This window comes from Salvia hispanica, chromosome 1 (assembly GCF_029641045.1).
Source record: "Salvia hispanica isolate PSC_SH4W2 chromosome 1, Shi_PSC_v1, whole genome shotgun sequence".
Classification (NCBI taxonomy): Eukaryota; Viridiplantae; Streptophyta; class Magnoliopsida; order Lamiales; family Lamiaceae; genus Salvia; species Salvia hispanica.
Genome location: NC_142692.1, coordinates 5,161,735 through 5,281,908, shown reverse-complemented (window position 1 = coordinate 5,281,908; position 120,174 = coordinate 5,161,735). Strand labels below are relative to the sequence as shown.

Sequence of the window (120,174 nt, the reverse complement as noted above, 5' to 3'; positions counted from 1 at the left end):
ATTCTAAAATAATAGTACTCCCTATACTATAAACATAGGAAAATGATTTTTTTGACACAATGTCCTCCCATTTTATTTTTATTATTTTTGGTAAATATATTTCATATTTTGTTAGCTCATTTCACTAACATTAGATCAAAGACTACTTACTATATAGAAGCAGGATTCATATTTTAATAAAAAAAATTTCATCCATTTCTTTTACATTAATTCGTGCAGAGTGGAGAGATATTTTTTTAAAAAGGAGTAGAAGATATTGTCTCAACAAATTCATATATTAGAGCATTATAAATCTTCACAAGGAGACCACATTTAACTGTTATGAAGTTGGAGGCACCTAATCAATCAAGTGTAGAGGATATGGTATGAAAAACACACACATATTTGATGGGGGTAAATCTATTTATTTAGATATAAAGCTCATACACTTAATTTACTACTATGATATTTTAATGATTGTAGCGTTCATTTACATCTATTTGTTCGTCAACACATAACCCCACTGATGGAAATACACTTATTGCTTTGTTTTTTTTGTTTTTTTGAGTGGTCATTTTAAGTAAGTTAATAGATACATCGCCTCAACATAATATTACAATCCAATGATCCATTACTATCAATCTTCACATGGATAATGTTAATATATTAATCACTCGAAAATGGATAATAAAAAAACTGTCAAGTAGGATAATATATGAACCGGGTCACTATTTCTAGAAACTTTTGTTTAAACAGCAGAAATTAAGTATACCTAGTTGACTAGTATATTTTCGTAGAATTATACTATAAGTCAAATATTTTATTCCAAGCTTATTTTAAGTTGGATTCCTTTTAGAAAATATTAGCAGTGCAAACATAAATCATACTAAATCCCAACCTAACGCTGTATGGGTTCTTCACCCTGATATTAAGTTCATTTTGGAAAACAAAAAGTATAGTTATTATTAACTACCGTAACTACTTAATACTACAAATCTTGATATGGAGAATCTAAAGAGTTCTACAAATCATTGATTTCGATTTAAATACTTAAAAGATGCACTGCACATTGACCTACATTATGATTAATATTTTCCATACATAGTTTAAGTTGCATATTTTTACTAGATACACATTAACTAGTTTCAGATGGTTCGTTATTTTAACCTTTCGAATTATAAAATTAAAATATCAATGCCTGGTTAGGGCCCAAACATTGTAGCCTTTCAATGCCTTTGGTTATTGGGCCGATCGCTCAGATTATAGCTCACATAATACTATATCTATGTGTAATCATAAACTATTTTCAATTACAAAATAAATACAATTAATTTCTATAGAATTAATAATGCAAGATTACAATTTTATTATAATCAGGGGTCGATTCGACAGATGATTTTTTAATCTACCTACTAAAGTAAATAAGTTGAAAGGCTATTGGTATTTGGTACTACTAATATTATCAGTTCTGGGTGAATTTCGGATTATTTCACATACTTCAATGTTAACTTAGTTACAAATGTTATGAATGCTTGATTACATTTAAGACTTTTCACGATTGATGGTTCGAGCGAAATCAATTATATGTGGCTTGTCGAATAATCTAGATGGACTAATAAGACATGAAAAGCAACGATGACATTTCAAAGCAATGAAGAATGGACTAATCACATACTAGTACACGCCAGAAGCAATAAAGAAAAACTAGCTACTCATTCTATTTTAACAATATAATCAAAACCATAGGCTCTCAATCACACCATTCCGTTCCATGTATTATGTACATAATATGTAGTTGACGCCAATGTTTATAACCCAAAAAGACTAAGATATATGGGCTGTGTGCTTCGTTTGCACCTCACAAAGATCGTGTACTTTGTGATTTCTTGCCTTTGGCTCATATATTGTCTATGACTTCATCTCATATTCATTTTCATGTCAAATTGTCATCTATAAAAGGAATTACAACAATTGTGAGTTTAAAAACATACAGTATTAAACGCATAGAGATTGTGTACTTTGTGATTTATTGTTTTTAGCTCATATAATGTCTATGACTTCATCTTATCTCCATTTCTATGTCAAATTATGTTCTATGAAAGGAATTACAACAATCGTGAGTTTATAAACATATTAAACTCATGAAACCATATAGGAAAATCAAACTGCTTGATTAACATCAAATACCTACAAAATTAAGTATTGCCCGCTTCGTGCAAGATAGACACTATGCAAATATGTTAGACAAAAATAAACGTCCCAAAACGACCCTCTACGCAACCTAAAGAGTAGTCTACAAAGCCGTCCATGTTTTCATATCTTAAGCTCAAATATTGTGCATATCATAAAAATTCAAAGCATTATTATCACTCGTGTCTCAAACTATAATCATAAAGTAATAGCCGTCCTTAGGCAAAACAAAATGACTTACATTTCTAGTTATAATGTGGATATGATAAGAAAATATATAAATAATGATCTGAAAAATCATTATAATCAAATGCTATTATTCTACAAAATATATATTTTGATCCACAATCCAAATTACCCTCAATTTGTGTTTGATCTATAGATGTTTTCCGTTAAAAAACAAAAATATGATAAACTAAATTCTCATTTCATTTTGGATTTTGCAATACCGTTATAGATGGTTTAAATAATAAATCATCAATATTAGCTGTCTATTAAATTTAATTTTAAATAAAGATAAGGTAGTAGATAAGGTGATTTAATACTCTTTACGCCTACTTAAAATGACTCGTTTATTTTTTTAGAATGTAGATAAGATGATTTAATACTCTTTACGTCCTACTTAAAATGACTCGTTTATTTTTTTAGAATGTTTTTTTAGAATGTTTTAATCATCTTATCTACTTAAAATGACTCGTTTATACCAGTAGTAAAAAATGCAAACATAAAGTTGAATTTATAGTGAAAATTAAGATGACGCAAGTGGAGAAGAGTCAAGGTGTTGGCGCGTGGGATACTGAAACCCTACCTGTAAAGATAGCAACACAAGCCACATAAATTAACTACAAAAAGGGTGAAGAAACAAATTACAGAAAAGGAAAAAAAAAGAAAGAAATAAGCAATTGAGAAGAGAGAAGATGAATGAAGGGGCAGGGGGGGCACTTGGCTACTTTTTTATGTTGCACGCATCCATGGCAGAACACACAGATTAAATGACTAGACGAGAGAAGATCAAACCATTCATCCGTTTCTCCAACATACAACACCATTTCCCTTCTCTTCCTTTCACCTTTAGCAGGATTGATTGCTCTCTGCTCTCTGCTCTCTACTCTCTCCCAGTATGTACATACATTCACATTCATGCATGTATATATTCTCGATTTCTCTGCACTTCTCCAAGCGTGCTCACACTCACACTGTGTTGGCTGGAATTTGAGGATTCAGTTGTTTAGACTTAGATGAAGGGGATGCCCTTGCCCTTTGATTTTCAGGGGAAGGGGGTCTTCGACTTTGATTTTTTACTCAAAAACACTGATTTCATAAAAAAAGACTGTTTCAGCTTCGGCGAGCCTACATCTGTGCTGGATTCCGCCAGAATTACATCCTCTTCAACTCTGTCTTCATCTCTCGGCGGAGGTGGTGCTGCTTCTACCGACACGGCCGGCGTGGCGACTGTTTCGGACGCCAAATGGCACCAAGACTCCACCACTGCAACAAGCTCCAATGCGAGAGGAGGAGCAACTGACTCCGACCTCCTTCCCGTTCCGCCGTCTCTAGAGATCGGAGGCGCCGGCACCCCGGATAAAGTTTCCATGGAGGATTGGGAGAGCGTGCTGTCGGATTCTGCGGCGGTTTCGCCCAGCCAGGAGCAGGCCTTCCTCCGCTGGGTCATGGGTGATGTGGACGATCCTGCCAAGTCTCTCCAAATTGCCCCCGCGGATTTCGATTTTAGCGGCGGTGGCTTTGGTGTGGTGGATCAAGGGTTCGGCGGGGAGCAATTTGGGGGAAGCAGCAGCTTCATGCCCTCGCTCCCAATTTTCCCAAATACCAACAGATCCAGCGTTGAGAAGATTGGTTTGGTTTCCAATCCCATCTCTTCAAACCCTAATTTCAAATTTCCCCCAAATTTGATTCATTCATCATCAGTTCCTAACAGTCTCGGGGCAGTAACTCTTCATCATCCGGCTGCATTTGATTCCTCTGCAGAAATGAGACCTCCCATTTTCAACCACCACCAGCCCTCCTTCTTCCCGCTGTCGTTCAATCAACAGCAAGAGCAGAGCCTCTTCGGGCCTCCTCAGGCCAAGCGCCACAACCCCGGATGGCCCGCTGACGACTCGAGAGGGACGTTTACGGACACCGGGCAGTTTCCTCATTACCTGCAGCAGCAGAAGCCCAAAATGGAGGAATTAGGGCAGCAGCAGGCCATAGTCGACCAGCTCTTCAAGGCTGCGGAGCTTGTCCAGACAGGTAATCCGGTACTCGCGCAAGGGATATTGGCGCGGCTCAATCACCAGCTCTCCCCCACTGGTAAGCCTTTCAATAGGGCTGCCTTTTATTGCAAGGAGGCTTTGCAAATGATCCTTCAAACTAATGTCAACAACTCTTCTTCAACGCCTTTTAGCCTCGTTTTCAAGATTGGTGCTTATAAATCTTTCTCTGAGATCTCTCCTCTTGTCCAATTTGCCAACTTTACTTGCAATCAAGCAATTCTTGAAGCTCTCCAAGGCTTTGATAGGATTCATATTGTTGATTTCGACATTGGCTATGGCGGCCAGTGGGCGTCTCTTATGCAGGAGCTTGCACTTCGTGGCGGGGGCGCACCCTCCTTCAAAATTACTGCCCTTGCTTCTACTTCTTCCACCTATGATCAGCTTGAGCTCGGTCTCACACGGGAGAATCTCATCCAGTTTGCTAGCGAGATTAACATTGCATTCGAGTTTGAGGCTATTAGTATTGATTCCTTGAATTCTGCTTCATGGTCTTTGCCTTTCCACGTGCAAGAGAACGAGGCGATTGCAGTGAATCTCCCTGTCTGCTCTCTTGCCAATCACCAGTTCTCGGTGCCACTAATCATGCGCTTTGTCAAGCAGCTCTCACCGAGGATTGTGGTTTCTGTCGACAGAGGGTGTGATAGGACTGATCTTCCGTTCGCCAACCATGTAGTCCACGCCCTCCAGTCTTACTCTAACCTGCTCGAGTCTCTTGATGCCGTCAATGTGAATGTGGATGCCCTGCAGAAGATTGAGAGGTTCTTGCTCCAACCGGCCATTGAGAAGATAGTGATGGGCCGTCATCGCTCACCTGAGAAGACGCAGCATTGGAGGTCTCTCTTTTTGTCTTCAGGGTTCTCCCCGATAACATTTAGCAACTTCACAGAATCACAAGCGGAGTGTGTGATAAAGAGGACTCCAGTTCGAGGTTTTCAGGTCGAGAAGAGGCAGTCTTCTCTCGTTCTATGCTGGCAAAGGAAGGAACTGGTCTCTGCTACGGCTTGGAGATGCTGAAGCAAGTGGAATTCTTCTAGAAGGTGCTATGAAATTTCACAAACTCAACTACTGCCTAAAAAAATCTATGAATATTCATCATGCCTGAGTTTCTTCAATGATTCGGGCAGATTTGTTTCCAACTTTCAAATGAATTAGACACATTTTAGCACTGGATTTTCTAGTATAGTTTAATCTTATTCGATGTTGTATGTTCTTACTACTCTCTTGGTGCTGCCTTGCTTTTCTGCTCCAAGGCAGATTTATTGTGTTTGTAACAATACACTGGCAGTATTCCTACACCAGGAATGGGAAGGAAAAAATATGAAAAAAACAAATGAATTTAACCCTTTTATCTCATTCTTTGATTGTGGCTGTGGATTTGTTGTCATTTGATGTCATCTATGCTTTTGATTATGGATATATTCATGTACTTTTATTAATATATTTGTGATTTGTAGAGTGATTTCATCAAGTTGAACATAGAACTTTGTGTTTAATTCCTCTTTTGTTGTGTATCAAGAATTGGGGTGTTGTATGGCTCTCAGCAAAATAGGATGTTGGTCTGAAAATTCTATTTAGGTACATGTCTGTGATTGGGGTGTCCCTTTCAATTACTATAATGATAGTATTGAGTTTTTGTTTTACTTAATTGTTTGTATTATGTTTTTGTTCATCACGTTACTTTGCATGACATATTTTAGTCCTCATCGAACTTGCTGCTGTCAAGGCTAATCCCTGTCTTAATCAACTCACATGGGACTTGTACTATTTAGACCCTCACCAACATTACTTTAATCAGTGCTACTATTTTTTATACCATCATTTCTTTAATTAGACATAACCTAACCCTTATTTTTATAAGACTCCGACCATGTTGAGGCCCCACCTTTATTTACTAAAAATTGATAGAAAATTAAAGGTGGCTTCATAGTGGACTCGAATATGAGATATTTGACTCTGGACGTTAATCCTCATTTTTTAATAGATAAATGAATAGAAATTTAAAGGTTGCATCACAATGTACTCGAACCCGATTGAGATCTTTAGTGTCGAACATTAACCACACTATCATTATATCAACACACGTCCCCCCCTCCCCCCCCCCCCCTCTCTTTTTCGATGGGTAATAAATATAAATTTAAAGATCGCGCTATGGAGGACTTAAATCTCAGACATTCGGCTTCAGACATTACCTCTTTACCGCTTGGCCAACTCACATGCACGCTGTCTTTCATTTAAAGAATGGTCGTAAATTGTAATGATGGTAAAGGGCTGCGTGCTTTACGCGGTTTCAATAATTAGCACCCTTTTATTTTGGATGATTAATATTTGAAAGAGTTCGTTCATTATTTAATTGTGTGGTTTGGGACTGGACTTGTGAGTTTTGATTGCGTCTTTTGGATTAATATACTATTTTTGAGAGGTCATTAGGGGCCAATGATTTGGTTTTTGAGTTTAATAATTTGATTTGTCCCTATTATCTTGCAAGTGACAACATTAAATGATTTTGATGATAACTACTAGCTAGTACTAGTCCCACTCCTTATTTGATCTTAATCTCAAATTATTTCCTTTCCTTTTTTCCAATTTGTTTGTTTATACAATTACATGCAATATTTCAAATTGTTTGTTTAAATTGGCAAATTCAAAAAAAAAAAAAAAACATGTCTTATAGTTTGAACTTTTATACCATGATGTGGTTGTATAGCAATGGAGGAAAAAACAACCTTCAAGCATGTTCATGGATGTCCACTCTATAAAAATGATTCTATTTAAGTTGTGGTAAGAGATCGTAAGGCTATATCAATCTTGTTTATGTAGTATAGTAACTTATAGTAGTATATATTTGTTCATTAACTCATAACCCCACTTATGGAAATAGACATTTAAACATCGCCTCAACAAATTCATATATTTAGACATTCTAAATCTTCACAAGGAGAATATTGGTCAGGATATATAAATGTATATGTTCAATGATTATGAGTCTATGACCACTTAATTAACATTACTAGTTACACTAAAATGTTATTCAAATATTCAATAGTTGTAGGAACAAGGATAATATATAAACCGGGTTACTAGTTCTAGAAACTTTTGTTTAAAAACTGGAATTTAATGAACCTAGTTGACAACATACTATTAGTTTATTCTCGTAGAACTATAGAAGTCAAATATTTTTATATACTAGTATTATTTTTCTTCCCAGGCTTATTTTAAGTTTGATTCCTTTTGAAAAAATAGCAATGCAAATATATATTTATCCTTACCTAACGATTTATTGGTTCTCCCCCTTTATATTAAGTTTATTTTGATAAATAAAGAAAACAATACTTATCATTAACTACCGTATCTATTTCTAACACATCTTGATATGCAGAATCTAAGATTGTTATAATTAAATAATTAATTTTGATTTAAATACTTAACAGATACACTGTACTTTGACTTGCTTAAAGTAACTTGTCTTAAAAAAACCCATATTGTAATAAATATATATTCCATATATATTCTAAGTTGAATATTGTTTTGTAGACATACACGCAGTAATTTGTTAATAGAGTTGAAATAAGGAATATCAGTTGATTAATATACAAAAACTATAAAATAAAAATGAAACAGGTCTTTGATTCAATTCTACTTGTAAAGGTTGGACTAACAAATTTAAAATCCTATCACCTAGTATTAAGTAATGCCACAATTTTTAAATTTTTCTTTACAGTCTCGTTTAGTCAAAATCAAAATTGATGTGCCAACTAAAGATAATGTGTCAAATAAAACAATATTATTTTAAATAAAATGGTGTCATCTTAATTAACATATAGTAAAATAAATAAACACATGAAAAATAAAAATTAAGTGTTAATCATAACGACGTTATTTTGTTTGCCTTCTCATCTTTCTCATTATTATTTGTCATTCAAGATTTCCAAAGGTATAAGAATTTGATCAAATTTCGTGAATTTAGCTACGTTACAGAGTGTGATGGTGTTAAACATTTTGACCACACAAATTTCAGGTTGAGGGTGCGCCGCAAAAAGCAGCTCAAATAGTGGGAATTTATGATTTTTCATATCTATATGCAATCCAAATCGAATTATATGACCATGAAATGATGATGACATCCTTTATCCTTACCAACTTGTGAAACCAACACTACCTCAAATCAATTAATTGGATTACTTGGTGATAAAAATATATAATGAAGGGCGGATCTAGGAATTGATACGACGAGGGCAAAAATATATTTTATAAACAAAATTTTAAGATATTGAGAAGGAGCATTTAAAGATGAATTTTAAATAAATTTATAAATTAAAAGAAAAATAGCATGGATACAAATTTTTGAGGAGGGGCATCTGCCCCACCATTCTTATGTGAATATGGAAAAAAAAACTCATTGGTCTTGATGTATGTGTGTTTTTTAAAAAGAATTGTGAGAAGTTAGTTAAGTCAAAATGTGTTTGATTGAAAAATAAGTTTGATTTACTTGTACCTATTTTGATGTTTATATATTACAAATACGAGCATTTGTGTTTCCACATTAAAGATTAGTAGAATATATAATAAGGTTAAATTAACTTTTAGGTTTTTAAACTATTAAAATTTGTTAGTTATATGTCGGATGATTGTTCATATAGATAATATTATATATAAAAACAAATTCAGATTTACGATGAATGTACTTATCTAAACAATAATAAAAATAGAGTTAACATGGACATTTAGCATTATATATTGATGGCGATTGTAAAGCTTTTCAAAGTCCAAAGTTGGTCCCTCGTGATAATTAAAGAGTGGACCACTATTTAATTTTATAAAAATTCTAATAACTTCCACACCAAAATAAAGAGTGGTGGGGAATGATCTAAAATGCATGCAGCCTATAACTGAAAATGATAGGCATTTCCTCATCACACTAGCTTTAATAAATATCAATAATGGTTAATTTGCTATATACTCTTTGTAATGACTCAAATCTTGAGCTATTAGTGGTTGATGAAATGTCTCACTAATTGAGTTGCGCTTCATTGTTCGATTGACAAAATGCGTTTCAATCTTTCTAAAATGGGATAGAATGAGATGTTTTTTTTTTTTGAAGTCTAAAGTTTATCGTTCATTAATTGTAACATCCGTCCAGAAAGAAGGACCCAACGAGATGAGTTCGCGGGGTAAAGGGCTTTGGCACATAGCCAAAAAAAAACAACATCAAGAAACCGCCCATGCAACATATAGGCAATAAAATTTGAAAGTAGAGATTCTAAAAGGAGACGACAAAAACAGAGAAAAGTCGACAAATATAACCATAATTTAGATGTATAAAATCGCACCAAAAAGCAAAACACTTTTTCTTGCAGATTTTACAGTAAAAAAGAAAGTGGAAAATATACAAAAATAAAACACACTTTGATGAAAAGTAGAATGATATGCTAACTTTTCATTTTGGAATTTGAAGTGCCACTTTTGTCACTCATAAGCCTCTCCTAGGAGTGAGGGATTTGGGCTTTTAATTTTATGAAAAAACATTTTAGACATCATCACATTTTTTCCAGCTTTTGTGTCGTTCATGCATAAATTAGATTGTATAAATGGAGGATCTGTATTGGAATTTTTATATTATTGAATCTCCTTTTCATTTTATTGAATTCAAAAATGAAATTTAACTAGGTTTAAATGCTAGGAAAATTCAATAATTTTATGCGTATAAATGCAATAATTAATAAAAAGGAGAATATTCGCGGATTCACAACAAGAATGTGAAATAATAAACAAACCCTTACTATATGCTTATACATGTGTGTAGATAATTTATTAATTATTACTACATGACTATATATGTTTAATGGGGTCACTAATCGAAACCCTAATTACAAAATTCAGTTTTCTTATATTAGTATGAGTTAAAACCCAAAATCTGATTTTGTGCACATATGAGTCATGATACGCACGCATCATTCAAATTAATAACACTCAATTCAAATCGAAAAAAATCAGTTGTTATCATACCAATAAAAAAATGTAATGTATGGTTCAATTCCTTTGTGATGTGTTGTTTAACTATGTGATAATTTGATTTATTGGTTAAACAAGAACTATAATGTTTCTCTGCTTTAGTGATTCTAGCTCTTTTACTATAATTTATGCTAGTAATATTCTCGATTTGTTTAATCCAGAAATAAATATTATGATTACCTAATTCGGTTTTCAATCATGCGCCATTTTATATATTTAAATTACAATTCAACACGTTTTTGCGAGAAATTCTTATAAAAATTCCAAACCGGTATGTAATAAAAGAATTTACATGGAATTAATATCTTTGATGCGTCAAATTAATTAACTTGAAATGGTAGATTACACTTTGAGGAAAAGTACACGAATAGACTCAATATACAAACTGGAGTAATTTTTATGAAATTCAAACCTGTGAACTTTAAAAAAAAATACTATCACTGAAGATAAAAGTAAAATAAAATAAGGTGAAACTATTCAAACCAAAGGTAAAAAGGAGAGAAAAGTAAGGAAAAAGGTAAAGCGAAAAGAAAAGGATGTGTATGATATATGTATGGTATGGGTCGTATGGTATGGTATGATATGGTATGGTATGTGTGTCAAATTTAGGGTTGTCATCAAGAAAAGATAATCTCTCATTCAATCTTAAATCTCCTCTTTAACTCTTCTCCATTGAATAATGCTTTGACGTGTGCTTCTAACTTCTATTTATTTTCGGATTATGTTCGATTGTAAATACAAACGCTTGATTTATTTACTTTGTATCGTTTTTACTCTCTCCCTCAGCAATCCTTAGGTTTCGTTTCCTTTACTCTTTTGCATCGATTTTACTCTCTCTCCCTTGTCAATCCTTAGGTTTCGTTACCTTTTACTCTTTTGCATCGATTTTACTCTCTCTCCCTTGTCAATCCTTAGGTTTCGTTACCTTTTACTCTTTTGCATCGTTTTTACTCTCTCCCTCGTCAATCCTTAGGTTTCGTTACCTTTTACTCTTTTGCATTGTTTTTACTCTCTCCCTCACCAATCCTTGGTTTTTACACCATAGTATGCTTTAAACCAACGCATTCCTTCCTTCCCACTCATATATTTTGTTTGGTTATATACCAAAACCCAAAAGCAGGCACTACTCATATTTGTCCAAAAGTAGGTTGTGGTAGGGTCCTTGATAACTATGCAACATTTCCATCTTTATCTCTTTTATCTCAAGACTCTATCACTCTCCTTTTTCACCCCACCTTTATTTTCCTACAGCTTCTTTGCATGGATTTCTCCTCCCATTTGCATGGTGCTCTTGCTTTCTCTATTTGCTATCCCCCAACAACTTTGTGATGACTTCTCATGTATTGATTGTATCATCAAGGTCAAACCCAAAAACATGCATTTTGTGACAAACAAACATATTATAGTGGCTGTCTCTGCTTTGCTATAGTAGTTTCTGTCTTCCAATTGAGTAGTTTGAAACTCTCAAGACATGAAATAGTGGGACTTGTTCGTTTACTAAAAACTAGACATTTTTTGTCTTGAGAAGTGGATTCTCCACTTGAGATGGGAGTATAGGTCTTGGTTTATCAGTAGGCCCAGAAATTGGCAACCCAATGTACATTGTAATTATCTATGATGATAGGAGTGTATATCAAGATCACATTTTTCATCCAACTTGTCTGATTGCAAAATATCTTCTTACTTACTAGTTGAGGTTACAAAGTTGAAGCAAATATTATACTTCTTTTAGTATCACTCATTTTCTTACTTCTAATCCTACTGAGCACTTGATTGAAAAATGAGCTGTTCAGCATATTAAAATAAAATAAAGAACAAACATTTTGTGGGTAAAAGATTAATAAGACAGTGCATATGTTTTAAGAGTGGTTGAAGAGACAAATACACATGAAAGGAAGAGGCAATTTTGGCAAAACTATGTTTGGAAACTGCCTGTAGTGTTCTGAGATATACTACTATTTGGTTTAAATCTTAAATGTTTCATCTCATATTTTTTTTATGGCCTTTTGTTCACTAGATATAGATAACAAGTTGACAAATGTCACTTTTTTTTTCTCCCTAAAGTAAAGAAATCAATTATGATTCATGTTGCTAATAATAGCTGTAGAAAAGTTTGCAAGTATGGCCAATCCCTCTCTAGATAGGCATAGGTTAACATGTTTTTAGCTATACATCAATATCAACTGTTGTATATAGTAATGATTCAAGGGTTGAAAATGATTTCCTGCCAAACTCAAACTCATGTGCAGCTCAAGAATTTCAGCTTATTTAAAACTCCAAATGAAGAATAATACTCTATGAAGCTACTGGTCAATTATCATTTTGGAAGAAACCCTAGATTTGGGGCATGTAATGATCTATTTTATGATAAAATTAATTATTTTGGAAGGAAATCATACTTGCATGCTGGAAGCACCTGGTGGATTTGTTCCCTTTCTTGCTTTGATAGCTCCAGAGCTGCTGGCATTATGAAGTTGAGCACGTTTGGCATCTCGATATAACCGACTTGCATATTATTCACCCAATCATATTCCATAGAGTGGTAGAAATGTTTTCACGAAAGAGTGAGCAAGTGCTCCTGTGAAAATGTAGCTGTCGACCCGATCCAGTATCCCTCCTGCTTACATAAAACAGACTGTTAGACGAGCAAAGTGTATAGACACAATCGTTGTCAACGGTTTGCTCTGCTGCTACCAAACTAGAACATCTGATTCTCTAAACTAATAATGGCTACAATCAGATTGTAGATATGTGATGGAGATGACGAACTAGAACATGTTGAACACCTTCTAATTGCAGAGCAGGACACCATCTCATACAATGTAATAAAAATGATACCAGGAGCTTATCAGTAGCTCAGGCATAGCTAGTTGTAATATGTATCCATAGAACAACCTAAAGTCATCCAGTACAAGAAACGGAGAACAGATACGAATGTTAGAGTTAGTGCTTTCATTGCATAATAAACTAGAGTGCAGGTAGTGAATTTTTAATCTTTGGTGATCGTGTGATTATTTTTGGCACCTTTTAAGTGGTCCAAAGATGGTCAGCTATGAGCAGCATCACAAATTACCCAAAGTAAGGCAAGACAGACACACGCAACAATGAAAAACAAACAATATACGTGGGCCTTACCATGTCCCGGTATGAGAGATCCAGAATCCTTGACACCTGCATCTCGCTTGATCATGGACTCGGTAAGATCACCAAACAGGGATCCAAAGAAGTTTAGAAACCCAAAAGCTACAGCACTGAAAATGAAGAGAAGTATCAGTTAACTATTCGAAAGGAGAATTCCTATGATGGTATTCTTTTGAGTTTAGACATCATAAATTTGCTGGATCATACAATGGAGCAGGAAGGACTCCAAAGTAGAAGGTATGGAGGAGCAAAGATGTTAAACTTGAGCGTTGAAACATGAAAACAAACCAAATACCTCAGTGTACAAGTAGGCCAGCAAAAGACCTTGGCCAATAAAACAGAAGTCGCAATACAACCACCTAATCCAACAAGAGCTCCCTCCCATGTCTTTTTCGGGCTGACTGCAGTAAGTGGTGTCCGGCCAAAGGCCTGCACAAAATTCCTCAAGACGTTTAAGACTACATCTGGCCAAGAAAGAACTATTAGGAGGAGAACAAAGGAGAAAACTAGTTCAGGGAAAAAGAAAGTACCTTGCCACCAATAAATGCAAATGTATCTGCTGCAATAATACTGCTAAGTGAGATCAAGGTGGCCACAAGACCTACTGTCCACATAGTGTTGCCACCAAGAAGGAGAGGCCAAGATGATGCAAATCCTGCCAAACATACACACAGTTCAAAATATTTGTTCTAGTCATATGTCAAGCCAGGGCAATCTTGTAGAGTTTTAATAGCATCACCATCATATTTTGCCCCATAACATCAAAAGTTGTATAAACTAAAATGATGTACGATCAGAGATCCCAAAAATAGGAGAGAATTTCAAATGCCTGAGAATTGAGATTATGGGAAGTCATTCACTAGCTATTGTCAAGAAATATCTGGGTCAAATGAAGCATTTAACATGGGAGATTTGTGAAAGTGTAGTGGCATAATGTAGTACACTGTGCAGGGGAGCTAGGCAAGATCTTTTAGAAAATCAAATTCTATCATCAGCTCGATATTCAGTTTAAACTTTTAATAGTCCAAAAATACTAGTACATTAAAGTCTCTAATCAATCCGCCTTGATCTGACAACATCCAGAAATATTAATCTGAATGCATAAACTGAACCTAAATGGTTTTCGCATACACATGAAAGGGTAACTAAATTTTGGTACGTTCTGTGGCCAGAAGACAATATAGGTTAATCTCATGAGCCAATAACCATCGCAAATGAAATCTCACTATCACTATGGGACCTACAACTCAGAATGCCTTGCCTTCCTAATCTTCAGGGAACTGCATAATCCACTTGCTCAGTGCCTACAAAGAAAATATACACAGATGCAAATTCTTATGCTTTGCTGTACCCAAATAAATCTGTCACCCTGCATTGCCCGGCTGCCTTACCAAGTAGACAACTAGACATCCCAGTCCCTCCACTGAATCTAGGTGTCTACTACGATAAAACTTAAAGCAATAGCAAAGTATCCATACATGATAAAGTGCAGAACATAAAGATTGAGAAAATACATATAACATATGGCCAACTTCATGCATAGATGCATTGAATTCCAGCAGAGTACAGGCAAGACTAAGATATTAATCATGTTCCTACCACAAATCCATATATTGACAGTTCGCATATGATCCAATGTTCTTTTACGATTGCCGAATCAAAAGACAAATAGAAAACTGGCTTACTCGTATTCAATGCAGGAACTGCTAAACCACACCGCAGCTTAACCCAGAAACAAGGAAGATAGCCGCAATAGAAAAGTCCAAACATGGTACTACTAAGTTGAGAAAAACGAGGATTTCCCCTCTGCAGAAGGAGCGCCGTAGCAACAAAGAAGGCCGCAGATGTCACAGATACATCAATATGCCCAAAGTATCTAAACAAACAAACATTCATAATAGTCAACTAATGAATCAATCTAAAAAATACGGCAACCCATATTCTTCTCGAACTACCAAATCTGAGAGGCAAGCACTTTTAATATGCAATTACTATTAATGAGCACCAAATCAATATTGAGAAGTATTTTAAACTAAATTTTTCTGATTAAATCATTAATTTCCTTGCCCTCAATAAGGAAAAATCTTTTCTAGACACCTTTCTTCCATGGTAAAGTTTCAATAGTCTCTTGGAGGCTTTGTAGTTACAAACATGCAATACTAATAAAGCTGTCATTGTAAAAAGTCATTTTTCGGCAATGAATAAAACAAATGCTAACAGGGTAACAGCACATAATCAAAACAAATAGATCTATTTTCATTTACAAGAAGTTGAAAGCTAAGACCCATGTGCATGGCTAAAAAAAATTAGCATAACAATGAAGTTAGCAAAAAAAACTCTTACAGTGTGAGCAGAGGCATAACACAACAGATAACAGAACAAGCTCGTGAAACAAATCGAGGAGGAGGAGTCATTCCAGAAGCAATGCCGCGACTTCTTACCAGCTCAAAGTACTCCCTGGAACCAGCAAACACTGCTGCGGAAAGGGCCACTGTGAAAACCCACTCTCCAGCTAATACTACTCCACCAACTAAAACTCCAATGCCCAGTCCAAATATAATCCTTTTCCTTAACTGACTTGTTTTTTCCCTCTGCTCCTCATCTAAATTGCCCTCCCCCAATGATTGATTGCCACTTTGAACTTCCTACAACATAGCGGTGGTCCAGTTAAGATGATACAAAGTTACAAACTACTAGCAAAGAGATCATAACAGAGAAAATATCAATAAAAATGTAGTCTGTATCAGATAGGAATCATGATCAATGAAAAAAAGATATTTTCCATATGTTACTCCTATAGTTAAATAGGATCCACACCCCTTAAATACTGAGAAGATTTGCTTTCTTGAGTTCCTCCCAAGTGTTGCACCATCTGCAGCAATCAAATTTTTTTCAGAAGAAAAAGTTGATAATTCTAGAATGGGATAAAGTCCAAGTTGCCCCACAACTATCTTCCGAGGATTTAGAGACAATTCCTTGAGCTTCGGTTATAGGTCTAGAGCTCAGGAATTGAGGGAAATGTCAATTTGGGGGAAAATAGTTTTAGGGATAAAGTGCTCACCAGAAATAAGTTTATGAGACAAAGTGCTTATGGGGAAATAGTTACGAGGACAATTTGAAGTCCCCCCCATTAGAATTAGACGGCACATCATAGGTTTCAACTTTTAGTCTATTATGCAGCTTCCGTAGCTCTTTTTACAACCTTGATGACATATTGTTTTGAATATAATCACCCACCAATCGTCGTTTGTCAAGCATTACCAAAATTTGGACTTCAGTAACTTAGCTTTAAGGTTTAAGCCATCAGTGTGATCCTCAAAATTCAAATAATTAGAGCACCCATGATATTACAAGAACCAAGTGCAATGGTATAAATCTTTCACATGCTCATACATTTTTACCAAAGCTCAACATTTTTACCAACCTCTCCCTCCCTCTCTCTCTCCTATAAAGATCATTGTATAATCATGCTAAATTACAACGTCGTCTCGTGTCAACTAGAGAGACAGTTTCCATTTCAAGTTTTCAACCAAACACGTAGTTGGAATTCATCTTTCATTTTCTTTTCCATAACAGCGTATTTTTGTTAAATTCCCCCAATTACATCCATATCCAATTCAGAAATTTCAAAACCCCAAAGAGTAAAAAATAAAATAAGTATACATATAAGATTCATGAAGGAGTTAACAAAATGTTAAAACATACGAAAAAATAAAAAAACAGTTCTTGGCCATATTTGTACGTTCAGAGCTTACCTCATCAGCTAATTCACCGCCGTCGATTCGCTCCGGCCGCTCTGCGCTAGCCACTCTCAGTATCACCCGCCGGCGTTGATTGAGTAGAACGCCCCTAGGAATTCTAGAAAGCCCTTGCACGCCACTACCGTTTACATCTAAGTTGAGCTGAATTTTCTGGAAATTCGATTGGGCGGCATATCTCCGAAGGGTTGGCCAATGACGAAAGTCAGAGTGGGAGCGGCCGGAGCTGACGGAGAGCGGAATTAACGCAATTCTGTCTAATTCTACAATCTGCAAAGACATTGAGAAGGTGGCAATTGTTTCAGACGGAGAGAGAATGCATAGGCGCAAGCTGAGAAGGGCGGCGGCGCCGCTTTTGTCGGCGGCGGGGATTTCGCCGTTGCAGTTTGCACATTGGGAATATCAAAAACTTTACTGCCTTTAAATAACTCATTCCGAAATGTTTTATTTTTAAGAGTGAATGGTCCCTGGACTATGGGTTTATCTCGCCCATAGTCCCTGGACTTTAAAAATATCGCCAGTAGTCTCTGGACTAAGGGTTTATCTCGAAATTGGTCCTTTTGGCTTTTTTTAGTACGAAAATACCCTTTGATATTATTTTGGGGGGTTTGGGCAATTTGGTCTTTTTACACTTTTAACATTTTAAATCTGATATTATTTTAGTTATGTACTAACTTTGATATTATTTCAAAATTATCATTCTTCTTCCATTTTGTTATCCTTCACTGAATTTGTTTTTTTAATTTCAATATTAGATTTAATTTTACAAAATTTTAAATTTTATTGATATTTAAAAATCTATATATTAAATTTAATTTTATAAAATTAAATCTAATATTGAAATAAAAAAAAAATTCAGTGAAGGATAACAAAATGAAAGAAGAATGATAATTTTGAAATAATATCAAAGTTAGTACATAACTAAAATAATATCAGATTTAAAATGTTAAAAGTGTAAAAAGACCAAATTGCCCAAACCCCCCAAAATAATATCAAAGGGTATTTTCGTACCAAAAAAAGCCAAAAGGACCAATTTCGAGATAAACCCTTAGTCCAGGGACTACTGGCGATATTTTTAAAGTCCAGGGACTATGGGCGAGATAAACCCATAGTCCAGGGACCATTTGTGTAGTTCACTCTATTTTTAATGATATAAAGAGAGTAAGTATTTTTTGTTGATACATGATTTTATAAATTATTGGGTAATGTGTTTAATTGGAAAAAAAAAATGTGCCTGTGGATATATAAAAGTGAGAGAGAAAGAAAATTGAATATATAATTTTAAAGGAAAAAAATTACTATCTCCTTCTCATTCAAGATGTACACAATTTTTTTTAGTCCGTCTCGGTCAAGATATCCACTAATATTCTCTCTGCCGCTCAAGAAAATGAAGAAGAATGAAAAGAGTAGTTGTATGATTAATTGGAGAGAAAATTTCAAATAGAAATGTTTAATTCAGACAAACTAATAAAGAAATGTGTCATCTTGGGATAAAAGAACTGGATCAGTCTTGTAGAAACTAAAAGTAAACATGGATAGATAATGGAGCAATTATTTTAAGAACTGGTATTGCATTTTCCCCATGAAATAACATCTACTTCAGTAATACTATTAAAAAACAATCAGTAGATAAAATAAGATTATGACTTAACCTAATTTTAAGCAATATATGAAGCCAAAATCATCATTTAAACTTGTGAGGAACGGAATTGGGATAAGAAACAAAGAAATACTTACCAAATACTGCTGAAAGAAAGGAACTTATGATAATGAAATGAGATGTATTAAAAAAATGTGCTTAAGTTACATGATCAAAAGTAGATATGTGAAGCAACTACCACAGATAGACAAAGAATGCAATTTGAGCATATTACAAAAAACCACCAAACCAATTTAGGCATCTTTTCTACAGAAACGGACGGCTAATTGAACACAATGCACTGCAATGCAACGCAGCACTTCAAATCCTCTATATATTTGAACGAGCAAGCAGCTGCCTTGGCACCAGCACAGCAACAGAACAGACTCCTTTAATTATGTTCTCTTCAAGAGGTATCCCAATGCGATACCTATCAAGCAGGCAATGATGACATACGTGATTGGGATGCCCCCACCACGGCTTTTCCGCCTCAATATTTCCTGTGGAACATAAGCAAATGCATAACATACCCATCAGTTTGGCACCGAGCACCAAATGGGATGTAAATCATCATATTGACTTCACACTTACAACACCTCCTCCCCAACCATCCCAAAAGAAAAACAAAACATAGCATCAAGATTCAAGAAAACATCAATTTTAGTACTCAAAATAAATAAATAAAACCATATATATATATATATATAAAGAGAGAAGACAAACTGGTAGGCACACTCCGGACATCCAACCTAATTAAGTCCTGAATTCGATATAAATAAATCTTAGTTGGGGATTGATGGACACTAAGTGGATTTAATTATAGTGGATACATCCTACATATTTGGCCTTGTTCAAATTAGCATGAGAAACCTATCTGGTTCTTTCTAGAATAACATGCATTAAAATCCAACCAAAAGCTATATAACAGATGATTGATGTCTGACACAACATTGATCAACTAATAGTGCTTGGTAGCTGGTATACAGAATGTGAACGATGAATCACTGACACTTGCCCTTAAGGTCATTTGAATGGCCAAATTCACAGAAGAATTTGAGACACTAAAATGAAAATTTCAAGGTATACTATGTATTGAACCTGGATATGTAAAAAAATGAAAAAATGGGTTAAAATATAACTGACAGGATTTTCAGGATGATTATAGGTTTTGATTCGTCTATGATTTCAATCTGTCCAATACCTCGTTCAAGCTTGGTTGGAACATAAAAGAAACATGCTGATTCGGCTTACTAGCTCTATCACTCTAGAAGAAAAAAAAAAATCCAAATATAAAAGATTGGAACAATATATTACCAGTTCTTGCTGAAACTTGCTGTTTTGCTGAATAGCAGAGCGTTTCTCCTCAGTCAGCCTTGAAATCAGCGCCTTAGCCTACAATAACAGATAACATTAAGCCAAAGCAGAGAACAAAGGTTTTATATTTGGCTGAAGAACCAAGCAATTTAACCCAATATGGACATCATTTTTTTCAAATATGAGTACATCATTTACAGAGAAAAATTGGTAGGGTTAAGAACTTTAACTACTTAAAAGTTCGGACTTAACACCAAACTACAGAACGTCAGGAAAGAAAATCAGTCTATTTGCACTATTTTTTATTCCAATGCTTATTATAAGTAGGATAACCATATGTGAATATTAACTTCCTGCGATTAACTTCATACACGTGATTGTGAAGGAACAATCTACATCTCTATCTTGCAACTATATCTTCAACAATATATTAACTTCCTACGATTAACTTCATACACGTGGTTGTGAAGGAACAATCTACATCTCTATCTTGCAACTATATCTTCAACAATTTAATAAACAAACCAACAAAAAACATAGGCCACACCAGTTCCATCCAAAATAGAATGAAGATATGGACAAAATAACCATTAAGAATAGATTGCTGTAAATTTGGGTATAACCTCTGATGAGATCTCCTGTTGCTCAAAAGCCCCTTTAGACATCTGCAGTAATAAAGAAGCAGAATAATCATGGAGTTCCTAAATAGTATGGAAAATGGTGCGTGCTGGATACAAAGCAAACATCCCTTACTTACATTGTTGAAATCAGAAGCTTGATTCAGTGTAGTCCCATTGTCTGACACTGAGGCCCTAGGCGAGGACCCTTCCTCTGAGCCCTCTCGCACAGGTGAAGGTGGTTGAGGGGGTGGAACATAGGTAACCTTCAACTTGCATTCATCAACCTGATTCCCTGAGGCTTTGCTGAACTGGAAAACAGAGTAGAAGTGAAAAAGCAGCAGAAGTACCAATTTCTGGCTAAATTTTTACTCATTAACCAAAACTACATTAAATAATGAAGACTTGTATACCATTTCAGCAGTAATATCCTTTGCAGAAGATCCAGGGCTCACAACTACACTCTGGAGGAGAAATTTATCCCTGCATTGCATGTCCAGAGGAGCTTCCTTTTGGGCTTGCATCGTAACTTTATGGTCATCAGACATTTTATAAATTCAGTAACTAAGTATATGATACTAGTTTCCAATCACTAAAAACAGTTTAATTGACTAAGTATGAATCAATTAGGTGACATATGAGATGCAGATGCAATCGCATATGCATATGCAGATAGATAGAAACGGACCTATAACATCACAAGTAGAGTGCGGAGACACAACTCCAGTGTTTGGCCTCACACAATACTTCTTTGGATTTGTAGTTTTCACCTTAATTTATCAACAAAAAAAAAATCATGTGTGAACATAAGAACTACATATTTCCATGTGCACTAACTTCGTCATTCATTTTAAGCTTCTACCAAGAAAACGTAGAATAGGAAAAAAAAAAAAACTTCCAAAACTTTACCTTGAAAGCCACGAAGTTATCCGTTTTATTGGACATTCGCATGGAACATGAGATCTGTTTCTTCAACTCGACTGTCATAAACAGAGCATGAGCAAGAGAAAACATTAACCACAAAGATATAGATCTAAAATCACAAAATTAAATCAACATCTTCGGAATTTCCCCAAAGTGGCAGAAAAAATAATCATCGACTACAGAAGTAGAACCCTCACAAACAAAACGAATTGAAAAAAAAATCAATTACATGGGAATTGAAGTTCCAGCGGTTCGATTTGGAGAAGGTCGCCGTTACTCATTTCTAACCGGATCGCCGATCTACCGGGATAATAGAGGATACCACGTAATTAATGCGGAATCCAAACGCTTTCACCTGCGGCAGCAGTGGCTGAAATGAATAGCGCGGAAGAAGATTGGGAGATCTGGGGTTTTCGAATTTCTGGAAAATGGGAATATGCAGTTGTTCAATGTGGAGAAAAAACAAGAGTATAAAATAATTAAATAATGGAAAAGAGGAAAGTGCAGGTTAGTGAAATACGTAAAATAAATTTAATAAGACGAGGCGCATTAATGCTAGTTCATGCCAAATGAAACGTAATTATTTTTTACTTTATGTTTAATTATTAAATACTGTGCATCAATAGAAAGCATAGACTTATTATCAGCTATACAAATAAGGAGGTACAACTAGTAATAATTAAATATTATCCACCAAACTTACTAAAAGACTCATTTTTATACATTTGTTTTGTCATTTAGTCTTTTGACCTGAGTTTAGTCAAATAGTCTATCAACAATATGAAAATTTGAAGAAATTAATGGAGTTGGATGCTAATTGAGAGATCCGAACAGAGAGATTGACTGAAGAAAGAAAGTTGATAGTTGATTAATCATTATAATTATTTTTCGCATACCTAAATTGAAACTTCTGAATCAAATTAGCAGAGTATAAGCCATGGTGGATAGCTAGGGTTAGGTTTAGCTGATGAATCAAAACATATTTATATAATTGGTTGATTACTACCAAGAGTGAACCTCTTGCTCCGTCACAATGTTTGATTGGATCGATCATATTCAATTTGTCTAAAAAAATACTGACCTCTAATAATTACATGGTCCACATTGGCAATTTGGCATATGCATTCTTTTAATCATCTGTCTAACTGAAACTAGCAAATATTGAATTTTTAATTTAAAGCTTCAATCAATCTTTATCAACCTTCTAACTATTAATATCCTTTAATGTCCCAATAACAATTTTGCGGAGTTTTTTTTTTTTTGTTAACATAAGCGAGCTATGTGACTATGTCCTAGTTAGGAAGACAGTAAATTGACGAAAGTTAGAATCACATATTCTATTATGAAACAACTAACTACTTAAATTTCTTTACGGGGCTTGGGGCTTCTAGAACATGTACTCCTTTAAGAAAACTATAAGCAAAATGCGACAAAAAATTAGCAACAAAATTACCTTCTCTGTGCACATGTCGAATCACAATAGAATCAAAATCTTTGAGCATGTCGCGCACCTTCCGTACTAAAGGCAGACAGTTGACTGAGATATAAAAATGACCCATAATCATCGACACACCAACAAAATTATCACTCTCTAACTCTCGTTTGCGATATCCTCTTTCCTTGGCCAATTGTAGCCCATAAAATAAATATCAAACCTCTGCAATCAGAATATAGCCGTTCCCAATGCTAGCCACAAAATCATATACGCTTCCTAGGACGTTATGAAAGAGACCACCCCAAAAGCTTGTCCAAATCCCCTTCTAGAGAAATATGCATTTAATTTTAAAGTATCCATCAAGAGAGAGATTTTTTACATAAAAGAACCAAAGGAAATCCCAATTACATGCTATTCATGAGGATTTTTATCATAAACTAATTTGGTTTTCTATGCATAAAGTGCCCTTATTTGGACCTAGAGGAATTCTAAAAGAAATATACTATTCCCTAGTTCCTTCACACGTTTTGTCATTTTGAAGCGTCCACTATTTTAAAACATAGTACAATATATTTTTTAAATTTTAATAAGTGAGCTTCAAACTTCCACAAATAATTATATTCATATTCTATTATAAATATAAGTAGTACTCCGTATATAAAAATGAGAATTACGGTTCCAATAACTTTTCACTAATTTAATTTGTTTTTTAGTACATTACTATTTTTTCGAACTTTTTATTTCCCTCGAAGAAAGCATCAAACTTAGTAGAACATTATATTAAAATAATTATATCATGATAAATGATTCCAAACATTTAGAAAAACTAGAGAAAGTAACACTCATAATATCAAAACATCTAACAAGATCACGTATAGTGGTATTCAGTATAAAATCATCAAAAAAAGAAGATACTCCAATTAATTAATTCCATCTCCCAAAATCCAAACTATCCTAGAACAAATGGATCGATCACGGAATCTGTATGGGAGCAACAACCTGCAACGACTGGATCACGTCGATCTCCGCCATGTTGAGCGGCGGCAGCGAGAAATGACTGTACGTGGAGCTCCCTCTCCGCATCTCCTGCATCGTCATCAGCGCCGCCACCGTGTTCCGGAATATTCCGTCCCCCGGCACCGCCACCACCTCCTCCTCCCTCTCCCACTGCGGGAACGCCGACTCGATGGTGCTCTCGCACTCCTTCACCAGCTTCGAGATCAAGTCCGTCGTGAAGAACGGCTGCTGCAGCACTTTCTGGATGAACGGCAGCCGAAGAACTCCGCCGGTCCTCTTGTCGTACTTCTTCAGGATCTTCGCCAGCCCTGCGCAATTTTTTTTGAAATTGTGATGAAGAATTGGGGATTTGGATTGAATGAATTCATACCTGTGTAGTTGATGTTGCTGTAGTTCATTAACAGAACCATTTCGCCGTGAAAATTGACGATGTCTTTCCGGATTTTCGCCATTTGCTCTTTGAACTCCGTCTCCGATGCTTCACTGCCGTTAGGTCCCCATTTCTCCATCACTTTCTTTATTCTCTGCGGCAATTCCTGTTTTTGTATTCATTAATTAGTAATTTCTACTCCTATTTTATTGGATAAATGGTATTCAAAACACGATTTAAAAAAAAATCAGACAGAGTGATGGTCAATGCAGTTTCATGTTTAAATACATCCACGAGCAAAATTTGAAAAAGAAAATACGTGTATATTTTTGTTATCAATAAAATAAAAAAGGCAAGGAATAAAAAAAAGTCAGCACATAGTTCTATATAGAATGGTAAATATAGAGCTTTAACAAAAAATATCTAATGTTTCAATTTTGATTTTTAAATATTCCGACAAAAAAGTGCGGACGATATGCTGTTGAAATAATCAAAGGCATTTTGTCCGGAATTTTTTAGGAACATTTTAAAGCCAAAATTGAAATACTATTGAATAACGAACTAATTCTTAAATTAACTACCCAGCCATAAACAGCCTCACGTGCGTAAAATGCTAAAACGATGGAACAAAATCGAATAATTGAAATGCTGAATAACGAACTAAATTCTTAAATTAACTACCGAGCCATACACAGCCTCACGTGGATAAAATGCTAAAACGATGGAACAAAATCGAATATATACTTTCTACTGAACTTTACGGAAAAGCAACACGTACAACGTGATCCATTTGAAATCAACAAACATTTTAGAAGCCTAAAAACTGAGAGAAATCAAATCAAATCAAATCAAAGAAGAAATGTTAACAAAACCTGATGGCGAATGACGAAATCCTCCTCTTGCTCCATGAAGAAGGCATTGAACTTGTCGATCTCGGCGTTGAGCAGATACATGAACTCCGCCTCCGCCCTGCCGCAGTGCAGCGACGATCTGCTCAGCGTGGGCGGCGCCGACGAGATCAATTTCACGAGCTTCTTCAGCTTCTTATACGACAAATACTTATCCCGCCACTCCGGCAGGCTCTCCTCCGTCTGCTGCTTCAATCTCTTCCCGAACTTCATCGCCGATCGCGATCGATCGATCGGAATTTAAATCTGCAATGTCGAATTTTGAATCTAATCGCGTGTGTGTGTGTGAGGGTGTGAGTATGTGAAGAAGGGAATTAGCCAATTAGGTGGATTTATTGGTAAAAGAGGAGTAGAATATCTAAAGAGCATATGCTTGGCGTGATGAAGTGGCGTTTTAAAAAAGGTATGGAAGGACAGTTGAAGTCTGAGAATTCGGAGCATATTCGTCTGTCTACAGTGATTAGAAGCACAGTTAATGACTTTTTATGCAGTTTTAATTTAATTAATTACGTCTAATTAGTCTTAGATTTGTCAACAACACCCACTCCGTGTATAAAACATTAAAAATTGTGATGTGGAAATATCTGGATCTTTTATGCCCGGAATAATTCCATGAGTAGTTATTTGGATAATCATTTTTAATTACTTGTTAATTAAAAGGTTCTTTTTGCATGCAAACACATCATCAACCATTTTTCATTTTTTTTTCGCTTTATATTTTAGTCTAAATAAACCAACTAGAGTTTTTTCTTATAAAAAATTCTGATGTGAACCACACATGGTATATTACAATTACTTGATGAAACGTGACAAGATAATCTTTTGAGTTATTTTACATGATCTTTCGACATTTTTTTATTTTCTCTCAGAATCATGGGATTTTTTATTTTTTTTCCTTGATTGAATAATTTTGCCAATTTATATAAATCGTTTCAAAATAGTTCTTTTCTATAATGCATTGATTTAGTCTTCTACTTAGAATGAATTATATGACTTGGAGATGTCTATTATTATATTGAATAATGCACAAATTTAATGAGATATTATGCATTTAGACATTTATGATTTTGTTGAAAATACATTAGAAAATCTCAAAAGTTGAAAGGTAAATTCTAAATAATCTCATAAATTTAGGGGAAAGTCATAATAACTCAAAAGTTTGTATATTTATAGCAAAATCGTGTTCTTATCGCTTTTGCCACGTTGACATTACGAATGACACGTCAGTTTCAATTTCTGAAAAAAAAAACCATGATATTGGATTTAAAGAATAAAATTAAGAACCAAAAAACTATATTTACATATAATAATATATTCCTTCCGTCCCAAGATATTAGACTCGTATACCATTTTGAGGTGTCCCAAAATATTTAAGCTATTTTAAAAATTTACTTTATCCTTATTACAATAATATGGAACGGAATGATGCTTTAGAATCTTTTAAGAATCTCCCACGGGAGTGGAAAATTACTCCACATATGACTTGGACTTGAATATTGCCACGTCGCTTTTTTGACTTGGGACTCTTTGGGTAATATAATAAGTCACGAGGATATAATGGGTAATTCATTCAAACAAACGAAAAGAAGCGAAAAAAAAATAATTTCAAAGATAAATAATTGGTGAACAGATTTGAAGTAGAACGACGCCGTTTGTGGGGTTGTCTTGCGTTATCCGAAATTTGCTTTCAGGCAGTTAAACCTCAACTTAAACCCTCAATCCGTTCTTGCAATGCCTCAGCAGCAAGAATGGCTGTCTCAACGAAAGCCCCGCGAATTTCTCTCAGTTCCGAACATTCAAATCCCCAATTTTCCAGATTGCCCAATTCTACCAGTCAGAATTTTGTTCATGTAATCTCTAGAAGCAATCAATTTTCCCTCAAGAAAAGCCATCATAATTCTCTTCTCAACTCGAGTTCATCCTTCACTGCTGACCCCAATTCGTACTTGACTCAGCTATGCACTCAAAACGAGCTGAATCAGGCCGTAAATGTTCTTGCTTCTGTGGGGAAAGAGCTCCCAACCGATATAGAGGAAGAAACCTTTGTGTCTTTGGTGAGGCTGTGCGAATACAAGAGGGCGTCTAATGAAGGTTCGTTCATTTACTCTCTGGTGTCGAATTCAATTACCCACTTGAGTTTGAGATTAGGGAATGCGCTCTTGAGCATGTTTGTGAGGCTGAGGAATCTGGGTGATGCGTGGTATGTTTTTGGGAAAATGGAGGAGAGGGACTTGTTTTCATGGAACGTCTTGATTGGTGGGTATGCAAAGAACGGTTTTTTAGAAGAGGCGATCGATTTATATGGGAGGATGTTATGGCTTGGTGGTGCAGGAGTTAGGCCGGATGTGTATACCTTCCCTTGTGTGTTGAGAGCTTGTGGTGGTTTGGGGAATTGGGAATGGGGTAGGGAGATTCATGGCCATGTGTTGCGTTTCGGGTTTGAGGCTGATATTGATGTTGTGAACTCGTTGATCACTATGTATGTCAAGTGTGGGGACTTGTGGAATGCAAGGATGGTGTTTGATAAGATGGATAGGAGGGATAGGATCTCGTGGAACGCTATGATCGCAGGCTACTTTGAGAATGGCGAGTGTTTGGAAGGGCTGCGCTTGTTCTTTTCCATGAGGGAATGCTGCTTCCATCCAGACTTGATGACCATGACTAGTGTGATTTCAGCGTGTGAGGTCTTTGGTGATGAGAAGCTTGGGAAGGCCGTTCATGGATACGTTGCAAAGATGGAGTTCGGGGATGATGACTCAGTAGGCAATGCATTGATTCAGATGCATTCGAGTTTTGGAAGGTTGAGTGAGGCAGAGAAGGTTTTTGCTGGAATTGAGTGTAAGGATGTGGTTTCTTGGACATCAATGATTACAGGCTATAACAACAATGGTTTTGCCAGTAAGGCTATCGAGACTTATAAACTGATGGAGCTCGAAGGGGTTGCCCCCGATGAGATCACTATAGCCGGTGTGTTATCTGCTTGTGCTTCTCTTGGTAATCTTGATATGGGAATCAAGCTTCATGAGTTGGCCAAAAAGACAGGACTTATAGGTTATCATATGGTCGCGAATGTTCTCATCGACTTCTATGCCAAGTGTAAATGCGTCGATAAGGCTCTAGAGGTCTTCCATCAGATTCCTGACAAAAATGTTGTATCTTGGACATCAATCATTCTTGGTCTCCGAATCAATAACAGAAGCTTTGAAGCTTTGATTTATTTTAGGCAAATGAAAATCAGTCTAGAGCCAAATGAAGTTACCTTACTTTCTGTACTTGCAGCATGTGCAAGGATAGGAGCACTCATGTGTGGGAAGGAAATCCATGCACACGTGCTGAGGAGTGGCTTAGCATCTGAGGGTTTTCTTCCCAATGCACTCCTCGACATGTATGTCCGTTGTGGGAGGATGGTGCCTGCGAGAAATCAGTTCAAGACACAAAAACAGGATGTTGCTTCTTGGAATATCTTGCTAACTGGCCATGCTGAGAGGGGTCAAGGTGCACTTGCCATCGAGTTATTTCAAGAAATGATCAAATCAGGAGTGAGGCCGGATGAGATCACGTTCATTGCTCTATTGTGTGCCTGCAGTCGGTCTGGGATGGTAAGGGAAGGGATGCAATATTTCCACAGCATGGAAAATCAGTATTCCATCACTCCAAACATGAAGCATTATGCTTGTGTCGTGGATTTGCTGGGACGTGCAGGGAAGCTGGAGAATGCATACGAGTTTATTGAAAAAATGCCTATGACCCCGGATCAGGCTATATGGGGAGCCTTGTTGAACGCGTGTAGGATTCACAGACGAGTTGATCTTGGTGAGATAGCTGCTAAACAAATCTTTGGGATGGATAACAGGAGCGTGGGATATTACATTCTGCTATGTGATTTGTATTCTGACAGTGGTAAGTGGGACGAAGTTGCAAAGCTAAGGAAGGCAATGAGAGAGATGGGGCTCACTATTGATCCCGGTTGCAGTTGGGTAGAGGTGAAAGGGAAAGTCCACGCCTTTCTCAGTGGAGACAGAACCCACCCCGAGATGAGAGAGATAGAGGGTGTTTTGCAAGGATTTTATGAGAAGATGAAGGCAGCAGGTCATGGTGACCCAGAGGCAAGTTTTGCAAATGAAGTTGAAGCTTCAAAAGCTGACGTCTTCTGTGGCCACAGTGAGAAGTTAGCCGTTGCATACGGGCTCATAAACACTTCCCCTGGGATGCCTATTTGGGTCACCAAGAATCTCTACATGTGTGAGAGCTGCCACATCACGATGAAGTTCATCTCCAAGGCTGTTCGAAGAGAGATTTCTGTTCGAGACACTGAAGTTTTCCACCATTTCAAGGATGGGAGCTGCTCTTGTGGAGATGAGGGATATAGAGGAAATTGATGCATGCATTAACAACTTGCATTACTGCTCATTCACATGTGGTGTGAAGGAAAAGAAATTGAAGATCCTAAATTTGGTAAGTGGATTCAAAAGCTTAGCTTGTATATTTTGTATCTGTAAAACTATGAAGATGGATAGATGTTGAATGAAGCTCGTGTGAGAGCAATGTTCTTCTATCTTCCTTGCTGTTCAGTAGTCATCTCTGTAAAATATCTTGTAGTGCCCAGAATCACATGATATATACTGACAGATTTCAGTTTATACATCTTGCATCATGTTCTTGAATACTAGTATTATACTATTTCACTACTCTGAATATACTACAGGTACAAATTGAATAAAACAAATCAAACAACAAGCTGTTATTACATAGTACGTATATTTCCACTGACCAATATGATAAACATCAACCCAATCAAAAAAGGAAAAAAAAATGAAAAAGTATCACACCAATTATTTTGTTACGAGAGTTTGCATCTCAACAAATAACACACATATAACCTAACTACATACACAACCTAAATCCTCACCACTGCTTCCTTGATCGTTTTGATGGATGATTTCATGAAGCTTTTTCTGGCTCCAAGGCTCTCTCGCATCTCCATCATTATCATCAAGCACTGACAATTTCATGATTTTGTGAAGCTTTTTCTCCTTACTATGCAGTCCACTCTTTTTTTCATGCCTTCCAATAAAAGAGAGGGAGAAGATGGTATGCGGCGAAATGCCCGGGTACTCTCTGACTTTGCAAGTCCCCGCTCCTTCTTGATTTTCTCTCTCCTAATTTTCTCATCAGGTGAAGCCGATTCCTTTGCTGTTATTTTCTGTGGCACAGCTCTGTAAGGAGGGTCCTTGAAGGGAGTGTTGCTATTTGCCATACATTTGTCATTCTCTTTATCGCCTTCTGAGTACTCGTCACTTATATCCGATGCAACTGTGCACTGTGTTTTCTGAGGCATTGAATCTTTAATATCGGTGTGGGGATATATCTTGTTGATCTTCTCGATTACTTCATCTGTCCTTGATGTTTCTTTTCCACCAGAAGTTTGCGTCTTTACCTCGGCATCCTCCTGTGTGTTTTCAAGCAGAAACTGCATCCATTTCTCTATATTCCCCTTCCCACGCCGTATTCTGCTTTCTTCGTCCTCCTCCGTTTCACAGGGAAATGGGAACTGAATATTGTATACCTTCCCTTCATCTCCTGTCTCCAGCTTTTCAAGCCTTTCCTCAACTATGTACTCATTCTCTCCAGCAACATCTTCTCTAGTTTTATCTGCATCAGGCTTCAAGACTCTAATTTTAGTAGCCTCCTTCTCACCATTGAATGCTTCCACCTCCCATCCCTCATTTGGCAGTGGACTTTCCGTCGAAGGTCTCTCCTCCTCCAATAACTTCCTCAGTTCCTTGTGTGAATGAGCAGAGGATTTGATGTCAGGCAAACAAACAAGAAGAGTGTTTATTACAGTTTCTGCACATAAAGCTTCATTCTCTTCTATTTCTTGCTGAATATTTAGCTCATTTTCTGGCAAACACAGAGTAATCTTGTCGTCGGCATCCGCTTCAACAAGTGTATCATCCATTCTTGATCTCTTCCTTGCCTGTTCCCTCTCAGGTCTGATCTGTTTCTCGAGCTCATCTCTCTGTCTATGCTTCACATGAAGCTCTCTCTCAGCAGAATCACATATTGCTTTCTGAGCTTCGAGTCTAGCCATGAGAGCACTTGCTGCTGCTTGATTCAACCTCACTTGCTCTTTATAGACAACGCTTCTGCAAAATATACAAATAAGTCCAGTTAAAGATGTTGGGTTAAAGCTTCCTCGTTGATACAGATTTTGGTTTTGAACAGTCTTACTGGTGCATGGCATCTCTGATCATCTTCTCCAGCATTACCCTGTAGGAAGACTGCGACTCTGCTAGCCTTTGACACTTTTCTGCCCGCCTCCTTTTCTTGACCAGAACCAACTCCAGCTCTTGAATAGAAAGTTTATCCTCCTCGGTCTTCTGCTGCAACTCACATGCTTCATTGTCTAATCTGTGTATTTCTGCTTGCATTTTTGATGCTTCCTCTCTCTGTTTTAGGGAATCTCTCGCCATGACAATGGCTTGATATGGGTTGATTTCCATTAGCGCACATTCATTCTCTTTTGAAAGCAGTTGGCCTCTCTTCACAGATGCTGCAATCAAGCAGAAACACTAAGACAACACACACAAATATACTAACTAAGAAGAGGAGGTGGAGCTTATTGCTCATTTGCTACTAACCTACTATAGGAGTGTTGGATCTAGGCCTTCTGTTGTGATCCAGTGATTTCACCGGGTCATCAAGAGACTCTCGTCGTGTCTGAACAACTGCAGCTGGAGCCAGACCTAATCTACCTTCTGATTCCAAGAAATGCTGGGGGAAAATGTGGGAAATAACTGCCTGTGAAGCATTCAGTTCTTCGCTTTCGCCTTCATAAAACAACCAAGAAAACGCCCTGCGCCTGAAACACAGAAACAATGAGAAAAGCCTAATATGTATCATCACCGGATTTTGATAACGTCACTACTACTGATCAGATAGTACGAACCTGAAATCTGAGTTAGACGAGGCAAAGATGGACAAGAACTGGTTAATTGATATGCCTACTTGCAAATCCCACCAAGGCATCAGAAATTCTAGTTTGTTATGCTTTGTTCTACACACCTGCCATTGCAAGATTCTGAGATTGCTTGGAACAGTCAATCCTCCTCCTACATTTCAACAGATGCCAATTTTAAAAATCCTTACTTGCAAATGATCCTAATTCTATAATAAAAAAAAGGCTTAGAGATAAGTAGGAGTTACTTGGGCAAGGAAACCAATGATCAATATCCCATGAGAGAGGGGAAGAAGCATCAGCATGGAAGTACAGAACATTGCCATATGGATCCACACGAATCATTTCTGGGTCGAAACCAGCATTGCTGAAGGTTTTAGAGTAGTTTATAAGTAACATGAAAACGATCTAAATTATGTGCTTTGAGAATATTTGTAAAATGAATGCATGATATACAAATGCATTGCATCAGTACCCGAGATGGTTTAGCTGTTTCCATAGGAGATTCAAGAAGATCTTTGGCTTCGTCGTAGGCTTTACTTCCGGATCAGTCAATGGAAACATCTCATCCAATTCCTTTGCTCTAGCATCCTGAATCCCCATATCAAACAAAAGATTGTTTCAAAATATGCACTTGTAAAAGCACAAATTTCCACTTAAAATCAGAAGTTCAAGAGTAGTATATTTAAAATCCATACAGTGGTAGAAAATTTCCAACTTACAGAGTTCAAAGCTCCAACTCTTTCTATTTTTCTTGGATTTGAAAAATAGCTACTAATCGAAAAGCCCTAACCAATTTTCACCCCCAAATCCACCAACCACGAAATTTCAATTCCCTAGCGAAACCATGTTATCATTCCAAATTACTCATAAATTCGTGTCGCAAATCAACAATCCAAACCGACAAAATACAAATCAAACAAAAACTTGATAGAATGTGCAGAATTTCTCGCCAAGAACAACATATTTCTTCGAGTTGAATCATTCGATAAATTGAATTAAAAAGATTACCTCTTGCTGAGTCAAAGCATAAGGAGTGAAGGTGTAGGGCGGGCCATTGCAGAACGGGCCGACACTCCGATCTCGACAGAGCTTGGCGAAGGCTTTCGGGTAGCCGAGGCCTTCGTCGACCGCCATTTCCTCGTCGGTGAACAAGAAATCCTTCGCCATTAAAGAAATCTGAGTAAGGCTAAAAACAGAGCGTTTTTATCATGAAGATGATGAATGAAAACTTAACGGTCGTTTCGAATTTGTTTACAAAAATGATTTAAGCTCTTCCACTTTTTTCAAATAGTTGGTAGTGTAACGGCTATATGCGACTCCTAATTAACTAATGTGGGTGTTGGTTTGGGCTCTAATTAAATGGGCCGGGCCTAATTGGTATGTCCATTTTCTTTAATAAATCACTCTACAAAAAGGTGGGTAATGGGCCCGATTGGAACTAATCCGAAATTTTAATTTGTGATAATATAAATTCGAATTACTCTGAAATATAAAAAAAAATGTAAATCTAAAAATCTAAATTGGAACCAAACCAAAATAACCAAAAAGCTCCAAAATATGAATTTTAATTATTATATACTAGTTTATTAATATTTTTAAAAAATGGATTAGATATTACTAAAATAAATTCTATTGTAATTAAATATAATTTGGACTTTCAGATTTTTCAGTTTTGCAAAACCAACCCAAATTGAACCGAAGTCCAAATTATAAAAATTCTAATCCGATCAGAAATTTCAAAAATTCCAAGTCACAGCTAGCAGCAACGCCGGGTCACGTGGTACTATATTTTACACTAAAAATGAGATTTGCATTTAATTTGGTATAGTATATAGTTTTGCTAGAGAAATAGTAAGATAAAATAGGTATAATTAAATTGGCGTTACATATATGATCAATGGCTGCTTAGTTGAAGCAGGCATGACACTAAATCATGGTTAATGTGGCGTAAATCAAAGGGAATGTTGACTACTTGCAACTAGATCTTGCATCAAAAGCATACATAGGATGCAATAAATATAATTTTTGAAGATTGCCCAAATTGGGAAAGAAAAAGAGACAAAACTATATGGAGGGTGCAAGATAAATGAGGTGTCGGATGATCGATTATGATATATGGGTGTGGAAATAATGTGTTAGTTTGATGTAGTTTAATTGCATTTAGGTCAATAGAGATTGAGTTGATTAAATATAACTTAGTCGGTAAAATGTTTCTACTTCAACCAATAGGCCAGTAAAGAGGTACTGTGTTTCACTAGAACGAGACCATTGTTAATCAAGACTCTTAATTTTGTCTTATTACAAATTACTATAAATTAGACTCGATTCATAAAATGATTCAGTATCGTCTCTATCTTTTGATTTGCAGTGAATTGGCGTATTTATACAACCTTTAGCGTAAATTTTTAGTTAAGACATGAGCGTTCATCAAATGTCATTAATTCAAAATCGACTAAGAACTTTTGTAACACATTGGTTGGATATTGTCGTTCTATATTGTTAATTATTCAATTTACGACGACAAACAAAATGCAAGAACAATAAGAACTCCAAAAGAACACTACTATACCACCAGCAGACAAGACCAGAGGCAAAATCTTGGGTTAATTATACTCCCTCCGTCCCATAAAAGTTGAGTCGTATTTCTTTTTAGTCCGTACCAACAAAGTTGAGTCATTTCCTTTTTTAACTAAAGACAAAACATCTAATCACTTTTATTTTATTCCATCATTTACTTTACTCTCTCTTATCTTTCCTACTTTTTTCATCTCTCATATTTATTTAATATAAATTTTTAATTTTCGTGCCCAAAAGTTTTGTCTCAATTTTTATGGGACGGAGGGAGTATATAGTTTCAGGATACCAGAAATGCATATTTTGGATGCTTTTTAGGAGTTGTTTTTTTCCATGTTTGTGAATTAATAATATAGAGTTTTGAGCATGCTGAAAAAGTGATGGTGTGAGGCATGAATGCTGCTAGTCAACTAACCTCACCTAAATAAATTTGGTTATTACTCCTATATTAAATTAGCATGGAGATTAGGTAAATTGTTGTTGTAACGTTTCACTTTTTCAGTGCTATGTCTAAAAATAAATGAAATAATAATAATTAATTAATCTTTTCTGAAAGCAAATAACAAGAAAGTTGCAATTTGAAATAATTAAAAGTCAACTATATATACTCCTAAGATAGTAAAGAAAAGAGTGATAGTGTGAGTAAATAAGTAAATTGTAATTTTGACCAAATACTTTATTATAACTTCGAAATGTTATTCTTTCACTAAAAATGTTCTCCAAATTATGAAATAATTTGGTAAATTTGGAGGCGAAGTGAATTTAATTATGTGAGAATATATCGATTGGCGATAGATTACTTTATTCGTTAGGTGTGATTTCATGATGGTTTATGTAAGCAATAATTGTGTGTTTAATTGTATTTTTACACAAGATAATTCAACTCTAAATAAGTGTAGCTATACCCATTTTTAAATAATACTTAAAATCATAATTCTACTTACTACTTCTGCAGGCTGGTCAATACTAGTAAATTTTGTGCAATAATTTACATATAAAATGGGTGGTGGGGAGCATAAATTGGAAAAACATGAGATACAAATTTTAAAGAATAAATAAGAGAACTTATTTGACTTGTAGTACTAATTTGATGGATGCAACTTGACCGACCTTTGAGTGAATGGAATTGGAATTTGGAAACCACATCACACGATAATGAATAATTCTTGCACATAAATTTTAATGACAAATTACACTAGCTATAAAACTTTCCATATCATAAATAAAAGAACCTACATTTGGTCCAAAAGAAACATGAAAAAGTCATACAACTCTATAAGAAAAAGCCCTAAAAATCATCCATAGTGATGGTGATGCCACTATCAATGGACTTAAAATAGATTGCCCAATTAATACGATTGGTTGATCATTTTTACATTTCAATATAAATGCTTTTGCACCAAGTGCAAATGGGGCTAACCATTTTTAATGTATAGAATAATGTGAAAATATAGAATTTTAGAAGGCTGACCGAAGGAAATGTGGTTGTTAGACTAGGGCCATATGTCTTAATGTATAATGGCACATTTGGGTAATGGCACAAATTTAGGAAATATTGTTTTGTGTTTTGAGTGGTGAGAGAAAATAGTACTCTCTTTGTTTCGGATAATTTGTCTCATTTTTTCATTTCGGTCCATCCCACATAATTTGTCCCATTTCACTTTTTACCATTTTTGGTAGTAGATCTCATATTCCACTAACTCATTCTTACTCACAATTTATTATAGAGTGAACTATATAAATGGTACTTGATTTTTCACTTTCGCACGTAAATGGTACCTGATCTTTATTTTATATCATTTTTGGTACCTATTAATCACATGTTTGGTACTTGTTGCAATTTTCTTCCTAAAATGCCCTCTAAACAAATACATATTCCCATTTATGTCATAGATGATATTTTGGGCATACATAAAATTAGTACCAATAGTGATATTATAATATCTTCTTTCATTATCCTCACTCTTTATACTATTATTATTAATCAATATTAATATTATTATTTTGATGTTATAAATTAATAATTAATTTATTTTTTAATATCATTCAGATATAGTTAATTATAATTATAGTTACAATTATATTTATAATATTATTATTGTTATAATACTAAAAACTAGTAGTAATTAATAAATAATTATAGTATAATTATATAAATTATTAATCATATAATATTATATAATAATAATAATAATAATAATAATAATAATAATAATAATAATAATAGTGAATTGTATTCATAATAATATAAAGAGTTGAATATTTTTAGTTAGGTGTTTCAACCTTAAAATGAGTATAAAGTAATTTAATAAAAAACATTCAATTGATTTGATTACTTTAAATAATTAATTTAATTAGATAATTTGTTCTTGATTTATATTATTCATGCAATTAGATGTATGTATAAAAAACTAAAAAAAATGAAGAAAAAGAAGATAAAAGCAAAAAGAAGGAAGAAAAAACATAAAATAAAGAGAAAAAAAGAACGAAGAAAGGAAGAAAAAATACTAAAAAGAAAGAAGAAAATAAGGAAAAAAGAAGAAGAAGAAGAAACTAAAGAAGAAAAACAAAAGAAATAAGAAAGGAAGAAAAAATAATTTCATGTTTGGTACTATTTAATTGAAATTTCCAAAAATATCCTCCATAACAAAAAAATCACATGTTTGGTACCTAGGGTTATTTTTGTCACTAGGTACTAAAAACGATATAAAATAAAGATCAGGTACCATTTATGTGCGAAAGTGAAAGATCAGGTACCATTTATGTAGTTCACCCTTTATTATAAAACTAATATATAAAAGTAGGATCCACATTCCACTAACCTTTTCAACTAACTTTTGATTACATTTCTTAAAACCCGTGCCCGGTCTAAGTGAGACGAATTATCCGGGACGGAGGGAGTAGTATTTATATTAATGTGAGAGAGAACTTTTTCCAAAAAAAGGAAATGTGACATCTTTTGTGGGATAAACTAAAAATGAAAGTGTGATATCTATTATGGGACATAGAGAATACTAAAAAGTATGAATATTTGGTTCGGCACTGGTTTTCATGTATAATTGGAAAAGTAAGAGAGAAACAGAAAGAAAAAGTTTTTAAAGTATTGTCAGTGGAGAATCAGTCTCATCTCATTAGAGAGAAATGAGTTTTCAAAATTAGAAAGTTCATTTTTCAAGGACAGACTAACAAGAAAATAGTTCATACTTTTTATAGACGGAGGAAGTACTTATTAGTTCATAATGCAGTTTAGAAAAATGTAGTTAAAAAATGTGTTTTAGGCCATAGTACAGTTCTTTAATAAAGTATAGTTCACAACTTCACATATTGTTTTGTTGACTAGGCCAAACTATAATTCTTGAATAAAAGAAGTTAGAATGTGAAAATAGGCCAAAATTGTTATGACTCATTCTTTGGCTTGTCGAGATAAGTCATGCCTCACAACTACTTGTGACACCAAAAATCTCTCCTTGACGACCTCAAGTCATGGTTTGAAAATTCTTAGATGAAAAAATAATACTACTAGTATAGGTTTTGTCATTTAATTTGTGGTCTGTGGATAATTATTCCAACCCTTTCTATACTCGTTGACTATATATGAGCAAATTTATATCTTACGCCCAAAAAGAAAAAATAGGAAGTTTTGATTTGGTTTCAACTTTTAAAAATGTTTCATTTTGATGTTCAAGGTTATAAATGACACAAGAACAATAATAATAGTAGTAATAAATCATCAATTAACAAATTTATTTATTTTTTTATAATAACAAAGTCTCAAACAACTAAATCATCAATCAGTAAATTCACTCATTATGTTTATAATAACAAAGTCCCCATGACCAAAAACCCAAAAACAACAAAAAAAGTAGTAAAATAAAACAACAACTAACTAGAAAACGCAATCCTAATAAAGCAAATATACTACCAAGCAAACAAACATCTTATTGAACTATACATACTAATCCTTTCTTAGAAGGTATTGACGAAATTCGAACTCTTGATTTCCATAATAACTATTTTTATTTAAGTGGAAAAAAGTTGAAATGATTGTTTAATTTCAAGAATATTGTTATATCTTATAAAAAAGGCACATAGTTGACACACTTGGTAGGAAGGAAAAGAGAAATGGTATATTCTCCAAATTACTCTTATTGGCTACTTTGCGTACACTTTCTTTTTGCTCATATCTCTTTAGCGGAAAAGCGAGCAATCTAAAAGGGTGAAGAACATTTTTTAAACCACAAGCTAAGTGTGACATGTTGTGTATATATATATGTATATGCACAAAGATATAGTGCAAATATTACTCTTTACTCACTGATATATTCGACCTATATTCATAAATCAGTATGGCATTGAAATAAGACGGTGTTTGGTTGCATGTTTGTAACAACGTTCATGGTTTTTTTAATATTTGAATTTGAATTTTGACAAATTTGATGATTATCCCCTCATTTTCATTCCAAAATCCAAATCATTATATAATTGGGTGTTGGTAGTATTTTACTATTTTCCAACCATTTCTTCTCTCTCAATTTCTTATGAAAAAAATTGAAATAAAAAATAGTTACATTCTTAAGATTTGTTTATAAACCATACACTTGGGATATGTATAGTATATGGAGTATTTTATGTCCGTTTAGTAAACAACGTATTTATTCTTGTAAAGGACTTTGTTGACGAAGTGACGTAACATTTTAATTATAAATTTTATAATAGTATGAATTTCACACTTTGTAAGATTTTGAGGTAACTGTTTAAAGTCCATAATATCCATAATAGTGAAATCAAATCGACACATAACCTTAGCTTTAACTAAAATGATTCTACTAAGCTATTCCTAGACCACTTGCACTGAAACTAAAATTGTTAAGTTCAATAACCCTCCATACTTGGGATAACTTTTCTCACTAGGCATGCATGAACTAGATACTTTAGTCATGCCCAACCAACGAAACATAGTTGATAATCCTATCAAGGTAATACCCCATGTTAATTTTTTGAAATGAAACATAATTGATAATCCCGTCTTTGAAACGAAAAATAGTTCGTAATTCCATCTAAGTAGTAGTATGTAGAGAATTTGAGTCACTACATCTACATATATATGTGGTAATCATTATTCATCCTTCCAATTTAATTTAAGAGAGCATAATCCCCTTACTAAAAGATAAACCACACAATTTTCATTCCTTTCCCAAGTTTAGCAAAGAGATTATTGATTGGAATAACGTGAATTACCATGTTCGCCACTTCAGACACCTTTCTGACCAACACGTAGAGCTATTGGCTTGAAACCCCGAGACATATCCACATATGTACGTTGTATAGCAGGCAAGACTGTACACACACTCTCGCCGCATTCGACACAACATTCATGAACAAGCTTCCTAATATTATGTAATACTAATAGAGAGTTATTCTCTTCCGCATCTCCCGTCAAATGGTACACACGTCCCAATGTCTCAAATTGTTACAATGAATGTGCATAGTTAATGTCATAAATATATACAACGATAAAATAATTATATAAAACGATACTTACAGCTCTCATTGATGATGAGGTCTCACTGTTCATCCCCACATCTGGGCGTCTTACTATACATCACTCAGCCAAGTAGACGCCCAGATGTGGGGATGAACAGTGGGACCTCATCATCAATGAGAGTTGTAAGTATCGTTTTATATAATTATTTTATCGTTGTATATATTTAGGACATTAACTATGCACATTCATTGTAACAGTTTGAGACATTGGAACGTGTGTACCATTTGACCGGCGATGAGGAAGGGAATAACTCCCTATCAGTATTACATGATAGGAAGCTTGTTCATGAATGTCGTGTCAAATGCGGCGAAAGTGAGCGTACAATCTTGCCTGCTATACAACGTACAAATATGGATATGTCCCGGGGTTTCAAGCCAATAGCTCGTTGTGGTGGTCAGAAAGGTGTATGAACCGGCGGACATGGTAATTCACATCATTCCAAAGTTCAATTGTCATTTGATTCGAAACAAATTATTTTTTCAGCATTAATTACTGCAACCTAACAGTATACCATAGACTGAGGCCATGACAGAAGAAACCCCAAAACTTTGCTTTTTCTGTCCTCAAATTTCCAGTTTCTATATTCAAACATAAATAATTGATAAAACATTAAATCCCTATTTATCAAAACGCAGAATTATGTTAGGCATAAACAGTGAAAGTAAACATAACCCCAAATAAATGAGAATCAAAACTTATGAGATTTCTGTATTAATGCAAACAGTCATATTCAAATGCAATTAAATACTGTAACAACAAAAAATCAAAACTTCCTTTCCTTTTTTTTTCCTCGCAACTTTAATTTCTTTTTACCTCGAAATTCAACCGTCATTGCTTTACGTTGCAAACGAATTCCGCATCAGAAACCGCCGAAATCGCGATTTGGCTTCCTTCCTCATCGTCGGCCGGCGCCGGGAGATTCAGATCTATGCTCAAAACTTGAGAAATTCTCGACGAGTTCTTCTCAATCGAGCTGCGATTCGTCGAAATCGCCGCCGCGCCGATGAAGTGCGATCGCTTGTGGCCGCCAAGTGCCTGCCCCGACGAGAAAATCCTGTCGCAGAAGGGGCACTGGTGTATCTTAACCCCGCCGCTCTTCTCCGGCGGCGGCGGCGGTGCGGTGGCGGCGGATTTGATTTTTTTGTGGCTGGCTCTGTGGCCGCCGAGCGCCTGATAGGATCGGAACAGCTTGTTGCATTCCTCGCACCTGTATCTCCCTCTGATTTTACTCTTCATCGCCATTTTCTTCGATTCCTCCTCCTCGTCTCCTTCGTATCCCCTGCCAATCCTCTGCCGCCACGTGTCTCTAGAAAGCATCATCAGGCAGTGCGCGACGTGCTCCTCCGGCGTCGTATCGGAGATCGAGCTCAACGGCGACGACTGCTCCAAATCGAAATCAGACGCTCTCGATTCCCTCACGCGCTTCGACCTCCTCCAGATTTTCGACGACTCCGTCTCGCTCTCGCCGTCCACCACCGCGAAATCGCCACGATCCGCCGCGATTGCGGCGTTTTTACGCTTATCTCTCAGCACGTAGCTCGACATTAGCCCTTCCTCGCTCTCCTCATCGGAGGAAGCCGAAGACGAAGACGGAGTCGACGGAGACGACGACGATTGAAAATCATGCTCGATTTCCCCACTCTCCTGCTCCAAATCCTTCCCCTCTGCGTAAAACTTCATCATGTGAGATCTCATGTGGCCGCCTAGGGCTCTCCCGTTCGCGAAGCTTCTGTAACAGAGCTTGCATCTGTGCCTCTTATCCATCACAGAAGAATTCCGATGGAATTCTTCTGTCACGCAGTGAGCGTGTTTGTGTGTGTTAATGGAGTTGGGATAGTTTTGCTTTTGCTCTGTGAAATTTCAAGTACAGAGAGTGTGGAAGCTAAAAAGAGTAGGTGACAAGCATTCTTCCACCCAGGGAATATATACACCTCAAATATCTCTGTGACTAAATATAAAGCAAAATTATAGAAATAAATATTACAGTATATTTTTATTTGAAACGGCAAGCACAATTAATTACAAACCCAAAACTCTAATAAAAAGAGGATTTTCATTTCACAAACATGTAACCTTTGCATTAAATTCCCCTAAATCCATCTTTATTTACTTTTTTCCTTAAGTGCCCTTGATTTTTCGGAACTTACGAGGGCATTCTCGGAACTCGATGGAGGTTACGATGGTATTTAATTTAATATAATTTGCTTTTATGCAAGTCAAGCAAACTGCCTGAAATTTTTTAGCTTTTTCCAGAAATAATGATAGTTGACTCAACGCACGAACATAAAGAGCATCTCGTTCTGTTTCTAATATTTAATATTTTTATTTTTATTTTGTAGTGAAAAACTTGACTTTATTAGAATTTCATTGTGATTAGCCTAAAATTAGATGTGTCACGATTTGAGTGGGTGTGGGAGGGGCAAAAATTAAGTGCATTTAGTTTTGGCATGCCCACTTGGCCAAAAGTAGGATTACGCATTTAATCGAATAATTAATTAATATTAGGGAAATTTGTGGCAATGAATAGTTGCTCTTATTTAGAGGCGATTTGGCTTTATTTTTGGATCGTTGAGGTTGAAATTACTGGTGGGAGAGGGTGTGGAAATAATCCTTTGAGAACGGAGCTTTGTAGGAAAGTAATTGCCTTTTTGTTAGGGAAAATGGTGGACCTAATTAGAGATAAATAGATCACATCACTCCGAGTTTTTTAATATAATTAATTATTTTTCAGTTACATGATTTATATTTATGAATCTTATTATGTTGAATTTACATAATATATTTACATGATTTTTTTTTCCGAGGGTAAATTTATGGCATTTTTAATTGAGAGGTGGGGGCTTGAATTTAGTAGTGTAAAATCTTCAGTCACACCATGTGCTTAGTTAATTAGGTTCTTAATTACGCTTCCATGCCTAGTTTTCATCGAAATTACTTTTAGTATACTTAAAACAATATGATAGTTTTGTGGTAAAGTTAATACTTGCATTGAAATATTTTGATGGGTTGTAATTTGTAGCCCAATAGGATTTGAATTTCAAATAACAAAAGAGTACTCCTAGAGAAAAAATAGCCCGCAAAGGGCTTTTAATTTGTTTTATTTCTGTAATATTGTGAGAAATAAAGATGAGATTTGTAGGAAAATCTACCATTTTAATTTATGTTAAACAAAATTAAAAATAATAAGTAAAATTTAATGCTTGTGAAAGTGTGGATCAGCAGCGTGATAAACTGGATAGTGGATACAAATTGTCAAAATTCATGAAGGTTCCTTTTGCGAACATATTCCTCAAGATTTTAGTGACACACTGCTTTAAACAAATGACTTTTGCTCTTTTCTTTTTAAGGAAGAAGTTATTATAAAATAAATCGTAGCATATTTTATCTAATTAATTACTGTGCTCCTTGTTGGATATTCCAAATCATCGTGATTGGTTGTTTAATTATCTTTCTCTTATTTTAAATTAATAAATATTCCCATCCTTACAGTTTATAATAAATTCTCTTAGGCTCGTATTTAACACCTAAGACTAATCATTATATTAATAAATTAACAAAATGACTAAAGCTACTAAAAAATTAAAATGGCAGCATATATATCTGTATTTCAATCTATACAAAGTTGATTTTTTTTTTTTAATATTGAATTACAGTTATCTCTCTTCATGAGAGGTATCCAAACCTGTGGAAATGTATGTTGTCATTAAGTATTTATAAGAAAATTTTCATAATAATGTCTTTCTATTTTAAGGGTCAACTATTCATTACAATTTCTAATGGCTATTGAGTATATTAACCTAACCCACGCAGTAATGCATATTTGAAGTGGGGATTAGATTCCAACTTCAATTCGTCTCTATTATACTAGAATTAATGAATAAATGTTTAGTGGGTTAAATGGTGTGAAAATAAAATATGTATTAAAATAATTTAGATATGAAAAAAAAAGTAACGAGATTAAGTATGCTGAATTTTTTCATGAAATAACTCAACTATGATTAAATAGTTAAAAAAGAATACGACTCAATTATACAGGAATATACAGACACGTGGATAAAATAAAATAAGTCAACGAGATATTTCCACAGTTGGGCAGTATCCATAAATTCTATGAAGAGGAAGTGGATAGTCTACTCATTAATCTTGGTTGACAATATTTATCCATCTTGACAATTTATTCTCTAGTTCGCCCTTCATAGGAAACATATATATATTCATAATTCAATATATTGACCTACCACAGCATACCAATTGGTTGCTAATCTTCTCGATCAATCTTATTAATTTTGAATGATATATACTAATGCCCAACTACTCTGATTTATATGGTTTATAGTTGTTATAAATACAATTGTGATAGCATTGTAAAAGAATTCTCGTGAAAATCAATCATGATCAGTATCATAAATCATTTACCAGAAAACAATACATAAATCATTTATTGGAAACTTGTATTCACTAAGTTCAATAATTTCTTTTTTTTTTTTTTTTATCTTGATGCACTATAAGTTCTTCATTAGTTACTTATTGGGCCAATATCAACCTTTGACCCATTACTCTGAGCCCAATTCATTGAGCATGACTGTAAATGGATCCAGTTTTATCAGTACTCATGGTAGGGTTTGAATTCAAAAAACCTCATTGAAAAATAAATATAGACATATACAAACAGAAAGTGCACTCCAAAATATAATTAACTATAACTTTATTGGAGCATTTGACTCTTCTACAGATTTTTTTTAAAAAAATGGTTATTTAACTGGGCCAACACATCTAATTTTAATGGGCTAGCAATTCACTGGCCTGTTACATTGACGCAAACAACAAATATAGCCGATAAATAGAAAAGGTTTTGTGCATTTTAATTGAGAGTAAAATAATCTATAAAAAAAATTAATTACACCATCAGTAATATAAAGTACTACCTCCGAGTCCCCCAAAATTTGTTACACTTTGATCCGACACGGGTTTTAAGAAATGTAATGGAAAGTGAGTTGAAAAAGTTGGTGGGATGTGGGTCCTACTTTTAAAGTATTAGTTTTATAATAAAATGTGAGTAGGAATGAGTTAGTAGAATATGGAGTCCACTATCAAAATGGTAAAAGTGAAGTGTATCAAATTTTCAGGGACGGACCGAAATAGTAAACTGTATCAAATTTTCAGGGACAGATGTAGTATAAAATATACACGTAACTTATTTTGAAACAAATCAAACTTTAATAACTAATTTAATACAATCACCATAACTTATTTTGAAACAAATCAAACTTTAATAACTAATTTAATACAATCACCATAATTTGATAAACAACTATTTATAAAATTAACCCAACCCTCCATGCATTCCTTAACCAATGATGCACACCACATTTTTATTTTATACTGATTTTCTATTACAATTCTAATTAATTTTAAGGTGAATAGTTGTCTAGCAAGCTCTCGCGTGGTGGAGTGGCGCTAAATCCACCCACAACGCATTCATTCAATACCACATTATGGCTAAACGGGTAGAATGGCATTTGTTGCATACGTTCTTATAAATGTAAATTTGATTTTTGTATTTTAAAGTAAAATATATACAAGCTATTTTGTAGGTAACTATAGGGATGTCAATCGGGCTAACCCATTCGGGTTCGGGCCAACCCACTCGGGTCGTCGGGCTATTTGAGTGTGGGCCATTCGGGTTATGGATTTTTCGGGTCATAATTTTTCAACCCTAACCCTAACCCGTCGGGTTTTGGGCTAACCCATCTGGCTATTCGGGCCTAATAACTTTCGAAAATAATCTCTTGTATCAAAATTTTCTTCTATAAAATGATTTTAAATTTTAGATACTTTTTTCTTTTTAGTTTCGAATCATATAAAACCTTCAAATTTTCATAGTTTCCTTCAATAATACTTGAAAATAAGCCTTTCATCTTGATCAACTACAATATAAATTAAAGCTTGTGTTCGTGTTATTATTATAGCATTGTTCGTAACTAATTCTTTATGAAAATTAAAAATCATATCTTACATGAATCATTATTAAAATGATAAATATATTAAGATTTTGATAGGTTAGTTCTTACTTTTGTCTTGATTGGCTTTGGAGGTGGTAAGACACTAGTAGCAGATGATGAGACGGTGCAATAATGAGTTGAGATGGAACTTGAAAGTTGATATTGTGAGATCGAGTGGAAAAGTGTAGAATGAAGATTGAATAAGACTAATGATTGTGTAGAATGAAGATTGAGGATTCAAAAATATAAAAAATCCCCAAAATTTAATACTCCCGTCCAAAAAAAATAGATCACTTTTGCCATTTTGGGACGTCCACAAAAAATAGATCACTTTTTAAAAACGGAAAGTTTATCTCTCATACTTTTCTCACTTTTTCTCCCTATCTCTCTTACTTTACCTACTTTTTCTTCTCCTCTCTCTTACTTTACCAATTCTACATTAAAACTCGTGCCGAACAACAATAGATCTATTGTTTGTGGACGGAGGGAGTATTTTATAATTAAAACTCACAACGATGGGCCGACCCGCAACCCGTTCGGGCCAACCCGTTTAATCCGCCAATCCATTAGGGCCAACCCGTTTAGCCCGTTTTGTATTCAGGTAATAAAGTTACAGCCCTAACTCGCTCATATTACCGGGTTGTTCGGGATGGCCCACGGATTTCGGGTTGAATTGACATCCCTAGGTAACTAGAACTAGAGTCTAGAAGTAAGGATACTTTATAACAAAAAATATTTAGAAATACATGGAATATAAAAGATAAGAGTAGAATATTATAGAAAAAAAGGAAATAGATTGGAAGTTCTATAACATCTACATATATGTGTGCTATAATGCGAATTAAATGGAAAATTAAAATTCAGTTGAAATCACCAATATTTTATCTTATAACATAGCCATATAAAAACTAGTAGTAGTATTTAGTTTATGACATCTACACAGGAAAAAATATATATATATTTAATAAGATAATTTAGTTTATTTCTGAAACAAAAATGCATTGTATCAAATTTTATTTTGTTCGAAAATACTGTATTAAATACTCATTTGCCTAAAAATTTCATAATTGATAACATTTCATTTTGCAAGGCATCCCCGCTCAGAGGCTTATGATGATAAATGATGACGGTAAACTTGGAATTGCATCTCAACAATGAGTTGGAGATGATCCGTAGCATCGCTTGTGTTTGCCAAGGGCATTTTCGGAGTTGAAGATGCAGCCGTGAACCTTGGCCTTCCTCCTTGTCGCTCGACGAGCGATTATAGAGTTATCATTTGTTGGCTTGTTCGTATTGCTTGGCGGCAAAACAACCTTTATCTTTTTGTGGCTGGTTGTATGGTTACCCAAAGGTGGAAATTATACAACATGTTTTGTATTCAAACACGCCCCCAGTCCATGATGTCTTCTCCTTATTGGTGGAGGTGCATGACTCCTCCGGCTCTGGACCCACCACTACGTTCGCTAGCTGCATGAGGCACCTGGCGAGGAGGATCAACCAACCCCGCTTTCTCCCCCGATCAATCGTTGTTGTGCTTAAGGAAGGATTTCCATGATAAAAACTCTTTGTCGTAGTTTCTGTAGCTCTTGATGCGACTAAAGCAATTAGGGTTCGTTCCCATCTGATTCATTTTCTTGTTATTGTTGCTAGTGTTGTTCCGATTGCTGCCATTTTTCTTGTCACAATCATCGTGGCCGATGTCGATGATTATGGGAGAGAGTAAGTAGCTAGGGTTAGTTCTAAGCTAATACTTGTTATTGTTGCTAGTGTTGTTTATGAGTTCCGCAATATTTTTTTACTGCATTTCTTACTTAAGATACAATACAACAAACATATGTTAATTTCATAAATGGTTATCACACTAAAAAACCACAAATTAGTGACGGAATTAGTGATAGTTGTGGAAATTTCAAGAAGTAGTGACAGATAAGTGATTGAAAAGCATCAGTTACTAATCGATGACAGAATAGTCAGTCACTAATCCGAATTTACCATGACAGCCTCCTTTGATTTCCGTCATTGTAACTTTAGTGACGGATCCGTCACTAATATTTTTTACTAACAAACTCTGTATTGACGGATATGTTGATACTTAAGTTGTCACTAAATTTGTTAAGTGCCTAAATTTTGCGGATTAGTGACAGATAATTCCGTCACGAAATTGCGAGTTTTTGTAATGTCAAGTCATGATATTTGAATCAAGGTATTTACTAAACTTTGATTTGTTCAAAAATAAATTCTACACTTTATATTATCTGTGGTTTTTTTATTCTACGTAACAGCAAAATTGCCACATAACCTTTTGTATTTAAGTTATTTTCATGAATATTTACAAAATATTTTTTTATGCTCTCCCTATATATATGCTACTATTATAAGGCTGTAATAAAATTTGTTTAGATGTAAATATGATACTGGAGTACTAGTACTATTGTTGGACTAGTTTTGTTATAAAATTTGATTGAACTCTATAACTTTTGTAATGGGCTTATCTCCAGTAATAAACGTCCATTAAAACCATGGGCTTGTGGTGTGGAATTACGCTGAAGTTACAAGAAGTCCACAATAACCAACACAAAAATGGTTGATTAATATATAGCCAGTCCATCTAAATTCAGGTTGGTTAACATGCTTTAAAAAATTGACAAAATTATCAACACATGCACCCTATCTACACCGTAGTAGCATATACTCAATCCGTCCGCTATTAAGAGTCTCATTTCTTGGCGACACGGATTTAAGAAATGTTAAGAAAAGTGAACAAATAAAAGTTAGTGGAATATAAGTCTCACTTGTATATATTAGTTTTAAATAAAATGTAAGTTAAATGAGTTAGTGAAATGTGAGTCCCTATTACCATTTATGGTAAAAGCGAACTGGGACTCATTTTCGCGGACAAATGGAGTAGTTTTCTACACAACTTTATCCTTGCAAACCTTAACTAATTAGCTGCAGACATAATATGTAAGTATATATATGCATAATGAATGTGACTTTTTAATTCAAGTGTTGGTGAATGTTTCATACATGACAACAATATGATTTCAAACATGAAAGAAGACAAAAGTTTAGAAGTTTACACTAATTTTAGGGGAATATATTGTTTATTCCTAGATTGTACTCAAAGTGTGGCAAGCTGAGATGTCCGTTGATTAAACAAAGAATGTAGTAATGATTAAGAGTGCTAAAACATTGAATAATATGATGCCATGATGGGATGGAGACAGAGTTGAGGGTGACAATTGATTTCCTTGTTGCAAGCAAATCTTAATTATTTTACATACATCTCAATAATTGGATTTGTTGTTAAGAATTCGCAAAGCAATATAAAAACAAAATTTCCTCAATCTCGTAATAATTTACTCCTATTATTTTGTTTTATTAAAGATATACTATCTTGTAATCTATTTTTCGGCTCGATTTGTCTTCTATCGTTCAGGGTTATGTTTTCTCTAATTAGTTAATGCTTTACCACAATTAAACTTTCCAATGTCAAACAATTATTGAAAGGCTCTAACTTGATTAGAAATTAGTAGCAAAACAAACACTTGCACATCTTATCTGTGTCATGGACTCATGAGCAAGTACATTACCCAAAAAGTTAAATTTGTAAAAAATAACAAATTTAAATAAAAATAGTAGTATTATCATTTTCTCAGGAAGTAACATATTGAATGTGCGTCCAAATAGATGTCAGATTGCAAGTTGTCAAAGAAAGGATTAATGTAGAAAGGTAATGAGAGCATCCGCAGCGTTGCTCGTCCATTGCCCTGTCCATCCGTGCTGCTGGACAGAGCTCGTTCGTCCGCCGCTGAAGCTCGTTCGTCCGTGCCAGCGGCACGGCGCTGCTCTTAGCTAAGAGCACGTCCATGCCGCTGAACAGCCATACGTGGCACGTCCTGATTGGCCAACGGCATAGCCGTTGGCAAATTCGTTTTTTTATTTTTTATTTTTAAAATTCATAAATAATTCAAAATAATACCAAAAAATAAAAAAAAAATATTTTTAGATTCCCAAAAAATAGAACCGTTTATGGACTTTTTTTTGGATGTTTGTGATTTTTTTTATTTTTTTTATCCCAAAATCATCTATAAATACACACATTCATCATCCACTTTTCACATCATCTACATCTTCCTCTCTCACCCAAACTCTCTCTAAAAAGTTCAAAAATGGATTTCACCAATCTCATTGCGGAAGCGGAGCGCGAATAACAAGAATATTATGAACAATATCGTGCTGCCTATGAAGCCTATGTTGCCGCCCCGCCCCTCCTCCTCAACCAACTAGAGCAAAACGTCGCTACATCCCTCGTGATCGAGAGGGAGCCCATGAAAGGCTCGTTGCCGACTATTTTTTCGACCAGCCGCGGTATCCAGAAGATTACTTTCGGCGCCGTTTTCGCATGTCAAAACGATTGTTTATGCGTATTGTCAACACATTGTCCACCCGCGTTGAATACTTTCAAGAAGGTGCAGACGCAACCGGTCGGCAAAGTCTCAAAGCGTTGCAAAAGTGTACTTGTGCCATCCGACAACTTGCTACTGGACAAACGGCTGACCTCTTCGACAAGTATTTGCATGTCGGTGAGTCAACTGGAATCCTATGCCTCAAGAGTTTTTGCGACGGCGTTCGTTCTGCTTTCGGCGAGAAATTCCTTCGGGCACCCACCACCGACGATTGTCAAAGGTTGCTTCGTCTTCACGAAACACTCCACGGTTTTCCCGGTATGCTAGGCAGCATTGACTGCATACATTGGAAGTGGAAGAATTGCCCGACTGCTTGGAGGGAGCAACACTTAAGCGGCCACAAAGGTGGCGGCCCAACGCTTATCCTTGAAGCGGTCGCTGACTACCGCCTATGGATTTGGCATGCATATTTCGGTGTTGCCGGATCCAACAACGACTTGAACGTGTTATATTCTTCACCACTCTTCGATGATGTTTTGAATGGTGTAGCACCGGCGATCGACTTCACCGTAAACGGAAATGCATACCACATAGGTTACTATCTCGCCGATGGTATCTACCCAAGGTGGTCGACTTTCGTGAAGTCGTTCAGCAATCCACAAGAGCAAAGACGGATTCTTTTTGCGCAGTGTCAAGAGTCTGCTCGAAAAGACGTCGAAAGAGCTTTTGGTGTCCTTCAAGGCCGATTCAACATTGTGAAGTCCCCTTCTCGGCTTTGGTACGTTAAGAATATCGCCGACATCATGTACACGTGTATTATCTTGCACAACATGATTATAGCTGACGAAGGACTGATGGCGGCTAACTTTTACGACGAGGATGAAGCCGGAAGCTCAACCGCGAGGTCTCCCCACGGCGAGGTGTGCATACGACGGTGAACGAGAGGATCGAAAGAAGACACACAATGCGCGATACAAGAGCCCACACCGAGCTACAAAAAGAAGGTGTCCATCACATTTGGGCGAAATTCGGCAACGAGTAGTGCGTTTTTTTAATTTTATTGATTTTAATTGTGTAATTTTTAATTTTTAGGATTTTAATTGTGTAAATTTTAATTATATAGTTTTTAATTTTTAGGATTTTAATTATGTAATTTTTAATTATTTTTGTAATTTGTAATAGTATTTCGAGTATTTTTAATGCATTTTAATATTGTTGAAATGTTTTTATTCAAATTGAATAATAGAATGGTGGGACCCTTGAGCTTGCCCTTAGCTAAGAGGATGGATGTGGGTGGTGTGCTCTTAGCTAGGGACAAGAAGTAAAAATGGGTCCGGACCCACTAAGAGCACGGATGGGAATGATATGAGGCAAATTACTAAAAGGAACTTTCCTTAGTCTAAAGGTGAATATTTTTTTGACACAAGATATCGTGTAGTGTTATTATTGTGCATTTCTAATAATTTATGAGTAAAGAGTATATTGTTTTTATTTTTTAAAATATGCCACATTAAGTGCGAATCTTAGATATTCAAAAAGAAAAAAAAATTACTACTATTAATTTAAGTGTGGAAAGGTATAAGCATGCATGTCACGGAATAACCTTTAATCACTATTATTTGTCACTACAAAAGGCAATGATAATTTGCTTTTTAGTTTTTACGCCGCAATTATTTTACAAACCAATGAGTTGTATAATTCGCCTGAAATCAACGTTATTCTTGTGAATTAAAATTCTACGCGCATTTATTCAGGTGTGAGCATTAGAATGTATTTTTGCTATATTAGAATCGATTCGAAATTTAAACTTTTAGACGATATATATAAATTCGAACTCTAAATAATCAAAATGCCCCACTCTCATTTTCTCAAGACTTAACATATTGATTGTGCATCCATAAAAAATAAAAGTGATCATCCAAATATTAATTTAATTAACGTGCAATTGAAATAGTTTCAATATTATTTGTAAAATTTCTTTAGCTCATTTTTTTACTTCTTTCTTTCATAATTATTGAGGTCACCTTTCAATTAACAAATACCCCGAATCCCAATCAGCAATCAATGTCTCATTTTGATTTAACACTGGATTTAAATGAACGTGAATCTTACTTTTATGTAGGAAAATTTCACGAAAATATTTTACGTACGCAACTAAATATATGGCCAATTATATTACTACTAGGGGTGGCGAAACGGGTTACCCGCGGGTACCCGCACCCGACAAGTCGGGTACCCGTACCCAATTTTAGCCAAATTGGTTGTCCCAATACCCGCCCCGTGATATACCGGGATTACCCGATACTCGTGTCGGGTATCCCGTACCCGGCATTGCGGGTACCCGTACCCGACCCGAAATTCGAATAAAAAAATTTGAAAACCATAATAATCGTCTATGTTCCCTAATTTACTTAATTAATATTGATGGTAAACTTTGAAAAGATTAAGAATAAAAATGAGGGGACTCTATAGCTAGTTCCGATGAGTTTTCAATTGTATGTTCATCGGAATATAAAAATGTTACAAAAGAACTCTTAGAAACATTTCATTTTCTTCACTCATTTTGGAAAAATAATAATATAAATACTCTTCTCTACATTATCATCTCTCTTACTTTATTTTTTCTCCATTCTAACTATTTATTTTTAATTTTTCAAAATGAATGTGTATATGGCTATTGTTATTTAACTATTTATTTTTTCTCTAATTTAACTATTTGAAACGCCTCTATTAATATGGAATGGATGGAGTATTAAAAATGATATATGGCTCTGATACTAATAATAACGGGTATTAACGGGACTAACGGGTAGTGGGTATACCCGCTACCCGCAAAACTCTAAAATACACTACCCGATCCCGCCCCATTTCCCGTTATCGTCGGGTATCGGGTACCCGATACCCGGCAGATAGCGGGTCGAGATGGGAATTACTCATTATCCGCTACCCATTTTGCCACCCCTAATTACTCCCCAATTCTAAGTAGAACACATTTTTTTTATATCAGAAATTATGTAGTGTTAGTATTTAGTAGTAGTACAATTAAACAGATAGAAAATAAATTTAAAAATTTAATAAAATATAAAAATATTATTTTTTTATTTTTAAAATGTATCACTATAATTGAAATATCAAAAAATACAATAACTTGAGTATAGTGGACTAATTATACTCATTCATGTCACGAAAATCACCTTTTATTAGTACTATTTTGTCGGTATAAAGAGCATAATATTTGTTTTTTTTCAGTTGCAATTATTTTACAAACCAATAGAATTCTATAGATTTGCCTAAAGTCCACGTTATTTTTGTGAATTAAAATTCTACACTCATTCGAACTTTGGAATATATTTTTGCCAGATCGGAATCGATCCGAAGATTCGAACTTTTAGACAATAAATTCAAACTCTGGATATTAAAAAAATTATAACTAGACAGGAACCGATCCAAAATCCAAAAAATCATAGTTATAAAATTATAGTACAATAAATTAAATAAAATTCAATTTTCATAGTACAAGAAAACCCATCGGATCCGAAAATCCAAGCCATGTTTTATATGCAATTTGGTCAGATATTAAACATTATAACTAATCAAGGCCCAGAAAAAAAAATGATTTTCCATTATATATATAAATTTCTATACATTTTGGCATCGAGAAAAAAAATGAAAATCAGAGGAAAAGACGATGATCATTATCATTATTTTTACTGTTAAATCTCTGCTTAGATTTAATCTCAATCGCACACCTCAAAGTTCTCTCAATCTGATAGCCTCCTCCGCTGCTCACTTCTCTCTCTAGATGGCTGCAATAGCTCTCATAAACACTCACATTCACGTGCATTTTGAACTTCATCATAAACAGAAATTCAACCTCCAATTTATTCATTTGCTCCGTTGTTAACCCACCAACCCTAGCAAAGTATGAATTTCTATAATTCCTACACAAAAAAACACAACCATTTAGTTTTAATTAGAAAAAAATAATTCACAAAAAAATGTGGTTAATTTGATGAAGATTGATTGATTATTGACTTACTTATCCTCGACATATTTGGATGCGAGCATGATGGTGGTGATGAGGAGGCGGTGCACATTGGCAGGGCCGAGGCGGAAGTCCGGGTGGAGGTGGCACAATCGGTCGATGTAGATGTAGGCCACCACGTAAACGGAGGGGCCCGCCTTGGTGTAACGGAATATTCTCTCGAGATAGGATTGCACGGTCATGTCTGGCGTTTCAATGCAATCGAAAACACTGGTTTTGGTTTTGGTTTTGGTTTTGACTCTGGCGTTCCTGGCTAGGGTTCTCTCGATTAACGAGGCGAGGACGGAGATGACTGATGGGGTTTTTGAGTGTTCTTGGTAGGAGTATGAGTAGAGATCATGTCTCAATGTTCTTGGTGATATTAGGGCCATGGTTTTAATTTAAGTGGTGGAATGAATGTGTGAGGTTTTTGGTTAAGAGGGGTTTATTTATATGTACATTTGATAGGGAAAGGGACAAGTAGTTTCTTGTTTTTGTGAATTAAACAGTGATTTAATTGGGAGATGGGGTTATTTTGGAAGGTGGGTGGAAAGGGTGGAGAATATCAAATTGTAAGATATTTTGCCTCCTAATTGTGCAGACACAACAGCTGTGCTTCTTGATTTAAATAAATGCTCCATCATTTTATACTAGTTTTATTCTATTTAATTGATTTATGAAATATATCTAGATGCATCCAGGGACGGTATAGTGAATTAATTAGTACTGTGTCTGTGTTGTGGGGATTTGTAAATTGTTGTATTCATTTATGATAGATTTTCTCTTTCGAGCTAGAATATTACCACTTTGGATCTTCACATTAAAATTTTTAAAAATGATAGTAGTAACTCCTTCCGTCCACGAAAATATGATTATTTCATTTTTATCCCTCATTTTAAAAAAATGATAATAATAAATAGTTAAAGTAGATAGAAATAAAAGTAAGAGATAATTATATGTACTTGCTTTTAAAAATGATAGTAATATGTGTCTATATTATTCTCTCTTGCTTTTCTTTCTATTTATTTTAACTATTTATTATTATTTTCCTAAAACGAGTGATAAAAATGAAATAATCCTATTTTTGGATGGAGGGTATGCAATTTGATGGCATTTCTATATGGTTAATAAAAGAGTGAAAAAAATCAATTATTTCATAATAAAATACAAAAATGTACTCTTCTCACTTTATGAATCACAATTCCCTTTATAAGTGACAAACTCGTTTTAGAACACATAAACCTTGTGAGTCTTCTAACTTCCAAGTGAATGGAAAAAATAATAGTAGTAAAATAAAATTATGTACTCCTACCAACAATTGATGTAAGTTAAGTTGACTCTCACATGGGAGAATATAATTGAGTAGGCTTAATTAATTAAGCACTAATATTAATAACAAAGTATAGTTAAGGGCCGCCGACAGTGGGTCGAAGGTTAGAGTTTGTGCAAAAAAATGAAAATGATAGTACTATTATAATAAGTGAGAGTGTTAGGTCAGAGATTGGGTCCACGGAACATTTAAAATAAAGTAGACTTATGTCTTGAGATTTGTGTCAAATTTAATTTCAACAGGTGCAGTACAATATTACACGTGCAATACCCAAATTTTCACCCATCAATATTTGATGCATTGTCAATTTAGATGCAAAATGAGCTTCGCAAAAGATATTAGCAATTTAAATCATATAATAGTAATTAATAAATCTTAATTGATATTGATGCATTGTAAATTTAGATGTAAACAAAAGTTTGCTTCTAAAAATTAGTGAGCTTTTAAGACTAATTTTGTACTCCTAGAATTTTGAATCATTACTATAGTACTTTTGTGATGCTCTTATATATATCTACATTATTTGATTCGTGCACAACTGATTACTATGCTAATTATGATAAATGAATGGTGGTAACAATTGGAAATGATAATATTATAATTAACATTTCACTCAAATAAAATATCAGAGATGGTGATGGTACATGAGAATCGACAACTATATAATAGAACTGAATAATTTAAGATCTGATATTCAATCAAGTACGATTTTGTACAATATCATGAGCACCAGCACAATGTAGACGTGAAAACTATAGGTCCCATATACATATTATATAATAGTATAATCATCAATATATATACAGCCTGTGTCTGTGTGTGTTTACTTTTAATTTTGGCCCCTACATTTAATTTCATTCCCAGTCAACAAATTTTATTCAATTGGAACCCTATATAGATATTTGAAACAAATAGTTTTACATATTATATTTATTATTTTCATCCACCATTCATTGCACTTGCACGTACGCACACTCTAGAGTGTCGGTTATGGATTATTCTTCCCAAATTGATAATATTGTGTCCTTTGATATAAATATAATCGTCATGGGTGATATGAGAGTTGTCTAGTGTCTACAAACATTTATCCTCGAGGAATCTACTATGAATATTTATAAAAATATTTATGATGTTGTTTATTTGTACATATTAATATTTACTATTATGGCAACTGTAATTATAAAAATATAGTACTAGAGACTACATGTAATTTTATACATATATATTTGTGATGTTGTTTATTTATATATATCATACTATGATAAAAAGAAATTTAACTATATTCTAATGCATAATCAATTGTACAAAGATTATCTTTTTATAATATGATTTTTAGAGCTTTTTAGTTCATACGGATACGAAGGTCATTTAAGGATTGTTTTAGTTCATAGGATCTTACGTCTCTTGTGTGAATTATAACTATCTAGAAATAACTTGTGTGCTATCTAAAAATGCCCTCAATATGATTTAGTAATGCATAAACATTTTTTTGCAACTTTAACTATACATATATCTAGTGGGTACAAAACATTTTACATCAGTGAATAAGTAATTTTTAAGTGTTACTCCAATTTATTAGTATGAGACTTTTTTTGGGAAGTGCTTAAAATTTTTTTATGAAAGTTTAATTCAGAATGTTGATAGTATAAGTGAATAAGTAATTTTTAAGTGTTACTCCAATTTATTAGTATGAGACTTTTTTTGGGAAGTGCTTAAAAAAGTTTTATGAAAGTTTAATTCAGAGTGTTGATATTATATTAATGTGGAGTTCGAGTAAGTATCAATGAACCCTTACAGTGGTATTTAGAGCAAGTATGGATCGATTGTTATGCACATTCCCCCTTGATTCTCTATGGTCAGTCTTGTGGTGTTGGTTTGATGAATAAGTATTATCCCAATTCCAAAGCCTTTGTGGTGTTGGTTTGATGAATAAGTATTATCCCAATTCCAAAGCCTTTTGGGGAAGGTACCCAAAAAAATGTGAGGATTTGATCCAAAATAATGTATAAAAACGATAAAATTGGAGTTTGATTTGATTAGCTTGTCAATGAGATGATAAATTATAAAGACGATGATCATTAGTTGATTCGCGAGAATAATCAACAAGCATGAACAAAGACGATGTAACAAAGGTCATATACTTATATGAATACGCAAGATTGAGATTTTTTAGCTTAATTGAGAATTAAGATACATTTTCAGTCACTCATCCATAATATTTTTGAAATGTCAACTGCAAATAGATTATGTCAACTGAAGATATTACCGTCAATAGCCTACAAATCAAATGTCAATATCATGCACATCAAATGTGAACTACTTATAGTTGACATTATATGTGTATAATTGACATGAATTGTATATGTAGTTGACATTATATGTGTGTAGCTGGCATGAATCGTAAATGTAGTTGACTTTATGTGTGTAGCTGACATGAATTGTATATGTAGTTGACTTTATATATGTATAGTTGACATGAATTGTATATGTAGTTGAGATGGATTGTACACATAGTTGGCATTATATGTGTGTAGTTGACATGTACACATAGTTGACAAAAAAAAAATTAAATAAAAATTTAAAATTTTTTAAAAAAAAGTTTAAAAAATTAAAATTAGTATTTATTGAATAAAATGTATCATGAAATTACCATTCTGCACTTTCATAATTAATTAATCTAAAAATATTTTCCATGTGGCAAATTCTGGACCACTATTAAATGAGTGGCTAATAATGCATCTCAATTCTGCTAAAAAATCTCAATTGTTCACAACCCTATACTTATATATATAGTTCAAAATAAATTTTAAAAAAGGGGGAGATTGACATCTAATATCATGAACTTTACCCTGAGTTTGTTTTTTTCATACCAATGAAAAATTTTTGGCTATATTAATAGATTGAAGAACAATTTTAGAGGGTGTGTTTCAAGAAAAACTATCTTCAAGGATTGAAAACTTAAAGCTCTCGAAGTTGTTGTCGAGAAATTACGAAAAAATATTCGTAAAATAAAATTAATTGTCGGAATTTTATCTTTGGTGGAAAATAACAAACTCAAAGTAAAATTCGTGATTTTATTTGTCAATTTCAAAATTTTGAAAAAATTTCCAACTTTTTTAAAGTTCTACAATATTAGTTATTAGGTGTCAATATCCCAAAAATAAAATCTTTGCCAACAAAATAGTTGTTCTCATAATATCTATAATTAAAACCAATCGATACTGGGTCATCTATATGGGCCGTAATAAAATGGGTTAAGCCCACTTAACTTTCAATCAAGTGAAGTTGCCCGGTTGTTACGACGGGTCAGGATCAATCAATAAAGTCGGGTCGGATTTGATGGATCGATTTTGAGATCCGATTGGATCCAGCTGTGCTTTCCAAAATGTAAAATATGGGCCATTTTCTTGGAAAAAAAACTGAGTACAGTACTAACGAGCTTTAATTTTAACACTGTTAATTATAAGACGCTTCAACTTTTTATCATGGCAACATCACCATTTACTCTGTATTTGCAATTACAACATTTTCTAAATTTTCAGCAAAAATTGTACTCCTTTCGTTCCATAATAGAAGACTCATTTTATCATTTTGATACCTTACATTTAATGATAGTGGATCGTTTTTCTTTTAATCAAAGTCAACACATTTCTTCTCATTTATTTTACTTTTGTATCTCTCCATCTCTCTACATTTTTCATTTCCTACTTTGTTCTTCATTTATTTAACTCACTTAACATAAATTTTTTTTAAAATAATATGCCATAATAGTATGTGGGGGTATGAAATTTATAACTAAAGCGTTGTCATTTTAGTAATGCAAAATTGAAATTGAAATGCTATAATTATAAAGGTTCGAAGATGCTAGCTAGTCTTTATAATTTAAAAAAAAAAACGTGCACATTTACAAAACGCAATAAAAATATTCTTTCTTTTGGAGTTGATACCATAATAATTAATATTTGCATATACCCCAAAAAAGGATGATACCGATTTGATGGTACAAGTTGCAATAGCAGCCAAATAAATTATTGGAAAATGAAGGAAACGCTTGGTTTTGTATACTACCACATACTTTTATTGGAAATGTAACCTCTGTGTCCATTTTCGGATTTCTTTTTTCATCTAGATCCTTTTTCTCATATGGATTCTTCACTTAGAATATTTATTCATCTCATGAGATATTCGATTTTAATTAAATCTGAAATTACATCAAAGTTAATCAGTCACTGGTTGGGAACAGAAAACTGTTGAGCGACTAATTGATTTGGGAACAATTTCCTTTTTCTGCCTAAATTCAAACATATTTATTTCCCATGATATATTTTGAGAAAATAAAAATTGGCTATCAAAATGAAGTTTGAAACACCATCACAATATTATATAATAATGAGATATTTTGGAAACAAAACTAAACAAAAAATATATATATATTAAAAAAAGGCACCATCACAGTAAAATATAATAGTAGTATTATTAATTAAATCATGAGATCATACGGAATTACATAATTCTAATCACTTGTGTCCCAATTTCATTGATACCTTAGAAATTTAGGGTGGTCGCGAGAATGAGATGGTGAATTGGTGATGAAATAGATTAGTCATTAGTTTACTTCTTTTAATAAAATAATTAAACTAGTCTTTTTTGTTGAAAAACTTAATCTCGTGGAGTATGATAAATAACAATGGTAATACTATATAAATAATAATAGTAATAGAGTAATAAGTATTTATAATAATAATAATAATAATAATAATATACTAGTAAAAATATTATTTATTGCATAAGACTTACTGACAATAATATCAAGAGAAAGTTGTCATGTCAGAGTATATGTGAAACAATCATACTCCGTTCGTCATAAAATGTATTACTAATATTTTGCCAAAAATGGGTATCCATATTTATTTCATTTTTTTTCTATTTTCATAAGTGATTCACACATTCATTTAACTTATTTCTATTTTTTATAATAAATTAAAATATAAAAATAAAATTTGCATTCTGTAACTATCAGGACTCTAATACTCCATTATATATAGAACAAAAGAACTAAATAAGTATTATTATATTAAATGGACATTGAAATTGAGTCACATTCGCTGAATTCCAGGTCCAGAAAAAAGAATAAAAGAACTATTCTATATTATACACATACACTACAAAAATCTTGTGATTTAGCAACGGACATTTCCGCTACTAAATAAGTTAATTCCGTTGCTAAATCACGTTAGCAACGGATTAGTAGCAGATAGTGTCCGCCGCTAAAAACCTTGCTGCCAAATGGCTTGCAGCATACACCATCCGCTGCTAAGTTTTAGCAACGGATTTCCGACAAAGAGTATCCGCTACTAAATGGTGATCAAATCAAAAACGAAAATGAATCAGGTTTAGCAACAGATATATCCGTTGCTAGTACTAGCGGATCAGTAGCGGAGTTAGATTAGCAACGGATATAGTCCGCTCCTGGATTATTTTTATTTTTATTTTTATATTTCTATTCTGTTGCTATTCCGTTGCTAATTTTAAAATTATATTACAGAAAAATTATTTTATTTCTTATCCAGTTACGGCAACCTGTTTACTACAACCCAACATTTCAACAAATAAATCACAATAATTCTTTGTAGCAAAAGATAATAATAGATATACTAATAAGTATTTTGAAAATTACATGAAGTTCGATGCTGTCATAACTCTAAAATATAGATGATAGTGAATCTCAAAAGAGTCAAACTCATAATTCTTCAGAATCATGACTACGAGATTGAAGCACAGAATAACTCGAGTTGTGGGACTGATGGGACATGAACTGGTCCATCTTCTCATATAGAATCTTCATATCCTCTTCTAATTTCATTCTCTTCTCGCGCTCTTCATTGAATTTTTCTTCCATCTCTTCAAGTTTGCGGTCCACTTGATGACTTGTCCCTCCAACATTGTGGGTAGAGGAATTATCTACAAGGCATGGTCCGAGGTCTCCGGTTCCAACCATCCTCCTCTTTTTGTCGAGACGGCCTCCCATAACTTGATTTACAAAAATATCATTCAAGTTGGCATTCTCGCCTTGAGCAGCAGCAAGCTCTTTGACCTTCGCCTAGTTAATATAAATGAAAATAAATGTTATATGAATTATCAATTGAATATATCTACATAATGCTAACGTAATACTCTAATACTATTTATATAAATTCTTAATTTAAAACGATTAGTTATTAAAATAAAGTCGCTACAACAACATATGCATTAATTCTTTTGTAATAGTCACATGAAGAAGTTCTTATTCTGCCTAAATCTTGGAGAAAGTTCAAAAGGTTAATTAAGTGTAGGTAAAAGATTAACTAAATCATAACATAATCACTTTTTCTGTGGGTTCAGAGCTAGACATAGCAACCTTGAAGCTTGCACCATTCTATAATGTAAAATGTTAAGTACGATTTGCACCATTGTATATATATATCTAAATACATATATACATATTTATAACTTACAGCTATATCGGCAGTCCTCTTATATGTGAATTCCCCATTCTTGCAATGTAGTGTCAAGAATGATTCATACGAAACTTCAGCAACGGGAACACCTTTTTCTTTTGCCTATTTATTAAAAATATAATAAAACAAACATTATTGCCAAATGAATTTCATATATATATATATATATATATATATATATATATATATATATATATATATAACACTTACCAACTTTTGAGCTTTTGATGCAACTGAAGTTGAGCCTCCGTAATTCTTACTGTATCCGGTTCCGGGACCATCGGGCTCGGAAAGTCTGGCCTTTTTTGCAAGTATCGATTTATGCATCACGTCGGGATCCTTCCAATGCTCTAGTAATCCTTTCCACATCACTTCTGATACGTAACCCGGTCTTGCTTTATTAGGAGCGTTAAACTTTTTTAAGCTGGTAATAAAGGACGAGAATCTGATTGCAGCTTTCTTTTTCCAAAGGACCCACACCTCCTGCTCCCATGAATCGGGCCAGAAATATGATTTCTGTAGAAAAATAAAAAATAAAAATATATTTGTAGGCAATATCCAAAAGTCAATAAAGCAATTCAAAATCAGAACACAAGTGAGAAAATACATAGATGTGTAAAATGCTATGCAAATGAAATTTAAAAACAAGAATGTAATCAAACTGTACAAATCAGATAGTATTACATTTGCTATATTTGGAAGTAAACCATGTCAGTAACATAAACAAATCAATTAAAATACTCCAACCATCCAAAAATAGTACGTAAAAGTCAAATCTAAGGTCTAAACAAACTGCACATATATGCACATTCTATGATTGCAAATGCTGTAAAAATTGTACTCCATATTCTCACACACCACACATTATATCAATTGCAAATAATCACCAATTTCAAATCTGGATTCTTGATTTATGAATCTGCTAAATTAATCAAACTAATACTTACTCGAAACTCCTCAAAGTAACCATTCTTAACGTCATCTGGGGTTTTAGCCCAGGTAAAACCCGTTGGATTTCGGATTTGGTGAAATGATGAGGTAATTTTACTTGCCATTTGCCAATGGGTCAATAATTTCCTACAATATTTTAATATTAGTTAATATATAATAACAAGAATCTTAATTAATAGTCAACATAACAAACCCAGAGTGCGGATCCCTTTCAATTTTTATCCTCCTATCAGGCACTACATGGTCATCATCTTCCATGTCATCGACATTCTCGTGGATGTTTCGTTCGGTTGATCTCATTTGAGAGGACTCGCCGGTGATAGTGTGATGGCCACGACGATGATACATATCTACATCACTGCAAAAACATAAGTGAACATTAGTAAATATTCATGTGTTTCTGGTCAAGCCACTCCCCACAAGAAAAGAAAGGAATAGAAATAAACTAAATAGAAAAGAATTGCAGCGGCAGATTGCAACACTGCAGCAGTTCATAATTCAACTCTCTCATAATGTACTAAAGTTCTAATCCCTAGTGTACTCTTCGGATGGCTTTTTAAACACAAAACATCATTCTAGTTAACCAAAAACTAAAATCAGTAAGAAACAATAATCATAATTAAGCAAAAGTGCCAACTAAACATAAATTCCCCAATAGAATTGATCGAACAAAAACTATAACCCTTTTGCCATACATTCTAAAATTGGTGCTTCTCTTTGGGAACACTCATTCACAAGCAATGCAAAATTTAGATGAGCACTGCGGGAAAGATAGAGATAGGGAGAGGGGGAGAAAAAACCGTGAGAGGAGAAGCAGGGATGCGGAAGATGACGACGAGGAGGCCTCGTCGGCGGCGTCGAGGAGGCGGCGGCGGCGTCGAGGACCCAGCAGTTGCGTTGAGAGAGGCAGTGGAGTTGATGCGACTTAGGAGGAAGGCAGAGTCGTGCGTTGCGTTGTGGTGTGAGTTGGGTTAATTATATTAGTATCTAATTAATACTCTAATTATGTTCCACAATTTCCAATTGATTTATACAATCTTCTATCGTGTTGACAAAATCAATAAAAGAAATAAAATATAATTTTATTTGCAGCTTAAACAAAAACATCAGCTAATTAAATGACATAAAACTAATTAAAAAATTATTTAAAAATTGTATATTTGTTTTGGATTTGATCGTGTGAATATTTGTTACAAATTTCTTTACGTCACTTATTTTTATTGCTATTCAATTAACAAATCTAATATCATAAATAACTCAATTAAATTTAAAATTTAAAGATATTATACACATATATAGATTATGGAAAATATTAAATTTGAACTTAAATGTCTACAAATTTAAGAAAAATATATTATTTTATTTAAAAATTGTACTCCCTCCGTTACATGATAGTTGAGTTATTTTTCTATTTTAGTAGTATCGTTTCCCTTTTTAGCAAAAAGCAACATCTTTTCCCTCTACTACTCAATTCATTCTCTTACTTTATTAATATTCTCTTTACTTTTCCCTCTTACCTATTTTATTATCTCTTCATTTAATATACTTTAATATCTCTTCCTTAATATCCATAACAAAAAAAAATGACTTTACTACCACGGGAAAATATTTATTTTAGATAAAACTCAAAATCATGTGAAAATTTGTTATGAATTTCCTATGTCACTTCTTTTGTATTACTACTATTAAGTAATAACTAAATTAATTCATATATAATTCAATTAAATTTAAAATTTAGGGGTATTTTGTACGTGTACAGTTTATGTACGTTTATCTTTATTTGGATAACAATAAACTTACATAAACTTACATAAATACGAATTAACTTAAAATAAACTATGCTAATCATTCCGTAATAATTTAAGAAAATATTAAATTTTAAATTAAATATCTTCAAATTAAAAAAAAAATTATTCTAACAAAAAATTGTATATTTATTTTGCAAATGCTGTAAAAATTTGTATATCAAATGCAAATAATCACCAAATTCAAATCTGGATTCTTGATATATGAATCTGCTAAATTAATTTTGAATCACATTTGTTTCATGGGTTTAAACTATAGTATAACAATCTGAGCTATATGAATATGAATAAAAGAATCGGAGAATTTGGGAAGGTGAACCGCACTATTTTTGTACTAACTTTTTTTCCTAACGTATGCAATTGATGAACTTATGAAATAAACTAGGTAATCTATCAGATCAAAATATTTCTTTAAATGGAAAATAAATTTTAAAATACTATATAAGCAAAACAATCTCTGCAATTACATAAACAATAATCTCAAATCAATAAATTTTTATGACAAAAAGTAAACGAAAAAAAAAGTGAAAAGCAAATTTTATGCTTATAAGACAATTTCCTGCGGTATCCGCACATTTCGGTTATTGAGAAGCAGAGTTGTGCGCACAACCCATACACCAACTCATTAAAGAGCCGATTTAACATTCCAAACAGATCAGACCACACCAATTCCTATTTACTTTCCTCCTTTTGTCCTTCCAATACAAACTCAACATACAAATTTTTCAGAGCTATTACAACTGTAGTGATCAGTGGCCCCATTATTGCTCCCTGCTAAAGTGAAGCAAACAGCAAACATCATTTAACAGATCATCTGTCGAAGATCATCTTACATAGGATGTTCCATAATCATTGTCTAAACGATGCATGATCTGATGTAGTTTAACAGAGCTAATGAAACCATGGAAAGTGATGTTGAATTGTCTATCAAAGTATAAGTAACAAACAACAGCAGACAAAGACAGAAGTAAACTACCTCCAATGCAGAGTCAAACAATGTCATCCCACCGATGATGCTGAGACCCGTAAGATAAGCACTATGACCAGGAATATCCTCCTGTATCTCTATAGTTCCATACTCCACAAGCGCAAGATGAATGATGGACAACGTGATTGCCAATAAATATCTTCCCTCGAACACCAACTGCAGCGTTGCTGGTATTGTCGAGATCCAATGGGGAAACAGAGGCAGCAAACAGCTCACAAACGCCATCACAGTTGACATATACAAAAAGTGTATTGAGAATAATCTGAAGATAAGCCAAGTCATGCATCCTTGATAGAAGGCAATCTCAACGGTTGCTAACAGCTAGAACTCCCGAGATGGCCTTATCCAGCACTTCAACACACCGGTCTCTTGCAGAAGGTGTGATGGGGAACATATATATCACTTGCTCGGTAACTCCACCAGACTCCGATGTGATCAGATAATACAACACCCAAAAAAACACCATGGATTGTGAAACAAAGTTGAGCAGCCCTGCAGCACCGGAGAGAATGGAGCTCCAAACCAAGAACACTAGCTTAGCGCTTCCACCTAGAACAGACGTGCTACTGACGGCGTGATCACAAACTGCTTGATCCCAACGACAAATTCAGTCATGTTATACTGCATTGCCAAGGAATCAATCTGATCCGACACAGTCTCGTAGAGCTTGGTCGAATACATATGCACCGGAAAAAATAGGAAATAGATATATCAAGAACAAGATCAAAGGGATATATATTTGACATATACTACTGTTATCAAAATTTATGCTGATAAAAAAAAATCAAGTACAAGATCAATGGATTATGTGGAAGTTTAAACTATAAATTTCATTCATTTAGCAAAATCCACAATGAATGCTAGTAAAATAAAAAAGAGAGAAAAAAATTATCCATATAGTGAAAAAAATAAAAACTGACAGCAACAGCTCCTGCTCTAGAATCATCATCTATATCTCATACATTATGATATTACTCATCATCTATATCAATATTTTCATCATCAGAAAATACTATATCTTCATCCGAAGGGTATTCATCAACATCATTGATATCTATCATCCCACCATTTGGATGAAGTATTGGAGTATCATCACCAATTGCTAGATTCATATCTAACAAAGGCACAAGCATTTCATCCTCTTGGAACGGTGGCTCTATTGTTGATGTTGTCGGGTTCGGAAGTTCAACCTTAGACCTTGCTTTCACCTTACACACTTCCCACCAATCCTTTTTTACCTGATTCGTGCTAGGATACGAGCAATAATACACTTGGGTGGCTTGATTTGCTAAGACAAATGGCTCATACTTATTATACTTACGCGTGTGGTTTATAGAAACCAATTTGAAATCCTTATGAACCACTGTCCCAGAAGTTGATGGATCAAACCATTCACATTTAAATAATGTGGTCCTTTTGATTGGCATACTAGGATAATCTAACACACAAACCTCAATCAATCGGCCATAAAAATCCATCTCATCAGTGCCAAATATTTCACCCTTTATACAAACTCCACTATTCATAGTAGCTCGACGTGACTGATATGATAGTGTATGAAATCTATACCCATTAATAACATATCCATGATATGTTTTAACCTCTAACAAAGGTCCTTTGGAAAGATCCTGGATATATTTGCTCACATCATTCGGTGGCTGACATCTTACAAATCTTTTGAACCAATCAGCAAATTGTGTGTCAACAAGATTTCCTAACTCAGAATGTGATAGCCTTGGATTTGATCTTATCATTTCATCTTCAAACAATCTTTCAAAAAAAGTAAAAGAATACGAGTTAGATATTTACTACTGTGCATTTGAAGATAAAATTAGGAAGATACGATATTACTCACTTCAGATATGTAGTTGTGACCTCAGGACAATTGAGTAGAATGTATGTATGCGCAGCATTGTATTCTCTAGTATCCATGTATCTAACTGACATTTTCCCAAGTGGGCGTCCCGCATGTTTGAAAACCGAAATAACATCGGGCCCCTCAAGAACACTATTACTTTCTCCGCCATAATTACGAGGCTCGTTCCTTATCTTTGTTTTCACATGATCCTCGAAATAATATGAACAAAATGTAGAAACTTCTTCTACCAAATAAGCATTGCATATGGATCCTTCAACTCGTGCTTTGTTCTTGACATTGTTTTTTAACCTCCTAAGGTACCTATAGGACAAATTATATAAAAATATTTTAAGATATTATATTTGTATGTTTATATAAATATCAATTTATACCTCTCAAATGGATACATCCATCGAAACTGAACTGGCCCAGCAAGACGAGCTTCATCGGCTAAATGAACTGGCAGATGCTCCATTGAGTCAAAGAAACTAGGTGGGAAAATACGTTCAAGATTGCACAAAATTATTGGAATGTTATCACTTAGCCTACCCATATCTTCAATTCTTATTGCTCTAGACGTCAAGTCCTTGAAAAATAGACATAACTCTGTGATAGCCTTCCAAACATTTTGAGGAAGAAGTTCACGAAACGCAACAGGTAGTATGCGTTGCATGAACACATGACAATCATGACTTTTCATTCCAAACATCTTTAGCTTCCTCAAATCAACACATCTACCCATATTAGACACATATCCGTCTGGAAATCGAAGACCTCTGACCCATTCACACAAGACTTTCTTTTCACGGTTGTCAAGGGTGTATGAAGCTTTTGGAAACTTCCCAGTCTCCTCGTTACGCTTTAATTCAGGTCTGGCACAATATTTATCGAGCTCTTCTCTCGACTTTGATGTGTCCTTAGTCTTCCCTTGGACGTTAAGCACGGTATTAAATACATTATCAAAGACATTTTTTTCAACGTGCATTACATCCAAATTATGTCGAATCAATAGTTCCTTCCAGTAAGGGAGATCCCAGAAGATGCTTCTTTTCTTCCATCCAGATCTAGCACGACTTGAGACAATCTTGTTCATGTCATTGAAGTCATCCATCACTCTTACCAAACCTAATGTATCTATCTCGTTCAAGATTTCTTCTCCTGACTTTGGTTCTGGTGGGCCATCTAGGATCATCGTGTTTTTACGGAATGCTTTTTTATTCTTTCGAAATGGATGATTAGTAGGTAAGAATTTTCGATGATTGTCAAACCATGATTGTTTACCACTTCTCTCTAAAGTAAACGCATCAGTGTTTTCCATGCAATGAGGACAAGCTAATCTTCCAGCTGTACTCCATCCAGACAACATAGAATATGCTGGAAAATCGCTTATGGTCCACATCAAAATTGCTCGCATTTGAAAATTTTGCTTCAATGAAATATCATAGGTAGGCACACCCACTTCCCACAATTGTTTCAGTTCATCTATTAATGGTTGTAGAAAAACATCCAACTTATCTTTAGGATTACGCGGCCCGGGAACTAACACTGTGAGGAACATGAAATGTTCCTTCATACATAGCCAAGGAGGAAGATTGTAAGGTGTTAAGATAACTGGCCACGAGGAGTACTGTTTCCCTGATTGGCCAAATGGTTGAAACCCATCCGTTGAAAGTCCTAATCGCACATTACGGCAATCTGAAGCAAATTCGGGGAATGTATTGTTAATGTGCTTCCACGCAGGAGAGTCTGCTGGATGTCGCATAACTCCATCATCAGTAGATGAAGAATGCCAACGCATTTCTTCAGCTGTGGCTTTGGATGCATATAGTCTTTGCAATCGAGGAGTCAGAGGAAAATAATACATCTTTGCTTTAGCCACCTGTTTGTTTTTATCCGCTATAGAACCAACATTTTGGTCTTGAAAGCGTGATTCGCCACAATGTCTGCATGTGTGTAACAAACTGTCGTCTCGCCAAAAAATCATACAATTATTTGGACAACAGTCAATTTTTTCAACCGGTAATCCTATGCCACGCAATAATTTTTTTGTGCTATAAAAGCTATTTGGCAATAAGTCATCATCACTTGGAAACCCTTCTTTGATCAGTTCTGTGACTCGATCATAACATTTCTCAGGCCAATGAAACTCTGCTTTCAAACTCATTAGTCGAACCACATATGACAACTGTGAATGTTTCTTGCAACCAGGCCACAACTCATTATCAGCAGCATTTAGCATATCATAAAGTTTCTGCGCATCAGGATGCGGTGGCTCATCCATGTTCTCATTGTTAAACTGAGGACCGGCAGCATCTAAAACCATCGTATGATATGTGCTTGGTGCTTCATCATTTATTTCCATACAAGAATTTCTAGTTGATTGGCTTGATGTTTCACCTTGGAACCTCCATATGTGGTAATTCTTTACAAAACCAAACTTAGAAATGTGAAATCGAACATCATCTGTCGATCTATATAGCTTATTATCGCACTTTCTACACGGGCACTTAATTTTGTCATTATCCATATAAGCTGGTTTACTCCTTGCAAATGTAATGAAACTTTCAAGCCCTTCTAAAAAATCAGGATTAAAACCAAAGTCGGGATGGTACCGCCTATACATCCACTCTCGATTTGAAGTCATTATTATATTTCCTGATCAGTAATTCAGAGCATCATATTAATTCCTAGTCAATAAGGTAGGCATGTTGTACAAACTCTTAACTAATTAGCATTCAAACACATAATTTATCAAGCTTAAAATAGAAACGATCAACAGTCAAACACATTAAATCAGAATGTAACATCAAGGCCACGAAATCACCTCACTTCAAAGCCACAAAATCACCTCACTTCACAACAAATTGGGTCGGTGAAGCCGACAAGGCTTCACCCCAAGCCTAACCACCATCTACACCCTAAAGCATGTTTCTATAAACAATTTACTCAGTACCATTACCACTATTTTCATCATGGTACAAAAAAACATAAACACAAAAGATAAAGATGCTAACCTTTGTGATAAACTCTTCTCTCAATCTGGTGCAGTTCTAAAATGTCCCAAAACAACTTAGAAGATTGAAGAGGCAGATTGCAACACTGCACAGTTTAGAATTCAACTATCTCATAATGTACTCAAGTTTTAATCCATAATGTACTCTTCGGATGACTTTCTAAATATTACCAAAAACATCTTTCTAGTAACCAAAAACCGAAATCAGTAACAAACAATAATCCTAATTAAGCAAAAGTGCGAATTAAACATAAATTCCATAATAGTATTGATCGAACATAACTTATAACCCTTTTGCCATACATTCTAAAATTGGTGCTTCTCTTTGGCCTTATTCAAAACATGAGGGAACACCACAATCACAAGCAAGTAATTGAATATGCAAAATTTAGATGAGCACTGTGGGTAGATAGAGATAGAGATAGAGAGTGGGGGAGAAAAAAACCGTGAGAGGAGAAGCAGGGATGGGCGGAATACGACGAGGAGGAGGAGGCGGCGGCGGCGGCGGCTTTGAGGACGCTGCAGTTGCGTCGTGAGAAGCAGTGGAGTCGACGGCGTAGGAGGAAGGGTTACAGTCTGTTCTATGTGGTGTACGTGTGATGAGTGAATTATATTAGAATAATTAATACTCTTTCCATTAAAATAATTGATTTATATCAATCTTATATATCACGTTGGAGATATAATTTTATTTGTAGCTTAAGCAAAACACGTCAGACAATTAAATGACATAAAACTAATTAAAATATTATTTTAATTAAGAATTGTATATTTGTTTTGGATTTGATCGTGGGAAAATTTGTTATAAATTTCCTTATATCACTTCTTTCTATTGCTATTCTATTAACAAAACTAATATTATAAATAATTCAATTAAATTGATAATTTAAGGGTATTATTCGCATACAAAGTTTATGGAAAATATTAGTAAATTTTATCTTAAATATCTACAAATTTAAGATTATTTTATTTAAAAATTGTACTCCCTCCGCTCCATGCTCCATAATAGTTGAGTCATCTTTCTATTTTAATAGCTAATATGTTCCACCATAGTAAAATCGTTTCCCTTTTTAATAAAAATCAACATCTTTTCCTCTTTCTCTTACTTTATTAATGTTCTCTTTATTTTTCTCTCTTTACTACTCCACTTTATTATCTCTTCATTTAATATATTTTGATATCTCTTTCTTAATATCGGTGACAAAATGAAATGACTTTACTACCGCAGAACGAAGGGAAAATATTTATTTAAGATCAAACTCAAAATTATATGAAAATTTGTTATGAATTTCCTATGTCACTTCTTTTGTATTACTAATATTAACTAATAACAAAAATAATTCATATATAATTCAATAAATTTAAAACTTAGGGGTATTATGTACGTGTACATTTTATGTACATTTATCTTTATTTGGATAACAATCAACTTACACAAATTGTACATACATAATCAAATTTTTTCAACATTCTCCATTGAAAATAGATTTATAAATACGAATTAACTTTAAATAAATTATGCTAATCATTCCGTAATAATTTAAGAAAGTATTAAATTTTAAATTGAATATCTTCAAATTCAAGAAAAAATAATTATTCTGACTAAAAATTGTATACTTATTTTGGATCAAACTCGAAATCGTGAAATTTTGTTAATTATAAATTTCCGAAGTAACTACTTTTGGATTGCTTTTAATTAATAATCCCTCCATCCGTGAAATGTTGTCCAGTTTTGCTATTTCGGTCCGTCCGTGAAAAGTTGTCCATTTTGCTTTGTTTTTTTTTTTCATTTTTGTACATGGACTCCACTTTCCACTAACTCTTTGCACCACATTCTATTATAAAACTAATATATATGTACGAGACCCACATTCTGCTAACCCATTTCAACTCACTTTTCTACATATTTCTTAAAATTTGTGCTGATTCAAACTTTGACAATATTTCATGGACGGAGCGAGTAACAAAACTAATTCATAAATAATTCAATTAAATTTTAAATTAAGTGGTATTATTCTAGCAGCAGAATAGTAGCGGATATTTTCCCTGCTGTAACATACTAACGGATAGGAATCCGTTGCTAAATTTATTTAATTTCAAAATTTTGATTTTTTCAATACAAAATAATAATAGCAGCGGATATGTCTGCTACTCTTTTCTAGCGGATGCAAATCCGTTGCTATATTCATTAAATCTTTTAATTAATAAATAAATAATTATTAGTAACGGATTTATCTGCTACTAATTACTAGCAGGCACTGATCCGCCACCGTATCCGTTACTAAATGTGGCGCGCTGTTATGCCGCCAAATATTAATGAAAATCCGCTACTAAATCCGCTACTAACGATGGCGACGGACGTTCCGCTACAAAGTCCGCTACTAGTAGTGTCAGATCAGAGTCCGCTGCTAAATTCCGTTGCTAAATCGCGAAATTTTTGTAGTGATAGTAACACGAAACTCTACTAAAAGCTCCAGTTAATGGAGAACATAAATTTATGCAGTAATCAGAGGAAAAATTAATCCCTCAAACGCATACATGAAATTATCAAAACTATATATAGTTCTCTTTCATAAAACCCATTTTTAATTTTTTGAACCAGGTAACTGTTGCTGCAATTGCTGGTACATAGCTGCCACCCTACTATAAGCATCCATAGTCAATGGCTGCATACAAAATAAAATCAAACATTACACATACATTCATAATAATAATAATAATAATAATAATAATAATTCCCAAAACTGTTCGAATGATGGATGTTGTGAAAGCGCGATTGTAGTAAATATACAAAATTGTTCTAATCAAGATGTTTTATTTAAATTTTCAACTTAATCAAGATGTTTTATTTAAATTTTCAACTTATTTAATTTTACATTTGTAATAGTCTAATATAGTGTTACTGTATGGAGTATTATTTTCATTATTTCTCATTTATGTTGATTTAATGATAATATGTAATCAGCACATGAAAATTATTTAGTACGTGCATCGCAAGGGTGATAACACTAGTTTATTATAAAACCCAAATAACACTCACTTGATTTTGGCATGCAAGAAGTGCTGCTAAAGGGTCCGGCATGACGGAGGCGGCGGCCGCAGTCGGCTGAGGCGGTGCCGAACAGTCCCCTCCATTGTCCCATGGCACCGCGGGGCGGGGGATAGTGTTCATGTCCATGACACCCATCCCCATGCCCATGCATCCCATCATCGACATCTGAAGCTGCTGCTGCTGCAAAGCTAGTGGCAACATCATGGATGGCATGTTCATGTTCATGTTCATCCTACTCATCATGTGCACTTGAGCTTGCAGCACTTGAGCTTGCAGCACTTGAGCTTGCAATTGCTTCAAGTACTCTATCACCTCATCCAACATTGATGCTTTGTCATTCTGAAACAAATCATGAATTAATTTATTTAATTGAAAATTTAATTAATTAAATTGATTGGCATTCACATGAGTGATCGACAGCAGCAGACAGGCATATGAATGTGGGTAGATATGTGTTGGAAGTAATTTTCCAAAGTCCCTACATAGACAGACTCTGTGTCAAGTTGTCTGAGGATGAAGATTTGTTTGTGGACTATATTCTTCTCATAGTTATTGTAAAAATTGACATTCGTGTCAAATTATTGGACCACTTTTAATCATTGATTGATTTCACCATTTAGTATGTAGTATGATCTAATCATTGATTAGTTTATCACACACTTATATTTCTAATTACATTTCGTATGACAGAGATTGAGAAACGAAATATCAAAACACACACAATTTAAATACTAAGAATTGTAGTATTAGTTCGCTGTATTAAAATTGCAGGAAGATATCAAATATTTTTACATACATTAGTATATGTATGGTTGTATCACTGCTTTAATTAAGTGGTACAAGCTGATGGGGTCTATTGGGTCAAATATATTTATTGTATGTTGGGCAAAATTAATTCAATAATTTTTTACTTTAGGGTTTTAAATGCGCGTTATTGCGACGAATATTCAATCAATGCCCTCATTTCTCATCTAAGGGGGTGTTTGGTAGGGGTGATAACTCATCTAGGGATGAGATTTTATGAACAAAAATGTCATTTTTGTTCATAAAATTTCATCCCTAGATGAGTTATCACTTCTACCAAACATGCCATAAGGATTTCGTTCATTTATTATTATCATTACTATTATTATTAATATTATTTTAGTACCGTATATTATTCTACAATGGTCACACTCAATAAATACTGAATGCGTTCCTTCGGGGTATCCAAGCGGTGAAGGCCTCATTAATAAAGAAATAGCCAAAATGCATCTATTCTTAAGACCGGTCAAACTACAGAAAATCAAAGAAAAATATTAATGTTCAAAATGCACCAATTCTTAACAAATACTTCGTCCTTGAGCCTCATTTGACTTGGTGAAACTTTTAATAATTATAAAATAAAGTGGATGGAAAATATTAGCAAAATATAAGCCTCACTTTTATATAGTCGTAAAAATTTATAATATAGTACGAATGAAATAAGTTAATAAAACTATAGCTACTATTTATTATTTACAACAAAAATAAAAAAAGATAATATTCATTAATTATGGGATGAGCCAAAATAAAAAGATATACTTACTATTGTGAAACAGAGAAAGTATGAATTTTTTTCCAATAATTGCATGTACTGATGATTTAAATGATTGATCGTCCCTCTTTAGTGAGTGAAACATAGATGTGAATGACGTGAATAGTATTCTTTATACCAACATCATTAATTAATGAATTTGAATATCAGCATACCTTGCTGGAATGTGGGACCATTTTTTGCAACGTCTTCATTTTTTGATTGATTTTGTCTCTTCGTTTCTGAGGTGCCAAAAAGATTGATAAAACAAATCGTATATAAAGAAATGAATGCTACGTTATGAATGTCGTGTGCCAATATATAACCTTGTAGTATAACTCAACCATATTAATACTACTTGTGTAGTTGCGTTGATTCAGTATATTAAACCTTTTATCTTCACTTCCTATTTAAAATTTTTGTATGAAATAAAAGGTTGTAGTTTAATACAGAAGCATAAAAAAAAATTATATTGTGTGAGAAGAGAAACGTACACGTTCGGATTGGTTATGAATTGCGGCTGCCCTATTCCTTTTTGTGCAAACTGAAGACTTTCCACTGTCTCTTCTTCTGCCCTCTTCCTCATCTGCGTTTCTCTGCACAAAATATTATATATATATATGTATGCTTCTCACTTCGTGCCAATTTTTGGTTCTTACAAACAATTCTAATAATAGTGAAGCAACGACTTTATTGATATAATTATAGAGAGACAAACATAAAATATGATTGAAGTATAGTTAACAGAGAATGTGATCCACCTATTAAATATAAAAATTTACTATAAATGGAATGAAACTAATTTTAGATGAAGCAAAATGAAAAAATATGAAAACGTAACTTGAACATCAAGGTTTTTAGTGCGATACAAAACAAGATTGATTATATTGTCTAATTATGTCCATTTTCTTTGTTGGAAAAAAAGGAAATGTTTATTGCAAGTGAGGTCCTCTTTTGGCAAAAATCAGTTTTAAATATTAGAAGTAATTTACAAGAAAAAAGGAAAGGGAAAGAAAAGTATTCTGACCTGAGAGCTGCTGTGAAGGGGAACGCAGCCGCGGTCATTGCCGGAGATAGTGTTTCCCGGCGAAATCATCGACGCCGTCGGTGACGTGAACCCGGGCCCACGGAATTCCCTCTCCCATGTGTCAACCGACATCCCGCCGCACGTGGCGCTCTCGCCCACGCTGCGTGCGCCCGCGCGCACAACGCGGCGGGAGCCAGTGGACGAGCACCCGGCCCTGCTGGCGTCCCCACGGACGCCGTTGGGGCACGGCACCATTGCGTCCGTGGTTCTGGCTTCAGGGTTGGGGTGGTGCTCGGACCACGGCGCCGGGTCCTTGGCGTCGGCGGTGGGATTTGGCGGCGGCGGGCAGAAGGTGGCTTGGCTGACGATGGACTCGAGCGTGCCGCCGGCGCGTGGCACGCCGAGGCCATGCATGGCTAGTTGCCCATTTTCCCATGTTAGCTCCGCCACTTCATAATCTAATCTGCAATAATTAATTGAACATTTTTTATATTATTATTGTTGTTGTTGTTGTTGTTATTCATTGATAAAAAAAATATACGAAGCTTACGAAGGGACGCCTTGAGGTACATTGATCTTGGTACTATCATCGAGATCCCAACCCGGTACACATTGATTCATTGCTAAGATGAGTTTCCTTGAAAAATAAAAATTTTAATGAGTTGGAGGAAAATATAAGAAAGGGAGAGAAGGGCAGTGATACTATAGAGGGGGAAAAAAAAAGCAAAATTGGGGTTGCAATATATGTGGGTGAGGGCTATTTGAGAAGGGATCTAAATACTATTCATAAAGATAAGAACAAAGCACAACTTGAGAGGGAAAGAGTGTGTGAATGGTCCTTGATCAATGGGATGAAAACTATGGTATAAATTGAAATGTGAAAGAAATCTTCTACTTCAAAGGTCAGTTGAAGTTATTCTGAGGATGAGAGGTGGAAATGGGATGGATATATAAGCAATCAATTGCAATGTACATGAGCATGGAGATAGATATTTATGGACTAACTACATGCACCTAGATGGCTCTAGTGATTTTGGTTGCTGAATATAGAAAGAAAAGCAGTTTCTTCTCTTTTTCTAAACTAATTTGTTTGTATCTTAGTGCTAGTATTTTATTTTAACTTTATAAATCTTAACCAATACATATACTGATATACAACCCACGTTATGAATGTATAACGATCTTGTTATATATTCATAACGTGTATTGTTTTAGAATATTTGTTCGATTAAACTCAAAAAAGTTATAAGTTGTAAATTTTTTACAAAAATATAGAAGCACCTCTATAAATTTATATTTATTTATAAATTAATGAATTATTTAATATAAAAATAATAATTACTATACTTATCTTTTGCCCACACAACACACCCATATAACTATTCATATCTCTCATAACATGTCCCCATGTCATCAATAAAACAAACACGTCGTTGTGTTTTCTCTAAACACATCCTTAATTCGCGCATTGAAACAAGAAAAGAGACTTAGCTGAACAAAAATTAGTAGTACTCCAGTAACTAGTACGATTAGAGGTTTGTAATCATTAGCGGAGAATATAAGATATACTTCCTCCATCCGCGAATAGGAATTCTGTTTTTTCCATTTTAAGTCCGTCCGCAAATAAGTGTCTCATTTCATTTTTACCATAAATAGTAATAGGATCACATATTCCACTAACTTATTTTATTTACATATCATTTAAAATTAATATACACAAGTGAGACTCAAATTTCACTAAATATTTCTTTAAAATCTGTGCCGCAAATGAATGAGACTCCTATTGGTACACGGATGGAGTAGTAATTAAAAAGAAGTTCCAGTTATCATGGATGTTTAAAGTGTGCATAAGGTTTAATTGAAAAAACTCAATTATCATATTAAGGTTGCTCAAAGCACATATAGTCATATATTTATCGGGAATTTAACTAAAAGGAGTAATATTAAGATCAATGGATTTAGAATACCATATATTCAAGTTGATCACAGAGGTCGACCAATCCCATCGTCGACTTACAAGAGCCTAAAATATTCATCAAAACGATATACTCTTTTCGTCTACAAAAAATAGAGCAATTGGTGTATGGCACGGATTTTAATATAGAATTGATAAAAGTAAGAGAGGGGGAAAAAGTAAGAGAGAAGGAGAAAAAATAAGTGAGAAGTAGTGATAGTGGAACAATATGTAGGGTTATTATTTGTTGAAAATTTTTCATAAATGAATGTGCTCTATTTTTTGTGGACGGCCAAAAATGATAAATGTACTTTATTTTTTATGGACGAAAGGAGTATAATTTTTTAAGTTGTTGTTAATTCTATTGTGCAACATATCTGCCACAACTCTTGAGTTCATTTTTGTTCTTCTTTAACTATCATTCATTGTTAGCGCGACTAGCGTACCATCTTTATCGGTGACTAGCAACGACTTTTTTCACTACATGCAATTTCACGCTTTATAAAGGTAAGAAATTAAATGACCTTGGCATAATTATGTCATGCGTGACATAATTCGTGAGAAACGGACAAAATTGGAAGAATCGGTATTTTAACTTATTTTTGGAGTAATAGGGAATCAGGGTAAATGAAAATAAGGTAAATATCCTATCAATAACTACTTACAAAATCAATCCCATAGAGACACGTGAATTCGAGATTATGGTAGCGCGTGTCAGCGGTTGAGTCGGATTGCGCGTCGGGAATCCAAACTTTGTACAGGAGCAAGTGGTGCAACCATGGCGACACGCGTCGAGCCGCTGTAGACACGGAGATGGTTGGAGGTCCGCTGAAGCAGCTTAGTCACGCTCACGAATTTTTGGTGCATTTTGATTTTAATCTTTATAAGTGCTTCGTCTTATCTCAATAAAATATTAGTAGTAGTAATTTTTTGTTGTATTTTGAGATTAGAGAAAGACAACTGTATCGGCGTAGAAGAAAGAGGAACATAGAGCAGCTCTTTCTACCTCCATCCCCCAAATTTTAACGTACTTTGACTCGGTACGGGTTTTAAGAAAAGTAATAGAAAGTGAGTTAAGAAATGAAATGTGAGTCCTATTTTTAAAGTAGTATTAGTTTTATAATAAAATGTGTGTATGAATGAGTTAGTGTAATATGGGGTCCACTACAAAAAATGGTAAAATTGAAGTGTGCCAAATTTTCAGGGACGGACCGAAATGGTAAACTGTGTCCAAATTTAGGGGACGGAGGTAGTATTACCTAGGGATGTCAATCTAGCCCGAAACCCGCGGGTCGACCCAAACAACCCGATAAAATCATAAGGTTAGCGCCGGAAAATTGTAACCCAAATACATAACCGGCCTACACGGGTTCACCTGTTTGGGTCGGGGGGTTATGCGGGCTGGCCCGAGTGGGTTGCGGGTTAGCCATGGGTTGAGCATTTTAAAAAAATATTATCGAATTTTGAGTTTATATACTTATATATATGAAATATATATGGCATATGAAACTATATATGGTAATTGTGTCTTCTTTCTCAAATTAAAAGTTAGGGTTAAATGAAATATAAAGTATATTAATATCATAATATGTACTCGTATAATCACATTAAACTCCATAGAATTTATTTTTTGACATACTATTATCTATACTATATTTTTTAACTTCTTAGAATTTATTTTTTGGGTAAACAATTAAAAATATTATTTAACTCCTTTTGAAATGCATGATTTTCATTTAATTGTCATTTAATTGTATTCAGACTCACATTTGCTACTAATTGAACGATATATTTATGTATTTTGTTTTAATTTTCAATAGCTATTATTTTCCTTCTCTTCATCACTTTGATAATACTTCACTTTACTACAATCTGTTTTTTTTATAAGTTAGAATATTGAATTGGATATAAAATAACAAATAAGACAACTTTTAATCCGAATAGCCAGTGGGTTAGCTCGAAACCCGAAGAGTTAGAGTTAGGGTCAAAAATGTATAACCCGAAAAATTCACAACCCGAATAACTCGGGCCCAAATAGCCCGACAACCCGAATAGGTTGGCCCGAACCCGAGCGGGTTAGCCCAATTGACATTCCTAGACTATTAGAGCATCTCCAATGGTCGGCTAGAGACTGGCTAGCCGATTCGTCGCCCTGGCCGATCGGCTAGCCGAACCATTGGAGTCGGCCAGCGGAAAATCGGCTAAACTTTTGGCGTGGGCTGGTCGGTCGCTCGGTGCTGGCCGATGCGCTGGCCGGCATTGTGGTGTGCCGATCGGCCAGCGCCGATTTTCGATTTTTTTTTTAAAACCTATATAAACGCGATTTTCTCTCTCTCTAAATTTCTGTACAAGAGCAACAACAACTAGGCCCAATACAAAATTAAGAACTAAAACAGAAACATGTCATACCCCCGTTCGGCTAGCGGCAAACTATAACAGATTCAAGGCATACTAACATTTTTTAATGTATTTTTTTAATAAATTAGTGAGGAGTAGAGTGGGGCGATGGCTCGTGTGTGGAAGCCCATAATTTTTTTTTATTAGGTAATTTTTTTGATTTTTAGTTAATGTATTTTTTTTTATTTAAATAAAATTAACGAATTTTTCCCGTATATATGTCGTAAATTTAATTTCGTATTGTGATTTTAATTCCGTAAATGTAGTATTTTTTGAATTATTTTTATTACGGTTGGCCTATGGTTGGCCTAAATCTGATGTGGCAGATGGATTTTTAGTGCTGCTGACGTGGTAGGGAGAAAGAGTGGCTGACCGATTGCTGGCCTATGTATCAGAAGATGCTCTTACCAAGGGAGGAAGAAGATGGAGGAAGAAGATGATGCGGCACACGTTTTTAGGTTTTGATAAATTGGGCTTTTTAAATAGGTTTTGACTTTCGATTAATTTGGTCAAATGACCCAATATTAAATGATTTGAAATCATGAACCACATTGGATTTGAGATTAATTACTTTATTTTGTTAAAATAATTAAATGACTTTATTTAATTAATGCCTTATTATATTTAATTGGATTCACCTAAATTACACTATTGGTATCTAACATCAAATTAAAAACAGTTATTCGAATAACTTACTACTATTATAGATGCATAACATCAAATTAAAAATCAAATAACAAAATTATAACAATTAAATTAGTTTTTATTCTAGTACCTCTATTTCAATCCAATACCTAACTTAATTTTTGATTTCTCAACATTTATGATCGTTGTTTTCATATTCCGAACAAAATAGGGGTATCAGTTTTTTTCTAAATTTGATTGCATATTATTAATTTTTGGTTTGGTTTGATTTATTACAAATCTATCCGAATGATAAATTGAATAAAAAGAATATAATATATGTATATATATATATGTTAAATTTTAATATATAATATATATATCAGCATTGGCTCATTTGTATTTTTGGTTCCGTCCCTGCTTGGTTCAGTGGTTTATGCCCAGTAATGTGCAGTTTACCATTTTGACGAAATTTGTAGGGACGTTAAGATATGGATGAATATGAAATCTCCTTCGTCCCTTAATATTTGTCCTATTAATTTTAGATCATATTTTTATATTTTATAATATAAGGTGGGAGAGAATTGAGTTGGTGTAAATGCATACTAAAATAGTAGTAGTAAAAATGAAATAAGACAATTAATAAGAGACGGATCAAAATAGAAAACTAAAACACATGATGAAAAACGGTACACACGAAGATTTTGTGGGACATCCACTCGAAGAAGGAATCGTTATGGATCCGTTGGATTCATGGCCACTACCTCCAAAATAGAACACTTTGGGTCTAGCAACCACATAAGAAGAATGACTCACCGCTGATCAAGAAATTTTGTCCATCTTGGACGAGATGCGAGAGAAGTGCTCGAGGGAAGAGATAATCAACCTGTAGGCAAAATGGTTTACCACTAAATGAGCTCAGGAAGCTTAATCGGTTCCGGCCAATGGGTGAGCGCCGATTTTGGGCAAAGTACGTGTGGAAGGACTTTGTCCCTCCCAAATACTCGTTCATCACTTGGCTTGCTATCCGAGGGAGGCTCACGACTAGAGATAGACTGTTTTTTATGGAGGAACTGGACCCTAATTGCCAGCTTTGCGGGGTAATCGAAGAATCAGCGGACCATCTGTTCTTTAAGTGCTCCAAGACGTGGGCAATGTGGGGCATGATCATGGAATGGCTTGGCATCTCAAGGAGATCAGAAAGAGTGTGATCAAAGTGGGCTTGTCGGCAGACCAAGGGCTCAGTCATAGTGCAAATGGCAAAAAGAATTGCACTTATGGCTGCAATCACACACATTTGGAAAATGCGGAATGCGATCTTCGATGGGAAGACTTGGGATATTGCAAGGGTGACCTTTCATATCAAGGAAGCCGCTATGATTGTGGTAGTGAGAGTTTGGCATGCCTTGAGTCACTCACCACTTGAGTCACTCACCAAGGTACTTTTTTTCTCCTTGGGAAGTTTCCCATGAGGTTTTATTCCCAAGGGGTTTTAATAAGGCCTGCCTACACTGGGTTACAGTGGGTGTCTCAAGATGGTGCTCTCTTTGTATGCCTTGATTTTGTTGATATTTTGTATCTTGCATGGGCTTGTCCATGTTGGCTAGTTGTTGATGTTTCCCTCGGATATGCCCAAGAGAATGATGTACGATAAGTTCTAATGATACACTATTTATTTATTCATAAAAATAAAAAAAAAACATGTATGCGCAAAAAAATGATTAAAAATACGTCGTTCAAATCTATTGTTATGTAATGTATTTAGGCAATTACTATAATCATACAAAGTGAAAGAAATTTGAGGTTTAAAAATCATAGCGAAGTTAAGTACTTAAAATTTAGTGATCTATCTAGAAAGGATACTTTTAAAATTAAAATTTACTAGAAAAAACATGTAGCGACAAATATTTGAAACCTAACTAATTATTATATGATTAATTATTTAAGATTGAGATGAAATTATTTTAATTAGAGAAAAGTGATTATAACTAATTATCATATAATTATCTATTTAAGATTAAATTATAAAATTTAATATCACGAACCACCATAACAAATATTCCATCCTAATATATAATCTTGTAAACCAAATTGTCCTTAAGGGATGTAATCAATTGCTAACTAATTATCAATCCTAAATTGAGATCAATTTTCAACAATTAGATTAGAAGATCTTGTAGTTAATATAATGTCAAGTGTAATATATTTAAAATTTAAATAATTATTAATTAAATTAAAAGGGTATTAATGTCAAATCCTATATTAGTAATTATAACTAACTACTTTCTCTCTCCTCAAAATCATCTCAAATCTTTAAATTTACGTAATTCTCTCAATTTAAATTATTTTTTCCCAAAAAATATATCAAATTAAAGATAATTTAATAAGGATTCCAACGAGATCTCAATTGCATATGTTCCGACGATGTTCGGGTGATGAAATTTGATAAAATATATTTCAATTTTCGTACATGTTGATAAACAGCTTTTATCAACAAATGCAACAAAAAATCTCAATATATTGTAGGCAAAATCTCAATATTATGCATGTCCAATCTCAATAAAAATGTGTTGATATTTTCTTGTCCTTGTATTAATATTCTAATGTCATATTGTTGATATTTGTAATACACAATGTTGATATAAAAAAACACCCACGAAAATTATCATATGATAACATAATGACGATATTATCCTTTTGTTGATATTTTATCTACTATTTATTGAGATTTGTGAGTTTTAATCTCATCCACTCATTTTAAAATCCAAAGGTAGAAATTTAATCTTGATTTTAGATTAGAGTGCTACAAGCATTAGAATAGGACTCTTGTCATTGGATACATAATATAGTATCGTTTGGACTTAAACTGAAAAAGTTTCTAGTTAGGTTTGTACATTGATTTGTTTCTTAAGCCCATTTACTAATTTGAGCTGTGGGCAATAATATCAAGTTCATAAAGCCCACTTTTCTCTTTGGTAATAAAATAGTACTCGTACTAACAACTTTCAATTATGAATATGTTGGTTCAGATTAATTTTTAAAAATATTATCTCAACAGATATTATTCTTTTGTCTTATTTCATACTCGTTCATTACAAAGATTTGGGTTTTGATCTCAATACTCAATGTATTTCATCCAATATCTAACTAAAAACACACATTGTTTCATCATTTTTTACTTCATTTAATATACTACGTCGTATATGTATTTTTGAATAAATATTCATATATTTTCTATGTCTGCTACTAGAAGTCATTTGTATTAGATGACATGAAGTTTAATGCAAAATTGATGAAATAGGAGTATAAAAAATAAATGAGAAAACATTGAAATATTTTTAATAGAGAATGACCTTATCTCATCAGAAAAAAAAAAATCCATAAACTTTGATTTGATGAAAATCATAAAAATTGAAAATGGACTAATAAAATTGTAATTTTAGAGATAACTATCCCTATATTAGCAGTAGTATATATTAGACAAATTAAGAGACAAATCAAAATTCGTCCAATTAGTAGTAGTATAATAATGTAGTAGAATATCTATTAGTTCTCTCCTTAAACATCCTATTTTTGCAAGGTTTTAAAAGTCATATATTTCACATCATTCGCTCAAAAATCATTTTATTTCTTCTTTGTTGAAAAAATCTGAGAAGAAACTTCTATTTGTATTTTGGTAGTTAGGCAGTTAGCTCTCTCTTTATTTTGATGGTAGTACAGTACTAGTTTTAAATAAAGTCCCCTTTCAAAAAATAAAATATGCCTGCATTAAATAATGACTAGCTTACATACATCATGCGTTTGCATGGCAATAATTATATACTCCAGTATGTAACGATCTATTTATACTGATTTATAGAGCTCACATTTGAATTTTTATAATTATTTTGATTTAATTAAGAGCATTGGATAAATACTAAAATGTAAATAAATTTGTCTTAGTAGTAATTTCCTCGCCGCTAAAAATAATTACGTCAACATGATTTTAACAATATAAGAACTCAATCTGAGGAAGTAAAATATAAGAAAATGATATAACTCAATATCACATTATTCCTGTAGTATTTCATTAATAATTATAGAATCTAGAATATCGGAGTAGTAGTTGTGAAGGGAATTACTCTTTAAAAACATTTTCTTAAATAAAAATACTTTCGGAGTATTAAAAGTTAAAAAAAAAAAAAAAACAATTTCCCAAATTCACAGCGAAACAGTCTTCCTTCATCCCCTCCAATTTTTCTCCGCCAAAAAACTCACGCTTCTCTCTCTCACACACACACGCAGTATTCAACGTGGGCGCTTCTTGTATTCCTCAATATTGCGTTTATTTCAAGGCGGAGACGAAGCATCGCCCTCGCATATGCTTAATTCCATCTGATTATCGTCGAGGAAGAGATCACCCAGCGATGCGCAAAACCGTTTGGATTTTTCCACACGCTAACCCTAACCCTAACCGTCGCAAATGTCGTCTCTGCCCGATCACAACGCGGTGTTTGACCCGAACAATCCGGGCAGGAAGCGGCATTTCAGCTGGCCCGAGCAATTATCCGGCGAGAGGTTCGACCAGAACGACGTATTAAAGCACGTCATCCTTAAACTGCACCTCCGCTCTATCTCCCACTCCGGCTCCACCACGCCTCAATCCGAGTCGGAGCCTGACTCCGAATCGCTGAATTCGAGCCCGCTCTCCGCCGCGCCGGATTGCTCCAGAGCCTTGTCTGATGAGCTGTTGCTGAATGTTCTTAGTAGAATTACGGACAGGAAACAGCACTTGTCGAATTCGCTTGTGTGCAAGGCGTGGTGCGTGATTTCTGGAAGGTTGATTCAGTCGATTAAGGTGCTGGACTGGGAGTTTTTGGAGTCCGGGAGGTTGAGTTTACGGTTTCCGAATTTGATCGATGTCAATATTGTGCCTGCTAGTATTAATTTCGAGACGAATTCGGCGATTTTGTTGAGTTGTAAATTGTTGGATGTTTACCTGAATTCGGATGTGTTGGGAAATGATGGTCTTTTTGTTAGGAGAGATGATATCTTGGATAGTGAGAGGATTGATAGATGTGTCAAAATGTTGGCTAAGAGTTGTAGAAACTTGAGAAGAATAGTTTTGATGAATGCTAGTGAGGAGGGGTTAGGCTGCTTGGCCATTGAGTGTGAATTGCTCCAGGAAATGGAGTTGCATTACTGTGGTGACTTATCACTTAAGGGGGTTTGTAAGTTCAGAAATTTGCAGATATTGAAATTGATTGGGAGAATAGGGGGGATTTATGATTCAGTGGTTTCAGATATTGGAATGACCATATTGGCACAGGGGTGTGGGCGATTGGTGAAGCTCGAATTGGTAGGATGCGAGGGGAGTTATGATGGGATCAAGGCTATAGGGATGTGCTGTCAGATGTTAGAGGAGTTGACACTCTACAACCATAGGATGGAAGGAGGGTGGATAGCGGCCTTGTCGTATTGTGGGAACTTAAAAACCTTGAGTATCCAGTCGTGTAAGTATATTGATCAAAGTCCAGGACCAGATGAGCATTTAGGGTCATGCCCAATGCTCGAGGAGTTACATTTGAGGCGATGTCATACGAGGGAAAAACATGGTGTTAGGGCGTTGTTTCTGGTGTGTCGGAATATCAGGGTCCTAGAAATAGAAGACTGTTGGGGATTGGATGACAGCATATTTGCTGCTGCAACAATTTTTAGGTATAAAACTATAGTTTCTTTTTGTTCCATCGTAAGGTTGTACAATGCTGTAGGACCTATAGATTATAGTATTGCTTGATTTGCATAATGAGGTTTTATTGAGTGCTGTGTTCATTCATATGCCATTTCTACTTCCGTGGGAAGAGTTAAAACCCTATGCATTAGATAGGGAGATAGTTGTGAAATTAACTGTTCACATAAGGTCTAATCTTTGTGCATAGTTTAGTTGAATGCTGTTTTTCATTTATGAACTTTCTTAAACATACTAGTTTGCTAAATCTCCCCTGAAGTATACTTTCTTAGGCGAATATTGGGTAATCTCTTTTGCACAAATTAAGACTTAAACTTGATAGAATCGGTGAACCTTTTGTTACGATGATCATACATCACAGATTGCTTGTCAGTAAGAAATTGGTTTTCAAGACCTTTAAAGTTGCATCAGGGTTTTTATCTAGTAGGAACAAAATCTCCTTGCTCTCTGTTGTTGATCAAGACTTATTGATTGCTTATTTTGTTTGTAGGTCCATAAGATCTCTCTCACTAGAAGGTTGCTCATTACTGACGACTGAAGGATTAGAATCAGTAGTTCTTTCTTGGACAGAAATTGATAGGCTTAAAGTAATTTCATGTAACAATGTGAAGGACAGTGAAATAACTCCAGAGTTAGCGACCTTATTTTCTGATCTCAAAGAATTGAAATGGAGGCCTGATTCCCGGTCCCTACTATCAGCGAGCCTCACAGGGACAGGTATCAGAGAAAAAGGTGGTAAATCTTTGAGTAGCAAGTGAGGCAGGGATCAGAATTGATATTGTATGAAGCAGTTCGAGATAGCAGTTGTGCCGGAGAGTAGCAAGGTACTAATCTTGCTCGGAAATGTGCACAGGAATAAGTTTAGCTTATCAAAACCCTTTCATTCTGTATAAATGTGATTATCCATTTTCCTTTGGTAGAGTTGGCTTGGCTAGTTGGCTGCTGTATTTTACTGGTGCAGTAGTTTACCTTTTCTGTTTAGGATAGATAATGCATTAGAAGTGTAGTAGGAGTATTTATTATTTTAGGAATAAAAGTTGATTTATATCTTAATATATCTATTATTCCAGTGTAATTGACTGGAGGATTTCGCAATTGGAGCTACATATTGATGGATTTTATTGTGGCAGCTAAGAACATGAAATTATGTCAATATGAAAGTTGAAAGTTCTTCATAATTTTCACAGGCATATAATAATGATTAGGTTTAAGAGTTGAGAGTTAAAACAGTTTAAGTTTAACCAAACTACAGTAGGGAGTAGTATTAATTTTTAGTGAGTTTTTTTATTGTGGGCTTTTGAGACCTGAGTGAAGTTTTTTGGTGTTGGATACGTGGCAGAATATGATTGGTTTTGCGTATGTGTTTGACATCATACACTCAACATATTTCTGGCTTTTCTAACACGCCAATTTACATTCTTTTTCACTAAATATCACATTAAATTTAATTACTATTTTAACTATCTAAATCAAGCTCAAACTAAAACAAATTATATGTATATATTTTATCTAAATTATAGTAGTACATTAATCTCATAACACTGAATATTATGACGATATTTTTTTCATTATTATATTTACATTATTAAATATTTGTCAATATTAATATTAAAAAACCAATACTGCACGGAACAATAATCAATAATACTGTATATAAATTCTGTCTTCTCCTGAATTAAGCCCAAGCCCAAAATTTATAAATCAAATAAACAACATGCAAACACAGTACTAAATCAGTCTTTTGCGCCGCGGTTTTTCTCCTTCTTCAGGCAATTCTTGTTCTTCTCTTCCGGTATGTTTAACTCTTTCCTTACCCTTCTCTATTGTGGCTAATATACAATGATTTGGAACTTGAATTCAATAATATAAAGTTAATCTCGATTATAGATCTATATTTCTTAGCGGAATGAGATTTCAATCGGTACTCGGCGAATCGCGATTACTTTTAGTTGTTTCTTTGACCTTTTGTTCTAGAAACGATACTGTTTTGATTGGACGCGTTATATCCTAAAATGAATATCGCAGATGATCTATTTTTCCGTTTGTTGTAGTACATAAAATTTACCTGATTATTGGTTATAACGGTTTGTTAGATTCAATTTTTCCGTTCTGATCTGTTGGCTTTTATTTTTCAATAATGTGGTGGACTAAATTAAGTACATGCACATCGCGGAAAGTCTGCATCACTCTAAATTAAGTTGTGCTTCGAGTAATTTAGGGGATTTTAGGGCAGCAATGCTTGAAATACATTTGATTTACTCTGCCTACTATGACTATTTTTTAAACTGCAATACGCTTGAGATGAGTAATTATGTATTGATAAGGTTGTACAACAATCTCTGAATCAATGTTGATGGAAAATATAGCGTGCTGTGCCGATTTGAGCATGGAGTGACATATATGTTGGCCTAAAAGACATGATCTGTGCTCCTAAGTTATCTATGTTTTACTTGCTCAGTCTTGATGCCGTAGAGATTATTCTGTTGATATTGGTTTGCAATTTTGTATATAGATGTCTCAAGTAGTTTTTGCTGTGCTCACAATTAGTCTTTTGGCATAAAGCTCGACTCTTATCCTAAAAGACATGATCTGTGCTTGTTTCCTCAATCGTCTATGTTTTCCGCTCATTTTTGTGCCATAGAGATTAGTCTGTCACTGCATCAGCACCTTACTTGTGATATTGGTTTGTAATTTTATACATAGATATCTTCAAGTAGTTTTTGATGTAAAGCTCATACTCTTATCCTCTCCCCATGAAATTGCTAGTTGTAGATTTAATATTCCGTATAAAATATATTTGGCATAGCTGATCAAGATATAGTGTACCCTAACTTGGCTGTGCTCTATTGAAGTTGGTGCAGAAATGGCAACCGGTGGAGCTGCTCCCCAAAGGGGAACTGCAGCTGCTGCAGCAGCCAACCTCCGTCGGAGGAAAACAGCTGGTGGAGGGGCCGGTGGTGGAGCAGGTGGAACTATGCTACAATTCTACACGGATGATGCCCCTGGACTTAAGATCTCCCCAAATGTTGTGCTTGTAATGAGCATCGGTTTCATAGCTTTTGTTGCGGTCCTTCATGTCATGGGCAAACTTTACTTTGTTCGCAAGGAGTAGAAACACACTGCCCTCTTGTTTCAGTTGTATTAGTATTCTGGGAAGTTTCCGTTCCACAAACGAACTTCTTGTTATAATTTTATGAGTGAACTAAAATAGTCTATACCTTTTGCCTTACTTTTTATTGATCAATTCTTGGAAGTCATTTTCCCATTGCGAAAGTCGCCACAGCCATACAGCTATAATTCTGCATTCGACTGAGGTTACTTGATTTCAATAACCAGATTAAAAGCATTCGATTCTAAGTTAAAATACCGATTTAAAAATCGTTCGATTACTAGTTAACCAATAATTATTCAACCAGTTATAAAGTTAAATTGTATCGACCATTAAAATTTTAATAGCTTTTCATTTTCTTGATCTAAAATAAGATAAAATGGTAATGTCTAGAATCAGAAAGTACCAAATACTAGTAACATAATATTTTTGAACCAAAACCATAAAACAATAACATATATTGGCATAAGAGTATCGTAGATAATTACATCTAGAGAAAATTACTAAACCATGATTATAATAGACAAATTCTCAACTCTCCGATGCATATTACTCCTAAAGAACATTTACTAGTACATTTGTACAGAGGTACATATAAATAAGGTTGGTTTAATGAAGATTGTCGGGTATCCCGGCGGATACAAGACTGTCATCAACAGGTTTAGGGCCTCCAAATGACCTCGATACTGATTCAAACAACTTTTCGATCTCAGAGGCACACCTCGTAAACGATCTACTCCAGAAGCTGTACCTCGGATTCTGCAAAGTACCAACGGGCTTAGGAAACCATCCAAAAATCCTCCCTAAGAAAATTTTTAATCACGTTTTTACCTTTATCAGCTCAATAAACGTAATCAGAAGACCCCATGGATGAGGCCTATTAACAATCAAACGTTCTAATAATACTCTGGTAATCTGCTCCTGGATCGTTTCCTGCATCAAATGATAACCATATAGACAACAAATGTTGAGATTTTGACTCTGGGGAATTTCTCCGAAGCTTAAGGAGAGAGCATTGCGCACCTGGTTTGATTCATGAAATAGATAAAGAAGAATGAAGGAGAAGTAATGGGTGTGGTTGTTTGGATAACGCAATTGGTTGGCAACAGCATTAAGGAAGAGGTATCGGCCCTCTGTATCAAGATCCATTATTAACGTCTGAAAAATATCCAGAGCAGCACTCACTAAGAATGCACTTATATTAGCCATGGTTTGAGTATGACCCGCTTGCAGTTGTTGAGCCTAACAAAATTTCAAAATGATATTTGACTTAGATCAGAGTAAAAGATCGCAAACATATAAGGGAAAAGGAGCAAATTTTCAAAAAAAGAGTAGCTGATTGAGTTAATAGGAATTAGTAACAGAAATTTGGAAGGACGGACCTGCATCCCAACATAAAGAACAAGGGAATTAATAAGAGGAACATTGTAACGAGTCCCAGCACGTTCAACTTCATTTGGCGAGAGAAGAAGCTTCTGCTTCAACTCAGTGAGAAATGCAGATCCTTGTTGCCTAGTCTGCATAGGAAATTGCTTATAACATGAGATCCACAGAAGAAAGCTTTAAAACTACAGATTAATCGTTATATTCACTTTCTTGTCTTTACCTTAAGATACTCATCCACTTCGTTCTTGATCTGCTTTGCTTTAAGTGCGGCATCAACCTCTGAAAGAATTCTCGGTGATTGAGTAATCTCAGGCAGAAGGTCAATCTACAGCATCACATAGTGTGGTATTCAGAAACAATCATACAGTCCAAGCAATAGATAATATTAATTTCAGATATGGACCTTTAAGTTAGGAGTAGAAGGATCTGGAAGCCTCATATTGCGAGGAAATGCACTAAGGATTATATTCCGCATTTGTATGCAGCTGGGGGGTATGACATCACAAAAGCTGAAATGATAATCACAAAGGAACTCCGGAAAATCGTGAAGTAGCACCAACAACACTCGTAGTGTCCCCTTGTATAGAAAATGCACCTGGAGATATACACGATTAAGTTGCATCAGCATCAACACACAACAGCGGTCGAGAACATGGAAATAGTCTAAGAATTGTATACAAACCGGTTCCCCAAGTTGAACTTTCCTCAGGAATGGCTCCATGAACTGGAACAAGTCCACCAGTAATCTCTGGAAATATGGCCATCCTTTTTGTGCATTTGCAGTGAGCAACTTTGGCATAAAACTTCTATGACTTACCAACTCAAGCCATGCAAAGCTGAAAGCAGCTAGACAAGTTAGTCTCATACAAAATTGAGCAGCTTCAATGTCAACAATATGAATATCGATATCATCACTCAAAATTGGTGAGCCAACCATAATTTGTACTCCCTCTGTCCCATTAGAAATGCAACGTTTTCCTTTTTGGGTTGTCCCAATAAAAATGAAACGTTTACTAAAATGGAAACAATCCTATCTCTACTTTTTCTTCTCTCTTACTTTACTCTCTCCTCATTAACTCACAAAACAACACTTCATAAAATCCTGTGCCAAAAACCAAATGTTGCATATTTATTGGGACGGAGGGAGTATATGATACGCACAAACAAAAAAAATTCAGACCATATCATATCAACTATTGGTTTGTCACGCAATTTCATGGAAAAAGAATAAAGAATTAGGAGCGACTAACCTCAAACTATTCTTAGATATGAAAGGTATCAGATTAACATATAATCCATTCAAAGAATAAAAGAATTAGGAGCGACTAACCTCAAACTATTCTTAGATATGAAAGGCATCAAATTAACATATAATTCATTCTAGAAAGAAGAATGTAATCGATTGAGTGCTATGGATGTGAGTTTGTGTGAATCCATAAGTAAGTACTCCCCCGTCCCAAGGAAGATGACCCCTTCCTTGGGTAGCACATCATTTTATGCAGTTTTATTTTGTGTTAGGTGGAGAGAATACAGTAAGATAGAGGAAATAAAGTAAAAATAAAGAAGTTTCTATTTTTAGTAGTGGGTCATCTTGGATGGGACAAACTAAAAAAGAAAGTGGGTCATCTTTGGTGGGACAGAGGGAGTAATATAATAATACTGGAATAGTCCTGGCTCAACCATAATCAAATCATTGAAGCTAATGAAAGCTACTCAATCAATATGCAGATCATATTTGCAAACAATTAAAGCTGAACTCTTATAAATAAAGCAGACAATAATTTAAATTCATCCTATTAGCTTGTGGATGTACAGTATTTCTGTGAGCAAAATATGCCTGGGATGGTTCACTTTGTATATCAGTACTCTCCCTAGATTAATAGGTGAGCATTAGACAAGTATAAGCACAAACCTGAACCCTGGGACCTTTAGAGGCTGAATTGCATGGAAGGCATTCGCAAGACCAGTCAATACCTGAAAAGGTTACACGACAATTAATATTTAAAAAGAAGTAGCTATACAATTTGAAAAGCCTACTTGAAAAGAAACCTGGACCAGAAACTAAATCTTGGAATAGAGTCATTATCTTTAATGGGAAAAAGGTAACAATCTTACAAACCCATAGCTGAACTAAATGCCAAAATATGGTACCTGAAAATTTGCACCATCAAATACTGGATCCAATGAACACAAATCAAGCAGCCAATTAACAAACAACCTAAAGTAGGGCCTTGGATTAAATGACGCCTTTCTCTCCTCGGCATCTTTTAGAATAAATTTAACCGTAACAGCAAGAACCTAAAGCAAACATAGTAGAGTACATTAGAAACCCAGACACCTCATCACAATAAACAATCCATCTCTATTCTGAAACTCATACCTTGGGCAGAAGTGAAAGTTTACTGGAACCCTGATCCGCAGGGAAAAACTGGAAGGATTGAAAGAGTTAATGCAGACAGTATGGAGGACTGAGAATATAGGGATTGTAAATATATTTAATTGCCAAAAGTACTTATGAGATGCCCACCTTCAGAACCGAGAAAACTAACTTCGCATACATGTCGATAGCGAGAAATGAAAGTGACTCCGATGATAAACAATGTGAAACAGAGAGTTCCTGGTATTGGACCATAATTAACATAAAATAACCATTATAACTGAACTATATTGTTAATTATAGTAAGATTGGAATAGGACCCTCACCATAATCCTGCGGAAAAACCGATCCGTCATCTCATCTCCTTTAAGAAGCCCTCTCTGTTGCAAGAGTGAAACATGGCGAGCACAAGCTGCATCATTTGCTCCGGGCAGTTCGCATATTTGGTACCATTCAGTAAATAATGCGGATACCTGTGTCGGTATCATATTCAAAGGTCAGAACATATGATTATAAAACATGGAATCCATGCCTACAAAAAGTGTGATCTAATTTCTGTTTAAGAAAAAAAGATGTTCCACCATCCTTTAACAAAGAACTACAAGAGAACTATCTGTGGTAAATAAGCACGCATAAAGTAGTAAAAGGAAAATGTGAAAAATTTAATACCATTTAAACTTCCAACTAATATTGATTAAATTAATTCACTGTAACTATAACTTCAAAGCTTGTTCCGAACTATGTTACAGGTTCCATGAAATCAGCTATATGCTGCAACGAGTGTGCAAATGCTACACGAGCCGCTCTTTTAAGAGCTCAAAAATTATTTAAAAGACAATATGACAAATTGTTGATACTGCAATGTAAGGTAAGGCAGTGAAAAGTCTCAAAGCATTCATTTGGATCCAGATGACAAAATTGAGAAAAAGCACTAATCACATCCTACTTCTATCAAAAACAAAAACGTTAGTTATTCAGTGCAATTGAAAAAATAATCACAAAATCATGGGAAAGGAAGAGGGGTTGGAGATTTCAATCCAAACCTAGTATTTTATTAAACAAGATGTGAGACCATATGTGTAGCCTTAAGGAGAGTATAAGCATGCATAAAACCATCAAATATCTTCCAAACCATCATTGTACTACTACATACAGATTTATAAAATGATAAGCAGATCCAATATTAAGTACCTGTTCAGAGAAACCAGCAGGATCAAAATCCACCAATTCTGTCACACTGAATTCTTCCCTGCTTGTTCCAGGAACAGTGGTCTGTTCCAGCAACTAAAAAAAAATCAGATGTTGAGAAAATTATCAAGAGATCAAAGACTAAAAGTGTGGAAGAGAAGAAATATCTGAGGACCTTTTTATCCCTAGGGGTTCGTGCAATTTCTTCTTTACCAACAGCCAAAGGAGACAAATTTCCAGCATTAGCTGGGTTCTTAGCTATTTCAATCAGCTGTTGTAATGACTCCGGGGATCCAGGTCTTGCAGCAAGCTGAAAATAAGGAAAATAGTTAGAAACTCCAGAAATAATCCATAACGTCGCAGGCATCATTGAAAGTAAACATGCCTTTGCCAGAGCATCTACAAGATTGTGAAGCTCCGATATCACTTTAGAATCGTTCATAACCAAAGTTTGTATGAGAGAAATGGCAAATTCAGTTGCAGCCTCTGCACAATAGACACGGAAATCTCTATTAATATCTCCAATTCATCATACTAGACATACAATTTTTTATACATACTGTTTCTCCCAGCATCAAGAAGCTTTGCCATGTGAACGTTATACTCCCCAAGGTTTAATAACTCGCTGCGAATAAGACCTATAGTGATATCTCTATTGAACTTCCTATCCTCCTCAGAGTACAAAACCTGTCATAATTGAGATTTGAGACATTAAACACTTACATGTTAATAAATGCAATAAACATACTCCCAGCCGGACTTAAAAAGAATATATTGAATTGGATATACCCAGCTAGTGAGCTCCTTAACCACAAGCTTGCTGACATCACGTATAGCCGCCAGGATTGCAAGGTGAGCATCAACATGAGCACAATTTGATGCATTTTCATACAAGCCCTTGAAAGCCTAAAGGAACAAAGTAATCCTATGTAAGATGATTTCCAGGACAGCAGTAAATATGCACCAGAATAATGGCCAACCTTCTGGGCGACAGCCAAGGCTGCCTCATCTCGGCTGATGCACCTAAGGATGACTGCAGGAACTTCAGCAATAACTGCCTGTAAAGACCATACTGACAGTCAGATAAACACGTAACAGAAATCTAAGATATAGGTAGCAATGGAGAGCACGTAATGAGATAAATGTGATATCGCCTTTTTTTACCTGAATCTCAACCTCTTTCGCTTCATTAGCCAACTGATTTTCTAGCTGAAATGGGTTTGATAAGTATGTTAAAAGCCAAAACAAAGTAAACCAAACTCAAAAATGCTGATTCCAAGGACTAAATTCTCAAAAAATTAGTTAAATCCATATAATAGAAGAGCATATAGTACATATACCTTCTCTGAGATAGTCTGGTACTTTTCCAATGCATCCCCAGTGGTTATCAAAGGCTCTGTGACATTAGTTCCAGGACGCTCGGAAGATAGAGTTGCATTAGTAGGCTGTGCAGCATTTCCAAGTTCCTGCATTAATGAATTCATAAGGTAAAAAAGTGCACACAAAAAAAGACATATTTACACCGAATGTACTTACTTTTGCAGAGCTAGAAGGTTCCACCACTTGCACATCAGTAGTCGAGGTATGAGGCAATGAAGGAATGGTGTCACTTTCAGAAGTTTGAGGACCATCACCAACTGAAATATGTGTTGAAGGAAGACTGCAATATAATCACCAGAATCATATATACTTGATTCCTTTTTGTTTTTGTTCGGGTTTACTCATAGGAAAAAAAAAATTATTGAATGATAGTACTATAAAATCAAAACAAAACCCTAAACTAAACAAACCTTGTAGGAACCTGGGATCCAAAAGGTTCAATCTCATCCGAGCCCATTTCCAATGTCTGGGGCACAGCACCAATTCCAGTGCTAATAAGGCCAGGCGAGTATATGCTACCACTGATTTGGCCAGATGTAGATGCAAATTGCCTGGACAAACCACCACCTCCTGATGAAGCAGAGAGGCCAACTGGAGCAGTATTTGAGCTCTGGGTGGACCGATTCTGTCCTGGAAACCGAGCAAAATCCTGCAAACAAAATGAGAGAAAATGAAATCAGAAACAAAATGATCACATAAATGAATGTGACAGGTTTCCAAGAATTTGTTAAACAATCACCTCATAAACTCGCTGCTGGGAGTGTGACAGCTGGCCTGGTTTAGGACGAAGGGCTTCCGGTAAAATGCTCATTTGACCCGGTGCATAAAGACTAGCATCAAAAAAACTAGCACCAACACTTTCTCTATGCTTCCTCCTGATAGAAAGTTGTTGAGCTATGTCCCCATCAATGCTCTGAACCGCCTGTAATGAAAATGAGGTTAAAATTGGAAATAAAGACAAAATACAAAAAATATTATTATAAACCCAAAAAAGAAGAAATACTCCCTCCACCCATGAAACAATGACTCATTTTGCCAATTTGGGACATCCACGATTTAAAGGCCCATTTACTTTTTCCCATTTTTTTGTAAGTGGGCCTCATACTCCACTAAATCATTACACTCACATTCCATTAAAAATTAATAATCCTATATAAAAGTGGGAACCACATTCCACTAACTTTTTCAAACCACTTTCTTTCCTCCACGGCATCAAACAATTTCTTAAAACTTGAGGGAGTATCAACAGACCATCAAGTTCACAAATTGTAACTCTCTGCACATCCACACACACTAGCTCACACGATACCACCATTACGATTTGGGATCCATTTCATATACAGTAAACGGGGCTTTATCATCCACTTGAGTTAACATCAAGTATGTTTTTCAGACATGATATGCATCAATGCTTACATGGAAACATGCCTGACTTACGTGTAACATAGCTGTATAAGGAAACATGACACAGTATTTCTTCAATCTTTAAAATGAAACATGAGCATTACCAGAAAAGTAGAAATCACAAAACACCTTAAATTAACTTTTCGTCGACAAACAGACCAGAAGGGTTGGCCAATATAAAGAAATACACTTCAGAAAAAAACCAATGTTTAGTTCTTATTGCTAGCACTTGTTCAGAAGGACCGTGTCACTTTCACATGTTATTAGAATATTTTAAAAATAGGCATTTAAAGAAAGGGAATATGAAAAGTGGGGAACCCTCCCTCAACAGCTCAACATGAAATGTCAAGAATGTTTTAACAATATAGCATTACATCTCATAACACACAAAATATAGCTACATACCACAGGTATTTACAAATATAGCATTACATCTCATCTCCACTCAATTTTAAATACTATCTCTGTCCCATGCTACTTGCACATTTCAAATTATGGTATTTTAAGTAAAAATTTGCACAGTTTCTAATTTAAGTAAAAATTATGGCATTTAATCAAGATATTAGAGTTAATTAAGTGTTGCCTTACTACACTTCAAATTCCAATATATTTACGCTGTCAAAATGAAAAGTGCTAGTAGCATGGGACGGAGGGAACATTTATCAGTACTGGTTTTCAAGACCCAGTTGTCATAACCTGTATGAAGCAACAGATAACTTGTAATAATTTCAATTTACCTTATCAGTTGCAGCTTGTTCAATCAACACACAGCCTAGGTCAAGATTATCATTAGTCACCAGTTGAACTGCTTGTTCTGATAGATCAGTTGATATGTTGAAGCCCTGAAGTGAGTTTCTGAGCTGGGTTGATATTGAACCACGTAAAGGTTCCTAAAAATAATGAAAAAGAATCTTTAATCACATGAGGAGTATTCAAGTAATATTCTGACAATTCAAAAGATCATCAACATTTACCACTAGCAAGTAATAAAACAAAGGTTCATCTGTACCTTGCAGGTTACATGAGCAAGACTTCCCGCCAACCTTGCCACCATCAAATGTGCCGCATTTCGTGTAAGGGTCTCATCGGGCTCCATGGCATAATCCTGCCATTAAAAAAAAACAAATTATTTAGGAAACAATTTGTTTGCCTTGTAACATGCACTACTAATACAAACACCCTTCAAAATCAACGAATTGGAATAAAATATACCTTCAAGACAAGTTCCTTAGTTGTCTGAGTCGCAATAGAAACACTACGTTGCACGATACTGGACACTATTTCTTTAACAGCTCTATCCATGGCAATTGGAAGTACACTGAAGGAAATGAAACACTGATATAGCTGAAAACGATTGATGGATATCATTGTCAAATAAAATTGAACAGTTACAGTTACTAACTCAGACCTCTGGAAATGCAAGTGTAAGCCATAAGCCTGAAGCTTTTTATTGACAACAACTTGCTGTTCAATATTAGCTGCTGGTACAGGAACCTGCAACATAACAAAAAATAACAGATCATCAGTCGGTATTTAAATAAAACATCATCAGAAGCAAATATAAGTGGAACTCTGGAAAGACCTGATTAACTGCATATTGTGCCTGTCCTTGTAGAAGGCCTTGAGCAGAAGGCAGCTGGTCAGAAAACCCCAAGCTTAGCTTCTCATCCTCCGTTAAAGTTCCAGATGAATGATGGAGCGGAGCAGCATACTGCTATTTTGATCACAAAATCAACCTCCAATCATGCTAATAGATCAAAAGAGAACAATTGAAACACAAACCTGAGACATTATACGAGAGTGTCCACCAGGAAGGGGAGAGGCAGCAACATCAAGGGGCATCTCAACATGGTTCAATGTCGAAATTATTCCAGGTTTCACCTCATTCATTATTGGTGGTTGTGAAGATCCGACATCCTTATTTGAGAAATCAGGATTACCTTCAACTTCTCGGACTTTTTCCTTCAGAAGAGAAGTAGGTGTAACATCCTTAAGGTCAACACTTAAATGCTTAAACAGGACCTGAAACCAAAGAGATCTCAATTAAGAAAATCCTCTCAAATTCAAGTGATCCCCTTGAGCAAAGAATAGCCAGAATTACCTCAATCTCAAATTTGAGATTCATCTTCAAATTTGGCATTGCATAAATCTCAGCAAGCAATCCAAGAATCGCCATTGTCCAAGGGTTGGGAGGCTGATATGCAATACTGTTCGAACAGGGTTCCAGAATCTAAAACAAGCACATTAAGTCAATAAACTTGGATTTGCAAGTACATATAAAATAAACCAGAGATCATACCTTTGAGGTAAAAGGAATAACAGCTATCATAAGTCCCTTTTCATATGCCTGCAAAAGCACAGAACAACAAATAGTACATTTCCACATGTCAGAAAAATCAAATCAACAAGATGAGATCATAATGGCTACATGATGCTCTCAGACAATCCAACTCCAACTTTATTAAGTCAACTAAACAACAAAATAGAAGAAAAGAAACCTCTATAATCAAAGATTTTGGATCTATCTCCCGTGCCCTTAGAACTTGATTTTTGCCGATTGTAATCTTCCCAAGCCAGCTTCCTAAATTTTTCAGCAGTGATCGTTCTTCCACACTAGACTTTATAAGGTCTGATCCAACAAGAACCTGAACATACAAATATCAAGAATAAACACCACCTTTTTGAAAGGAAATCAATTAAAATCGACAAAATCAGACCTTGCAGTTTTCATAAGTGGCCTGTACAATCTCTCTGAACAAAGGTTTCAAATTTACTTTATCAAGAAACTTCAAGTACAAATCATGAAAATTTGTTTCAATGCTTGCCCTGCCCAAAAAAATGACAAAAGGGTCAAGATGTCATTTTATATTATTTAAAATCAAGCCAGTAAGAATAACCTCAAAATAATACATCCAGAGAACTGTTTCAGATAAGGTATGCATTGGCAAGCAACATTTACCTCTTCATAACCATATACTGTGCGAACCACGGATAGAATTGAGGATTTAGAATTTCACTAAACTCTTTAGCTTTAGCCTCAACATTTGCAGCAGACAAGTTATTTATAATAAAAGATATCTTGTCCTGAGCTTCTGATGCTGGAACCTGTTCCATAGATCAATGAAACAGTCAGATACTGATAGAGATTAAACAATAACAACAGATTAGACAAACATCACAAGTGATGGAAAAGAAGGCCAGAATATACACCGCACATAATTCATATACAACTAAGACATAGTCTGATAATCTCTTAGCAGAACATGCAGAAAATAAAACTCCGCAATATCTGAGAAAATGCTACATAAATCAGCTTTACAGTCCAGCCAGGGTTGAAGACTGTAACTAATTCTCAAGCATATAAATAGTTTTTACCATTGTAGATATATGCATAATTCTTTAATCACCATATGATACCAGAAAGCACAGAAGCCTAGAGTGCTACCATGTATCAGCATTTAAGCAAGCAGCTGTCATGCTGTGCTAGATATTTGAAGTACCAGTACACGATAGGGATGGCAGAACAAACATAGTATCAAAGATATGAAGTTGAGAAAATTGGTCTAACTTGATTTTTATACTCTGCAGATCATCGTAATATTCAATTGGCAGTCTTCAAATGAGTTCTAACTTCTAAGGAATGTCTCAGTTACACAATAAACCATTGACTAGTTGAAAATCTATGAAGTACATCTTTAGATACTTCATTTTAAGAATGTATGTAGGACCCACATGTCTGATTTAGCATTTAGGCCTTTCTTTGCAGTTCCAAGCAATAAGGTTACATGTACATGGTGCGTCATCTCTAAGTCATCAAAACTGTACAAGTATCTTGATGAACATGGATAATGATTGATAAGTCAAGTAGCAGATTTATTTGACAATATTAAAATTCTTGCATCTATGCTTGAGAGAATGCTAAGGTAGCAAAGAGGTAACCAAAAAGACTGATCGAAACTACAAGTCATTCTAGAAAGGAGTCGACAAACAATGAATAAAAATCAAAATCACAGAGAAAAAAAAACAAAAGGATCAGGATCAAGAATAAACAGAGACCAAAAAAGTATTAAAAAACTATAACCAAACACCTCTACGGGAGTTTCTCTTCTCTCAGCAGCAGCAACAAGGGTCTCAATGTTTAAAGCAGAGCCAAATCCTGAAACAACAGTCCCCACTGTTAATGTAATCCACAACCCATATGCACACACAGAGGAAGTAGCGAAGAGTATATTTTGTTGGGATAAGGGTGCTAGGAAAATACAGAGAGCAGTTATAAAACCACTAAAAATGAGAATTACTTGCTGAGGTTGATCTAGAAGACCGTGGAAAGCCCGGTGAAGCAGATTGTACTGACAGAACAGCACCGCTGTGTGACTGTATTGTGGATTTGAGTAGATCAGCTCTCCAAATATAGAGGCAAAATAAGGTAAAAATAGAATATATATCAAGTGAATTACATCAAGGTTGATAAAGTATCTATTACTTGCCTTCTGAAGGGTAGGCATTTCGCTTGAAGGAGCAGTAACAGGTTGCGCAGAAGATGATTGTGATTGCTTCATGTGATTAAAGATAGTCGTAGAAGGTTTCCTTTCATCAAGAGAACTCGGTGGTCTCTGTGGTAGTGGAATTGAAGGAGAAACAGGCAATCCAGACTGTGTGCTGCCTGGTCCAATTAGAGAAAATGGCGAGCCTGCAGGCTGAAAACAAAACGACACAATTTCAGTGAACACAAATTCACGTAAATCACCTGGAGTATAAGTATTATCCACAACAACAAACAGGGAAAAATACAAAATCATGTGGCACTTTAACATTGTAACTTTTGCTATGAAATCATTCAACTGTTTCTTTTCTGTAGGTTCAGCTACTAAACAGTTAACAAGAAGATAATAATTCAAGGTCTAATACCTCCGTAGTTGGAGCAGAAGATGGAGTGAGACCATGATGGTGATCATTAGTTGTACTATGGCCAACATCAGGTTCACTATGAGCAGCTGAGATCCTGTTAAGTGCCCTCTCTATGAATTCTACAAGGTCTGAATGAGCAGCCCGCAAATGAGATATTTGCAGGATATGATTGCAGTATTGTGGCCACTCAATGAGACGGTCCACAAACTGCTCCAATGCCTTGGTCCCAAAGGAGAACATCTGATTATCAAAAGGTCAAGGTCAAGGTCAGTCTGAGATTCAAATAATGACATTAATTGATAACATGGGAAGGAACAAACTTTTGAATCTGCAGGCTTCCTTAAAGCATCTAAAACAGCTCGTAAAGCAATGCCCAGCGTAAGGTGAGTCACTAGTTGATGCTTGATGAGTGATCCTGAAGAAGAAGCATTCACAAAGATTAAACTAGCAAGCTGAGTAAAATAGGAAGGTTCAGAGTATTTTACAATGCTAATTATCTGGGTTCATGTTCATTGTTCACCCAGTGACCAACAAGAATTTGTTGTATCAACATAATCATCTCTCCTAATTCACTAATTTCGCATTAAAACATGTGCCATCCCCAAAGTTTATATTTTTAGAGGACAGAGAGAGTAGCATAATCCAATATCATTTTAATACAAGGAAAGTGACTTCATAATTCAAACCAGCTACTTGGTAATTAAATCAATCCAACAACATGAATAAAATAATATGACAAACTAAGAGGTAAAAGATGTCATAGTATATAAAATTTTGGCTGAACATCCTGACATGTCCAACAATCAAACTAGCCAGTGGGTTCAATAATTCCATGCACAGATCATATGACAAAACACCTCCCACCATTTCAAACAGCAAAAATAGTTTGTGTACATTAGAACAGTCAGTAAATAAGATCTCACCAAAAAGTACTGCTGCAATCCTCAGCTGCCTTTCAGGGTACTTCGAGAAAAAATTGTATTCCTCAAATAGATTAGCAATCATGCACTCGTATATCGACTTTTTCCTGTTAAAAATTGTATTCCTCAAATAGATTAGCAATGACGCATTTACTAACGAAATGCTAATATGATAGCAGTACTCTCTATTTCAGCATCAACAAATGAAGCAGCAAAGTTTATGTGACCAACTGACCATAAAATTCACCATGTAGAAGTCATGCTATTCAATTGAAATAGTGACCACTTAAAACAAGAAACTTCAAGGATCTGCTAATAAATAATTCTAACAAGATACTATATTTTTAGATATATGAAATATGAATTTGATCAAAATAAAACTTGGTGAGGTAGAGTAATAGATCCCATTATCCCCATAATTTACTTAGAATAATAACTCGAGAAAAACAATATGATTAACAAAGTGAATGCCTGCTTTAGTGGTAAGAGCATATGCATAAATAATAACATCACTTAGGAGCCTATAATCGGAAGTTGCATGAACCTTTTCAAACAACATACCAAAGGAATCATCTTGTAATTTGAAGGGGAGAAAATACCTTTCTTCTGGAGATTCCTTGAAGCGGGTAAGCATTTGAATCATAGCATCGATAGATAGATTACCAGAGAACATTTGATGGAAGTATGCATTTGCTTCTGTTTCAATGTCATCAGCATAACCATCAGCAGCAGCATCAGAACCCCCAGCACTTCTCATTCTTGAATTAGAACGCATATGAGAGACATCCAATTTTTCAATTTCCTCAGACAAGTGATTAGAAGAAAGCACACCAGAATGAGACTGAAGTGCCTGTACAACAATTTTCGGAAAGGTCAAGTACTAGTAATCCCAAGCTGGCTGAGATTAAATGTACGTCAGAATGTTACCTTTAAGACAGTGGGACAAGCTTCCAAGTACATATTCAAAAGAGAACCAGAAGGGTGATGGTGATTGGGAGAGATGTCCTGATCTCCAATCTGAACATCCTTCAAAAACCTGATGCATTCCTGGAGGAATACTCATAAATCAGATTTTGGAATTGCAATCATTAGAGACCACAAGATGGCAGATACCAGTTCCAAAATTAGTCTTAGCAAATATTGTCTTGGTGAATGATTTCTTTTCGCAATAAAAAGATGGCTTTTTTCTTTTCATCCCTAAGATCTTAATAGAAAGAGATCAAGAAAAGAGAAAACACAAACCTCATAGAAAGCATCTTTACTGGACACTAATCGAGCACTCAACCAGCTTTCAAGGTCCATGATTTCTCTATTAGATGCAAGTACAGCCAAGCGAATGCCAAGGTAAAAAGGAAACATATCTAGTACTTGTGGAAGAACCTGTACACACGTTTAGCACATATGTTCAGATGCCAAGATTTGCCTCTCAATGGGGTATATATAAAAAAACTAACATAGCATATTTATGATTTTTAAGAAGTCAAGACCTTTATTTCCTGGAAAGCATCAAAAATCCTATTGACACTGTCTGGATCAACATTCACGGAATCTATAAGTCCACGTAGCAACAAGTTTCGATTAACATGCCACAGAGTGTACAATAAGCCACTTGCAGAAGTCTTTTTAAGAGCCACTGGGAGCACAGCGGATGCGACCTCATTTTGGATAAGATTATACGCAGTCTGCCAGACATAGTTCACTTAATAAGCAATAAACCATAAAAATCAGAACACAAAATCAAGATAATTTCTGATATCACCTACATTAACATGGGCCATTCCAAGAAGCAATACTTCTGGGAAGTTATTAAGAGGAGATTCAAGGACATATCTCACTAAACTTGCATGACCCATCTCAGATAGCTGACACAGAACCACCAGCAGGTCATGACATGACCAAGCACGATTAGGTCCAGACTGCAATGTATGTCCAGGCACAGCATCATCATAGGACTGCAGAAGGCAAAAAGCATTATAAACACATTTCAGATGGCATAGGTTAATTGGAAACAACTTAACAATCATAGCAAGTATACCAGCTGCCTTTCAGAATGAGCAAACGTAAAGACTTCAGGTGGTGCAGAGACTGCATATTTTAGAAAAGATAGCTGACCCTCAACATTCTTCCAAACAGATCCACAAATAGCATGGAGAGGGAATGGTTCCTGAAAATTAAATGTGCAAAAGAGAAAATGAGAGTAACAGATTAGGTATCTTGCTTGATTCTTTACATTCCGAAACTAATAGATGAAGGTCAGATAGATTATATATCAAGTTCTACCTGGCATGCATGCTTGTAGACAGACATGAAAAATGAAAAAGCAGCCTCATTGGGGATATAAAATCCCTCGTGATCCAGATTCTCCATGACATTAATCCAGTTAGTTCCCAGAGCCTGAACCAAACAAAAAATCAAAATAATGGGGCACTTTTATTATTGGAAATGTAGATATCATGTTACAAATAAATTCATAAACTACATGCATAGAACTTACAAGTTGCTTGATTGAATCCACAAGGACGTCAACATTCCAAGAATTCAAAGATGGCATATCCAGGACACTGTTACCACCAAGGGCAGAGCGGAATGTAGCAAAGACATTTTGGCTGTCATCAAGACCTACATAAGTTCTGGCAACCATTCCAAGAATCTTTGCAATTGTGGCATCAGTGAGCGGTAAGAAAAGCGACAACATTTCTTTGCATTGAGCCACATTGGCAGTACACCCATATCCTAGCTCACACATTACATCAGCCATACTAATTTCTTTCTCCATTTCTGCTAGAATGGCATCAAAATCCTCTTCACCCCCCTCATTCATCAACTCTGAGTTTCTGCAAGCATATACACAAGCATAAAGGTAATAATGGTTTCCAGAATGAATACTAGTCTATTTATGCACTAGAAACAGACAGGGAAAGCACCTGAAGAAGTTATCTTCAAGTAGTTCATCATGAAGAAAAGGTATGATGACAAACTGGGCCCCGTCCTTCGGTTGCACGAGAAATAACATTTGCATGAATGAATCAACATGCTTAGAGAGGCCTTCAGACCGACTGAGAAACACAAGAATATGGTGAATTAACTTGGAAGACTCAAATGCAACAGGATTGGCACACAACTCTGTGATCTGACTCATGCAGAAATTCTTTCCTGCATACAACCAAGAAAAGGGCTACAATTTTAGTGGAACACGTAGAAGAACTCCACAAAGATAAAACAATAAACTGCTGTATGCATTCAACCTCCTACATAATAAATATATATACATGTGTGTGTGCGTAATTGTGTACAAGGATGAGAATAACTAACCGCACATCCTGGTATCATGATCTTCAGAATTAGACAAAACAAGCCCTACTCCAATTTTCTCAGGTACCGACAAGTGTAAAGCATCAGAAAGATTCAGCAGTAGGTCTTCATTGATGGCTTTAGACCGCAGTGACTCACTTAATATTGAACTAAAGTTAGGTTTATCCAATAAATATTTGAATATTGAAGCAAATATCGGTTGCAGCTTCATATCCTTCAAATCCCTGGAATAAATATCGATGTGGTCGAAACAGGCTTGCAGAAGTAATATGCTCGCCTCCATTCCATGCATTGTATACTGTCAGAGAAACATAATAGAAACAAAAACAGTATGTAAGTAATAACAGAAAATCTATTCCAATGTCAGAAACAGGAATTAACAAACACAAATGCAACAAATTTCGCATAATTCTGAGTCTCATCAATTAGTAATTTTCAAAATGCACTGCAGATAAACCAATTGATTTTTCTAGGCATTACTTTCATTCGTCATCTAAAAACATATTGTGTTTGACCCTTTTTTGCAACACTAAAATATCAAAAGAATTGACATTAAATGTTTTGTACTACTAGTAAACAAGGTGAGGGAAATCAAAAGTTTTCACAAAAAATCTAAACGAAGTATAGTTCAGCCAATGGCTACTTTGGGTCCAAAATCAAGACAAAATAGGATGCCGAAGCAGAAAACATCTCATATTTTTCATGGGGAAAGAAAAAACCTAGAGTTGTTGCCCCAGTAACATTTCAATTGAAAACAAGCAAGGTTTAATGAAGTTATTAACACCACTCATCAAATTGCTTTTCAAATTAAACATGGATTTACAAGATAAAACTCAGAAAAATGCATATAGATCAGCCAGCTAGGATTAAGACTGCAGTCAAGACTTCATGATAATAAACACATTCTTATCAATACTACAATTTCTACGAGTTCTATAAATTCTCAAAACAAAACTAAATCAGGTCCATCTCGAAAAGGTAAAACCATGTACACAAAAATAAATGGTAACTCCACCAAAAATAAAAATAAAGGAAAACATGAATCCACTGTCTTGGCAATAAATAAACATCCACTATTAATTGATGCCAAATGCAGGTAAATAAGTGTTATGCTACATACTGAAGGAGCAAAATCATAGAAGCCCCTCCCTGGCCACCCCCACACCTCTACTAAAATGTTCCCAACGAAGTAATTTAAGATTATTAGGGTGCGAATACCACAAACAAAACAGTACATTCTTGAAATAAACAATAAACACCTGATAAATAATAATTGCAATGCATTGGCCATTAAAGATTACATATTTCCGATAAGCTGGATCAATGAGGTGCGTTATGAGCCATTAAGGTAAGGTTCATGCTACCTTTTCACTAAAACATACTCCCATATCGTAATTTCTCACATTAGACTTGGCTCCATTGTAACGCAAACCAAACAATTATAAAACAGCTAGGCTCGCTCACAAAGCCCAGTCCTCGTAGTTAGAGGCTAAGGGTTTTACAGTATAAACACAGGATCATCAGTCAAACCAATAAAAGCAGAGAAACAAAACAAGTGAAATCCACGCATTTAAATTGAGTTTAATAATGCAGAAAACATCAAAATTGAATGAGCGTAACGTACGTTGCATAGTTCTTGGAAAACCGAATCGGAGTTGGAATCGTTAACGTCCTGCAGCAGAAACCTAATCTGGCCCGATAGCTTGGAGGAGAACGTAACCATGGTTGGGGAATTGAAGATTGCTATTTGCTTGGTAAAATTTGGGAGATTCGACGAACAGAAATTGCTAGGGTTTGCAGATGGGAATGATTGCTGAAATTAGAGGAGACGAAGATCTAATAGCGATTGAGTCGAGTGAATTAAGCAGTGGATGGGCTCTTGATTTTATATGGGTGGGTCGGGGCTCCGACCCGGGAATGTTTTCCAGAGTCGCTTTTTCTTTTTCTTTTTCTTTATTTGTGAGAGTTTGGTATTTCTATATTAAATATTGTGCCCATCATGCGGACATTAGATAACAATGGAGTTGGGGTGGGTAAACGGTTTTCGGTTAATCGGTTAACCGAGAATCGAATCGAAACCGGTCGGTTATCGGTTCGGTTCCGGTTTTAAATTTTGCTAAAAGTCGGTTATCGGTTATAACCGATAACCGTCGGTTATAACCGGTAACCGAATTAAATTCAATTTTAATTTTAATTATATGTTTATTTAATACTAGAATAAATTATAATTTACTTCAAACTTTGTCACAATGAAAGAAATTGTAATTTATATCAAAATTTTGTCTAAATCAATGTCAAAAAAAGTCCATTTTAATTTGTGTCACTATCAATTAGAGTATTATACTTATAAATTTATATCTCAAAATCAATAAAATTCTTAAGAATTACTATTTTAATTTTAAATATAGAATAACCCTTCACTTATTATTGGAGACAAGTTTTTAAAGTATAGAATATAGATCATGTAAAGTTCAAGTCTTTTAAAGTGCCTAAACAAATTATATATTACTTTTAAATAGGAGTATAATAATAATAATAATAATAATAATAATAACAATAATAATAATAATAATAATAATAAAAGTAGATGAAAAGTTAAAAATTAAAACTATAAATAATTTTAAATTCAATTATATTATTAATTAATAATAGCAGAAATTGTAATTTACTTTTAAATTTTGTCACAATAGAAGAATCTGTAATTTACTTCCAAATTTTGTCAAAGTCTCATATTGCATATTTGCAATGTCAAAAAAATCTATTTTAATTTGTTACCTATTAGTTATTTGTACTTATAAAGTTATAATATATTAAATTCAATAAAGTTTCTAAATATATTTTTAAAAACAAGATCTCTCAAAGTTAACAAGTGCTTAAGCAATACTACTATTATAAAAATAAGATAACCTTTCACTTATTATTAGAGGAAAGTTTTCAAATTTTAGATCATTTAAAGTTTAAGTCTATTAAATAGCCTAAAAAATATATCATATATGTATTGCTTGTAAATAGGAGTATAATAATAATAATAATAATAATAATAGTAATAATAGTAATAATAATAATAATAATAATAATAATAATCTGTAATTTACTTCTAGATTTTGTCAAAGTCTCATATTGCAAATTTGCAATGTCAAAAAAGTCTATTTTAATTTAAATTAATTTATTATGGTGTAGGATAAAATTGAATGATTATGACTAAAATGCAAAAAAATATGATAAAAAATTTGATGTTTTCGGTTTTACAATCATGCAGAAATGCGTAGAATTGAGAATACACAAAATCAATTAACAATCTTTGTGAGAAAATTTCAGAATTTTATATATTATAGATTGAATCATTGAATTGAATGATTGATCATTGAAGGAAGGCCGTGAAATAGTTAATTCAACTTTCGTTGATAAAATAATAGTGTAATTAGGTGTAGGTTGAGTTATCTATCACAACCTTAATCATGCAAAATAAACATTTGAATAAGTTAAATCAATTCGGTTAGTTCGGTTATAACCGAGAACCGACCGGTTCTAACCGAGTCGGTTAATTAAGTAACCGAACCGAAGATCGGGTCGGTTCCGGTTAGTTTTTTGAAGGCATTTTGGGGTCGGTTAACCGACAAGTCTGTTCAGTTATTAACCGAACCGACCGAATAACCAGCCCTACAATGGAGTATAGGAGTAGTAATTTATTTTTAGATTATTTTAGTTATTTTTTCTATAATTAACTAAAACGAAATTCATTATAAGAATTTTAAAAACTTGGTAGTGCGATGTTCTAAGATGAATTAAAAATGAAGGGTTCAGTCTTTGAAATAAAAATTAATTCGACATAGATCACGTACTAATAATAGGGACCTGACACCTGATATTCTATTTTATTTCGAAAGAGAGTTGATATTCTCTCTGTATATTTATTTAATTTATTTATATTTTAGTACTGTATTATTTAGTTGTTATGATTTTATTTACTTTCATAATGGTTAGAACTTAGAATTTGATTTGCTTTTGATTTACTTTCATAGTTTATAGGAGATCCTTTTGTACCACACATATTATAATATGTGTGGAGTTTTTTATTATTATCAAGCTGAATGAATTAAATTAACATTTATCATTCTCTCCTACGGTTCTTCCTCTTAGAGAAACCGATTTCTCTCCAGTCTCTCTCAATTAAGGCCTCTTTCTGTCAAAAAACTCCTTTGATATGCAAAAGCCTATCAAATTGGTGCTTTCATTAGGTTCTCATCCTCCTATTGATTTACTTTCTACTACCATAACCGTCTTGCTGTCAAACTCTCATCCTCGGTTTTCTAGTGTTAACCCAGTGAGATGGATTTTAGATATTCATAAATATTTTGATTATCACTTGTTCTCTCAATGAAAGCACCAGGTGATAGGTCCTTGACCTATCGAGTCTGAGCACCACGATTTGAACGAACAAATAGAGGAAAAGATAAATCCTAGTTGAGATGCTATCTAGGGGGAGATTTCCGCCATAACCAGGAACGAGAACAAGTAATTAACTTTATTTCTCAATAAATGAAAATGTGATAGAATTCTATATACTAAACACTATCACATGTCTTGCTAATCAAGAAACATAATTAAAATAAAAGATTACAAAAGATATGGAAAATAAATAAAGATAAGTAACTAAAATAAAAGATACGCTAAAATATTGGAGATGATTTTCGGCGAGATTTGCTAGATCGAGGAACCTATCAAACTGGGTACCTAATTAGGATATAGTTTCAAGAAAATATTTTGAGTTACCTAAAAATTATAGTCTAAGTGATATTATTCCTCGTCAATTAAAAGGTGATATAACTAAAAAACATGAGCTTAAGATGCATTAATTTCTCCACCAAACTCGACCCTTTTCAGCTAAATTGAAACATGTGTAGTGCATTGATTATTTATATGAGCGTGGAATAGCGTTGTTTTTTAAAGAATTTAAAGAAATAATATGATATGTAAATCTACATTCAAACATAAACTAAAATCTATCAATATATAAAGTGAGAGTTTTTGGGAAACTTTTTTAAATGCCAGTTTTGCCCTTTTTGGCGGGAAACTGGGCATTATAACACCTGTATTTTTATGCTTTTTTAATCAATTTTCTGTTAATATCATAAATCCTGTTAAATGTAGCTTGATTGTAGTATTTTCGGCCATTTTGTGGAAAGTTGTGTAGAGGCAGGCTTATATCTGCCATCATGAAGGCCTACTTTCTATAATAAATGAAGTGAGGTGGTAGAGTGTGTAATAAATGAAGTGAGATGGTGGAGTTGGTTGAAGGTGGGTCCCTTTTGACTTTCGATTTTTGTTTTGATTTATTTTAGCGTAGATAATGGCATTTTATGTAATTTTGATGAAGAATGGGGTAAAATTGCATGACCAAATATGGAAAATTCTAAAAGTGACTCTTAAACTGGGACGGACTTTTATGGCAAAAAGTGACTCTTAATCTGGGACGGAGGGAGTACTATTCTATTACAATATTTACTACTCCCTCCGTCCCATAAAAGTTGAGTCGTATTCCTTTTTAGTCCGTCCCAACAAAATTGAGTCATTTCCTTTTTTAACTAAAGACAAAACATCTAATCACTCTTATTTTATTCCATCATTTACTTTACTCTCTCTTATCTTTCCTACTTTTTTCATCTCTCCTATTTATTTAATATAAATTCTTAATCTCCGTGCCCAAAAGTTTTGTCTCAACTTTTATGGGACGGAGGGAGTATTTACTACTATTACATTATGTATTTATTTCATTCTTTCAAGCCATTCCATGCTCCTTTAGACATCTTTGCAATCCATACCTGAAAAATTAAATACATCATTAGTTAAAATATAAGCAAACATTCAGGAGTTATGGAATGATGTTACTAATACCACATTTAAAATAAAATATATATCATTTGCTTAATAATATAATTAGTATTCACTTCCCTAACTATTATTATTAAATTCATAAATGAATATAACTCAAATTAGACTGTATTGAGAAAACAGTACAATTCAAGTATAATTTGATGGAATTAATGTGTATTTGGTAGTTCTATACTAACCTGATTTTAAACCAAGTAGAGCTTTACTTCAAATAAAGTAAAACTGTATTGAGAAAACATAATAAAAGAAGTTGAGTTTGATGGAATTCAATGTGTATATGTTAGTTCTCTACTTATCATGTCTTAAACCAAATAGAAATTCAATTGAAATCATATAGTTTGTAAGTTTCTTACCTTTTCAGATTATAATTGTTTGTTATTTATGTTTGTGCACGAACTGGAAACAATCTTTGTTCCATCTTCACAAAGCTATTTTGATTCTGCTTTAGTCATTGGTTCCTGTAAGGTACACAAAATATTATATTACTAATGTGCATCATCATCAATGTGTGCCCTTCTATGATCATTCTACAGAAACACTCTATTTATCCTAGGAGAAGGCGGCTGGACCACGTGTCATTAAATTTGTCAGTCAGAGAGGCCATTCAATGTGCCATTATTTTCTATTTATTCTATATATGTTGGCTATCTGTATCTATCTATTGAATTCATTCAAAAATGATTTATGATAAGTTCCAAAATCAACTGGAAAAATATTAATCAAAATATAACAACATTTATGAAATTTTCATAAAAATAACTAAAATTATATGATGAAACCTGAAAAAAAAAAAAAAGGAATTTCAGACCATTTATGCTCTATGTATCTATTATTAAATTATTAAGTAAGAGATATCTGAAGTCATTAGAGTTGCATTAAAACCCCAAAAAGTTATACTTATATGATCTGTTTAATCTACTCTTGAATTCATGAATATCAAATATGTAATACTAATCTATTTTCTTTTTAATCAAATTTTCATCTAATCACTTATTCAATTCAAATAAGCACTGCAAAACGTTTTTGAACAATTTATATTTCTTACCTGTTGAATTATATTCTTCTTCTTCTTCTTCTTCTTCTTCTTCTTCTTCTTCTTCTTCTTCTTCTTCTTCTTCTTCTTCTTCTTTCAATTATGTTTGTGTGTAGACTTGAAAAGATTCTCTCTCATTAGTATTTACATCATCTGTAAACAAATATGTAAATTTTTCTTTCATTAGTATTTACATTATCTGTAGACAAATATGTAAAATTATCAGTATTTTGTAGACATAATAAATTGAATATATGACATACCTTTTGTCTGTCTTTTTTCTCTTTTCTTCCCATGATGGCAGATTCTGTTGTAGACTCTATTGTAGACTCTAATAGCTCTCATGCTTGAATCAGTCCTCTGCGGGTCTATAAAATGATTATGTTGTAATCACCTTTATACAGTAAGGTTTCTCTCTCTCCCTTTTCTGCTATAGTAGAGGCGGCTCCTGTTTATTAGGGTTTTATATAACCCTATTTGTATTCCTGCAATAAATGCTATTGTTAAATAGTAAAAAAATCCCAAAATAAGCTATTTAATTTGGTGCTGATTGGGCCCATTTATTGAACATTCAAATGCAATTAGGTTTTAATGTTTCCTTATTATTCATTTAAGAGCAGTTGTTTCCTGAATTGTTCAAAAACGTTTTGCAGTGATTATTTGAATTTAATAAGTGATTAGATGAAAATTTAATTCAAAAGAGAATAGATAGTATTACATATCTGATATTCCTGAGTTCAAGAGTAGATTAAACATACCATATAAGAAAATAGATTAGTATTACATATCTGATATTCTTGAATTATTTTTATTATCATATAAATTACAAAACTTAGTTGAGTGGAAGGTCATTCTCATCATTCTGTTTTCTTGGGAAGTGGCAGATATTTCTAGGTAGTCCATGCCTCGATTTGTTCTCTCTATAAATATTTCCTTCTCTGAAGATTAAAATCCAAACTACATTATTGTTTAAACGGTTGATAGGTAATATCTAAATAGTTTCTGACACAATATGAAATGGATATTTGTTACTCCCTCCGTCCACAATTAAGAGTCTCATTTCTAAATGGCGCGGGTTTTAATAAATGTTAAGAAAAGTGGGTGGAAGAAAGTTAGTGGAATGGGGGTCTCACTTATATATATTAGTTTTAAATGATATGTGAGTGAAATGAGTTAGTGGAATGTGGGGTCTCTTTACCATTTATGGTAATTATGAACCGGGATTTTTATTCGTGGACGGACTAAAATGGAAAAACGGGACTCTTATTCGTGGACGGAGGGAGTATTTCTTATTTTTTCATGTGAAGGGTTTTTCTCATCATTATGTCTTCTTTGGAAATAGTGTTCTTTTTTACACTGCGGTGCTGCCTAATATATCTCTATAAATACCCTTTCATGTTCATTCTTCAATTGCACATTTTCTATCATTTCCTGAATTTCCTGAATCAAGCCATTCCATTCACTTCCTGAGCTCTCTTCAGGTAGCTCTCAAAGATTTCAAGCACTGCAAATCTCAAGTTCTGTCCATTCATAGTTTAATCTTTTTACATAAACTCTTTTTATACATTCATTGTTTCTGGTTTTAAATGGTCATTCATTTTTATAATCTTTTAACTGTTAATTCATTCAAATGTTATAATCTCTATCATTCTGTGGTCATATGTTGTATTATATCTACTGAAAGAGTTCTAACCTCATTTTATTGCTTTTCCCTATTGTTGAACATTTGTTTGACCATCTGTCTTTTGTGAATTGTGATTTACCATCCTTTTGTCACTTCAATTGGCCTTCTTTCACACCTTATTAGCTTTAAAAAAAAGGTGAAATCAGTCTCAAATTGAAAATGTTTCTGGACATAAAAGGACATAAATGTCTTTTGGCAGGAAATATTACTAAATGGTTTACATAATGAATAGAGGGTCTCATTACCTTTCTTTGTAACTTTAAGTTTAGGACTTCACTGCTGTATTATTGATAGATACCTGCAGATCAGTAAGTTAAGAGATTTAAATAATAGAGTTTGTATGAGTATATCTCTGTTATTGAACTAACTTTTTAGCTTTTTTTACAGGAGTACTTCTGAAATAATGGCTCCATTCATTACCTGTGTTAACAATCTCAGCAAGGCAATTACCAACTCCACAATCAAAGTGAGGTGTGTTCGGGTTTATCAAGGTCTACCTGAAGATAAGAATGACAAAAGCTTAGAATGTGTGTTTCATTTCTATTTCAGCTGGTTGCTCCTAAGAATTCCATCCCTGCACTTATTGAAGAGAGTCTTGTGGGTCAGCTGAAAAATCATATTGAGTATTACAGAAGTTACCCTTTTATCTCCCAGAAGTAGTTGACGACAAGTATACTCCTAAAGACTTGGGTGAACAGATCTTTAAATTTGATACGAGGTTATCTGATCTACTTTTTGGAGCTGATCTTGCTGATGTATTTATATTTTCTTATTATTCATTAGCTATATTTTTTTTTATTTTGAAAAAGTTCTTATTGTTTTTTATCTGATTTCATTTTACTTATAGGTTTCTCAGAAGGCCTATGTTACAACTGATCTGTCCACTCTTGCTAATGAGAATATCAGTGAATGCTGCGTTGAAGGATCTGAATTAAATTTCGGAGTTGATGTTGTTGAGGTATATATGTTTATATTTTAGCTATTTTGATTATTTTGTAATTATTTTTCCTGTTTTATTATTAACTTTCATTATTAATATAGGGTTCTCAGAAAATGTTTGTTACACTTGATCTGTCCACTGTTTCTAATGCGAATAATTATGAATGGGGTGTTGAATGCTCTGTGAAGCGATGCTTGGATTTAGAATTTGACGGATGTGATGATGTTGATGAAGTTCAGATGAAGAAGAAAGAGAAAATTGTTGGTTCTAATTAGATGGGCAATCATAGTTGGTGGTTATGTCGTGCAGTCTTTTATCTTTTTTGCATCCTAAAAGAATATTCATCCTATGTTTTTTTGTGTTGTTTTTGGATTTTGTAACTGAACTTGACAATTTTTTGATGCTTTTAGGGCATGTACATGTTTTCCATGTAGTCAAGTTAGTAAGATGAGAACTTCCCGAAGAATTTTTAATGTTGAGCTATCCCTTCATTTTATAATGAAGTTTTTAAGTTATTGTTCTCTTTTCCCCTTATTACGTATTTTAATATTTGACAATGTTTAAAATTGAAATATATCATGAAGGTCAGTAGAGGAGTATTAATAATTGAAGACTAAACATAAAAGCAATTCTAGAACTGGATGAGTAAAATAATTTATATGCATATTGATTCATCAGTATCTATAAATCCTGATGTAAGCTGATAAGTCATACAATATTGTCCAAAATGATTCAGAATCTTAACTATAGTATTTCAATGTCCCTAGCATAGGTTTGAGGGATTGAACATGACATAGGTGGAGTCAAATTGTTTACAAGTTACTAGAGCATATGCAAGGCTTGAACAAATATGCAAGGAATCTTGATGTATTCTAATGAATAAATATTTAACCTGAAGGAGTCAAATAGTCAAATAGTCCAAATCATACACAATGAGTTATGAGGTCAAATCATGACCACAAATCCTATATAATTCATTAAGAATCTAACCTGTATTTTCCATTGTTATGAATCACTATATCCTTGCAATATTCAAGGCTTGAATATTGCAAATAAACTGTTTTACACCAAATAAGATCTTTATTATGATTAGTAAGGATATCAATATATTATGATTCATTATGAATCCTAATTTAGTGATTTCATTCCTATCAGTGTAAATTTTTTTAAATTTACTTGAATTCGACAAACATTATTGTGATTTGCCCATTGTTTGAAACGATTAGTGACAGCTTCTAAACATGCATTTCCATTCAATGTTGTATTCTTTGTAATAAGTGATAACTTATTGAAGCAACATACATTGATTGAGTAGTAAAAATACATAGGTTGTGAAATTTGTGTTACCTTTGAGAATTTGATTGCTCGGTTTTGGTGAAGAAACTGTGATTCTCTTCAAATCCACCTTTGAAATGATGCTATCTTCTATTTGGTAGACACTCTCGAACTTAATTAAGTTAGGACTTTGAGTTCTTCCCTTTTTCGCGCTTTAGGGGTTAGGGTTTTGAGGTATTTGATTCTGAACATCGATTGAGGGAGAGATGCTTAGCAAGGTGAGGCCGAGTGAGAAATAGACTAAGATTGGACGGTAAGCAGAGACAAGACCATTCGATTTAGCCGGAGATGGCGTCGATTCGCCGTATGCTTTTGTGGGAGATAAAATTACGTTCACCAATTGAGAATAATTTGAAAGAGAGACATGGTGGAGCTATGGTCGGCTGGGATCGCTCGCCGGCGACACCATGGCCGACGAGTCACGGAGGCAGCGATGAAGGTGGGGTAAGAGGAGAAAGGATTGGTCCGTCAGTTTCATCGGGAAATAGGGAGGCTCTTGAATCTCAAACCCTAGAGTCTAAGGCATTATTATTGTTTTATCTTATCAATAAATAATTGAGAGATTGAAGCTAATTCAAATTAGTACTATTAATTGTTTCATATTTTATTTAAAATCTTCATTGTTATGTACAACTTTTACGAAGGAAACGTTTCAATGTGCTACTTAATATGTTGGGCTATTAGATTGGGCATGTAACTTATTTGGGCTCTTATTTATTTGCAGTGTAGATTGTTGTTTAAATTATTTTTGGTAATATTTTTAAAATTTATTAAATTATCTGTATTTTTTTAATTTGGAAAGTAATACTCTAATTATATATTGTGTCTTTTTTTCTACTAATTTTGCTCTATATTTTGTAGCTGATGTGTGTGGATCCTTTGAAAGTCCTATTGTTATAAGTGATGATGTTCTTGATGGACAACTGTATGTTGCTATATCAAGAGTCACAAGTCGTGAAGGTTCGAAGATTTTGGTGTGTAAAGATGAAGAAGATGAAAGCAATGGTGATTCTACTGTTAACATTGTTTATAAAGAAGTTTTTCAAAACTTATGAACTATTAAATTGTCGATTTTGTGTAAGTTCCTATTTATGAATATTTGTGTTTTTTTTTTAATGAACTTATTCTACTATTCATAAAAAAAATTGTATGTATATAAGCATCATTATCTCATCTTTGTTCTGTAATATATTTTATTTATTCCACTCATATTTGCGTTTAAAATTCAAAAAAATTATTTGTTCATTGGAAATAGATATAGTAAAATTTGTCTTGATATTTACAATGTGCTTTTTAATTAGACATTTATTCTCTGCCTGCAAGCACAAGTATGCAATATTTATCATCTACATTTTTTAGTTCATTTATCTTAGAATTTTTTACAAGTTTTATGGCCCGTGCATAGCACGGGTGGTAAAACTAGTTAAAATTAAATGGC

The 120,174-nt window shown here is 34.4% G+C and overlaps 13 protein-coding genes and 1 pseudogene across 20 annotated transcripts; 4 read left to right on the top strand and 10 right to left on the bottom strand.

Annotated features, from left to right (window-relative positions):
* Positions 1–3,035: 3,035 nt before the first annotated feature.
* LOC125222840 (scarecrow-like protein 6) lies at positions 3,036–5,795 on the top strand. The gene is made up of 2 exons (XM_048125680.2): positions 3,036–4,023; positions 4,156–5,795. The coding sequence occupies exons 1-2, from the start codon at positions 3,408–3,410 to the stop codon at positions 5,454–5,456; spliced, it is 1,917 nt and encodes a 638-aa protein (XP_047981637.2). The 5' UTR covers positions 3,036–3,407; the 3' UTR covers positions 5,457–5,795.
* A 6,866-nt stretch (positions 5,796–12,661) lies between these two features.
* On the bottom strand, positions 12,662–17,761 carry LOC125221392 (phosphatidate cytidylyltransferase 4, chloroplastic-like). The gene is made up of 7 exons (XM_048123510.2): positions 17,348–17,761; positions 15,936–16,237; positions 15,278–15,468; positions 14,123–14,247; positions 13,888–14,021; positions 13,587–13,702; positions 12,662–13,068 (listed from the first exon to the last, which is right to left on the bottom strand). The coding sequence occupies exons 1-7, from the start codon at positions 17,630–17,632 to the stop codon at positions 12,977–12,979; spliced, it is 1,245 nt and encodes a 414-aa protein (XP_047979467.2). The 5' UTR covers positions 17,633–17,761; the 3' UTR covers positions 12,662–12,976.
* A 1,350-nt stretch (positions 17,762–19,111) lies between these two features.
* LOC125224568 (vesicle-associated protein 1-2-like) lies at positions 19,112–22,337 on the bottom strand. Its single transcript, XM_048127986.2, has 8 exons — positions 22,074–22,337; positions 21,830–21,900; positions 21,609–21,690; positions 21,334–21,449; positions 21,061–21,231; positions 20,927–20,968; positions 20,304–20,381; positions 19,112–19,489 (listed from the first exon to the last, which is right to left on the bottom strand). Exons 1-8 carry the CDS (start codon positions 22,123–22,125, stop codon positions 19,385–19,387), a joined length of 717 nt encoding a protein of 238 aa, XP_047983943.1. The 5' UTR covers positions 22,126–22,337; the 3' UTR covers positions 19,112–19,384.
* Positions 22,338–24,043: 1,706 nt separating this feature from the next.
* On the bottom strand, positions 24,044–25,947 carry LOC125224566 (SPX domain-containing protein 3-like). Its single transcript, XM_048127985.2, has 3 exons — positions 25,539–25,947; positions 24,667–24,832; positions 24,044–24,604 (listed from the first exon to the last, which is right to left on the bottom strand). Exons 1-3 carry the CDS (start codon positions 25,785–25,787, stop codon positions 24,252–24,254), a joined length of 768 nt encoding a protein of 255 aa, XP_047983942.1. The 5' UTR covers positions 25,788–25,947; the 3' UTR covers positions 24,044–24,251.
* A 1,300-nt stretch (positions 25,948–27,247) lies between these two features.
* Positions 27,248–30,214, top strand: ECB2 (Tetratricopeptide repeat (TPR)-like superfamily protein). The gene has a single exon (XM_048127983.2). The coding sequence runs from the start codon at positions 27,323–27,325 to the stop codon at positions 29,951–29,953; it is 2,631 nt and encodes an 876-aa protein (XP_047983940.1). The 5' UTR covers positions 27,248–27,322; the 3' UTR covers positions 29,954–30,214.
* Positions 30,215–30,271: 57 nt separating this feature from the next.
* Positions 30,272–33,792, bottom strand: LOC125224565 (uncharacterized). 2 transcript variants are annotated; one of them, XM_048127984.2, is made up of 7 exons: positions 33,544–33,792; positions 33,008–33,123; positions 32,781–32,899; positions 32,524–32,686; positions 32,216–32,436; positions 31,806–32,127; positions 30,272–31,720 (listed from the first exon to the last, which is right to left on the bottom strand). In XM_048127984.2, the coding sequence occupies exons 1-7, from the start codon at positions 33,700–33,702 to the stop codon at positions 30,583–30,585; spliced, it is 2,238 nt and encodes a 745-aa protein (XP_047983941.1). In that variant the 5' UTR covers positions 33,703–33,792; the 3' UTR covers positions 30,272–30,582. The 2 variants fall into 2 exon arrangements, with proteins under 2 accessions (XP_047983941.1, XP_088920347.1); XM_089064221.1 differs by lacking the exon at positions 33,544–33,792 and adding an exon at positions 33,255–33,384.
* A 7,540-nt stretch (positions 33,793–41,332) lies between these two features.
* Positions 41,333–42,590, bottom strand: LOC125223987 (zinc finger protein ZAT9-like). Its single transcript, XM_048127313.2, has one exon. It carries the CDS (start codon positions 42,416–42,418, stop codon positions 41,483–41,485), a length of 936 nt encoding a protein of 311 aa, XP_047983270.1. The 5' UTR covers positions 42,419–42,590; the 3' UTR covers positions 41,333–41,482.
* A 12,078-nt stretch (positions 42,591–54,668) lies between these two features.
* Positions 54,669–55,527, bottom strand: LOC125224556 (cyclin-U2-2-like). Its single transcript, XM_048127976.2, has 2 exons — positions 55,105–55,527; positions 54,669–55,006 (listed from the first exon to the last, which is right to left on the bottom strand). The coding sequence occupies exons 1-2, from the start codon at positions 55,479–55,481 to the stop codon at positions 54,739–54,741; spliced, it is 645 nt and encodes a 214-aa protein (XP_047983933.1). The 5' UTR covers positions 55,482–55,527; the 3' UTR covers positions 54,669–54,738.
* A 10,707-nt stretch (positions 55,528–66,234) lies between these two features.
* On the bottom strand, positions 66,235–67,406 carry LOC148933143 (uncharacterized). The gene is given in 4 exon segments (XM_089059259.1): positions 66,235–66,443; positions 66,649–66,984; positions 66,986–67,245; positions 67,340–67,406. Coding segments are annotated over 4 exon segments (762 nt in total). The 3' UTR covers positions 66,235–66,344.
* Positions 67,407–67,631: 225 nt separating this feature from the next.
* LOC148933142 (uncharacterized) lies at positions 67,632–71,162 on the bottom strand. The gene is made up of 3 exons (XM_089059253.1): positions 68,911–71,162; positions 68,516–68,839; positions 67,632–68,430 (listed from the first exon to the last, which is right to left on the bottom strand). Exons 1-3 carry the CDS (start codon positions 71,160–71,162, stop codon positions 67,632–67,634), a joined length of 3,375 nt encoding a protein of 1,124 aa, XP_088915379.1.
* Positions 71,163–73,980: 2,818 nt separating this feature from the next.
* On the bottom strand, positions 73,981–78,070 carry LOC125219053 (transcription factor UNE10-like). Of its 2 annotated transcripts, XM_048120912.2 has the most exons (6): positions 77,716–78,069; positions 77,166–77,628; positions 76,633–76,734; positions 76,315–76,380; positions 74,572–74,922; positions 73,981–74,197 (listed from the first exon to the last, which is right to left on the bottom strand). In XM_048120912.2, the coding sequence occupies exons 1-6, from the start codon at positions 77,784–77,786 to the stop codon at positions 74,117–74,119; spliced, it is 1,134 nt and encodes a 377-aa protein (XP_047976869.1). In that variant the 5' UTR covers positions 77,787–78,069; the 3' UTR covers positions 73,981–74,116. The 2 variants fall into 2 exon arrangements, with proteins under 2 accessions (XP_047976869.1, XP_047976871.1); XM_048120914.2 differs by lacking the exon at positions 76,315–76,380 and having other exon boundaries at positions 77,716–78,070.
* Positions 78,071–86,319: 8,249 nt separating this feature from the next.
* LOC148933141 (F-box protein At5g51380-like) lies at positions 86,320–88,963 on the top strand. Its single transcript, XM_048119154.2, has 2 exons — positions 86,320–87,837; positions 88,359–88,963. Exons 1-2 carry the CDS (start codon positions 86,603–86,605, stop codon positions 88,624–88,626), a joined length of 1,503 nt encoding a protein of 500 aa, XP_047975111.1. The 5' UTR covers positions 86,320–86,602; the 3' UTR covers positions 88,627–88,963.
* Positions 88,964–89,501: 538 nt separating this feature from the next.
* On the top strand, positions 89,502–91,083 carry LOC125217633 (protein transport protein Sec61 subunit beta pseudogene; annotated as a pseudogene). 2 transcript variants are annotated; one of them, XR_016134672.1, is made up of 2 exons: positions 89,502–89,660; positions 90,721–91,083. The product of XR_016134672.1 is annotated as a protein transport protein Sec61 subunit beta pseudogene, transcript variant X1 (transcript). The 2 variants fall into 2 exon arrangements; XR_016134673.1 differs by having other exon boundaries at positions 89,526–89,660; positions 90,730–91,083.
* A 337-nt stretch (positions 91,084–91,420) lies between these two features.
* LOC125185430 (transcription regulator) lies at positions 91,421–109,715 on the bottom strand. Of its 4 annotated transcripts, none has more exons than XM_048081956.2 (51): positions 109,477–109,715; positions 107,853–108,150; positions 107,465–107,693; positions 107,035–107,374; positions 106,821–106,934; positions 106,576–106,704; positions 106,304–106,492; positions 106,028–106,222; positions 105,783–105,920; positions 105,468–105,587; positions 105,140–105,390; positions 104,544–104,647; positions 103,941–104,035; positions 103,621–103,860; positions 103,200–103,409; positions 103,011–103,086; positions 102,801–102,868; positions 101,672–101,817; positions 101,430–101,538; positions 101,211–101,357; positions 101,012–101,059; positions 100,814–100,942; positions 100,495–100,734; positions 100,295–100,426; positions 100,121–100,206; positions 99,925–100,030; positions 99,722–99,817; positions 99,450–99,602; positions 98,048–98,230; positions 97,719–97,957; positions 97,465–97,588; positions 97,269–97,394; positions 97,093–97,137; positions 96,909–96,986; positions 96,718–96,834; positions 96,489–96,615; positions 96,314–96,414; positions 96,104–96,238; positions 95,932–96,024; positions 95,067–95,213; positions 94,891–94,980; positions 94,744–94,791; positions 94,515–94,661; positions 94,276–94,337; positions 93,046–93,199; positions 92,767–92,958; positions 92,584–92,688; positions 92,360–92,494; positions 92,001–92,219; positions 91,809–91,910; positions 91,421–91,736 (listed from the first exon to the last, which is right to left on the bottom strand). In XM_048081956.2, exons 1-51 carry the CDS (start codon positions 109,573–109,575, stop codon positions 91,587–91,589), a joined length of 7,206 nt encoding a protein of 2,401 aa, XP_047937913.2. In that variant the 5' UTR covers positions 109,576–109,715; the 3' UTR covers positions 91,421–91,586. The 4 variants fall into 4 exon arrangements, with proteins under 4 accessions (XP_047937913.2, XP_047937915.2, XP_047937914.2 ...); XM_048081958.2 differs by having other exon boundaries at positions 95,932–96,012; XM_048081957.2 differs by having other exon boundaries at positions 100,295–100,423.
* Positions 109,716–120,174: the final 10,459 nt, after the last annotated feature.

Coding starts and splice junctions, on each gene's coding strand:
- LOC125222840 (XM_048125680.2), top strand. CDS start 3,408: ATGAAGGGGATGCCCTTGCCCTTTGATTTTCAGGGGAAGGGGGTCTTC. Junction 4,024..4,155: donor ATCCAGCGTTGAGAAGATTG/GTTTGGTTTCCA, acceptor ATTCCTCTGCAG/AAATGAGACCTCCCATTTTC.
- LOC125221392 (XM_048123510.2), bottom strand. CDS start 17,632: ATGTCTTTGCAGATTGTAGAATTAGACAGAATTGCGTTAATTCCGCTC. Junction 16,238..17,347: donor GCGGTGAATTAGCTGATGAG/GTAAGCTCTGAA, acceptor GCTATGTTGTAG/GAAGTTCAAAGTGGCAATCA. Junction 14,022..14,122: donor TTGCATTTATTGGTGGCAAG/GTACTTTCTTTT, acceptor AATTTTGTGCAG/GCCTTTGGCCGGACACCACT.
- LOC125224568 (XM_048127986.2), bottom strand. CDS start 22,125: ATGAGTAACGGCGACCTTCTCCAAATCGAACCGCTGGAACTTCAATTC. Junction 20,382..20,926: donor AACAGGAGATCTCATCAGAG/GTTATACCCAAA, acceptor CTGTTATTGTAG/GCTAAGGCGCTGATTTCAAG. Junction 19,490..20,303: donor GCAAGTTTCAGCAAGAACTG/GTAATATATTGT, acceptor TATGTTCCACAG/GAAATATTGAGGCGGAAAAG.
- LOC125224566 (XM_048127985.2), bottom strand. CDS start 25,787: ATGAAGTTCGGGAAGAGATTGAAGCAGCAGACGGAGGAGAGCCTGCCG. Junction 24,833..25,538: donor ATTTCGTCATTCGCCATCAG/GTTTTGTTAACA, acceptor ATACAAAAACAG/GAATTGCCGCAGAGAATAAA. Junction 24,605..24,666: donor CAGCAACATCAACTACACAG/GTATGAATTCAT, acceptor AAAATTGCGCAG/GGCTGGCGAAGATCCTGAAG.
- ECB2 (XM_048127983.2), top strand. CDS start 27,323: ATGGCTGTCTCAACGAAAGCCCCGCGAATTTCTCTCAGTTCCGAACAT.
- LOC125224565 (XM_048127984.2), bottom strand. CDS start 33,702: ATGGCGAAGGATTTCTTGTTCACCGACGAGGAAATGGCGGTCGACGAA. Junction 33,124..33,543: donor ATGCTTTGACTCAGCAAGAG/GTAATCTTTTTA, acceptor ATGGGGATTCAG/GATGCTAGAGCAAAGGAATT. Junction 32,128..32,215: donor ATCCAACACTCCTATAGTAG/GTTAGTAGCAAA, acceptor GCTTGATTGCAG/CATCTGTGAAGAGAGGCCAA.
- LOC125223987 (XM_048127313.2), bottom strand. CDS start 42,418: ATGGATAAGAGGCACAGATGCAAGCTCTGTTACAGAAGCTTCGCGAAC.
- LOC125224556 (XM_048127976.2), bottom strand. CDS start 55,481: ATGGCCCTAATATCACCAAGAACATTGAGACATGATCTCTACTCATAC. Junction 55,007..55,104: donor TCCAAATATGTCGAGGATAA/GTAAGTCAATAA, acceptor TTTTTTGTGTAG/GAATTATAGAAATTCATACT.
- LOC148933142 (XM_089059253.1), bottom strand. CDS start 71,162: ATGACTTCAAATCGAGAGTGGATGTATAGGCGGTACCATCCCGACTTT. Junction 68,840..68,910: donor TGGATGTATCCATTTGAGAG/GTATAAATTGAT, acceptor TTTGTCCTATAG/GTACCTTAGGAGGTTAAAAA. Junction 68,431..68,515: donor GTCACAACTACATATCTGAA/GTGAGTAATATC, acceptor TTTTTTTGAAAG/ATTGTTTGAAGATGAAATGA.
- LOC125219053 (XM_048120912.2), bottom strand. CDS start 77,786: ATGAATCAATGTGTACCGGGTTGGGATCTCGATGATAGTACCAAGATC. Junction 77,629..77,715: donor GTACCTCAAGGCGTCCCTTC/GTAAGCTTCGTA, acceptor TAATTATTGCAG/ATTAGATTATGAAGTGGCGG. Junction 74,198..74,571: donor TTCTTGCATGCCAAAATCAA/GTGAGTGTTATT, acceptor TTTTGTATGCAG/CCATTGACTATGGATGCTTA.
- LOC148933141 (XM_048119154.2), top strand. CDS start 86,603: ATGTCGTCTCTGCCCGATCACAACGCGGTGTTTGACCCGAACAATCCG. Junction 87,838..88,358: donor GCTGCTGCAACAATTTTTAG/GTATAAAACTAT, acceptor TTTTGTTTGTAG/GTCCATAAGATCTCTCTCAC.
- LOC125185430 (XM_048081956.2), bottom strand. CDS start 109,575: ATGGTTACGTTCTCCTCCAAGCTATCGGGCCAGATTAGGTTTCTGCTG. Junction 104,036..104,543: donor GATTGCAGCAGTACTTTTTG/GTGAGATCTTAT, acceptor CTTCTTCTTCAG/GATCACTCATCAAGCATCAA. Junction 96,616..96,717: donor TTAAGGAGCTCACTAGCTGG/GTATATCCAATT, acceptor CAATTATGACAG/GTTTTGTACTCTGAGGAGGA.